At 41.1% G+C, this 144179-nt stretch overlaps 2 protein-coding genes and 1 pseudogene across 5 annotated transcripts; 1 reads left to right on the top strand and 2 right to left on the bottom strand.

Moving 5' to 3' along the window:
* The first annotated feature begins 27301 nt into the window (after positions 1–27301).
* Positions 27302–126673, top strand: Snx13 (sorting nexin 13). 4 transcript variants are annotated; one of them, XM_038337728.2, is made up of 26 exons: positions 27302–27393; positions 66245–66357; positions 69733–69835; positions 72245–72334; positions 73253–73374; positions 76281–76402; positions 76485–76586; positions 77661–77749; positions 84855–84938; positions 87241–87379; positions 87701–87789; positions 90039–90138; positions 92175–92368; positions 93531–93635; positions 94182–94314; positions 97701–97738; positions 102133–102202; positions 106768–106940; positions 110476–110583; positions 112223–112333; positions 115452–115613; positions 116513–116584; positions 119486–119631; positions 119862–119930; positions 121653–121765; positions 123246–126673. In XM_038337728.2, exons 4-26 carry the CDS (start codon positions 72257–72259, stop codon positions 123491–123493), a joined length of 2667 nt encoding a protein of 888 aa, XP_038193656.1. In that variant the 5' UTR covers positions 27302–27393; positions 66245–66357; positions 69733–69835; positions 72245–72256; the 3' UTR covers positions 123494–126673. The 4 variants fall into 4 exon arrangements, with proteins under 4 accessions (XP_038193656.1, XP_038193655.1, XP_038193653.1 ...); XM_038337727.2 differs by lacking the exon at positions 27302–27393 and adding an exon at positions 27756–27982; XM_038337725.2 differs by lacking the exon at positions 27302–27393 and adding an exon at positions 49379–49400.
* On the bottom strand, positions 47225–47952 carry LOC119819498 (cytochrome b5). Its single transcript, XM_038337730.1, has 2 exons — positions 47477–47952; positions 47225–47357 (listed from the first exon to the last, which is right to left on the bottom strand). The coding sequence occupies exon 1, from the start codon at positions 47883–47885 to the stop codon at positions 47481–47483; it is 405 nt and encodes a 134-aa protein (XP_038193658.1). The 5' UTR covers positions 47886–47952; the 3' UTR covers positions 47225–47357; positions 47477–47480.
* Positions 74517–74843, bottom strand: LOC119819499 (annotated as a pseudogene).
* Positions 126674–144179: the final 17506 nt, after the last annotated feature.

Here is a 144179-nt window from a genome sequence, read left to right as displayed (position 1 = left end):
AATGCCCGTGGGTCGGTAAAAGGTGCGGAGTTAAACCACTCCAGAGACGGTTTCAGGGGACAGTGTCTCCTATGTTGTAGGTGAGCAACCATGTATACAGCGGGAACCTACGGGCTGTGATAGGTTAGCGCATTACCTCGGGCTGGACAGTATATGCTTGTACTGCCGGGGTCTGCATGCGGAAGAAGCAGGAAGAAGTACATCAAAGGAGACTTATCAGCCGGCCAGACACTGGCTACTCGGGCTCCCTCTTAATCTGGTTTGTGACTTCTGGGAAAATGCGGGAGCATGGTGTGCCATGCTTCTTATTTAGAAGTACAGTGTGGCCGGGTGGCAGAGCCCATTTGTCTCTTGTCCATAGGACACCTTGAGGCAGGTGCGTTTGCGGCCAGCCTGGTCCACAGAGGTAGTTCTAGGACAGCCAGGGTTACAGAGAGAAACCGGTCTCAATAAAACAAAACAACAAAACAAAATAAAAAAAGATCTTGGAAGCACAGTGTGTCGGGTAGGCTGGCCCCCGGGTCATACCTGCATTTTCTCCTCCGGGTCCTAAAGAGCTCTCTTCTCTCATACCTTACTTTTAAGTCCCTTACACAGTATAACCCAGCCCATACCCCACCCGTGTTTAGGCGTGAGTGCCTGAGGGAGCATTGTTTTGAATGGTGCCGTACAACTCTGTCTTTGCTATCTAAACTCTTAACTTTCACTAACAATATAAAAAAGATACAGAGGAACACAGGTGGTTTTCCTTTTGGTTTTTGTTTTGTTTGTTTGTAGAACATTTTTCCTTCAATTAACTCTATATCCTAAACCTTCTCACAAAAAAAGAAGAAGAGACCCTCGAAGGCTCAGTATTCGCGAGTATTCGCTCAGTATTCACATTCGGGGAGGACTCATTCAGACTGAGTTCTCCTCCGCAGGATGGAGGCCCAGCTTTGACAGAGAGCTACTGCCACACTTGAGCGGATTACATTCTTCAAAAAAATTATGGCTGGAACACTCATCTTTATCTGTTCTCTTCTGCTTGATCCTATCAAGTTGATGAAACCAAGAGCGACAAGAGACGTGGAAAACCTGTATCTCGAGCCATGATTTTATTCTGAAAAAAAAAAAATCAAACCTATTTTTAACAGATCCTGAGAGCCAGGAACTAATTTTTACCCAGGATTATGCATTCATGAAAAAACTGTGAATGAATCTATTGCTTGTGTAAAGAACCCAAGTGACGGAGTAAGCTGCCACCTAGAGTCGAGAGTGGAATTCTGCTCAGCACAAAGTGTCAAAGTCAGCCTCCCTGTCAGCTCTTCAGCCCGTCAGCCTCCTGTCTCGTGTTCAACATGTGCACACAAGCCTTTCACCGTGTTCAACATGTGCACACAAGCCTTTCACCGTGTTCAACATGTGCACACAAGCCTCCTGCTCGTGTTCAACATGTGCACACAAGCCTTTCACCGTAGAGTCCATTCGTTCCTTACCCATAGAAGCGATGGCGCTACAGGTTTGAAGTTCTACCAAACAGTAGCAGGTATTCAGGACTATGGGATCAAAATGCTATTAATTATTGGTTGCTTGTAACAATAATCTCTGGGGAGGTGTTTAAACGTTAGCAAATGAAGATAGTACACCAAAAGTTCAAGGTATTTCGAATGCTTCACTTTATAAATCTCTGGAGCAAACACATTTCCAGCTCCACTCCACGCCACAGTCTGTTGGTTTTGCTGTTCCCTGCCCTCACACACCAGGGCCAGAGGCTTCTCGGCCGTGATAGGACTACTGCCCAAACCTGGACAAAGCAGTCGTTTTTAACCGAGTGCTAAGGTGTAGACACCTCACTCCTTTATCTAGGTTTCTCTAAAACCCAACCCCTGAAATTAGCACAGTGACTAGAACCAACCCACACACCTTAACAGCGAACAGCTTCGCTTCCACCCCAAATTTTTACCAGGCCCCAGTGCAGAACTCTTTCTCCATTTGCCTCCCACGTGTCTCATGGGTCCCAACTCTCCTTTTTCTAGGAATATGGTGGTTTGGTGTGAAGCTCAAGCCAAGAGTATCTGAGCTGAGATTTAGAAGTCAGCTACTTCCTCCCCCTTTGATTAGGGAATCCTAAGGTAGGTGTGTCAGCCGCCTGAGTGATCTTTGGCTCTAACCCTGCACCTGACTGACCTGTAAGGCTGCCAGTGAGAGGAAAATTGGGCGTTGACTCTTTTCTGCCTCCTGGGGTGACCTGTTTCCTCCTCCTCGAACTATTACCTCGTTCTCAGGCTCTGCACCCACAGCTCGTGAGGCCAGTCCTCTCTCATAAAAATGCTGTCACCATTCCTTTCCCCACGGTCCATTAAGCCCTTCATAGGTCAGTGGCCAATTGCCTGATGGCAGAATTAGGCTTAACCTGTCCCCCTCTTTATTTTAGTTAGAATACAGAATAATGGACTCAATTATGAAAACTTCATACTTGTAAATTATTGCAGTTTGCACTTATTCATCCTCCTTACCCTGTCTTGTCTCTGCTCCCCGCTTCTGGTCCCCCTTCTTCACCTCAAAAAGCACCCCCCCCACTTTGTTCTCACGGCGTTTATCTAAATCTGCATTCTCTATTTGAGAAGACACTTGATAAGCCTTTCTTTTATCGCTTGCCCCCATTTCTCCTACGTGCTCCCCACGTGCTCTTTCTTGGTTTACATCCTCTGTGACACTCCTGTATCCCAATTGCTCCAACAGAAGCAATACAGGCTTCTCACCCCTGGGCGTTTCCATGTGGGTACACTGCATTTGTCCACTCCTTATTATTGGATACATTTTAATTATGTATAAAGTGTGTCCGTGTGCGTGTGCGTGTGTGTGTACGTGTGTGCGTGTGTGCATGCATGTGTGTGTGGGGAGATGCCAGCAGCCACCAGAGCAGCAAGATGCCATGGGGCACAGGGCGATATACTGACTATTAAAAAGAGGTTGATTTATATGTAGAGATAGGCAGCAAGAAGCAGAACCAAACAATTATAATTAATATTAAGCCTCTGAATGATTATTTCATAGGTGCCTTCGGGGACCGGTGGGCAGGATAGAAACCAGTACGGGGGGACAGATGTGACAGAGAAAAGACTTAGAGCTACATAGCTCAGTGTAGGACACAGGGCAAATGTTCTGTAACTATCTACCATTCTCGTCACCACACTATAGGTGTGTCTGTGAGTGGACTATTAAAAATATGACTCAGAGGGCTGGAGAGCTGGGTCAGCTGGCAAGAGTGTGTACTGCTCTTATAGAGAAGCTGAGGTTGATTTCCAGTACTCCCATCCAGGGACTTACAACAGCCTGTGTAAGCCCAGCTCCAGGGGATCCAATGCCTTCTTATGGACTCTAGAGCACCTGTACTCATAGACACACACCACACACACACACACACACACACACACATACATACACACACACACGCACGCACGCACACACACATGCACGCACGCGCACACACACTTTATACATAATTAAAATTAAAGCTAAAATATTTTTAAATGTGACTATATTGCATGTAATAATAAACAAGGACATGCCCACTAACTCTGCTTTCCTCACTGATTTTTCCAGATGCCACTACCACTGTTACCACAGGCATTTCAGCTGGAAAGAGTTCAACAGGTTATCTTTGTGTTTGTTCTTCCCAGTGCTGCTAACTTTCCAAGCTTTCCTGTCTTCTGTGAAGTTCTTCTTACGGGGCCACCATACCTTTTCCATCCACTTTAGGCTGAGCTCATTAAAGACACTTCAGTAAAACTTCCTTTCATGCAGGAGGAAGAGAACACTCACCCTCTTGAAGCCTGGAGATTTAAAAAGTCATGTTGTCTTTCATCAGCATGGCTCACAACAAAGTTGTGCTGCTGCTTCATGCTTGAAAGGGACTTGACGCCTCCAGAGCAAAGCTAAGTATCAATTAGATGACATCTCTGTGGAAGCCGGTCAGTACTTTCATCTTTAAGACTGGGTAAACAGGACACAGAGAAATAAAATGATAATTTGCCTTACGTCGTGAACTAGCTCCTATTTGAACTGACTTCCTGCCTGACAGCCCCAGCTACAATAAACAAAATATCAAAGTACTAATCTGTATATTGTTCTATATTGGTGAGTCATCTGGGCATCCTGTACTTCTTGCATCTGAACTGCGTGTTTCATGCTCTGACTGCCTCGGTGACCTTCCTTCCCAGCCCCTTACTCGTACGTTATGATTGGACTCATAAACAGCTGCTTCTGAGAAGCCTTGACTCACGTCATCTTCTCATTTAGGCTCCCCCGTTTATTGCTCGCATTGCCTGCTGGTATTGTGGCACTAAATGAGCCCTATTGTAATATTAGGAAAGCCAACATTTTTGTCTCTCTGTTCTCCTTAGCATAGTGCCTACAACATGCTATTGATTCCATAATGCTTTTCGGCTAAGAATGTAAAAATGATCTATACACCAGTCAGGAGAGAATATACTATAACATTAAACTGCCTTGACTTATTTTTTAATGTAATGGTATCTACACTGTCAATAGGAGACACCCCTAGCGGCGCCTGTGAAGGCTTCCCCACAAAAGCTGAAATGAGAGAAGAAAACCCGCCCTGAACGTAGGAGAAACCATCTGGAAGACTGATGTCCCAGACCAAACGAAGGGAGTGAGCAAGCTGAATCCCATCACTCGGCCCTCTTCACCCCGACACAGAAGCAGTGCAACCAGCCGCCTCGGGCACCTGCTGCGCCCCCTCAGACCAACAAAACTGGTCTTCCTTAAATGGCTCTCGTCAGGAACATTGTCACAGCAGTGAGAAAAGTAACAAAAGTGTGTGCTTACTATAAATGCCCACACAGGTCAGACAGGTGTGTCTCAGAGGTTTGGGCTGACAAGGCCTCACAGTAATTATAGAGAAGACAAGCGCTCTTACAGAGCTAAACAAGTGCTCATAGCACATCAGCATACACACAGCATACACGAAGAGAAATCACTTGATGATCATCAGATTCGGGGTTATTCACAACAGCTCCTCAGTCAATAATTAATGGTATAGAAATTAAGGTGTCGTATACACTGGGAAAAAGACTCCAGGGAAGGCTACACCGTCTCCCATTACTAAAATCATGCCAGAGGCTCTGGTTTTGAAGCGCTATCCGATATGAAAGTAAGAGAGAGCCCAACTGAGTGACTGGAGTGGCACCATGAGGAAGGAAGGAGGCGGCGCCACAGGAAAGGCTTTGCCCGGTCCTAGGGACAACTCTAGCTAGTCCTGCAGTTGACTTTGGGGTTCAGTCCCCAGAAATCTTCTACTGGATTTTCCTGTTCTGGTGAGAATAGGCCAACATTTCAGCAGTAAGGACCACGAAGAAAAATATCTTCTATTAACGATTATAAATCTTAAGTCTGACTAGAAGGGTTTAACTTACACTCACGTTTTAAATAAACTTTAAGTTGTCCTTGAAATTTTGTGCAATTTAATTTTTCACATTTAGATACCAGATGTATTTAGGAATCTCTCTTTTGTATGGATAAAGTATGAGTCTAATTTTGTCTTTTTAAATTTTAAAATTTAGATATATTTTCTTTAAAATCCATCATTTATTCAACTTATTTATATTGGTATGGTTTTCATGTCCTACATTCCATATGTGCTTGGATCTATTTCTGGATTTGACATTCATTTCCACTGGCCTCTCTATTCAAGCATCCACACTGTGCATTTTTTAATTATAGAAGCTTTATGGTATAATTATATCATGTAAGACTAGCCTTAACTCATTATATTTTCTTTATTTAGAATACTTACATTTTTCCAGATGAATTCTATGTTCATCAAACAATAATAATTTCAGATTATAGTTATCGAAATCATATTAAACATACTAGCTTTAAAGAATTTTTGTTTTGAATTTTTCTTTCCAAAATTAAGGAATGTTTTTCAGCTATTCCAGGTCTGCTTTCTGAATAGAAGAATATTTTAAACTGTTTCCTTAAGTAAATTCAGCACATTTTTCCTTTAAGCACTCTAAATATTTCATTTCTTAAATTGTCTAACTTAGGTGGTTATTGTTTCTATCTGTGTAAGCTATCAGATTTTAGATTAATCTAATGTCTACTTCCTTATTTTTGAATTTTGTACTAGCCTTCGCATTATCTTGGGTTCTAGGTTACCAACATAGCATCTCTAATGAGATACTTTCATTCTTTTCCAATTCTTCTCCTTTGTATTTTCTCTTTTTGGATAGAATTAGCTACAAACTCGAATCCTGGTTGCATGACTTCATTGCTTTGTTTTTGGATTGACAAGACTGCCTTTGGGAATTCTTTACATGATATATATATATATATGTATATATATATGTACATATACATATATATACACACATATATATATATAATGTTATGGAATGTCTATCAGTTTGTAGAACTTTTAAAGTCTAGGCTTATGTGTAGATCATTGGGGGTGGGCAAGCATGTGTTTTATACAAACTTCAGGAGTGATCCGAAGGTAAATTATCACTCGTGAACAGTTTCTTGTTGTCTGAGAGTAAATTAAGCAACTGCACAACTATTTATTGAGTTGCATTTTGTGTAGGACTCTGCATATAAAGACAGGCCTCTCAACTCAAGAAGCTTAGTTTAGCAGAGGGCAAAACCCTTCACGCCATCAAAGCAGTGTTCAATGCAACTGCTACAGTGTGCCTCTCTGCGTGAAGCTGAATGTCTCTGCCTCATTCACAGTTTATTCCTGCTAGAGAATTGCATCCAACAAGACTATATCCTGCTCTTTTTATATAATTCAAATGCGGCTTCCATTAACAGTCAATGTTAAGCTTACATTTTCATGATATCCAAGTGAAATTTTAAATTTATTGGGATAGGTAGGTAGCTTCCTTAGAAAAATGCTTACCACTTATGGTGGTTTGAATGAAAATGGCCCCCATTGGCTTATAGGGAGTGGGACTACTAGGGGGTGTGTCCTTGTAGGAAGAAGTGTGTCACTGGGGGTGGGCTTTGAGGTTTCAGACATTTAAGGTTTCGCTCTCCTCCTGATATCTGCCCATCTAGACATAGAACTCTCGGCTCGCTCTCCAGCCACTGTGTCTGCCTATGTCCTGCCATGCTATGCCTATGCCATTGCCATGACGATGGCAATGGACTAAACTTGTGAGCTGTCAGTCAGCCTCGGTTAAACGCGTTCCTTTACAAGAGCTGCCATGGCCATGGAGTCTTTCACAGCAGCAGAAACCCTGAATAAGATACCACCTAAGTGGGAGAAGCTGAGTTAAATTCCTAGCACCCACATAAATAGAAACCAGGCATGATCACATGTGATCATACGCTTGTAATCCCCACACTAAGGAGCTGAGGCCCACATCCACATGAGAGACATTGTCTCAAAGAGCAAGGTGGACAGCTCCCGTGGAAGGACACTGAGATTGACCACCAGCCTCCCAGCCACATGTACATACATGCATGCACACCTCATGAAAACATGCAGCCATATGTATATAAAAATGTACACTTACATAAACGTTAAAAATAAACCTCAAACCCCCGCCCAGTCCCTCCTCATCTGGTATCTATGTTATGGCTGTAGGGATTAAGGCAGCAACACGAGTCATTTGGTGATTTCCATAATGATTTTATGACCAAAGGACAATCAGCTAGCTACAAAACAAATCCTGGTTAAAAAAAAAAATCTGAAAGCAAGGGTTTGAAATTTTTATTAGATTATTTCCATCTTAAATGTTTCTGACCTTGATGTACATACTTTTCTTCCTAGTTTTGTATTTCTCATTTTCATGCATTTTTGAAGGTGATTAAAAGAAATTTGGATTTGAAGATTAGTGGCAAAGAGACGGCTGGGTTTGAAAAGAAGAGGGTTTTCAACCTGGAGTGTAGTAGAACTTTCCTCACTGGGCAGACACTTCAAGATCAACGTTTGGCCTCCTTCATACTTCAGATTGAATGGGTCTAGCCTTCCTGGCTCCTTTGGCTACTTTGTCTGAGGTCTCTTCAGTGTTCACCCAAGAACAACAAAGGTGGAAGTCTCAAAATAAGGAGCAGAAGGCCGATGCATGAAGGTCGATTCTTAGGAGGGACTATCTATGGAGGATACACCTCAGGAGACACTGTTGGGAAGATTTCAGGATAGTTCTTTCTAGCTTAGTGAGACGTTTATTTACAAACCAAAGAGAGGTGGAACCCAGGGTTGTTAACCTGGCTGAGTTGATGTTTCACCAAGCACAAGCTTGCACTTGAACATGTGGCAGGAGTCACCAGGCAGAGGACAATACAGCAGGCCTTGAGCAGAACTCCTGCCAGCAATGGAAGAGCTCACTTTCTTTCCTCATTAGGGAGTGAACTTCCTGATGGTGGGAGTGCTATTGTATGTGATTCCTTGTTCCTATGTTTGTTATTGGCTTTTGTTTTGTTTTGCTTGAGACAGGGTCTTAGTATTCCTGATTGGCCTGGAACAGGCTCTGAAGACCAAGTTGGCCTTGAGCTCACAGAGACCCTCTCAACTCTTCCCACCCAAGCAGGGGTTAAAGGTGTGTCCAATAGGCCTGGCCATACTTCCTTTTTATTGATATTTCCCTACACTTCCTGGGCAACTCTCCTAAGCCTGACAAACTGTGTGTCGTTAACACATAGCTTCCTCTCCAGCAGTACAAAGGTGACCACATTAACTCTTCACCGCATTATCTGTGCATGAGTGTGTGGGGTTTCTCAGGCTCCTCAGTATCCATCAAGCCTGTGGTAAGGAGTTGCCACTTAGATCTGCAGATGGTTGACTGTCTCAAACTCCGTGTGCATGTCACATAGGAGAATGACTTACCTGGTGCCAAGATCGTTATCTTTTTGTTTTGTTTTTACATTGCAAACACAGTTTCCTCTCCATTCACTCCTCCTAGAGTGAATAGACTCCGCTGTGAGTCTATGACCCCTGCTTAGCTGACTCAGTGGGCCACACCCTCCTGGTGTCCTTCACCACCTCTGACTTCTACCATCTAAGCTCAGTTTTACATTCCATTGTTTAGTTTATGACAATATTGATGTCACAGTAAGGTATCTTATAGAAGAAATTAACAAGTCAGTGTATAGGTAACAAAAACAGTGGCTTCCATAGTGCTATTCCTAACATGGTTCTTTGGGCTTGACTTTCTCTAGTTATCAGATCTATCATGAGGAACTACAATGAAGATTTGAGTTTTGTAAGGAACACTGAGGGACCAATTCCTTCATCTCATTGTGTCCATACTTGCTAAATTCTCTCTCTCTCTCTCTCTCTCTGTGTGTGTGTGTGTGCGTGCGCGCACACGCGTGCATCTCGTCTTTGTCTCCATATGGTTTCAGTATTGTGCTTATCTGTCAATCCAGTCCCATATACACTAAAATTAATGTAGCTAATAGAATAGGAGATTGATGAAGACAAGAATACTCCAAGAAGTGGAGCTAACCTTAAGCCAGACTACCCAACCACCCGGATGTACAAGCTGCAGTCTGAGAACCGGGGAGAGACTTTCTTACTTGGTGACAGACAATTAATGCTTGTCAAATGGCAGCTTAACAGCTTATGTGAATTTTGGGAGGCAACGTTAAATTTCAACTAATCATACACATTGAAAGTAGCAAATTTCTTCATAAAATGGTGCAGCTAACTTCCCAGCTTTGGCTTCCATGTGCTTCTGAGGAGTCTTGTTCATTCTGGTGTTCCAGTCTAGCTGTACTCGGGCAGAAGCCTTCGGCAGAGCTGACTCGCTTTAGTATACTTGTAATGTTGGCTCGTGTGTCTGAGGAGGTAGTGTTTTAGTCCCCAAAAACGTAAATTTCAAACCAAATTGACTTGCGATGAAAGCACTAGATTATACTATTGTATTCTTTATATCCACAGAATTCTCTTCCGTTCAGTCGGGACAATGAGCCAAGACTGCCAAGGCTGGTCTAACACAGCTCCAGTCAGGGGAGCAGGCTCACAAAGCCCCGTGTGTCATGCTTACCCAAGCAGTAAATTACTTTTTAGACAAAAATAACCTCAGAAATTGCTTTGGCTTTTCCTGAAGTAAGATATTGAGTGTGTAGAATTGGCAACACTTTATTTTGCTTTTCATCAGGTTCAATTATTTTTCTGCTTGAAAGCGAGCCTCACAAGAGAACAGGAGAGGTTTCATATATCTCACTGTTTTCTTGCTCATTCTGAGTCCAGTTTAAATTTGTCCTCAGTAATAATTCTTCCTGCTTCATAACTTGGCCTCTTAGCATAGAAATCTTGTAAGAAAATTTAAAATTACTGACAAACAGGAAAAACATTATGGACACTTGTCACCCTGGACAGTAAATGCAGGCCAGCCTCAAACCACCATCCTGTCTCCATTCTCAGGGTGCTAGGATAATAGAAGTGTGTCACTGTGCCTCGCTTTAAATTGGATTTTATACCAAACATTATTTCTTTCAAGCTATTTCTAAGGATACACAGAAGAGATATTTTAAAAGTTTTGATGAAATAAAGACACCGATTTCTTATTAGATCCTAATCTTCCTTAAAATTTCATAAATCAAGAGAATAAAAATGTCTCCTAATTTAGACTATCTTGAGAAGATTACTGATAATATCACACATACACAAATAGGCTAATATGGAAAGAATTAGCAAAGATGAAATCAAACGAAATCCCAACTTTAAGGAAAGCCTCAAATCTAGGTTAAAAAAAATCAAGAAAAGACAGACTCAGATTCATCTGCCAGTGCGCGCGTTACTCCTAGGACAGAGCAAAAGATGCTAAGCAAATTGCTGCACAGGGAGCTTTATTATTTATTTATTTATTTATTTATTTATTTATTGGTTATTTTGATTCCCATGAGCTTTGGGATTTTGTGGACTTATAGTCCCTTCATAATCAGATTGCTAACCATGAACCCCGTTCCAGGACCAAACAGCTCTTGAACACAAGCGCACAGAGTTCCGTGCAGTTTCAGAAGTCTTCAGGGACACCGGTGCATGCCACCAGCTGCACAGTGCTTGGCACGAGTTGGGACACACAATAAATAGGTTCGTGCTATCATGAGGCAGTCAGTCATCTTTTTTTTAAAATATTTATTTATTTATTCATTTATTTATTATGTATACAATATTCTGTCTGTGTGTACGCCTGCAGGCCAGAAGAGGGCACCAGACCCCATTACAGATGGTTGTGAGCCACCATGTGGTTGCTGGGAATTGAACTCAGGACCTTTGGAAGAGCAGGCAATGCTCTTAACCTCTGAGCCATCTCTCCAGCCCACAGTCAGTCATCTTTGAGTATGGGAGCTTGGTGGCTCTTCAGGCTTGGAGGATAGAATTGTGACCACAGGCAGCAGAGCCTATGGGAGGAACCACACCAGCAGGACGCTATCAGCTCTGAGTTGAGTGTAATGATCTCATTTTTTTTCCCGAGGAAACATTTTTCATCTGGTAGCAAACACAAGCGCCAACAGATCCAGCTCTGTGAGCCCAGGAGGCAACATCTCTGCGTCAAACCCAGAGAAGTCTGTCTCCACACAGGCCTGCTATTCTCTAACCACGGCCTAGCACCCACCCAGTCAGAGTGCGACCACTGCGGCAGGGAGGTCGGGGAGGCAAGTCTGTAGAAGGAAAATGGAACCTCTTCAAATTCTGTAGCCAACATCTCAGGGCCTAAAACTGGGGTTCTAGGACAGCTGAGATAATTGGCAAAGTGATTATCTCCCTCATCTTTATGTAAACTACTCAAATGAGGTGATTGAGGAGAAGCGGACAGCCGGGCGGTGGTGGCGCACGCCTTTAATCCCAGCACTTGGGAGGCAGAGGCAGGCGGATCTCTGAGTTCCGAGGCCAGCCTGGTCTACAAGACCTAGTTCCAGGACAGGCTCTGGAAACTACAGGGAAACCCTGTCTCGAAAAACCAAAAATAAAAAATAAAAAAAGAAGGGGACGTGTTTCCAACCAATGGAGAAACTGAGGCTGTGTGAAGGGGTCACCAATCAACACTGTACAGATAAACTGGCTTCCTGGGGGTACTTAGGGAGAATGCATAAAACGTATGTGATATATGCATGTGTGCATATACATTTAAAATGTATTTTATTGATATAACCAGTGGCACCCGACTGAAATAAGACCATGTGCATTGTTTTGTGATTTCTAATGCTTTTGCTGACTTGGGCTGAACTTCTGTATTCTTAATAAGTTGCTGAAACTGACAAAGTGTCTGACAAAGATGAATGCTGCCTGCTGTTTACCAGCAAGTGAGCTGCCGGGTTTTCCTCCCGTCAGGAGTGGGAGCAGTGTCTTTACTGCGCTGCGGCGGGGTTGCTGACTCTTGGAGGGAGTTCAGTCTTTGGTGGCGCTCGTGGTGTGAAAAGCTCGTCACGGAAATGTTTGAGTTCGCTGAGCATTTCCTGACCGCTTTCTTAACTGCGGAGAACTGACGAGCTTCCAGCTTTGTTTTCCATTCCAGCGCAGTCCTCAAAGTGCTTCCCCGTAGAATGACCAGCAGTGACCTCAAGCTAACCTCACGGAGCAGTGCAGTGATTGCGCAGGTTTCCGCAGTGTTTGTTACATTTATCTGTAACTTATTAACTGTAAGTTTATAGTTTTAGTATTTATTTATTCTTTCCTGTTTTTTGTTTTCAGAGAAGGGGGTCTTTTGTAACCCAGGTTGGTCTCTAACTTGCAAATGTAGCCAAGGCTGGCTTTAAATTAACCCCTTGTCTTCCTGACTCTATTTTCTACCTCCTAGGGTGATAGCCATACACTGCCACATCTGGCTTTTTACTTTAGGTTTTAATCACCATATTAGGAAATCATCTAGAAAAATAATAAAAATTTAACCATTGTTCTTGTGAGCCAGTTCAAAACCATCCTAGCAGGTGGCTTGCATAATCCCAAAGAGGAAAAAGCCTGTTAAGAAACAACTTGAAACCCTCGCTCTGCAATTGGAGAGCTAACACAGTGGCTCTGCTGAGCTCTGTCTGGGAAAGAGACTCCACAACCTTATTTTTGTGGGCATCTATGAACACGGTGCTCTCATTGCAATAGTTTGACTTTAGGATTTGACAGATTTTGCAGTGTTTATTTGTTTGGGATTTCTCAAATCCATGTTTTGTTTTATTAGTGTAAATGATTAAAAAAGCTTTTTGCATCACCTTTATAAAACGTGTTATTTCTGTCCTTTTGTAGTTTAACTGCGAATGGAGCCAAACACGGCCTGTCTGAAAGGTTTTCTGGCTCCACGGCTAGTGCGCATGATCACTGCTGACTCCCGTTTTTTGTTCTGTGATTTCTGTCTCTTTCGTACTCTAATAATCTGGAAAACTGGGCTAGGCAAAGTATGACACGGGGAAGCCTGGACATGCTGCTTAGTTCATCCTTCTTTTTTAATTAACCTGTTGTTTAAGACTAACAGGAATAACACGGAGGAACACTTGATATTTATTTTATTTTATTGTATTTAGCAAGGAAAACAAACGTCTCTTCCTCTGTGACTTTCTGGTAATTCAAACTCCCAGAAGCTTTACGAAACAGAAGAAACAGATGAATGAGAACAATTGCGCAGTAAATGAGCTTGGAAACTAGGTAGCAATTATACCACTGAGTGATTATTTCATCTGATGTTATGTTGAGTGCCAACTTGCTGCTTTTAAGTTTTAAGGCAGATATCATCATACTTGGCTTTCATTCCTTAAGATAGACAAAGAAAAACACAAGACAAAAACTTAGGGGAGATATGATTGCATTAAAACATTTCTGAGGCCAGCTAACAATTTTAATATCATACTGAAGGCAGAGACAGGCAGATCTCTGTGAGTTTGAGGCCATCCTGGACTACATAGCAAGTTCTAGGACAGCCAGAGAAACATAGAGAAACCCTGCCTCAAAATAACAACAAAAATGTTTCTAGGCAACTGGTTTAAAACTAAAGGGATTGATAAGCTAATAAGAGAAAGACAGAATGATCAAACTTGACTGAACATAAACTCAATACTTTGTGGTTGTTCTTCCTGATGATGACAGCTCCCACACAGGGCTGGCTCCTTGTGCCCTGAGGTAGCCCAGATCCTCGACAGCCCGAGCTCCTGGTTGTTTAGGGACTGGGCACTAGCCTAACGAGGAAGAGCATGGGTTGACCAAAGGATAAGTTTATCAACATGATCAATTATCAGGTGCCTGGAGGGAAAGCCATGGTCTGGGAAAGTAGAAGATTCTAGACTCCTAAGAGAGGAAAGTTAAAGAAACTGCATTTGATATAGCTCATTTGTTATTTATTGAGAATGCGGGACAAGCTGTAGGCAATCGACTCTATCGCCTTAGGTTATGGTATATCCAGTGTGAACACGGGACAACCTGTAGGCAATCGACTCTATCGCCTTAGGATATGGTATATCCAGCATGAAGTGGGGATGTGAGGCAGAAATACACAAATCATATTGCTATCCATGCTATTCAGTTTTCTTACCTGTTTAGCTCAATGGATAATATCAAGTTAATCAACAAGAAAAACCCAACAAATGTTTGTTTGCATTAGAACAGAACTCTGGGTAAGATTTCTACAGTTGAATAGAAGAAAACAGAACTCTACTGGGTTCAAGTTCTTATCTCACCTTAAGTGAGAGGGGAGAAAATTTGTTAAACTGGAAAAAAAAAAAAAGCCAAATCTAGATGGGGGGTAAAAGAAAAGGAAAGAAGTTTTTATCAAGCATTCAAAAGTCATATTAACACTTTTCTCTCCCCATCTCCCCTTAGCCCCATCCTACCCCACCCCCAAGTTCCCAATTTTTGCCAGGCAATCTTGTCTACTTCCAATATCCAGGAGGATAACTATGTTTTTCTTTGGGTTCACCTTCTTATTTAGCTTCTCTAAGATCAAGAATTATAGGCTCAATGTCCTTTATTTATGGCTAGAAACGTGAAGGGGAAGATGGGGAGAACCTGGGGGAATGTGATGGTTGGGATATAGGAAGGGTGGATATGGGTGCAGAGAAGTATATATCTTAATTAAGGGAGCCTTTTTAGGGTTGGCAAGAGACTTGACTCTAGAGGGGTTCCAAGGTGTCCAGGGAGATATCCACAGCTAGTTCCTTGGGCAGCTGAGGAGAGGGAGCCTGAAATGGCCCAATCCTATAGCCATACTAACGAATATCTTGCATATCACCATAGAACCTTCATCTGGCGATGGATGGAGATAGAGACAGAGCCCCACATTGGAGCACCGGACTGAACTCCCAAGGTCCAAATGAGGAGCAGAAGGAGGGAGAACATGAGCAAGGAAGTCAGGACAGTGAGGGGTGCACCCACCCACCGAGATGGTGGGGCTGATCTAATCGGAGCTCACCAAGGCCAGCTGGACTGGGACTGAAAAAGCAAGGGATAAAACCGGACTCCCTGAACATGGAGGACAATGAGGGCTGCTGAGAAGCCAAGGACAATGGCACTGGGTTTTGATTCTACTGCATGTACTGGCTTTGGAGGGGCCTAGTCTGTTTGGATGCTCACCTTCCTAGACCTGGATGGAGGGGGGAGGACCATAGACTTCCTACAGGGCAGGGAACCCTGACTGCTCTTCCGACTGGAGAGGGAGCGGAGAGGAGTGGGAGATATGGGGGGAGGGGGGAATGGGAAGCGGGGGGAAGAGGCGGGGAGGAGACGGAAATTTTTAATAAAAAAATAAAAGCTTACCCCAAGGGGGGGGGGAGTCATATTAACTCATAGAACCCAGAATGGGATTGAGGGAGTATAGTAAAAATAGGAGTAAGCTTTGATACAGAAATTTCTAGACTCAAACTGGCCAAACTTGCCAGGTATTAGCAGAGGACTCATAGGCAAAGGAAACACAGAATATTAACCTCTGGTTTAGAAATGAGACGGCAATTCTGTGCTATGAGTTTTAAAGGTAACAAGTAACACAGCTAGCGTTAAGGTGGGATTAGACGAGGTTAGACCCCTTGCTTCCCCCAACTGTGCTCTCCTCCTTAGCTCTGAATTCGGCCTCATCCTTCTCTAGTAACTGTTGAAATTCTCTGGGTGGCTTCTACGAATTCACAATCCCTGCCCGTGCTCACACTTGTTTCTTGTTGATATATAATCTTGTCCCAGTATTTCACTTGTTTATTTCTCTGGGTAGTCAGGCAGTATCTGAAGGTGACCTGATACCTCCTAAGTCTTAATTTTTCTCGGAGTTTATTAATTCATTAAGTTTATTCATGAGTTTATTTATTTTTAAGACAGGGTCTCAGGTAGCCTAGGCTGGCCTCAAACTTGTTATGTAGCTGAGGGTGGTCTTGAACTCCTGATCCTCCTGTCTTTACTTGCGAAGCACTGGGATGACAGACATTGTCACCACATAGGCTTGCGAGCCTAACTCTCTCTGGAGGGCATGTTTGATATGCCACATGCAGGTTGCGACTTTTCCAGCCGGTCTCGTCTGAGAACAGTGCGTGCATTACAGATCTCTTTCAGTAGCGTTTCTTAAGCAGGCCATCGTCAGGGATTGTAGGGGAGAAGCAGCCATCCTTGGGCCAGGTGCTGTCTACTCTCAAGTTAAATGATGCTTTGATCCGGGGCAGGTATTCGCTGTTTGCCCTAACAACAACCCACAACAGTAACCTGACACTTTAAAAAAATCTTCATATTTTTGTAAATAGTCTATCTGGTGGATGAGTTTTTATATCTCAGTGTAGTCTGCAGTGTCTCTTGAAGGGGTGGCAGGAAGAGGATCTCTTGATCAGGCATCCTACTACATAGACATGAGAGTCAATCTCCTTCAAGGCTCGGAAGAGCGGAGTAAGTGAGCACAAAGCATAGGCACACCATAGATCAATATAAGGACAAATTATGGGCCACTGCAATGGCTCATAACTTAACAACTTGTTCTTAAATGTAGAAGTTAAAAACTGATTATATTTTCATATAGCTGAGATTCATAACTTTTACAATTTCCGCTATAACTATAAAACTCAACAAAACACTCAGAAAAATATACACACCTTTAAAGTAAATCTCCTATTTAGGAAGAAACAGCTTTGGGCCAAGCATGGTGGCATAGATTTTTAATCTTCAAACTGGGGAGGCAGAGGCAGGGGGATCTCATAAGGTCATTTCATTCTACATGATGAGGTCCAGGTAGTCAGCCAGAACTACAAAGGGGGAATCTTGTCTCAAAGCTATAAAAAAAAAAAAAACCCAAAAAAAACCCCCAAAAACCCAGTGAAACAAAAAACCCTTAATCGTTTTAGGGCTGGTGAGATGGCTCAGTGGTTAAGAGTACTCGCTGCTCTTCCTGATGACCTCAGTTTGGTTCACAGCACTCAGTGAGGGGATTCACAGTTGCTTATTAGTCAGATCCAGAAAAGCTGAACAACATTTTCATCTGTTTTTCAGCTTCTTTGATTCCATCCACACACATATACACACACACATGTATTCACACACCACATACAGACATACATACCCACTCCCAACACACAGACCTCACACAACCACCCCCCCCCAACAAACCCACACCCAGATCCCCCATGAAGCCCCTACAGACTCCCACACACACAGACACACATACATACACACAGAGACCCATACACAGGCACACACACAGAACCACACACAGATACATACACATAGACCCATAGACCCACACAGAGACACAGACACAATTTTAAAAATTGAAAAAAAAAGTCTTTCACAGTAACACACTTAAGACTGTAATAACCATAATAATACATAGTTTAACTTTAAGGCCACACATTTCTTCCTATCTCTTTTTCTCTGTCTTGATTTTTTTGTTTTGTTTTGTTTTGTTTTGGGGGGACAGGGTTTCTCTGCATAGCCCTGACAACTATCCTGGACTTGCTCTGTAGACCAGGCTGTCCTCAAACCCAGAGATCTTCTTGCCTCTGCCTTCTGCTTGCTGGGATTAAGGGTGTGCACCATTATAGCCTGGCCTTCAGTCCTATCTTAAGCACAGGATAGACGGGTAGTCTTTTCTTTCCTTTTTTATTTTTATTTTTATTCATTTTGAGATGGGGGTCTTATTATGTCTATTATGTCTCTGTACCCCAGGTTGGCCTCTAATCCATAGTTACGACCCAGACTGACTTCACACTCCACTGATCCACCTGCCACAGCCTCTGTCCCTAGAGCTGAAATCCTAATAGAGTACCACCACACATTTATCTACACTCAGCTCCTTGTTGTTTAAGCAGGGTTCTTACAAGGAAGCTTAGGCTGGCCTCAAACTATGTTCCCGAGTTAGTCTAACTGGTGCCCTCCCTACCTCAATGTCCACCCTGACTCCCTAGTCAGAGAGCTACTTTTGCACACACCCTTGAGCACTGTGTATACCTAAACATCACAGTATGTTGTTGGTGACATTTCCCCATAAGCCTTCTTCCTTATGTAGAGTGTGATAGTTAGGGTTGGTGGCCAATTGACAAAACCTAGGCTTACTCAGGAGATAAGTCTCTGGCAAGCTCCTGGGATTGTACTGATTACATTAATTGAGATGGGAAGCTCTGCCGCCTGTGGGCAGCACCATTCTCTGGGCTGGGATCCTTGACTGAACAAACAGAAAGGGAGCTGAGCAGCTATGCAACCTTCCCTCTCAGTCTCCTGATGGTGGATGTGCTATGATCAGGGACCCAAACTCCTGCTGCCGAGACTTCCTTGCCGTGATGGGCTGGCTACAGCTTGAGCTGTGAGTTAGCACAAATCCTTTCTCCCTTTACTAGCTTCTGAGGGGATGTTCTATTATAGCCCCAGGAAAGGAGGCTAAGACACAGAGAAAGGAAGCACACTGTAACTGTAGAAAGACCAACAAGGTGGCTTGTGTTTTAGTTCTATGACGGCAGGATTTGAAGGAAGAGTCGGGGTCCATCGCTTTCTTTTTCCTTAACTGAGGCTAAATTTTGTCAGGCAAAAATGTGAAGAGCAGAAATGCCTTCTTTAAAAGCCCTGATCACCAGACGGTGAGTGCGTAGCGTTCCCAGAGTGAAATCCGCAGCCATCTGCAATCTTTGCATTTGAATAGTCAGCCCACTTTAAGGTTAATCAGACAAAGCGTAAACAACTGAGCCAACTCCGAGCTTCTATTAAAGAATTACCTGGTAACTAGACAATCACGTGTTTCAAAGCAGGCGGGGTTGTTTTGTTTTGTTTTGTTTTGTTTTTTTAAATAGAATCAGAAAAAAAGCATTTAATCCTTCATTCATCTTTCCTACTAATATAAGCAAACAGGCCCCATTCAAGCAGAACATTTAGCATTCTGTTAGCAACGGAAAGAACGCTTCCCCAGCAACAGGAAAACCCGAAAAGGACATCTATTTTTAAAAATAAAATGTGAACAAGACAAATTGTAAATCTTTCCCATGCAAAAGAGGTGACTATCCTTATAGAGTCAAGAAGGGAGTGATTTCACATGCCCTTTATTTAATTATTTGCTTGGCTCTTGTATGTCAGCAGGGTTTGTAGCTGTTTTTGTGTCCTTTGCTTTGTTTGGTTTTTTACTTCCCCCCTTTCTTCTGAGTTCTGCTCATGAATTTGCACACGTGGCTTTCCAAGCAGGAGGTGTCTCTTCTGCAGTGGAAGGTGGCAATGCAAGTCCATTATCACACAGAACAGCACACAGCAGCTTGTGCCACTGTTGGGCGGCGGGAGGTTTCGTTAAAGGTGCTGATGAGTGTGCTTGTTGAAGAAAAGGGCTAGGAAAGGCAACTGTAGCTTGCTTGTAGAGAGTCAGAGTTTTAAGGCAGAAGGACCCGAAGAAGGTTATGGTTTTTGGCCTAGGCTTTGTCCAGCGATTGCAATCACATGCTGCACCATGGGCCGTAGAGCAGGGCTAACCTAACTGTATGTTTCAACCCTGCCTTTACAGAAAAAGAAACAAAAACATAACTGGTGATTTCTCACTTGGAGGATTTCGGGCTATTAATACCCAGACAGGGCCGCGCTGCAAACATTCTGTTCCCGGCTTTATTTTTATTCCTTGGGCAAGAATTACTGGGGGCACCTGTGTCATTTCTCCACCATTTCGTTGTTCATATGTTTACCACAAGTAGTTTTCAGTTTAGAAATCTCACTGAAAACAGAACTCTCACTGATGCAAGGGTGCAGGCGTGGCAGACTAACCTCAGCGCTGCTGTGGAAAGTGGTAGAATTTCTCCAGCAAACAGCCGTAGTTTGCTGGGCTAGAGACAGGAAGCAATATAATGGCAGTCTTTGATATCCCCCTTCCTCTGTAAATATGGAAGTAGCTGAGGTAAGCCTTATAGAAGGAGGCAGAGGAGGCTTGGTCACTTCCTTCTCTGAAGCCAGAAACAGAAGGTCAGAGTCTTCACACTTGTGATCGACGCCGGTGCTACCTTAGTGCATCCGAACATAAATCATCTACTTCTCATGATATACACACGTGTCTGTGTAAAATGATATGCGTACATATCAAGGATATGAACATATGTGCATACACATTTCTTCTGCTATTGACTGTACTATTATATTTATTGTATAAAGTTGAGCAAATATTTGAACTCTCTGGCTTTACCTCTCTGTAAGATGGGAATAATAACTGTTATTATCTTAAAAGGTTGTTGGGAAGCACTTAGAATCTGGCACACAATAAAAACTCAGTAAGCATGAGGTGGTTGGGTATTATAGAGAATATGTTTATACAATAAAATCATTGACTGTTTGGATCTACAGACAAATGTGTAAAAACAATCTTTTCATGTACTTCCCTTTACATTTTAGGGCCACGAGAGCATTCTGTATGATGCTGTGATGCTGGGTACATGGTATTATGCATTTCAGAAGACTCATGGAAATGCACAGCATGGGAAGTGAGGCAACACTCACAAATTAAAAAACTAAAAGCCAACAACAAAAACCCTAATCCATTTAGATCACACAGATTTCTGGAACAAAAGCAGACTGTCACCAGGAATCTAACTGTATTATAAATACACGAAACAGTCTCACCGAAGGCTGTGGGAGAAGTGCTAAACTAAGTAACTTTGGAAATGTTTGGGGTCTGTAAAAGAGCTTATGCAGGCGTCAGCTCTGTACTCTGGGTGATAAATGTTTCCCATGAGAGTACATGCTAATAATTCTGATATTGCTATACACACATTTATAAATGCACATGTGTGCCTATTTATATGTGCATTTGAGTGTGTGTGTGTGTGTATGTGTGTGTGTGTGCACTAGAAGACATCGGGTGCCCTTGGGAGTGCTGTCCTCCTTATTTCAGGATCTTGTCTGCCCTGAAGTCCACCACTGCCTGGGGTGACTGGCCAGTGGGCTGTGTCTGCCTTTGCAGTGCTGGGATGACATGTGTGTACTGTCATGCTCAGCGTATGGACATGGGTTCTGATGATCCAACTTGGGACCTCATGCTTTCAAAATCAGCCTTTTACTGATTGAGCTATCTCTTTGGCCTTTCTTCTCATATTGAAATTGAACAATTAAGTAAATATAAACAGCTGATAGGAAGCCAGCTTCTCACTGTGGGAGAGGAATTGATCATAATTAAGGAAAGGAAGCTAGAATGATGCTTCTGATAACAGATAGGAATTGGAGAGGTTAGCATGCCCTTTGTTAGTGTATACTCCAGGCTTACCTGAACTCCTGCCTCAACCTCCCATGTGGTGGGATTCTGGGTTGCACTAGCATGCCCAGCTATGCTTAACTTAGTGTAGATATAGATGGCTATATACAAGCATGTATAGATGGGTGCATATATATGTACTCTGTTCTGGTTGGAACATGAAGTATTCCCCACAGGTGCAGCTGCTTGAACACTTGGTGTCTACCCAAGCGGCACCGTTTTGGAAGGATGTGGAATCCTGAGAACTATGTGGTATAGCTGACAGAAACAGATGATTGGGGCAGGCCCCTCTCTCTCCTTGGTTGCCTTGAACAAGCTGTAGTCCGCTGCTGTTATAGGCTGAGCTATAACACCATGGCATGATGGGCTGTATTTCTTCAAACTGATCTAAAACTAATCTCTAAGCTGCTTTTATTGGGACCTTCTTCACAGCAACAAGAAAGTAACCTGTGCTATTACTCTGTGCATGTCACAGGAGGACCGGGCTGCTTGTCGTCCCAGCCAGTTCACACCCAAAGTAATCACACAGAAATTGTATTAATTAAATCACTGCCTGGCCCATTATCTCTAGCCTCTCACTGGCCAACTCTCACATCTTGATTTAACCCATTTCTGTTAATCTGTATATTACCATGTGGCAGTGGCCTACTGGGAAAGATTCGACACATCTGTCTCTGGCAGCTCCAAGGCGGCTCTCCATCTGCCCTTCTTCCCAGCGTTCAGTTTTCTCTGCTTCGCCTACCTAAGTGCTGCCCTATCAAAAGGCCAAGGCAGTTTCTTTATTCAACCAATGAAAGCAACACATAGACAGACAGACACCATGTGCACTTCAGTAGTCTATAATGAACAACAGCCCGAGCAGCAAACGTCTCTTCTAGAGTCCAGGTCTTGTTTCTAGTATTATTTCCCAATAAATGGAACCGAGGTTTCTCTGAGACGGCTGATTGTAGGTTAGGCCAAGGAAGAGCCAGTTTCAGCCCATGTGACTAGAAGTAGAGGAAGTAGCCAAAAGAAAAACCAACCAACCAACCAACCAACCAACCAATCAACCAACCAACCAACCAAATAACAACAAAACAAACAAAAAAACCGAAAAACCACAAAAAAGCCTCTTCCCACACTGATGGGAACATACACGCAAAGGGACAAAAGGCAACTAGACGCATTCCACTGTGTAAAAAGCAGAGGACGAGAACAATAAACTAGCATTGGATTATAAGTAGCAGTATAAAAGAAGTATCTATGTACCTGTGTCCTTGTAAGTAATGTGATGCTTCCTTTGCTCCTGTAAGCAAGATGGATGCAGAAGCAGACAGGAAAGTGGGGGAGAACTGCTGGCAGAGGGGTCTCAGCGGGAGAGGAGAGAAGACGAAAGAAGGACGCAAGTGACTAGAACTCATGTGTGCGACTGTCAAACAAGCTAGATTTTCCAAATAGAGAAGTGGCAAATCTCTCACGGAAAAGAATTCCACGTAATCTGTTAGTGCGCCGTCCCCAGAGACGAGCAGCGGCCCACGTTTCCGTCTTCTAGGAATGGACTGCGCATGTGACTTCCTCCTTAGGGGCGGAGCATGGAGGTGCAAGCCCCCCACCAACACACACATCCGCTCCAGTGAGGTCTGTGTGCTCCTGGTAAGCAACCCTGTAACCTGGATCTGCCAGGCCGGTTTCAGAAGCTCACTGCCCGCTACAATGCCTGCACTAAAAGGCACCGAAGAAAAGTTTCTGTAATTAAGAACAAAATGTTGAAAAGTTGTTTACATCTAACTTTTGTGGTTTTAAATTCACAAAGCAAAATCTTGTGTTTGCATAATGTGTGTGTGGGGGGGGGGGGTGCATGCTCCATGGCACACGTGTGGGCAGAGGACCACAGGTGGCAGACAATCCTTGCCTTCTACATTATTGGAGGCAGTCTCTGGTATTTTTCTGCTGCAGAGACCAGACAAGCTGGCCTTCAAACTTCTTCTCCCTGGAGGAGAGACAGGGTTGTGGATCTCAGCTACCCAGATCAGTTTTCCATAGGTCTTGGTGGTCAGAACTCAGGGCCTAGGGGTCACATGGCAAGCGTTTTATCCATTGAGACAACACTCAGCCAAAGTATTTGTTTATAAAACTATTGATTGGCACACCATTATTATACTACTAAGGTATCAGCTTTTACATATTAGAAGTACGCCCTTCTATAAAGATCTTAGTGTAATTTTATTTTACAGCTATTATTGCAGAGATAATTAACATTATCATTTTGGGGTTCTGTGTGAAAATAGCAGAAGCCCCATATTATTTCTGTCTGTCTTAATGAGTCGGGTCAGTATATCCTCAATAAGGAGAGGATATCCTGGGTTTTTCAAAGCTTGCCTGATTTGAATTATCCTACTAACATCTAGCAGAATGCGGATGCCATGTTGTCTGTTCTTAGAATGGATGGCTGTGGCCAGTATGTTACTCCAGTTCTGCTTTGCTGGTTTTGTTTCTGGATTTTGTTAAAGTTTAAGACTCACTGCTCAGGAGAGGACCTTGTACACCATTAGTGCATAACTTGTTTCAAATTGTTAGAAGTGAGGATATTGAAGGTTTCTACATAAAGATAATACAAGATACAATTTTGCTAATTTTATTTTTAAGTGAATACATGTATCACAGCACTACATTGTATACTGTGAGTCTGTATCATTGTGAGTTAGAAATAGAACTAAAATTGGCCTATGATGCTAAAATGTAAACACAAAAATTGCTGGAGAGATGCAATTCATTTGGGAAGTAAATGACACATGCTTTTTCTGTTTCTCAAAATGAAATTAGATCCAATTTGTGGGGAGCTCAATAGTTTTTGTTTGAAAAACCAAAGAGATTGGCAATGGACATTCTCAGTCTCTGGAGGCTTTGATATCAAGGTCAAGGGCCTGTTTTAAGTATCTAGGGCTTAACTCGCCTAGCCCCTCTTCTGTGACATCCTCTCCAGGGTTCACCAGGCAGATCCACACAGCTGTGGGACCAGACTTTTCACAGGATCATGTGCTTCTTAAGAAAGCTTGTTTTGTTTTAAATTTCTTATCGCCAGCCCAGCATCCTCCAGCCTCAGGTTTCCTCCAAGCAGCTGATAGGAATAGGAATAGGATGTCCTTGAGGCCACGGGAAAGAAGTTGCGACCCTTTCTAAACCGGGGCTTACTTTGTTTAGAGTTTTAAGTTACTTGCTTCTGTAAGCATTTTCTTTTCCAGCTACATAACTCAATTTCCGTAACTTTCTGCAATAGTGTATTTTACTTGATTGCTTTCCTTGCTAGTAAATTGACACACATCCAGCATATATGTAAGACAGTCAAGAGAAACCAGGCTTGGTTGGACAGGCTAGTAATCCTAGCTGCTCGGGAGCTGAGGCAGGACCGAAAATTCAAGGTCATCCTGGCTTAGAGAGTGAGTTCAGGTCCAGCTAGAGGAACACACTGAGACTCTATCAAAGAGTAACAAGACATCTAGAGATATAGTTCATAATTACAAATACGAATGTGCAACCTTAGTTTTTAAGTAGCTTAATTTTCAACACAAAGGGCTTGTTTCTGGTTTTCACTAGGGTGTTTTCCTGAGGTCTCTTGGGCAATGTCTCACTTTCATTTAAGACACATTGAGCATCTCTGTGCCACACATTAACCCGTCCAGCACTTGGGTCACTAAGGAGACATCACTGAACATAGGAGAAATTCCTGATTCCTCGAAGCTTGCATTCTACTAGGAGACAGAAAATAAGAAGAAACTCGCAAGCACAGCTACCATGAAGAGACCAGAGAAAACAGGAGAAGATGGCAGGGAAGGGGCAACACTTTAGATGGGAGGCAAAGGTGTTCTCTGCCGGTATTTGGTAAGATTCTTCCGGACAGAGTTAATTGTGCCAGGGTTTTGAGCACTAGGATGCCCAGTTATTGTAGGAGCAGGGAGTCGGCCTGTGTAGCTACAACAAAGTGCCTATAGAAATAGGTGTTGGGGGTACGGGGTAGGTGGAGACCGGGATGCCAATCAGCACAGGATTTTTTAGGTCATATTAAAAGATTCTGGCTGGGAAATTAGATTGGAAGGGCTGGGAATCACGATTTGTTCCCAGGCCTACAAAGTTCTGATGCTAATGGCATGCCCACGTCATGACACAGGCTTGTGTGCAAACCTATGCCTGCACTCAAATTTCCACTCCTCTCTCGTCACACAGGCTCTCACTCATCCTGGGATGGCCTTGAACTTGCTTTATTTATATTTTAATTAACATTAACCCCGAATTTCCAACTCTCCAGGCTCTACAGCCTGAGAGCTGGGATCACAGACAACTGTTACGACACCCGATTTCTGTGCTGCTGGGGAGTTAACCCGGGCTTTGTGCGTGCTCACTGAGGGCTCATAATTTATCACTTTTTTAAAAAGTGAAAACAACCTGGCGATGGTGGAGCACACCTTCAATTCCAGCACTCAGGAGGCAGAGGCTGAGAGGCTGAGAGGCAGAGAGGCAGAGAGGCAGAGGCAGAGAGATCGCTGTGTCCAAGGCCAACCTGGTCTTCAGAGCAAGTTCAAGGACAACCAGGGCCCAGGGCTCAGAGAACCCTGTTTCAAACCACCCCCCCCCCCAAAAAAAAAGAAAGAAAGAGAAAGAAAGAGAAGAAAAGCTCCCTCCTACCCCCAAGTGAAAGAATCTTGCTTCTAGGAAGGGAAAACGATGGAAAAACAGAACAGACTACTCAGGCCAGGCACCTGAATTAAAGTTTTAATTCACTAGTTGCTATTTTAAACATTAATGAACCTTCTGCATTCTTATTTACAGGTTGGAACAGTATCTTCTTCCAGGTTCCTTGTCGTCTCTTCTCTTGGTTTCTCTTAATATCAATGCAGTTTGTAGTTTTCAATCTTGCTTCCTATTTATAGATTAATCTGTCACCACCGGAAATATATTTTATTGTATTTCAGAACTTAGAATGCCCTTGTTCCAGCAAAGGAGAAATTAGATATAAGTTTCAGAATAAAACAAAAACTACTTTGCTACTACTTTAAATGGAGCACTTTTTTTTTTTTTTGGAAGTACATGATTGCTTAAATCAATTTTTCTTCGGGTGCACACAAGCGAAGGGAGATAATACAGGGTTTGTAATGCAGTTGCTTTCCTCGCTATTAGAATTTACGAGCACATCCTTAAATTACATTTAGCACAATAGTACCATTGTTAAGGGCTAAGATTCCAGTACACAGGAAGTAAGTGCTGGCTTTAGTTTTCCACAATCCCTTTTATAATAAACCTTTTGTAAGAACACGATGCAAGTGTTTTATTTCCCAAGTCCAAACACTTCTCAGTTTCCTTGCAAATTCGTTGGTAATGGCCGAGGTTCTTCAGGAAAATTCCTTCACGGCCAGTCAGGAAGAAGCGAGCGCTGTTTTACTATAATTCACCTTACAGGTGGGAGTGAGAGAGGTGTCCTGGTCTCAGCAGCTCTCATTCACTTCGGGACTACTGACAGAGACATCTATTGACACGCGTTTCTTCGGACACATAAGAACATTATATAAATTATATACAGCTTTAAAAATAAACCCCAATAATGCTATGGAGACTGCAGCTACCGGGCAAAAGCCGCTTGGTTTTTTAAGAGTCTCCATGGGAGAAACCCTAAGCCTTCGAGCTTCGGCAGCTTCTGGCCAATCAGCGAGGCAGCAGCCCTAACTGTGCCAGGATCGGGGTGAAGAAGACGATCCGCCCGGGATCGCACCGACAACCTGTCGCTCGCCCAGCGGACGACTCGATCCGGAGCGCTGGGGAGGTAGGGCGACAAGTTCCTGCCCAAGTTTCGGGGAGCAGCGCGGCGCGGGCGGGCGGGCGGGGGCGGCTGCAGTTTCAGGTCCCCGCGCCCGAAGGCGCCGTCCCGAGCGTATCCCGAGCGTGTCCCGAGCGCCCTCGGCTCTCCTCGGCGGCGTCGGGGGACGTGCGCGATGGACGTCCCTCCGCCGCGACCCCCGCCCGCGCCCCTGCCTCCCCCGGGATCCCCGACCCCGCCGGCCGCCCAGCACCCCGGTCGCGTGCGGCCCAGCGCCCGCCGCCTCCGCCCCTGCGCGCGCCGGCGCCATGGAGACGGTCACAAGACGCCCGCGCCCGGCGCGCCGGCCAATAGGAGCGCACGTCGCGGGGAGACGCGGACGTCGCTCTTCCAAGATGGCGGCGCGTCCGTCGCGAGCGGCCCGTCCGGGGGGAAGCCAGCGGAGCCGAGTCCAGCCGCCGCCCGGGACGGGACTGAAGCAGCAGTTGCCGCCGTTGGCGGCGACCCGGGTCGTTTCCGCTGCTGCGACGGCTGCTGCCATGCGGCGAGGTTAGGGAGGACCTCACTCCCCCGGGGTGGAATGATGTTAACAGAGGTAAGGGCGCCCCCCTGTTTACCTGAGAGGCGGGCGGGCGGGCGGGCGAGCGGCACCGACGCCGGCGCTGGGCCCGACCCGCTCGGCGGCTTCACCGGACCCGGCTCGACCCGGCCCTCCCGGGCGGCCGCCGGCTCCCACAAGTGCCCCCGAGTGGGCGCGGTGCTGACTCGGCAGAGTTCCACCTCCTCCGGCCGCCGCTGCCTTCCCGGCGTCCGCGCCCCGCTGCCCCGAGGCGGCCGCCGCCGTGTCCTCCGCCGCGTCCCGGTGCCCGAGGCCGGCCTCCCCCCGGTCAGCGTCCCCGGGCTGCCGGGCCCGCTCGGCCTCCCCGGGCTCCCCGGGTTGGGGCAGCATCCTGCCGGTGGCAGCCGGCCCGAGCCGCTCTGCCCGCCGCCGCCTCGACTCGCCGGCCTCGCGCCCTCCGCCTCGGCCCCCGCATCCCGTCGCGTTCCCGCAGTCGGTGCCTCGGTCCCAAAGTTCAGTTGGCCGTGCGTCCCCCTCCTTGACCCCCTCGGAACAGTTTTTCTCCTGTGTCCCGAAAGGGAAGTAGGGCAGCGGCGATGGACCAATCGGTTTCCCTTTTCTCAGTGCCCACTTTGAAGAAGTAGAGTTTGCCTGCACTGGCAAAACCTTACGGGGTAGGACTTACTCGGGGCCGGAGGTGACATAGCTGTGCGAATGGTCCGTGCAGGTGTGGACGGCTGACGCTGTGGGTTTGGTGAAATCCTAGGACCGTGCGCACTCGTGGTTCTGTGAGGATCCCGATGTCAGGGACAGGTGTGGGCATTCTTGTGAGCTGCTGTGAGGGTCATAAGCAGCGTTAGTGACCATTGGGAAGCAGTCCTACCCTGGCCTGAAAGGGAAATAAAATATTTGAGACAAGTGGCTTTTACTGTGCTCAGAGCGACGATACAATAGGACGCTGAACTTTCCAAGCCTTTGGAACTTGGCTTCGTTTGTCGTCTGTGTCCTGAGCATGGCATGTATGTCGCACCTGAGAAATCCCGACCGGTTGACTGTTAACTGAGGAACCCACGCGTTTCTAGTAGTTAGAAGTTCACCTCAGGTTTCCTAGTTCTACATTTTATTTTTAGTTTTCTGGTTACCTTCATTGTCACAGAATGTGGGTCTATCGTAAGTTGTCACTAGTTGTATATTTAAAAAAGCAAATAGCAGTTCAGTTTCTTTTATTCTCATATTTTGGCGAGAAATTAGTGTTAGTAACTTTTCAGAGTTGCCTGTGTTTGTGTAGTACGGCATGTCCTTTTGATAGAACTTTTTAGAGTTTTGATCTTTTCACGATGAAAATAGTGAGCTAAAGCCAGCGTAATTGTCTTGGTTTGGATAGACCGAGCATTCATTCTAAGCTTCTGTATTTTTATACGGCTTAATGTTTCAGTGTTTTAAACAGGTCACAGATAGTAGTAAACCTTCCTTTGTTGCAGTGTTTGTCTGTGTGTGTACCTTTGTGTTTGTGTGTGTGTGTGTGTACAGCACACTGGCTTGGTAGTGGCAGAGCTTGGTAGTGTTCCACTGTTGGTAGTTCCTATGGATTTATTTTATCAAGCACTACTTTGGGCTGCCTCTCTGAAGTAAAACTCAGATAAATTGTCCTTTGATCTCATCTGTGATTTTCCGTAGACATTTTGTAGACAAGCTGACTGAAGTCCAGAGACTTGTCCAAGGTCAGACAGTTGTTGGTGAACCAGTTGGAGCTAGGAGTCTGGTGTCCTGACTTGGTTCAGGACCCACCACTTTGCTCAGCTGCCCTTCATAGTGGTGAGCTTTCTTGACCAGTTTGAAAACATCTTACTTCCTTTTCTGAATATTGTCAGCAGTTGAACAGAAGAGAATTCATTACTTGAAGCTTTTTTGCTAAACTTAATTTCTCTGGCTTTTTTTTTAAAGCCCAGTAAATAGTCCCATTTTGAAGTATTTTTGATACAAATGACTGTGTGTGTGTGTGTGTGTGTGTGTGCAAACGCATACGTCTGTCTGTCTGTCTTGTCTGTCTGCAAGTGGTAACACCAGCCACCAGGTCTTTGGATTTAGGGGATGATTTAGTTAATGTTAGATCTCTGAATCTACTGGGATGCACTGCCTCCTGAAGGGTTTTCCTAATCTTTTTATTGGTCACGCTTAGCAGGTGTTTCCCTGGACAGAAACCAGGCAGAGAGTTAAGGTCGGTGACGCTGTCACTTTTGGCTTCCTGACAAAGCAGGTTGAGAGTTAAAAATGAGAGCAAGAGTCACACTTGAGTGCTCTCATTCAGGTTCTGTGCTGAGTCTCCCCACAGTGTGGAGTCCTCCCCCTTCCCTCTTCCTTTCCCTCCTTCCTTCCATTCCATTTCTGATGTTGTCACTATGCTGGTTTTAATTAAAAAAAAGTGGGCATACATAGATATGTGATCGTAATATCAATAATAAGCATTCACACGAAACTATCCAGTTTTGCATTTATCAAATTATAGATTTAATTGAAACGGTGGAAATGAGATAATATGTGAGTTATTCATTAAGAGCTATTTTAAGTAAGGCAAAAGGGAATATTACTCAATTAAGCAGACTAATACGTACATCAAACTGTGAAGCCTGTGAAAGACATCAGTGTGAACTGAAAGTACAGGCCTAGTTAGGCAGCCCTTGTTTTTAACTTTTAGCTTCAGTTTTTGCTTTTAAATTTTTTTAAATAAGCAGTTGACTTATTTGGAAGACTGTTCATTTTGTGTATTCGTGTGTCTTCATGTTTTCCAGCTGGGGTGATGAAACTACTTTTTAATATGTAGTTAAGATTTCTTCCTCTGCTTTGGTCCCTATTAAGACTTAGTATTTTCAATGTGTCTCCTATAAGATTTGCAAAAATTTATCATGATGTGGTTGAAAATTATTTGCTTAATAGGTTCTAGCCTTTTGCTTATTAATAGTTAACTTTACATCTCAAAATTGTGACTTTTTAAAACTCAATGTATTTTAATTAGTGTGAATTTTCTCAGGATATTGTTAAATATCACTGAATTTCATTAGTAACCTTTTTTTTTTGGTTTTTCGAGACAGGGTTTCCCTGTAGTTTCTAGAGCCTGTCCTGGAACTAGCTCTTGTAGACCAGGCTGGCCTCGGAACTCAGGGATCCGCCTGCCTCTGCCTCCCGAGTGCTGGGATTAAAGGCGTGCGCCACCACCGCCTGGCCTCATTAGTAAACTTTTAAGATTTTCTTTATTTTAGAAGCTGTACTAGGGCTATGATTCTGGTAGTTTGACAGCAAAGTAAAGGAATAGGCGGTGGAGGAAAGGTGCCAGGTTGATTCTGGGAAAAAATGGCGTACAGTTGGTTTGTGTGATCAGTTGTCAGGTATTTGTCATTTCTGTGAGTGCACAAATAGTGACTGGGCTGGGTGGTTCAGACCTGAAGTTCTAGCACTTGAGAAGTGTGAACTCAAGCAAGGCCAACATTTGGTTCTAAAGCCAGTCTGGGCTACGTGAGGCCCTGCCTCAAAAACAGACAACCCACAACCAGAAGAGAGAGAGAGTGAGAAACAGAAGTGCCTGGGTTTTTGAGTGTGGGGCACTAAGTGAGTTTTAGGACAGTGTTTTTGATTTTTAGATATGAATATTGGTGTTTTACTTCAAGGTTAGCAGACACAAAACAGATGGAAAAGGCCTCAATGGCAGGACTCTTAGAAGTCCCAGCTTGTTAAGGAATGAAAAGGCCTTGTGATTCAGATAAATTAGGAGGATACTTGCACAGAGAAAATGAAATCAGTTTCCTCTCTGGAGGACTGCTCATTGCTTTCCATGGGTGATTGACTCAGAAGGAAAGTGATACAGTTATAGCCTGTTGCAAAGTTATGTGGCCATGGAGACTTCCAGAAATGCTTGTGGATGATTGCATATCATGGAAAAAGAGGGTCTGAGCTGCTAGGGACCCTTTACGTACATGACTGACTGTACACACACACTTGCCTGTAGTACTACGTAAAATATTATGGCTGGATTTATTGATTAGTGTATTTATGGTGGAAATACTCTTGGGATCGATTAATCCTTAAACTATATGAGCTGCTTCTTTAATTATTAATTAATGGCATTGTAAAGGCTGCTAACCAGAGCAAGAACTCTGGAGGCTTATCGGTATTCGCGGCATGTGAAGAGGTGTGGAAAGGACTTTGCAAAGGGCGTGGAAGGTTTTCACTGGAATGACCCTGGTTGGTAGTGTACACTTTCCTTCTTTGGTGTATTTAGAAGAGCTAAGCTGAATATTACTTTGTTTTGTTGAGACAGGGTCTCACTATACAGACCACAAAGCCCTGGCTGTCCTGGAACTCACTATGTAGGCCAGGCTGATCTTGACCTCAAGAGATTTGTCTGCTTGCCTCTGCGTCTGGAGAGCTGGGATTAAACCACTCACCTCGAAATATCTCCCTATTAGAAACTTTGTAACCGGACTTCTCTAGTGATGAGTTCCACTAATGCTCATTCTTTTGTGAGAGTTCTGTGGTCCTGTGTGAGACTGAAGTGCTTCTTCCCTGGCTTGGTGGACTGGGTTTCATGTGTCGGCTTGCATGCCCACCCACCTTGTAGTAAACTCTCCCCTGTGCATTCATCCTGATGGACACTGAAGGTGATCACCTCTCTGGATGCTACGAGAACTGTCGTCATGATCACAGTGCACATACCCCTTTGACATAGAGTTCTTTGTATTGCAGGAGCGAATAGTAGTTCTGCCTCAATGTTTTGAAGACTGGCCATGTATCCTATTCCTTGACAGCTATGCTAGTTTCCATGGGACTGTTGGTATCTTTGATTTTTTCGATAGTAGCTATTCTAACAAGCAGATAGGAAGTGTGGCTTTAATTCGCATTTTCCCGATGGTGAACAGTTTTTCATCTTCATGTTGACCATAGTAGGTCTTTCATATCCTTTGCTTACTATTGGAATAGGTTGTTTTCTTAAATGGTTGGAATCCCTTGTGTTTTAAATTGTAACCTCTTATCAGAACTGTGTTTGCCAACATTTTCTATTATGAGTTTTCTGTCTTTAAATTTTATTTATCTTGTGTTTGTATGTGTGCATGCATGCATGGGCATGTGCACATATGTGTGTGCCCTTGCCTGTGCTTGTGGAACCCAAGGGTTTTAGAAGGGTGTCTTTGGTGCTCTCTGCCTTACATATGAAACAGAATCTCTCTAAACCTGGACCCCACGTACTCTGTTAGCCTGGCTGGCCAGTGAGCCGCTTGTATCTCCTGTGTCCATTGCCCCAGCTGGGAAGTAACAGACTCCAGATATGTGCTGCTAGGACCATCTTCTATGGTGCCGGGGATCTGAAGTCCCTGTCCCTGAACTTTTATATGGGGTCCTGTGAGATGGCTCAGCATGTGAAAGCATTTGCCGTACAAGCTTGTCGACCTGAATTGAATCCGCAGACCTCATGTGAAGGTGGATAAAGAGAACTGATTTTACAGCCTGTTCCTTGCATCTTCAGACTGTGGGAGGCAGGCATGTTTTCCTCTATCATGTGCATGCTCCGCCCCCAACTTAAGATTTACTTTTAATTGGAAAATAATAATGGTATACCTATTTTCAAGAATTTTAAAGGACTTTGTATTTTTTTTCCAAATTTTCAGAGATTGGATACTTAACATAAAGTGTTTATTTTTATTATTTTTAATTTGTCATGCCTATAGTCTCTCTCTCATTTTTAATTCCTTTGTTTTGAAGTGGGGCCTTAGCATGTAGCACCAGTTGGCCATAGACTTTAAATCTTCCAGTCTTTTGAGCTGGGGTTCTGGGTATGTGTCACCATGACTCCTGTGTACTCAGAGGTGATATGATTGCAAACAAAGCCAAACTAGGAACCCAAGGGCCTTTTGTGTGTTATGTAAATCTCCGTCTAGTTTGATAATTCCCTCAGAAATTGATAAAGGGCTGTGTAATTGGTATATTATTAGATTATGATGAGAAGCACTATGGCACTAATTGTTATGTATTTACAAACTTTCCTATAGTTTATTTGGGGAAATCAGTGTCAGGAGGGAGCAGGAAATAAGCTTTAAGAGTTCTCAGACCTTGATACATCATATGGTCATTGTAGAATGTTTTGCTGTACAACTCTTAATGTAAACACGACCTGCATGTCCATGCCCACTTGCAGATGATAAAGGTGCTGTGTTCTGATTTAATATTCCTGCTGTGTGTAGTCCTCATGCTTCCTGATGATTCTGTTAATTTTAGTTTACAGTAAAAGGCTTGAGGGCATATTGAAGTAGACTGTGATAGTGGGATCGGCAGAGTGACTTAGCTAAGCAGCAGTGAACACTAGGGAACGTGAGCTAGGAAGGGAAAACTAGGTCTGCCCTGCGTTTTCCTGGGCTGCTCGCTGATGAGCCATTTAATGGGAAAGATGAAGGATTTCACAGATTTCTTTTCCTGAGCAAGTTTCTCAGATTACGGCTTAAACAAACTGTGTCTTGAAATTCTGTGGTTTCACAAGCTGTTATGTTTCCTCACTTGACAGAACTCTAGAATTCAGTTTCAGAGTCAGGTTTTATTATGATAATATTTTCTTAAATATTCAGGAAAGGGAACTTTGAATTGAAGCAAATGATAGCTTTTAAATCATTTTAACCTTTCAAAGGTGGTTGTAGTTAAGCAAACACACATGTTGGAATAGTGGTGATGTGTCCTTAAATCTGTACTCATCTCATTAGGGAGACAACATGCAAGTAACCTGTATGCTGAGCGTTCAGAGGCATGAGTCACTGTTCCCTGTGTGAGATGGGATCCTGGAGTTGTCCTGTGGACTTTGTAAGCAGTAGTTTCCTTCTCAGTAAAACTGAGATAATAATACCTTGGTAAATTCATAAAAAGAAAACTGAAACTTGTTGTAGATACTGTTTTCAAGGCCTTAACTTGTTAAACTTGTGTTAAAGGTGGACTGTTTACCAAGTGAGAGTGTGGCTACTTTGTGTGAGAAGAATCGGAAGAGATCTGGTGATGTGGGTCACCCTGGGAGCCTGTGCTCAGAAACCTCACTGTCACGGCTAAATTTAGTTCTGTGCCACTTCAGCGGTCAGAACTGCGGCCTTTCAGATTCTGTCATCAGAGTGAAACAAGGCAATTTATTAAAGAGTGAAATTAAGAGGGAAAGAAGGTAGGAGACTGTGGTTTAGAGTTGAGCATCATTTGCCTTCACCCTCCAAGGCCAGGTGCAGCTGCTCGCGCATTGGGATGATGACTGGCAGCTCTGATTCAGCGTCCCACAATTCCCGACAGGTGCTCTGAAGAGAAGTCAGGAGCTGGAGGAGGAGCCCTGTGAGCCCTGGTTTGTTCTTTCTCCGTTCTGTGGGTGTCTGCCACTAAACTAAGCCCGTAAGGCCTTTGAGTCTTTCTTCTTTTTCTAAAGGCTCTTACGTATCCTTAGAGTGGTTTTATCACATTTTACTGACAGATGCCAAATCCTATTACCCTAGTGAAAATAGTACACGCACTCTGGTCTGATCTCTGTTTATTTACTTTCTTGTAAGTGTGAGTACTTGAGACTGATGATTAAAGTTGTGTCCCCAAAGTCTAAATAGAACTTTAAATTGGGTACTTTACACTGAAGTATGTTTTGACAGAATAAATATTAAACATCTTCTCAAGAAAAATTAATATGGGTGGAAAGTAACTTAGATAAGATTGTCTACAATGAATTTAAGGTATCACAATAATTATTTTTATATTTATGTCTTAGAAATTTTATATAGTTAAGTACATGGGCTGACCATTTTATTTCTAGATAGTTGGATTACTTCCACCACCCCCCAATAAAAAATAGTGAGGAAAAGAAAAGAAGCAGTTGAGTAGGGAGGGCCTGAGTTAGGAATGTAAGTGTCTTTGTTTTTTCATCAGGGAAAAAATATAACAGGTTGTAATTTATCTGTAATAAACTATGAATTTGACGAAGTAGATTTTTATCTTGTTTCTCTGATTACATGGTATTCTGATTTCATGAGTCCCTAAAATTTTTATTCATCTACACATCTGTGTGTGTCCTGAGACAGAGTTTCTCTGTACAACAACCCTAGCTGTCCTGGAAATAGCTCTTATAGACCAGGTTGGCCTCAAAATCACGGAGGTCCGTCTGTCTCTGCTTCCTGAGTGCTGGGCTTAAAGACGTGCACCACCACTGCCTGGCACATCTACACATGTTTAGAGATCCACCTAAATTATCTGTAATGATTTTCATGGTACTTTGTTGAATGTTTCAGCTTGATGGTTTGTAATGTTGCTGTTAACGTTTACAAATATATGTGTGTGAATAAAAATGTAATTGATTTCAGAGTTAATTTATAAAATGTGCAGGTGCTATCAGATTCTCTGGATTAATGTTGCAGCAGGCTACTTCTTGGTTTCCAGCCACCCGGCTAGCTTAGACCCAAAATAATCACACAAAAACTGTATTAAATTAAATCACTGCTTGGCCCATTAGCTCTAGCTTCTTATTGGCTAACTCATATTAATTTAACCCATTTCTATTAATCTGTGTATCGCCATGTGACAGTGGCTTACTGGCAAAGTTTCAGCATGTCTGACTCTGGCGGCTCCATGGCTTCTCTCCAACTCCGCCTTCCTCCTCCCATGCTATAGGCCAAGCCAGTTTCTTTATTCATTAATCAATAAAAGAAACACATAGACAGAAGGACATCCCACACCATTTTCCCTTTTCTGTTTAAAGAAAAAGGAAAGCTTTAACTTTAAAATAGTAAACTTACATATAACAAAACAGGTACCAAGCAAGAATTACAGTTACAGTATTTATATCTACTTTATCTTTTATCATAACTAAGGAAAAATATAACTATAGCTGTAAATTCTTCAACTCCATCAAAGACTCCAGAAGGATATACTATTACCTAAGTAAACAATAAGTTCATTGTAAACAACTTTCAAAACTCTAGAATTGACAGAGGCATCTCACTGGCTGGACAGTCACCCAAAGTTCTTCTGTACCATTGGGACATCCATCTTCAGCCTACAGGTCCATAGTATCCAGCAGACTTTTCCATAAAGCAGGAAATTTCAAAGACAGTTCCACCTATATTGGCAGTTTGTCAGTCACTTTCTTCAGTGTCCTGCAGAATGTCTGGCAGACTCTTTGATGAAGTAGGAACCCTAAAGGATCGTCTCACCTTTAGGAAAGTTCAGTAGTCATCTCTCTGTGGGTCTTGCATGTCCAGTTAAGCAGTCCAGGCAAGAGCAGTTTCTAGCCCAATTGTCTAAGGGGCCTCTTCGATGTCCATCTTCCTCTCTAAGTAATTAGTTCTGCCACGAGCAGACGTATCTCACTGTTACGAAAGTCCTAAATTCTTAAAACATTTAAATGCCATGTTCCGAAGGTCTCTCAAAGATTTGAAGAATCCCTATACATCTCTCTACCTCTCAAAAATCTAACATGACTACAAGCTTGACTATTATAGATGACTATCTGTTAACCTATATTTCTTAATTATACATTGTATTTTTAAATGAGCTACACAAACACAATATCTTAATCAAGAGCATAAATATATATAAAACAAAATTGACCTTAAATTTGTATCAATGAACCAAGATCCATACCAATGCAAATTATATCTATATCATATCCCACTTTAAATGTAAACTAACATTTACATATTTGGGAATATGGGCATAGTTTCTCCAAATTGTTTCCTGCTGTTTATTGGGTGAAGTATTTTCTTTATGGGGGTGTTTACAGCAACCTTTCAGGGGCTCTTGTTCCATCAAACCATATTGGTCTGGAAGCAATCCACAGGTTCTCATCTTTATGAAAACAAAAGAAGAACGTCTTTTCCAAAGCAACATATCCTTAGACTCAAATTTTGGAATCAAGATACCTTTATGTTGGTTTAACTTAGCAGTCCATACAATGAAATGTCTCTCTCTACTTAGCTCCTTCACAATCAGAAAATTCAAAGAAAACACAATAATATACATAATCCAGACTCTCTGTGAATTTTCCATCTTTAAGTGGCTTATTTTTTCTTTACTCCTTTTAATCTATGACTGTCTGTACTCTGTTTTTAAAAGACTTTATTTGTTTTAAAACTATTCCTTTTTATAACTCTCTATACTCTTTTTCTTCTCTCTCCCAAGCCTACGTACATTTATCCAACACTGTGACCCATTTAGAGGTCTTTTTTATCTGGATTTTTCTTTAGTGCATATCTGTAATTATTTTCTTATTAAAATGCTAAGCAGCTTGGTCTCAGTGGCCCTGGGTGCCGGCTCCGCTTCTCTCAGGTTTTAAATATGGTGGATGTAGTTCATCTCTCCCTCTAGGACTGCTGGGTGGGAGCCATCCTCACCACCTAAACTCTGGGTAGCACCATGCAGCATATAACCAACCCTCCTTTTTTTTTTTTTTTTTTTTTTTTTTTTGAGTAAAAGCTATATCAGCCATACAGTGCACTGATCTATTCCCGAGAGAATGTTGAGCACTGAAGACACTCCACTTAGAGTTTGTTTTCTTCTTGGCATGATTGACCTTTGGGCAAGGAACTGCCCATGCCTCAACCACTGACAAGGTACATGGTATCCGGAAGTGGATAAGCAAGACACAAAGAAAAAGACTGTCAATTCTTGCCAAGACAGTGTAAAACAGTTCTGAAAAATTTCCTGCCTCTGAAAACGGTCTGTCAGTCACTCTAGGCCTCAGCCAAAGATTGTTGCTTCAAAGTTGCAAATGAGACTTTGGTGTGATTGCCCAGGTAGCCAGTTGTCTCTGTCATTTGTTGTACATTTTTGGAAGTTACTTGATGGCACTTCCTGCCTATTCAAGTAATATTATCTCCCTTCTTAGGTCTTCGATGGGGTTGAAGACTAGATAGTTGTAGTTACTTCCCTCTCATGACTTGGCCAGGTTATCTATTATACAAGAATTAAACTCATTAGGATAGGATAATTATTGAATATATTTGTTCTTATTGTATATAATTTTGTATTAGGCTTAGAACTCTCTTATTTAAACAAAAGGGGCTGAAATTCCTACTGCCAGTGGCCTTTCAGTTACCCGCCCACTTACTTGTGACCTCTTATACTATGGTGATGTAAAGCTCTCGTCCGGCCTCTTGCTGTGGGATTCGGTTGCTGTTGTCCGTTCCAGCAGAGGATTGTGACTTGTGAGTCTACCCCTAAATAAATAACCTTCTGAGCTAGTGTGGGATTTCTTTTAAGCTACCTTCTTCAGATTAAAATGCTTCTTAGTTACACGGAGCACTAAGGGTCATTTTGTCCATGTACTCACCCATTGTTTACAGAATAATATGTACCAGGAGAGTTTGCTGTTAATAATCCATTTCTACTCTGTTCAGCTGTTGAAGCTGTGATGATCTGCATAGCATATTCAGTAGCATGAGAAGCTAGTGTGTGTCAACTGAGAGAGTTCATCATTGTTGACTCTATAACACTGTTTTCTCCAGTTTACTGACATAGTTCAGTCTCATACATTTCTGAAAAATCCAAAGGTGAATCATGACTCTTTGACCTTAACCTAGTATTTTGAAAAGTCCTTGGACGTTGCTTTGTTTAATCTAGGATCGCTTTCGTTCCCGAAACGTTGAGACTATTTTTAGCCTGCTTGTGGTTTGGAACAAGATAGATATGTAGTTCTTTGCATTGTGTGTTTTTAAGTTTTCTCATTATTGTTTAACAATGAACATATGCAAAAAAATGGCCTTTCAGGTCATCATCTCTTGAGGCTTGAAGGTTGTAAAATAGACTTTAATGGAAGAGCTAATTGTGAAACAAAATTTCAGGGTGTTTCAGTTATTACATAAATTTATCAGGTAATGATGTGACTTCAAGATATGATGATGTATTTTACCCAGTGTTTCTACAAGCCATAAGGTACTTTGTAGTTGGTTTCTGATTTCTGTTTCTGAACTTGAGATATACTTTAGAAAAAAAAAAGATTTATTTATTATGTATATACAGTGTTCTGCCTGCCTGTATGTCTGCAGACCAGAAGAGGGCATGAGATCTCATTACAGATGGTTGTGAGCCACCATGTAGTTGCTGGGAATTGAACTCAAGCCTGGAAGAGCAGCCAGTGCTCTTAACCACTGAGCCATCTCTCCAGCACCCTGCTTTTTTTTTTCTTACAACAAACAACACAAATGCTTAATCAGACTACAATAAGTATAATGTGTTGCCTTTTTTCTTTCTCTTTTTTCTTTCTTTTTTTCGTTTCTTTTTTTTTTTTTTTTTTTTTTTTTGTATGACCTAAGTGTTCCACACAAAATACGGCAGTGGCCTGATCCTGTTAGGTAGAAGGAGAGGGAGGTTGGAGAAAACATAAAGAATAGAATACATAAAAGGTATAGAACTATACAACAGACTTCAGAAATTAGTGCATATTAACTACATACAGGTTTTATTAAAATGAGTAGGCTTTCAGAATGTTTCATGATTTGTTAAATTTCACTTTACAAGTCAAGAACCCTTGAATGAATGTCTAGTAACTTAAAAAGTTAAATAATTAAGCCAGGCGGTGGTGGTGCACGCCTTTAATCCCAGCACTCGGGAGGCAGAGACAGGCGGATCTCTGAGTTCTAGGCCAGCCTGGTCTACAAGAGCTAGTTACAGGACAGACTCTAGAAACTACAGGGAAACCCTGTCTCAAAAAACCAAAAAAAAAAAAAAAAAGTTAAATAATTAACACTCATGTAAACCTTATGAATATTTGTGAACTTAGATTGTATTTGTATGGGTCCTCTAATGTTTTATGGTGGTTTGAATGAGAATGGCTTGAAACAGTTTGGGAAGGACTAGGAAGTGTGGCCTTGTTGGAGGAGGTGTGTCACTGGGTGTGGGCTCTAGGGTTGTGCTCTCTGCCCCGTTTGTTCCAGATACAAGCTCTTAGTTGTTGTTGATGCCTTGCCTTTGCTCTGCCACCATGGGTTCCAGCCCCTTGACACCATAGACACTTTGTGCTGTCTGAGCTGCCGTGGCCGTCGGTTTGGTCACAGCAGTAGAAGAGTAGCTAAGGCACACTCTACAGGTCACGACCTTCTTCAGAGTTGGTGCTTTTAGTTAGCAGCGGTGACTGGCCAGATTACTTGAGTTTGAATACAATTTTTGTCATTCTAAGCATCTTTTGACCTTGGTGAAGTGCCTAGCCCTTCTGAACTGCAGTTTTCTCCACTATAGGTTTTGATGAGTACTAAGTGAAGTGGTCCATGCTGAGTCCTGTTTAGAACTGACACCGAGTCAGTCCTATGTTGCATGATTGTTTCTTTGGCTATAAATAGCAAGAGGTTTCTTTTTCAGACTTAGAATTTATTGAGCTGTCTTCTGTTGTCTTTGTCTCATTGAAGAGGCTTTAAAATGCTAAACAGAACCATTCTCTTTGACCCAGATAATTTAATGTTTTGCTTTGTTTTTAGTAACTTTTTTATGTAGGTACTATATTTCTAGTGTAAATCTTAAGAATTAGATTCACACCTACTTTCAAGAGGAAAACAAGAAGGATGACACCTGTATAATGTAAATTGGTCATAATCAGAAAATTTGGTTAACAATTATGTGTCTTTGGCCCACAAAACCTTTAGTATAGATGAAAGGAAAGAGGAAATTGTAGACTACTCATATCATATGTCACCAGTGTCATTGCCATGCAGCGTTCTGATATGCAAAGCCTGGGACTCTTGTCAGCTTGATGAAGTTTCATGTAAAGTCATTCCCAGTAATTGAAATACAAGTCTTAGAAAGTCAAGTCGATGTGTATTTTATAACTCATTAAATCTTATTAACATTTGTTATAGGGAACCAGAAAGTGAGGAGCAGTAAAATTAATCCCTCCAATATGCACAGTATAAAGGGCCATGTTATTGCAGATAAAATTTTTGCTTACATAAATGAAAACTGAATATTTAGGCAGATAGATAATGTTTGTCTCTTTATACAGCAGTCTTGCAGGCAGGCTCATGTAACAGTGAAGTGTTTTGTTCTCGGGGAGCCACTGTTTCTGTTACAGTAACTTTCTCCTCAGCCACAAGGCCCTTTGTGGTGAAGCCCCGTCTTACTCCTTCCTTTCTGTTCTCAGCTTTCCCTTTCTTGTCTCTGTTATTGTGTTTTGTTGGCCCCTCCCCCAACTCTCCTGCTCTGTCCATGATTTAAGGCCTGCACTTTTCCCTCTTAGGAATTTTCTCCCTAACCTTCACCCCTTTAATCCCCTCTAGTAAATTAGGCTCCACAGAATATTTAACATCTATAACATTTATGTTTTGTGTTATGTTTGAGTATAAAAATATTTTTCATGTTTATTTGCAAGATGAAAAAATAAAATAATTTATACATTTTTCTTAAAGTTGCAGTTCAATGTAATTTCTTTGCATGACTCTTCCCTAAATTTATCTTGATTAAAAAGGCTCATCTTTGAGTTATATGAAGCTCCTTATACTTTCAGAGTTAGTTATTGACTTGATATCTTTCGCCTTGCCACCATACAGATCTTAGCCTTCTAAAGGAAGCTTATGCTGAACTCCAACAGCGCCAGAACACACCCTGAAAGTTCCCTTAATACCTGCAGATTCCCAGTAACATTCGTAAAGAGTGGCCAGGCGTTTAAGGTGCTGGCTTATTTACTCCTGTTTTTTTCCCTATAATTAATTGAAGTTTTCAGTCTTGCTAAATTACTTTGATTATGCAGATTTACTGTATAGAAATACTTGTCCCCTATTAAACAAATGAAGTGCTTCGCAGTCTGCAAAATAATAGTCTACATTGTGCCTTGATTTTAAAATCAAGCTTAGTTCATTCTCTCATTCTATGACTTTACCATTTCTGTGACTTTTTGTTTTGTTTTTATCTTTCTCTGTATCTTTAGAGTATAGTTGTTAATATAACTTACTCATTAAAGGGTTCTTAGAGTTAGCTGTATTAAAAGCTAGCAAAGGTCCTGAGCCAACATGACACAGTCTAGAATCAGCAGAGAGGAGGGAGCCTCATGAGAAAATGCCTCCATAAGATCACGCTTTAGGCATACCTGTAGGGCATTTTCTTAATTGTTGGCAGTGCCATCCCAGGGCTGGTGGTTCTGGGTTCTATAAGAAAGCAGGCTGAGCAAGCCATGGAGAGCAATCTGGTAAGCTGCGCTCCTTCATGGCTTCTGCATCAGCTCCTGCCTCCAGGTTCTTGTTCTGCCTGAGACTTCCTTCAGGACAGTGACGAACAGTGATATACAAGCATAAACCAAGTATACCCCTTTTCTTCCCAAGTTGTTTTTGGTCATGGTGTTTAATCACAGTAAGAGTAACCCCAACTAAGGCCATGCATATATGTGTGGGTATGTGCTTGTGATTATAGGGGCCTGTGGAGACCAGAGGTATCTGATTTCCCTGGAGCTGGAGTTAACAGGGATTTAAGCTGTCCAAAGCAGTGCTGGGAACTGAACTAGAGTCCTCTGCAGTATCAATTCTTGCTCTTAACCACTGAGCCATCTCTGCAGCCCAGTGTTCTGCAGCATTATAGTCTATATGGATGAAGGAAAAACATAGGCCCTTTATGAATATGTTTGATTTTGCTTTGTGCCCCAAACTGCTGCTGTTATACAAGTTTTGTGTCCTTAGAGTGGAACCCTGGTGTCTTAGGGGTTTTAAAAAGGAAAACATTTAATTGGGGTTGTTTGACAGGTTCAGAGGTTTAGTTCATTATCATCATGGTAGAGAGCATGATGGCATGTAGGCAGACACCATGCAGGAGAAGGAGCTGAGAGTTCTACATCTGGATCCACAGGAAGAGAGTGAGACTCTAGGCCTGGCTTGAGCTTCCAAAACCTCAAGCCCACCCCCAGTGACTTACTTCCTCCAGTAAAGCTACACCTACTCCAACAAGGCCACATCTAACAGTGCCATGCCCTGGTGACCAAGCATTCAAATCTATGTATGAATCTATAGGCACATTCTTTTTTTAAAATATTTATTTATTTATATGTATACAATATTCTGTCTGTGTGTTTGCCTGAAGGCCAGAAGAGGGCATCAGATGGTTGTGAGCCACCATGTGGTTGCTGGGAATTGAACTCAGGACCTTGGGAAGAGCAGGCAATGCTCTTAACCACTGAGCCACCTCTCCAGCCTCTATGGGCGCATTCTTATTCAAACCACCAGAATGGGTGAATGAAGCTTTGTTGTGTAAACTGAGTTTAGTCTTGCTGACACCTGTGATCTTAGTTCCCTAGGAAGGGAGCTATTAGAGTCAGATGAGGGCAGAGGGTGACTTTGACTTCAGGGTCTTTAGCTGCTGCAGTGTGGCCCCAGGTGAGCAGACCAGGCAACACGCTAACTAGGCATGCCAGACACAGTGCTGGGCCATGTCCGTTGTGTATCTATTATAGTTTCTGAACTACTCAGAGAAAATCTGAAGAGAAGAACAGTGTTGTAGAATAGGATCTGATTGAGAGACATGGCTTTCCAAGATTTTAACTTAGTTTTTGATGTTTCCTTTTTTGCTATGAAAAATAAAGTTGAACAGTGCTTTTCTCTATGAAACAATTTCTTAGTTACGTCAAGGACATAATGACTCAAAACCCTGCCTGTTGCTCAGAAGTAGTCTCTGAGGAGATGACTGGGTGCAGTTCAAGCTGCTGCTGCTAGGTGTTTGTCCAAAGTGAGTTTCAGTGGGCTGGGTCAATTTGTAGGGTGTATTTAAAATACTAGAAACATGATATTTAACATTTTAATTTTTAAAAAGATTTATTTTGTATCTGTGTTTTGCTTGCATGCATGTATGTATGTGTGTGTGACATGTGTGTGCGCCTAGTACCCACAGAATCCAGAGGAGCGTTGTTAGACCCCCAGGAACAAATTATAGAGAATTATGGTTTGCCACATAGGTTCAGGGAATGGAACCCAGGTTTCTCTGTAAGAGTACATGAGCTCTTAACCTTTGAGCCACCTTTCCAAACCCTATCCACATTTTAAAAATCTCACATAATATTCACGAAAATCCAGCTGTTTTTTTTTTTCTCTTTTTGACTTTAGGTGAGGAAGCATCATAACTTGCAGATTACATCATTTTAATTCCGCAACTTGCTTCTATTTAAAGTTAAAGTGTTACACAGAGGTTTTGTTTCTTCATACAGGCAGTCACAAATAATTACGTTTTATGATATATTTATATTCTAAAAAGGTCCTATACGTATGCAAATTTATAACGTGTTTTCACTTAATGTATCTAATATATCTCAGGTTTAGAGACTACCTTTACTGCAACATTCATGTGAAATTACAAGTGAAATTGTTCTGATCTGACCTTAAAGGAAATAAATCTACTCTGTACAATTAAATAGAATTCATTGAAGATATGAAAAAAAGTCTTAAGTACTGGATAGTAAACTCATACTTATTAATTGTCTAGTAGAAAAAAATAGAATATTATAATAAATGTTCAGAAGACATTTGATAGAAACTCCTTTTGTTCCAGATTAAATATGTTTAATAGAAAAAAGGCATATATAAGTATTTATAACAACTTACATCTAAACAGATATTATAGAGTCATTTTAAAAAGCAATTTCAATTTAAAAGTTTTCACTTTTATCATAGAAGTGAAGAAATTATATTCCTGCTCTAACGGTTTGGATTTCTTTGCATGCTAAAGGTTGGTAGTTAATTGAAGACACAGAACATGAGTTAAGAAGATGAACTTTTTGTGGGAAAAGTGGCCTACCCTACTGAAAAACAATAGAATGCTGATTACAGTGTCTTGCTTTTTCAAAATTTCATGCTACTCAATGAATAAAGGAGGAAGAAATTTCATGTTTCTTGAATAAAGAGGTATTGAAAGTATTTTTCTGGGGTGTGCATGAGTATGTGTGTGTATGCCAGTGAGTGAGCAACAGAGAGCACACGTGAGTAATGCATGCGTGTGTGTGTGTGTGTGTGTGTGTGTGCACGTGCACGCCCACGCCAGAGTTCTACATTGGATATCTTCCTCAATTATTCTCCACCTTAATTTTCATTATTGTGGTGCTGGGTTTCAGCTTGGGGCTAACGCACGTAAGACGGACACTCCACCACTGAACTGCATTTCCGCCCCTTCTGCTTAGTTTTTGAGACCGTATCTCTCACTGCACCCAGAGCACATCATGTGGCTGGGCTGGCTGGACTGATGGTCAGCAAGTCCCAAACATCTGCCTCCCTGATTTCTGGTACTGGGATCAGGTACATCCTGCCATGCCCAGCCTTTTCTGTGGGTACTGGGGATCTGAGTTCAGGTTCCCATGCTTATACGGGAAGCAGTTTGCCTGTGCCATCTCCATAGACCCTAGTTTTCTATTTTACACATCACCTTTTTAAAATTACTTTCTTGTGTATATGCGTATGAGAGAACTTTCATTAAATTTAGAAAAATGGCTCAATATAATGCTGTGAATTGTCTTCTTTGATAATCTTCATTTACTTTCTTGGGTAGTTTTTAATTATTATTATGCTCTTGCTCAGTAAAAAGTAGTTCATTATGAAATTGATTTAACACAGAATTCAAGGATGAGTACCCAGATGTTAGTAAATTCTCAGGAAGGGAAGTAAGGCGATGAGGGTGTATCTTTGGGAGTTGGAGGAAGTGTCTTGATTTCAGCAGATCTGTCCTTGCTTATTCTTGTACTCACACAGCACACAGCTTCAGGAGTCTTTTGTATGTGCCACATCAAGTACACAGCAGTGAGCAGAGCAGACTCAGTTTTAGGTCTTCATAAAACTCATTACACGTGGTAACCATGGGGAAGTTAAAGTAGTTCCAGCTGCAGTGGTGATGGCACTGGCAAGAGAGTCTTTGAAGCGTGGGCCTTGAGGTCAGCCTGAAAGCAAATGCTAAGTGGGCCAGAGAGGAAAAGTAGGACAATCGGTATGGGAAACTCTTAAAGACAATGGATGGTAGATGCAGTCAGTACAAATAACTTTTAACGCTAGAGGGCTTAGAGAATAAAATAGGAAGTTTTTGCATTTCCTCTGCAGAAGACAGTGTGAAGGGTGGCTAGTCTTACATGCTGAAAGTAGAGTTGCAGAGAATGCTGGCTAGTGTAGAAGCAGTATTAAAGACAGAGAATGCGGTGGGCTCTCCTTGTGTATTTGAGATGACTCAGGTTATCTAGTATATGGGGTAAGCGTGTGTTGGATTCCATGTATCCATGTGCAGTGAAAGGCGAGCTGTGCTTTGGGAACCAGTAGTTTTTTTTTTTTAAAAGCCAGATATATTTTAAAAAGATCGTGCTTACAGTAAGTAAATTATGTAAGTGAAGAAACATAAAAATGAAGTTGATGAAGAAAAAGGCACATTTGCAGAGTTGAAGAGTACAAAGAGTTCCTCGCTGGTTCCACTAACACAGAAGGAAAGGGAAACAGATATATTACAATTACGTTCTCAGCGGAAGGTGTCTGTCAGTGGACATGATTAACACTGGCTTCTTTTCTCCCTTCTGAGGGACAGTCTTTCCCCTTCCTTGGTTTGGAGAGGCAAGTTAGTCTTCTGCCATGTAGAGGCGATACATCAGGGCGACAGCCAGGGCTGAGACGGCTGGGATCACCCAGTTGGTCCACCAACTGGAGTTAGAGTCCACGGTAGTGATGAGACTTTCCGAAGGCTTGGCTATCTTTGATCTGTCATCTGGGTGGAGCTCCCCGATGATGTACGTTTTGGACAGTTCTCGTGCATCAGTAGAGTGTCCAACATCCTCAAAATTCTCGGTAGCATCGCCCCCGGCTTGTTCTCTTAGAACTTCTTCCCCACCAGGATGCTCTTCCAGAAACTTGGTCAGATCGTACACCTTGTGGTGCAGGATCACCCAGGTGCTCTTGCTGTCTTTGTGCTTCTGAATCTCTTCCAGGGTGTAGTACTTCACATCTTTGTTTGCCTCTCCGGCCATCTCGGAACAGTGAGCCTCCCGGGCCCTGCCATTCAACCGTGCAGGGTGCTGAGCTACTGAAGTCTGAGTTGCCTCCGCCTGGGACATTCCCAGCCTTTCCGGGACCCGTGCCCAGGACCCGGGAACCAGTAGTTTGTATGTGACCGCAGATTGCCGTCACCTGGAGAATTTTCCGAGCTGTCCTGACTGTGCTGCACATTGGAATTGCGAAACCATGGATCCCGGCCTCCGTCTTCTGGTGCAGTTTGTAGGCGGCACAGCCCGGTAGTAGAATGTTGAAATTTCTCTTTACATCCCTTTTCCTGAAGTATTTCCTAATGAACAAGAATTCTCTGGGAGCAGAGGTATTACGTGTGTGTGCGTGTGTGTGTGTGTGTGTGTGTGTGTGTTTGTAGGAAACTTCTCATGACCTGTGAGTTAAAGTTGAGACGATAATGATAGATGCAAAATATGATACTAATGAATGAAAGAATAAGCAGTCTTGGAGAGGATTTCAGAGGAAGCAGTTTTTGCTTATGGGAGTGTGTGTTTGTACTGTCAAGCAGAGTGAGCCTAAAAGGATGTGTTAGGAAGAACGGCAAGTGGGAAATTGAATGAAGAGCAAGGATATGGTTAGTGTAGAGGGCAGGATTGACAACAGTAAACATACTGCATCGTGGTAACAGGTCTCCCAGGTTCAGAAATAGTCTAAAAACTATGTGTACCCGTCCTGTGTGGATTATAATTGGATATTGGATGAATAGTCCTCAGGTGCCAGTGTAAGCCTTTGATGCATTGAAGATCTTAGGAAGTTCCAACCTTGTGTCCTCTGGAAAGAGTGGATCGAATCTGTGGGATCCAAAGAGAGACCCACGGTCTGGTTGCTGCCACACAGCTTCCCTAGCGAGTGTCATGGTTACCGCTGTTGCTTCTGACCAAGACCCCAGGCTGCAGCCTTTCCACGCTTGAGTTTGGCCTAGCGCACCGGTCTTCACCCATTATGCTGCCCTGGGGTCTGCGCTGTCTGTGCCTGGCAATGAATGGCGAAGCCTATAGTGTGGTTTGCTTTTATATTTGCTGCTTTCCTGGAATAATTTAAGATTTTACTTTTTCTCTAATGTATAATAGTGTAGATTTAAGACAGAGTGAAAAGAAATCATATCTCAGCAAACTTCTCTTATTTCTGCATTAGGATTTTCTGCATGGCGATTTGAAATAAGTTTTATAAAGAACCTTAGAGTAAAGGAAAAGCCATATGGGACTGGAAATTTGTGATTGATACTGATTCATATTGGTAAAAGAAAAGCAGCTTACTTATTTGGCAGCATCCCCTATGTCTTTGAGACGGGCGGACTAGATTTGAAATTTGATAGTGCTCTGGAGTGCTTGGAATACAGGCATGCACCACCAAACCCGCCAACCAACCCGTTTTGCTAATCTTACATGTAACTTGTCCTTTTTTTTTCCATGGAGCTTGAAAATAGGAGCAGCAGACATGACTCAGTAGATTGCTTCAGTCCCTTTAAAAATGATCAGGTAAATATGATGACTGAGAATTTGCTTTTCAACCAGGACTTTAGTCACAATATTTTCATAGTTTCAGTGTTTTTAGTCAGAATAAGATAAGCTGTAATACAGTAAATTTGGTAATAGCTTATAGGAGAAATAAGAAAATAGTACTCTGTGAAAACACAACTTGCATGTAATTACAGTATCTCTGTGTTAACCAGTAATTAAAACCCATTTCCTAAGCAAAATGCTTGTTATGATTAAACATTTTATACTTAAGAACATTTAGTACATTTATTTTGTGTGTGTGCACATGCACATGCTATAATGTGTTGGAAGGAAGAGGAACTTGATCGTCAGTTTTTCTTTTTCCACAGCGTGGGTCCAGGGAGCAAGCTCTAATCGGTGAATTTGGTGGCAAGTACTTTAACTTGCCACATTTCATTGGCCCTATTTTGTTTAAACAGATGATCTTGTATATAGTTAATTAATTTCAGTTATGTATTTAAGTTATGAAACTCAGAATAGCCTGTTGAGGCTGTGATGCCAAGTATTTGAGGCTGTGATGGGTTATGGGCTGTGATGTTTTTATATGTAAGTTTTGTAGTCATAGTTGTAGATATGCTCACTTGCAAGATGAAAACCAAGGAGCAATACGTGGTTTTCCTTTACTTCTCGATTCCGTTCTTTTATCTGATGCTCAAGTGGATGTGGATTCTTCTCCCCTTCTGCAAATCCCATGGTTATTTGTTGGAGAGCTCTGTGGGGCGCACTGTGCAGGCTTAGCTGTGAAGCTCGGGTTCAGGGTTCTGCTGTGGCTGTGACGGGTGACATCGTTAGGTTACACTACATGGCGTGACTTGCTGGTGACAGGTCTCCATCTGCAGGTGTGCAGACTTGCCCATAGGAAGGCAGAGTGGTCAGGTCCTTAGTTCTTCAGCCTAGCTGAGCCTAGGTGCGGGTTTATTAGTGCTAATCGGATGAGTACTAAGTATCATACCACTTGTGGCTGTCAGTCATCAGAGAGTCCACACCTTCAAAGCCTGTGAAAGGTTGGTACTGGGTAAAGACCTGTGAGTATTTTAATCCAACCATCTTCGATTCTGTTTTTAAATTACTTTTCATTTATTTTTAGTCATGGTAGTATTTTCTAATTTCTTTCTTTGTCTGTAGCTTTACTGATAGGAGACTAATTTTAGTATATTGTTTGTTTGCATTATTTCTTGCTAAATGGATGGATTATTCATGGTTAAATATTTACTTTATACTGTATGATCCAACTAATAAAATGTATAGAAATATAGAAATAAAGGGGAAATAGATTTATACTGTGTCATTTCTAAGTTGTGTATGAGAATTGGGGTTGGAATAATTTGTTTCTGAAAAAATACCTAAGAGGTATTGCAAATTATACCACTTAGGACCTTCTCACTGTGTTCACTGAAAACTGTCTATTTATAGAACATAGGAAAGGCTTGGAATAGTTTAGATAAGTACACACATGTTTCTGTAGTACTAGTAAAGATATGGAGGTTTTTTTCCTTTATGTTCTTAAAAAGTAGAGATCTATAGACAAGTTTGTTGGATGCATTTAGCTTTAAATTTTTAAAAATTGTTTGAGATCATAATATAATTACTTTCTTCCCCTTTCCCTTTCTTTTTCCCAAACCTTCCTACATACCCATCCTTGCTCATTTTCAAAGTCATGGCCCCTGGTTTTCATTCATTGTTGTGTATTCCTTACCTCCCACTGACTGAGGTGGTGAGGGAATAAAGAAAAGTCAGGCACAGACATGGACAGGGAAGCTGGAATCAGGTGCAGGGTGGGGCAGGGCTGACTGGTCTGTCTGGGTGGTCTCTGTAGACTGTAGTCATCAGGAGGAGGAAGCTGCAGCTGCTAGTCTTCTCTCACACCCATCAGTCACTCGCAGACGTTCATACTTGGACCTCTGAGAGAAACTGGCCCATCCGTGATGCCAGTTTCCCATGGGCCACTTGGTCTTGGAGTCCTCAACAGGCTATGCCCATGTCAAAATACACATAAACCCAGAGCTTCACTCAGGGCGTCCTCCATACCTCACATTATGAAAAATATTAGTCTCTTTTTTAAAGGTAAGGCTGTAAAGAAGCACAGTGGGTGTCCTCGTTCGGGTCACTGTAGCATTAATTGATGGAGCGGAAATGTTTATTTGGCTTATACTTCCTGTCAGTGAAGGAAGTCAGGACAGGAACTCAAGCAGATCCTGGATCCTGGAGGCAGGAGCTGATGCAAAGACCATGGAGGGGAGCTGCTTTCAGGCTTGCTCCCCTTGACTTGCTCAGCCAGCTTTCTTAGAGATCCCAGGGCCACAATGGGTTGGGCCCTCACACAGAGCCGCTAATGACTTACAGTCGGATCTTATGGGTGTGCTTTCTCAGTTTCCTCCTTCAGATAATTCTGCTGTGTCAAGTTGACTTTAGACTGTTCAGCACGGATGTCTGAAAGGAGAAGCTTTCTTTATGAAAAAAGCTGTTGGCTCTTGAAGAGAACTTGCTAGGGAGGGAATTTTGCTGGAGTGGAAAAGTAGTCCATCCTAGCAAACAGAAGAAAGAGAACTAGCCGGTCCTGCTCATGGGAAAGACAGGTTCACGATCGTTATCACAGACTGTTTGGCTCTAAGGAGAATGTAGGAGTCTGTGTCTTAGTCCTTGTTCTGCTTCTCTGAAGAGGCACTAGGACCAAGGCAACTTATAAAAGAAAGCGTTTAACTGGGGACTTGCTTATAGTTTCAAAAGGTTAGTTCGTGATCACCATGGCAGAAGCATGGTGCTGGCACGCAGACTTGCACTGGAGCAGTCAGTAGCTGAGAGCTTACCTCTGATCTAAAAGTGGAGGCAGAGATATCGAGACTGGGCCTGGTGTGGGCTTTTCAAACCTACCTCCAGTGACCGCCTCCTCCAGTAAGGTCACACGTCCTAATCCCACCTACAGTCAACCAGCGTAAACCGGATTTTCCAGTATACGAGCCTATGGGCCTGTTCTCATTCCAGCCACGAACACTGTTTTCACTGACTGTCCCCTTTATTCCCTCCCTTAAAAGAGAGTAATGCTGATCCAGTTACTAAAAGGAAATGTCAGAACTGTGTCTTGTTTCTTTAATCAAACAGGAGTAAAGTTTTATCTTTGCAGCATGACTGCTCTTCCTGTGACTGATGCAGGAAGCTAACTTTTGAGGCTAGGAATTTAAGGCCAGAGTGGGTAACCTATTTTGTTTTTTTTTTGTTTTTTTTGTTTTTTTTCAAACCAGATTTGCCTCAGCATCAAGTAAATCTTTAGAACACATGGAGGGGTCATGACTCTACTACAAACCATGCTCATTTTCCTGGTGGATACCACTGCTGGGCTTCATCTGTCACTGATCCCAGCCAGAGTTTTCTTTTGTCTTGTCTTGTCTCTTATCTTCTCTTTGCTGCTGCTGTTGCTGCTGCTGCTTCTGCTGCTTCTCCTTTTCCTTCTCCTCCCTCCCCTCCCCCTCCCCTATTCCCCTCCTCCTCCTCCTCCTCCTCCTCTTCTTCTCCAGAAACCTCAATTTGTAAATGGCTTTAAAATATTTATTTAGAAATTAGAATATAAGGGAAGAAAAACATATGTGTTGGAAAAATGAAATGGACCAACTTTCTGATCTCTTTCTCAGTTTTTAAATTCTTTGTAATAAACACAAGCCAGCAATCATCTACTTTGATATTTGAAATATTCTTGACAGTAGTGGAAAGGGGATAGGCTGAATTCCTGGAAAGAGATTGGCTTTTTCCTACCTTTTTTTAATTCTTTGATCTGTCTGAATCTTACCACCCGCAGTTCCCTTTCCACTCCCTCCGACTCTCCCAGCACCGTCTCCTCTGCCCTTCACATTATATCTCCTCATCTTCTTTTTCTGTGAGCCCCAGTGTTGTGCAGCAGCAGCACCTGGGAGCGTTTGGAGTGTTTGCATGCCCGGTCGTGTCTAGCAGACAGCTCCACAGCTCTTCTCCCATCCTCTGGCTCTCATGCTACTCTTGCCCCCTTCTGTGATGTTCTCTGAGCCTTGGTTGGGTAGACAGGGCATTAGAGATCCAGTTTAGTACTGAGCCCTGATCTTAACTTTCTGTCAGCTCCTGAGATAGAGAGAGGAACCACTCTGTGTAAGCACATGTTTAGAAGGCAGTTTGACAACATGTTCATTTAGCAAAACAAAGCTAGTTTGTTTGTTTTTATTGTTGTTGAACTGTAGGTGTCTTTTGTGTTGTGTTCAGCTTTATTTTTGGCTCTAGAGACTGAGTCTGTTGTCTTTTCTCCTGTATACTGGGTAAGCACTCTATTCTGAGACATATTCCCAGCCCATAGAACTGCTTTTTGAAGACGTTTTTAAATTTATTTTCAATTTTTTAAATGTTGTAATCTTTTTTTGTCTTTTTTATTGTTTTTATTGAGCTATACATTATTCTCTGCTCCTCTCCCTTCATCTCCCCTCCCCTTCAACCCTCTCCCACGGTCCCCATGCTCCCAATTTACCCAGGAGATACTGTCTTTTTCTACTTTCCATGTAGATTAGATCTATATATGTCTCTCTTAGGGTCCTCATTGTTGTCTGGGTTCTCTGGGATTGTGATTTGTAGGCTGGTTTTCTTTGCTTTATGTTCAAAAGCCACTTATTAGTAAGTACATATGATATTTGTCTTACTGGATCTGGGTTACCTTATTCAATATGATGTTTTCTAGATCCATTCATTTGCCTGCAAATTTCAAGATGTCATTTTTTCTGCTGTGTAGTACTCCATTGTGTAAATGTACCACATGTTCCTTATCTATTCTCGGTCGAGGGGCATTTAGGTTGTTTCCAGATTCTGGCTATGACAAATAATGCTTCTATGAACATAGTTGAGCACATGTCCTTGTGGTGTGATTGAACATTCTTTGGGCATATACCCAAAAGTGGTATTGCTGGATCTTGTGGAAGGTTGTTTCCTAATTTTCTGAGAAATTGCCATACTGATATCCAAAGTGGCTTTACCAGTTTGTACTCCCAACAACAATGGAGGAGTGTTCCCTTTATCCCACATCCTCTCCAGCATAAGCTGTCATCAGTGTCTTGGTCATTCTTACAGGTGTAAGATGGAATCTCAGAGTTGTTTTGATTTACATTTCTCTGATGGCTAAGGATGTTGAACAATTCCTTACGTACCTTCCAGCCATTTTAGATTCCTCTGTTGAGAGTTCTCTGATTAGGTCTGTACCCCATTTTTTTTTTATCGGATTATTTGTTCTTTTGATGAACAATTTCCTTAGTTCTTTGTATATTTTGGAGATCAGCCCTTTATCCCATGTGGGGTTGGTGAAGATCTTTCCCCATTCTGTAGGCTGCCGTTTTGTCTTGTTGACCATGTCCTTTGCTTTACAGAAGCTTCTCACTTTCATGAGGTCCCATTTATTAATTGTTTCTCTCAGTGTCTGTGCTACTGGGGTCATATTTAGGAACTTATCTGGCGTGCCAATGCATTCAAGTGTACTTCCCACTTTCTTGTCTATGAGGTTTAGTGTGGTTGGTTTTATGTTGAGGTCTTTGATCCGTTTGGACTTGAGTTTTGTGCATGAATATATATATATTCATGTATATATATATACATATATATATATGGATCTATTTTCATTCTTCTACATGTTAATATCCAGTTATGCCAGCACCATTTGTTGAATATTCTGAAACATGATTAATAAAAGCTCAGAGTCAGAAATTGGAGGTCAACATGAGGGTCCAAAAAGCAAAACAGCCAGCCACTGTTTCAGACCTCAGTCTGAAATGGCGATCCTGCCTCCTGGAATCTCAGAAGGAGACTGTGTGTCTGAGAGCTGTTTCCTCCTGTTTCATAATCCTCTCTAGGGCTGGGATTAAAGACATGCACTGCCCAGTTTCTATGGCAATAAGTGTGCCTACTGAGATTAAAGGTGTGTGTTACCCTAATCTGGTCTATAAGGCTGACCAGTGGGATTGTTTTACTCTCAGATCTTCAGGCAGTCTTTATTAAAATACAATTAAAATCCACTATAATATGTTTTCTTTTTTCCATTTTACATTTTTTATGAAAATATTTTAGAAGGAATTTAAGAACTGCTTCAGGTCTGGAAGCGCTAACTTTTATTAAAAACTCTTCCTCATTTAGTTTGTGGCACTTTTTTGTGTCGCTACATGTGTGACTCTTGCTGCCTTTGGACCCTTTCCTCCTTCTGGGTCGCCTTGTCCAACAGTCATAAGAGCGTATGTGCCTAACTGTATTGTAGCTGGTTATTCCATATTTGGTTGATACCCCTTAGTGCCTGCTCTTTTCTGAAGAGAAAGGAGGAGTGGATGTGGGGAAGGGACTCAGAGGAGGGGGAGAACTGGTTACGATATATGAAAGAATAAATTAATAGATTAATTTAAAAAGTTACTTGCTGTGTGTTTGTGCACGGTGCACATGTGTATGTTTGCCACAGTGCACATGTGGGAGGCTAGAGAAGAACTTGGAGTAGATTCTTTCCTGGACATAAGTAGCCAGTTTTGTGCAGCAGGTCATTAGCCATCTGGCTGCCTATCTCCAATCCTCCCTTTTACTCTAGGGCAGGCAGGCCATGAACTTTAGATCATTCTGCTGCAGCTCCTGAACACTGAGATTCTGGCAGAAGCTCTTTGAGTGTGCTTTCCACATTAAGACTTGACACATACCTAATCGGTTATTGTAGAATCAGGCTGAAGCCTCCAAAACAATCTTTTAAAAGACAGTAGTTTTTATGTGAAATGTTTACTTTCCTATGCATAAAACAAGATATTAGAACTCTGCAAATGTTAACTCAATTCATGAAATAACTAGGCCAGCTTGAAGATAAACAATTACATTTTTACTTATTATAAGGGGAAACTCACACCACGAGAATGGGAAGTCCAAGCTCTGCTGTGTCACACGGGAATCACCCAGAGAGAGCAAGTACCTGGTTCGTCCCAGCTTTTCTTCCTGAGCTCCAGGTAGCCATGCCTTAACTAGGTTCCACTTCTTAAAGATGATTGTTGGTTAACAAAGCTTCCCCCGTCGGAACTCAGTACTCAGTCATCATCATTATTTGGTTTTTCAACACAGGGTTTCTCTGTGTAGCCCTGGCTGTCCTGGAACTCTCTTTGTAGACCAGGCTGGCATCCAACTCAGAGATCCTCCTGCCTCTGCCTCCCAAGTGCTGGGATTAAAGGTGCATGCCACTATGCCCAACAGTTCAGTATTTAAAATAATTTTCCTCTTAGTTGAATAGCTTCATGTATGCTGTACCACTGTTAACTAATCTCATAGGAGATGTACATCTTATAGGAGATGTGTAACCGAAATTGAGTTTCCTGGACTGGAAACATGCAACATATTTAGTTATTTCCCTGTAGTGATTACTTGAGGATAAGTGTACTTAACTGTCCAAATGAGTGTTATGATTGGGTTTTAGAAATATGTCAGTGAAACATTTTAAAGATAAAAGTAGGAACAGTAAATCATGTACTGAGCCCCTGTGCCCTTGCCAGCTTCGGCACTTGTCCACCCCCGGGTTGTAGCTTCTTCCTTTTACCTTTCTCCACTAAGAACCGAATTCCAGGTACAGGATTTCAGCTTGAAAATGTATTTAAACATTCCTTTTGTTAAAACAACTATAATATCATGATACCAACTAAAAAATAGAATTTATTAATGTCATTATTGTAATGATGCCTAGAACAACTAAATTCACTTTTCTTTCTCTTACTTGCTTCCTTCTTTCTTCCACTGTGCTTTGCTTAAAAACCAGTTTGAGTAATTTCAGCACGTTGCTGTTTTAATCTAATTTCTTTCTGCTCTTATTCCACTGTCTGTCTTTTACCCCTTGAGCTTCAGTTCTTGAAGAAGCTGTTTGTTTTCTTCAGTTTGTTGTCCTGTGGTGTTTCCTGAAGTCTGAATTTTTCTTAATTCATCTCCATGGCATTTATAACATTTTCTTAGTTTTCTGCATTTTAAAGTTAAAGTGCAGGTTTGGTTTTACTTTTTCCTGGAACACCTTTCCCTAGATGCTGGTGTTGGTGTAGCTTCATTCCACAAGGCGGCATCTGTTTCTGCTCTGCTTGCATGGGTTAACAGCTGCATTATTGCTAGGCACATAATTCATTAAGAATTGCAGTATATTCATCGTTATATGAAATATGTCTTAAAAACCCGTGATTTCGTCAACACTGCCTTGATGGTTGTTTCACTCTCTCCTGCCTTTAAGAACAGTGACAGGGTTGGTCAGTTCAGAAGAGATCACTGGGACCTGAAGGGCAGTGTCAGTCACCACAGCCATTGCTCTGCTTGTGCCGTTGGTGGGTGGGGTTTCTTCAGGTCGTCCTGAGTCCTCTCAGTGAGTTGTTGTGGTGCTTGAGGGTTCTAGCAATCTTTCTACCCAGACTCGGAATCAGACGTCCTTCTGAGTAGCCTGATGCATTGCATTGGAACTACAGCATTGCTTTGAACTGATAGGTAAAGTACTCAAGGCCCTAGAAGAAGGCAGAAGTATGTTGATTGTCTTTCTTAGGATATTTTCCACTAAAGACCCACCGTCAGTTTACCATGCGGTGAAAACTCTGGAAGGAGTTTCTCTATATGTGGTTATTCCCTTCCAGTGTAGTTTTGATAATTATGCAAAAATATATGTGCTGTTCCAAGGTATCTGTAGAATAGGGTTTTTTTTTTTTGTTTTTTTTTTTTTTTTTTTTTTTTTTGAGGTTTGTCTCCTGTATCCCACTGTGTGACAGAACCTTTAACCTTTAAAGAAGGAGGTGTTGTAGCTCTGTCTGTGGACGACTGAGGGCTGTGTACGTTAGTGTACGATTCTAGTTAGGGAAAATCATTAAATATTCTGATAGAAAATTTATTCAAAATGAGTAGGATTTATTATTACTCTTAATTATTTTGGTGAAATAGATTGTGCTAACTCACAGTGGAGATTTAAGTGTCTTATTCCTCGGTATATTTAAATTTTTGCTTTCAACTATTTCTAAGATAGTTTTTTTTTTATGAGATATATAGCAATGTTAGCTAAAAAGCGTTTAAATTTGACTTTAATCTGGCAAAAGGAAATGTTTATAAATATCAACATGTTTTCTAAATAGTGAAAATTCTGTCAGAAGGTTAGTACCCTCCTCCTCCAAAGTAAGCATTGTGTTAGTGGCATCTACTAACATTTGTGGCATACCATAGAGGTGACGGCAGTGCTGTTTTTAATGTGTGTGTGTTTTGGTTTCTGGAGAGTGCTAAAAAAATTCTTTTAAAAAGTTATTTATGGGGTTGGAGGGATGGAACAGCATTTCAGAGCACTGGCTGCTCTTCTAGAGGACCTGGGTTCAATTTCCAGCACCCACATGGCAGCTCACAACTGTAACTCCAGTTTGAGAGGATCTGACACCCTCACATAAGCAAACACGCAGACAAAACACTATTGCACATTAAGTAAAAGGAGATAAATTATTTTTAAAAATAAAAAAAAAATTGATGTAGGATGTCCTGTATATGTGTTGCTTTTTTTTTGGTTGAGGAAGAAAGCTTCTTTGGCCTATAGCAGGGCAGAATATAGCCAGGCTTGAAGGGATATATAGAGAGAGTAGGCAGAGTCAAAGAAATGCCATGTGACTTCTGAAGGAGAAGGACAGACCCTTACCAGTAAGCCACAGCCTTGTGCCAATACACAGATTAATAGAAATAGGTTAATTTGTTAGAGTTAGTTAATAAGAAGCCAGAACTAATAGGTGAAGTAGTGTTATAATTAATGTAGTTTCTGTGAGATTATTACTCAGGTCTGAGCAGTCTCTGCCTACAAGCATTTACTCTTTTGTTTATGTGGGTGTTTTGCCTGTCCATATGTCTGTGTACCATTTACATGTCTGCTGTTCAGGGAAGTCAGGAGTGTCGGATTTCCTGGAGTTAGGTATAGATGGTTGTGGGTCACTGTGAGAGCTGGGAACCTTGAACACAGCTCCTCTAGAAGAGTGCCCTGTACCTTAAACCCCTGAGCTATTTTGCCTGCCCTCAAGTCTATTTTTAACAAATCTTTCAATCTTAAAAAATTTATTTAAAAAAATCTTTACGTTTAATATTATGATAGAGAAATAGGTTTCTAGTAGTTTCTTTTTTTTTTTTTTTTTTTGGTTTTTCGAGACAGGGTTTCCCTGTAGTTTCTATAGCCTGTCCTGGAACTAGCTCTTGTAGACTAGGCTGGCCTCGAACTCAGAGATCCGCCTGCCTCTGCCTCCTGAGTGCTGGGATTAAAGGCGTGCGCCACCACCGCCCGGCTTCTAGTAGTTTCTTGATCAGTCTGTTTCCTACGCCTGTCTGCTAAGACTCTTGTCAGAAATCTAGAAAACTGTAGCAAACCGGGTTTGCATTTTTGAATCAGAGTATTTGTGGCAGGTCTGTCAGGATTATTTATTTCTGTACAACCTCATAAGCATTTTATGTAGTTTTATTGTTCTTCCTGCATCAGAGAAAACATTTAGGAAATACGATTTTCTGATTTAATTTTAATACTGTAGTTGCTTCTGGTCCCTAATTCGTTGATTTCACTGTTTGTGTTGTGGGAGCACGGAGGAGGAGTGCAGCCTAACCTAGCTTGTATTGTGAGTCAATCACATACACTGTGTGTGGGTATTCTAGAATTGAGAGGCTCTAGTTTAGAAAGAGTTTGAGCAGACGAGATGGCTCAGTGGTAAAGGAGCTGCTATGCAACTGGAGTTTACTAGAACCACGCAAAGGTGGGGCAAGTGCGTACACACAGGAATAGCAAATGCGTTCTTAAAACTCACCGAAGTCATAGCAGCTGATTTTCTTATATTTTCCTTATTGGATTCTTAGAGTCCTGTTAGCTAGTGAGAGATCATTATTGTCACTGCTTTGATAAAAATATTAAGGACTTGGACCCTGGTACTCCTAGCACTTGGGAGGCAGAGGCAGGTGGATCTATGTGAGTTCGAGGCCAGCCTGGTCTACAGAGTGAGTGCCAGGACAGACTCCAGAGCTACAGAGAAACCCTGACTCAAAAAATTGAAACAAACGAAACCTTCAAAATTAAGAACTTGGAAGTCATCTATATATATGCAAGTAATTGTCCTAGAAATGCGTAAGGGAAGCAGTTCTTTTACCAGAGAACCAGAATGTGTGTGTGAGGTAGAACTTACTCATTGTGGTTATCCTCCCACTTGGAAAACCCATTCTGTCCGCATGGTCTTTGTCCCTGCCTGCTTCACAGCAGTATGGAAAACTTTGTACAAGTCACCATCGTCAGGCTTCCTTCCAGAGGTCCACTAGGTACCTTGAATGGAGAGAGTGAAAGAGCCTGTTTGTCCTTCTGTTACTGAACATGAAAGAGAAGGCTGGGCTGTTCACTCAGTATTGATAGTTTAGATTCCTGCCTGGCTGCCCCTGGAAATCACAGGCAGTAGATTCGTTGGACCAGAGTATGTGGAGCTGACTGAGACATTGCTGCTATTTTTACATGGTATTCCCTGGGGAGAAGGAGGAGGGTGCTGTTAATTGGTTTTGTTGTGAAGGGTGGAGTGTTGGCATGGATTGTACTGGCAGGACCATGTGATGCTGAAGCCATATGGCCAGGTGAAGAGGAGCGCTTCCATTTAGATCTCTCCACGGGCTTTCCCCATAGTCCGCCCTTATTTTCTCTCCTCTAGTTTCTAATTTTGCTTTTTAGCTAGTAAATGGATATTTAGTAAACTGACGTGGATATACCAGACCTTGATCACATTATAATCTTAAGAGAGGCTTTGGTCTGTTGTCAAGATAGCATTCAATTGAAATTCCTAGAGAATAGCTTCCAGCTTACTATAGATAGAGTAAGGTTGGAGGAAGACAGACTAGACTTGTGAGAATGCCATTTTTAGGGCTGTTTTGGTTGTTGAACTATTTATAATTTAAGGGTGGCATTGAATGTGTATAAACTTGAGATTCTTGGCCCTATCTGGTTACCCTCTGCCATGTAATATATATAAAATGTATTTGGGGTTTGGGGAGATGCCTCAGCGGCTGAGAGCACTGGCTGCTCTTTCAGAGGACCTGGATTTGATTTCTGGTAACCACGGCAGCTCACAACTGTCTGTAGCTTCAGTTCCAGGTGATCTGGCACCCTCTTGTCTCTGTGGGCACCAGACACACATGTGATGCACATAAAGGCACAGCACACATAAAAATAAATACATAGAACAATCAAAAATAGACCTGTTTTCTTATACCTCTAAGAGTAGTTTATCCTGTCTAGAGTGATTCAGATCAGAGCCCAAGGCACTTCATGTGGGCTTCTGACAGCCTGTTCACCTGCTGATTTAAATAGCTGTCTTCACTTGGCCCTACTTCCTACATGCCAGAATATTCTAGGACTGCTGTACAATGCAATATGCTGTGCATTTATGAACAAAGCTGCTTAATTAATTGGCTATGGGCAGACTAACTTGAGAGATGATCTATTCTGAGAATTCTGCATTAAAAGAGTCTTAGTGAGTTTCTAGAAATACATAAAGTTTCTAGTATTAGTTGTATGTGGTGAATTATAAATTTTGAACATAAGTTGGCTTTGATGGGCATAAAATAATTTGTTTCTGTTTCCTCTGTATTATCAAGAGGCATACATGATACTTTTTTTCTAGATTCTGAGACTTTGAAAGAATAGGTTTTTTTTTGTCTTTTAAAAATCTTTGTACAGTTTCATGTATATCCATAAGGACTTTGAGGTGTTTTTTTTTTTTTTTTTTTTTTTTTTTTTTTTTTTTTTTTTTTTTAAATTCCCATTCCCATTCTCATTTCTTCCTCTCTCCCACTAACCCCTTACTAAGGTCCCACCCCTACCACCAAGCTTTTCTTTTCGTGTGGACCCCAATGAGTTAGTTAGAATTGCCTGCAGGTGTGTGGGTGAGAGTGTTGGGGCGGCTGACCAATCCCTTGTCTGAGGGGCGTGGCCGCTCCAGGGGCAAAGCATACCTTTAAAAGAACCGGGTTTGGGGGAGGCCCGGCCCTTCTTCTTCCACTTGGTTCTCTGCTTCGCTGGAGCCTCTCCTCTCCGAGATGGACGCAGGTTAAGATCTCTCTTGGTAAGCGATCCACCTCGAGGTGCTACACGGATTACTATATATGGGTTAATTAGCCAATAAGAGGCTAAAACTAATGGGCCAGGCAGTTTTTAAAAGAATACAGTTTCCGTGTAATTATTTTGGGTAAAGCTAGCCGGGTGGCGGGACGCAGCCCGTCGTTCCATCTACATGAGAGTCTGTTTAATAGTGGTGTATGAGTAGCGTATCAGGCCAACCCACTGAAGAAAACAGCACCCCTCTTCTGGCAGCCACGCTTGTCAATAGGTCTTGAGGGATGGGGCCTCATGACTCCCCTATTTATGATAAAATGTTTAGGGGTCCAGTCTTGTGCGTATATGCACATCTGTCGTGGATGCTTAAGTTCAATGGCTGTGTCATGTTCAGAAGATACCTTTTCATTGCACATTTCTGCCATCCTTATGCGCTCACGTTTTTCCTGCTCCATCCTTCATGATGTATGTATTCTGAGCCTTAGATGGTATCCCATTTATCATCAAACAGTGATTCTTGGCATTTTAGCCAGTTAGGGATTTCTGTCATAACTACCACCCACTACAGTATTAGGTGTGTGACCTTGGGAATTAAAAAACGTTTTTATACCTTAATATTTTTAATATATGCATTTTATATGTACATGTGTGTGCATGTCATTTTTTTTTTAAAAAAATAAGGTGTGGTCTCTTGTAGCCCAGTTTGTCCTTGAACTCAGTGTAGCTGAGGATGATTTTGAACTTGATTTACAGAGCCTTTTTAGCTTTTAGAGGAGACTAACTTTAGGAAGATTTATAACTAAAATCTTCTTGATTCAAAAGGCTAAACCATTCTGACAGGTTAAGAAAAGCACCGGGTGCTACTGGCTTCGATGCTGTGAATGGAAACCTGCGAAACTATGGATAACCTTAAAGGTTACCAGCTTAGAGTTGTGTGTGGCTCCTGGGTAAACCAGCAGAGACGTTTCAAAGTTGATGTGTGTTAGCAAAAAAAAAAAAAAAAAAAAAAAAAAAAGGGGAGGGATAAGTATTATTTTAATGTTATGAGCCCTGTAGATTTTTTTCTGTTTTATCTTTAGGTAATGCTTGTCTAAATTTGTGAAGGTTTTTGACATAGTGCAAAATTACATTATCCTTGATCATTTTAGGGAATAATAAGAATTAAATTTTTTATTCAATAAAAATCTTTTTTGGATAATGTTTCAATAAGGAATTTTTAATTTAAAACTAGCAGATAGTTGTAGGAGAGTAACACCAAAGCAAATGATCACTTGACTTATTTCTCTAGGGTTTTATGTTTCTCCCTGGTCTCGGGATACAGTTCTGCACAGTGCTTGCCTAGGGTAGAAGAAGTGCCGGGCAGAGGGTGAGACCCTTGGCTTTGCAGAGTATGACCGAAGTGTGTACACACACACACACACACACACACAGTGAAACTGCAAAAGAATAAATAAAAACAAAAATTCTCTCCTTAATTAAGCAAAGCATTGCTTTGTAGACTTTTTCTTATGTGTATGTAATATCATTAATTTTCTGTTAAATTGCTGGAATCTTGTACATTATAATGATTCTCAAATTTTGCTTGAGTGAATGAGAAGCCTGGTTTTATTGAGGGGCCAGTTGCTGTCTTTCAAATGAGAGCTTGGAGACTCGGAAGAATCTAAACTTGAGGACATGCACTTACCTTTGCAGCCCTTGGTAAACTAAACAGGAGTACAGTCATATCAATTATTTGAGATTACTTCTTTGAAAATTTATTTATTTTTAAAAAACAGGTATTGTGTTTTTTTTTTCCCATCTATCCATTCCTCCTTTTATTTTGTGTGTGTTCAAGCATGCTACAGCACACACATGGAGAAGATAGCATGTGGAACTCAGGTCCTCAGGTGTGACAACATGATACTAAATAGATTTCTATAATTAGAACCAAATAACCTGGTAGAGAGTATTTGTGAAGGCTCTCCTGTCTCCAGTTTCAGGCTCCTTTTTGTCCTGTGATAGCCATTTTACTGTTTTAAAAGTGTATGAATGTCATTACTCAACCAGTTATTTAGTTCTGAAACAAACAAGCATACATATGTGTATACGGAAATGGCAGCACTGCTAAGATGAAGTCAGACTGCGCTGGAGAAGGTGGGCTGGCTAGTGCCTGCACCATGTCTGCTCTCACCTTTCTGGAGAGTTTATCAGCGCTCTTGGGGAGGGACCTTGGGAAACAGAATGTCTCTTGTTGCCAGGCACCGGGCAGTATTGCGGGCAGGTGTAGGTGTTGTATGCTGAGCTCAATGACAGCCAGAGGGACCAGGCTGCTTTTTGCTTTATTTCCAATCACTGCCCTACTTTGAGTTCTTAGGAGGAAGGGCAGGTGACCACTTCTGTGGGTGAAGTATTACTCCCACCTGATCCGAGAAAGAGAATGGGGAGGCAGAACAAAAAAATAATTAACAGCCATTCTGGCCCTGGTTAAAGGTGTCAGTGGTTAGGATGCAGAGAAAGGATGATAAAGATAAAGGCAAATGGGTGGTGGTCGCAGAAAGACGGACGCAGAGCGTAGGAGAGGACGTGAGTAAATGAAAATACTGTTTCCAAGTAAGTTGTGGAGAAGCTGTCTGCTCCTGAGTTCTCTAACCAGTGGAGCTGCTGAGCCGTCCCATTGCTTTTTTTTCTCTGTCTGGTGGACTGTGTGCTCCCTGTCTGTGTGTTCTCCCTCATGAGTGTGCATGTGTGGAAGTGTATGACAGCGCTGTCTGAGCTCTGTGTCAGCACTTGAGCTGATCTTATTGCATAGGAAGCAGTCAGCAACTGGAGGGACACACAGACCCTTTCATTCACAGTCTGTAATGCGGGTGTCTGTGCTATGGTTGTTGTCGGTAATTTTGTGTAGTGTAACATCTTGCCATGCTTTCTATCCCTTTTTCCTCTTGGTTCAGTGTCTAATTGTTTTGTTTTATAAGACATTCTTCTCTGTGCTTCTTTTTGACAGAAGACAAATGCCATCTTTGTATATATCACAGTACACAGCAAATTGATGGAGACACTTTTTGAATTGAATATCTTTATTTATTCATTATGACTTACATTGCTAAAATCCAGTTTGCCCTTAACAAAGGAATACGTTCACTAGATAAAACAGTGATTCTCTATGACAGCTTCTCTTTCTAGGGATGGAGACTTTGGGAATGCTTTGTGAAACTTGTGGCTAGCTTTGGTGGTGCAAGTTGGGATTTTCTCAAGTCTATGTTCATAACTTTCTGTGTAGCATTTGGATCAAACAAAAATGCCATAATTTTCAGTGAAATAGATTACATACATTGAAATTTTGATTAAAAAATTGTTTCTTTGTGTTATTATTCTTGAGATTGAATTTTAAAGTATTATAAATAATAATGACTTTGTAAACTAGTTAGTCATGCTACTCAAACTCTTCTGTATGCTTTTGCAACTACAAATGTTCAGTTATTATATAATTTATTTCTCATGCAAGGTTTTCATTCAGTAGTATCATCACATTTTTTTCAATATTTGTTGGTGATCTCTGTTAATCTCTGTGTATTGTTTCTTAGATATATTTCCAAAAGTAAATATTTTAATACTTTCTGAAATGGTACCATACATGTATAAAAGGACAAACTTAAAATCATTAGTGTTTAAAAGAAGAAATTAAAAACTACTGAAATTGTTTTTGCTAATTCATAAGAAGAATTCTTCCTTTGGTTTTTATTTATCTCTTCCTCCTCTTGTCTCTGCTTTGTTTCAGGCCAGTCTATCCATATGGGGATGGGGAAGCCTCGGCATTGTCCTTTTTCTAGTGACCTTTGGACCCTTTGTGATATTTTATTTGGCATTTTATATCCTCTGCTTTGTGGGAGGGTAAGTGTGCACAGCGATGATTTTATAACTTGTGTGTTATTTGTTAAAATTGAAATAAAATGACTTAGAACTCATAGTATAATTTATTTGTGAATGCTGTTTTCTCAAATTTTGTTACTAAAGCTTAAAATAACAAGTAAAATTAAGATACCCATTTGTATGTGGTGGTTATCTTTACAAATGCAATTTCAGTGATTAAAGATGAAAATGTTTTTCATAATATGAAAAGTTTTGATGTAATTCCTGGCTAAGGTTAGAATTTTATTATCTGTTGTGATGCTTTGATCAGCTGAGATAATACATCTAGTTTTACTTTTTAGGAGGTCCTATTTCATTAACTGGATGGCAGATACTAATTGTGCCTTCTGATGAATGTTTCTACTTTGATCCAGACAGTGCAGATAAATACTTGCTTTTACAGTTTTCTCTTTATTGTTACTTTGTTTGCAATGTTTATGATTTTGTTTAAATTGACAAACCTTTACAAAGAAGGTTCCAGCCAAGCTTTATCAATGCTTTGTAACAGAACAGTTGGTATTAGACTCCAGATGGGGACATGCCTGTGTAGTACTGTCCAGTGCAGCTCAGCCAGATGAGTGTTTTGTTCTTGATGTGTGTTGAGAAAGTCCATTGTGATGTGATTAGTGTATGGTGTACACTTCCTAGTTCTTTTTGAAAATATTTTGAAACCTCCCAACATTTGGAGGAGTTTCTGAGCTTCCGGTTTCAGATGATTTATTTGACTGTACATGTAAACAAAAACATCAGTGCCTGTAGACACTGAGGGGTGACTTCTGAAGGCACCTACTACCCATCACCTCTTTCAAGCCATAGGTTTGAAAGTCATGTTCGTTTTCTAGGGAGCACACAGTGATGACTGAGCAGTTCTGTCATAGACTCCACAAAACTGTAGCTCTTGTTAGATTCAGTATTTTCTTAGTAATTGTCTAGACAGAGTATCTTGTTACTGAAATAAATAAATAAATCTATTTCAGCCACAGGAGTCAGGTGATAGAGTTCAGAGTGTCTCAGTTGATAATGAAAACCTTGGTACAGGATGTCTGCAACAGACGCAGGAGCCGAGCCAGAAGAGATCTCCAGCTGCACTGACTTGTGGGGCTGCACTTTCCCACGGGTCAAGGTGGCTTCTGCTGACTGAAAAGATTATTTTTCTTAAAGAAATGTTTTTCTAAATTTTAGAATCTAAAAGGTAGAAATTCTACTAACTTCATAAGTAGAATAAGCCTTTTGTCAATATTTCCCAACACTTTGGAAAGAGGGGAAATTTTAGCTTTAGAGACAAAGCTCAGAGTTCTAAGATGGTAGATCTCTTTCCCTGTCCCCAACCCCATCCCGACAGGGTTTCTCTGTGAGCCCTCGGTGTCCTGGAACTCACTGTGGTTGGCTTCAAATTTAGAGATATGCCTGTCTTTGAGTCCTGAGATTAAAGGTGTGAACCACCTCCACCAGACTTGAGAAGGATTTCTTAACAGTAAATAGAGATTTGAGACACAGAAGGGTGACTCACTACAGAAGTACTAGAAGTTTTATTGACCCCTTTCTGAATTTGCTAATTTATCAAGGAATAATTTTCAAAAAATGGCTTGAATATTTAGAATTGTATAAAAATTTTAGATAAAAATAGGTTATTGGAAGGCATGGTAAGGTTAGATATTGCTTAGAGTCATAGGATGGAGTCTGAAACTCCAGGGTACTGCTGTGCCCTGAACTAGTGCGATTCTGTACTGGCTGCCGACCTGCTTGCCACCCACCCCCACCCCCACCCCCACCCCGTCTTCAGGGTCCTTTGTTTCCTCTGTACCCAGCTGGAGAGGATTAGCTCCTGAGACAATCTCAGAGTATTCAGGGTTGCTCAACAAGTTCATCACCTTCTGAGTTTCCCTTTTTGTGGCCTTGACTCTGAGGACTGATGCCTCTGCAGGGAAACTTTGTGTCATTCAGTGGATTGTAAATTTAAGCAACAAAATACATTTTTTAAAGTCAAATGATGACATTTCTTAAGGTCAGAGTTGTTTGCTAGTTTGGCTCTGCCATTTTATTAATTAAATTATTATTAAGTTTTTAAAGATGTGTTTTGTTATGTAAAGATGTGTTTGGAAGGGATGTATTTTCCTGGGGGCAGCTCATCTTGCTCTGTGACAAAGAACAGGTTTTGAAGAGTTCTGTAGTTTATCCATCTAAAATGATGATGATGTAGGCATTTTCCTTACAGTTTTTAAAGCTAATCCTTTATTTACAATTGTTAAGAAAAAAACTTTTTGAGGAAAAAGCACAATGTATTTTTTTAAAATCATAAAATATTGTCCTGCATTATTTCAGGACTTTCTTTGTATGTATTGGGTAGATTATTAATTTATTTATTTTGGTTTTTCAAGACACGGTTTCTCTATGTAACAGCCCTGGCTATCCTGGAATTAGCTTTGTAGACTAGGCTGGCCTCAGATTCAGAGATCTACCTGCCTCTCATGTGCTGAGATTATAAAGGCATGAACCACAATGCCCAGCTGTTGGTGTTTTGTAAGTGTGCTTCATAATCAGATTAAACTGAAACAGGCCCACACTGAATCTTAGTAAGAATGTCTGCCCTACCACAGGTAATATGTATTACGAACTCTGGAGACATGTGTACACATGTACTAGCACACATGCACACATACCTACACACAGAGTCACGTACACACATACCTATGCACACTATACACCTACACATTCACACACATATACCCTCATACACACCCACAGACACTTGAAAACACTCAGGCATACACTCACACATACATATACATACATACTCACACAGAAGCACACTCATTCACACACGACACATACATATATACTCATACAGTACCACACCAATGCACATACACACACACAGAGGCTTGTATGTATTATATGTAACTTTAGGTAAATAAATAATAATGCGATTTCTCTTTTAGACATCATCCATGTTGTTTTACCCTTTTTCCTTCCTCTCCTTTGCCTTTTGTTTTGTTTTGTTTTTGGTTTTTCAAGACAGTCTCTTTACATAGTCATGATTGGCTTCAAACTCACAGAGAGCTGCCTGTTTCTGCCCTTTCAGTACTGGTATTAATGGTGTGCACCGCCACTACCTGGCTGAAGGCTTTTTAAATAAAAATTATTTGAGTAAAACTTCCAAAAATACAATATAATTCACTGAATATTTCTAGCTGTTCTAAATTTCAAAGACTAACAAAATTTGTCAGTCTTGATTATCCAAATTTCCAGACTTAGTTTTTAAGAAATGGTAACTCATAAAGTCTGAGCAGTATATTCACTAACAAATTTGATAAAACAGACATACTTTGTATTTTAATCTATAACTATTTCCCCCAGGGGTGTAGTGGTCACTCTCCTGTACGGGAAGACAAACTCAGAGAGGCACCTGGAGCTGTGTGAGCACTCCTTCCTCCCTGCAGCACCGCCCGGGGTCCCGAAGGTCGGTCCTGAGAACTTTGTTAGTGTGACTTGTAAACAGATGGGAAGGCAGCTTTGAGGGAAAGGTAGAAATTGGTTAGTTTAGTTTGTTTTCCTGTCTTAATATCAAACTGTCATTTATATAATTTATAAAAATTTATAAGAAGACCAATGAATATTTGGTTTAAGAGAAAGAAATTGAATAAGAATCATAAAATGTTCACTTCTTAATTACTTTGAAAAGCATATTTTGCAATTAAGCTAAAGAATATCTAGTTTTAAGAACTCAGGTCTTTTATCATTCTGAATTAAGCTGTTTTTCTGTTAAAGTATCGGATTTTATAAATGAAGTAGGTATTGTATCCTGTGGGTACGTAGGACTCATAGTTGCAATACGCTCAAGTTTTGTGTGATGGGGGGGGGTGTCTCATTTTATGTGGAGAGACAAATGATTTGAATTTAATGCTAGTAATTTAACTTTAAAGTCACTTAAATACTAAAATATAAATGAAGCAGGTCATGTATAGTATTAGGTTATATTGTGGAAATGAAAGAATTCCACTTCATTCTGAGTGTTTTATTTTGATCACCTTGATGATCACGTTATAACGTTTTTCTTCATACTGTTTATTATAATTATTGTGCAAATATATTGTATACATTGGTGGGTCGCTGTGAAATTTCTGTATAGGTGCGCGTTGATCCCATCCCCCCTTTGGACTCTTCTCTCTCCCAGTCACATCCTCATCCTCAGAGCCCTCTACACTCTTGGAGAGAAACCATGAGACCTTGCTTCCTTGCCTTTCTGTGTTTGTCTTATTTTGATTAATACATCGTCTTGAAGGTCTGTCCTTTCCTCCTGCTTTTCTCTATGTACAGTAGCACTTCTTTCATGCCCACACTAAGTTACTTATCTGTAGCCTGGCTTTTCCTGCACGCAGTAACCATCACCACACAGGCATCTCTGCATACAGACACAACTTCCTTACGATAAATACCATGGAGTGCTGCAGCTAGGTGGAATTGCTTGCAACTTTTTAAAAATTACCTATCCTTCATTTCTTTCTGTTTCTGTAGAACTTTCATTAGTACATATTCTTTGATTTTGTTTACAAAACTCTAAGGAATTAGACCTTCTCTTAACCATTTGTACTTTTCATTATTTGGAAGCTACATAACAGAATAGAAAACATTTGAAGAATTAAGATTTAATTAATGATAAAATCAAGACTAGTTAATTTTTTTATATTCCACTTTTCATAAAGGACGCAAAAATAGTTTTGACTTATTTAAAAATGTGATTGGTAAATATAGTCTATGAAAAAGAACTTAATGGTTCATAGTACACCTAAAACACGCATTTTATATATACTTGTGCCTTAACAATAAGTTTGCGTTCTAAGCAGTACGTTACTAAGGCATTTTCTCAGTTGAGTATCATAGAATGTATAAAGCATACATAGATGGTGTAGCCTACCACATCCCTCGTGTATGTGTCCTGTGTCTTGATCTAAGCAGCGAGCTGCTCACTACGTTTCTGTACTGAGTACTCTGAACACCCTGTAGCAATAGTGTTTGCATTAGCTAGACCGTGAAATTGTGGTCTAACCGGTGGATCTTTGTGTTTGAGGCCCAGTTTGTTCTACATGGTTAGTTCTAGGTTAGGCAGGACTATATATAACAAGAAAAAAAAATGTGGCTCAATAAAAACATTTCAGTGTTTGGGTTCTTGCTTTCAAGGTTTTAAGGGAAATTGAAGTCTGTGCAGCCTGCTAAGCCTTGGGCTGAGAATCGCCAGCCAGCGTGTCACCTGTGGTTCCCTCTCCTTTGCTGCTTCGCTGTGCGCTGGGGCTTTGTCGATCCATTGTGATCTAAGTTCCATCGTCTGCCTCATGATTTGTTACATGACTGCACATTGATGCTTAGATTTGCTTCAGAGGCTCCCAGTTCTTCTTTCCCTATTCCCACGCTAATGGTTATTCTGATAATGACTGAAATGTAGTGAACTACATTTCCCTTGTTTCTAATTGTCTGTAATTAAAAGTAACTTTAAAGTGAATTCATTTGATAGTTAATATGCTCTTGGTCCCCAGAAAAGGAGAGGGACCACAGAGAGCATCAGGAAAGAGAGTAAGTTGACAGATCAGAAATGCTAGCTTCATAGCTGGAGGTTTGGTTGAACAATAGCAGTTATTATACCTGTCCATTTTAAATCACCTCTTGTCGAATTCATAGAAAATAGTAATAGCTTTTGTTTTTCTGGATATCTAATTGTGTTATTCTGAGAAATGAAGTTTGACTTAAACTTACTTTAACAAATTATTTATTGTCTAGAAAATGAGGGAAAGTATAAAAAGAAATCAATTTGAAGCACACTGCAGATGTTTGAAATCAAGGAAACACTCAGTAACACATTATGGTTTTTCTTAAGTGCTTAGAAGAAATGAAACGGGAAGCCAGGACTATTAAGATCGATAGAAGACTGACAGGTGCCAATATAATTGATGAACCTCTCCAGCAAGTGAGTTTCAGTATGTGGTATTTGGATTTCATCTCTTGTATTTGAGTTATGTTTCTTTTGGAAATACTAAGGTGCACCTCTTAGCTATTTAATTTCCTGAAATTTTACGATAATGCTATCTTTGAATTTTATGCATAATAATTGTATTTATTAGGTGCCTATAATGAGGCAGTTTACTTAACACAATAGCATTTATGGGTTAATGGCTATTAGAAAAAAAGTATGGCTGACATCTGATATTCTAGTAATTTCATAATTTAAAATACTAATGTATCAATCTTGTTCAAGCTCGGTGTTTGATAAATTAGACTTTTGAGTTAGTTTTATTTCTTTAAAGATGTTTATCACCAGTTTGATTAAAAGTGTTAATTAGAATTGGGAGTAGATATCCCTCTCTCAAATATTTTCTGATCTTTTTTTGATTATATATATGATCATTATAAATAATTTATACTTTGAACTTTAATATTTGATAAACTAGCCTGTAATTAACTTATATGACTTGTAGAAATCATAATCTTGATGTTATGGACTAACAGTACTGGCTGCATCAAAGGTATTAATAGGATTCAGTTAGTCTTGTGATTAGATGACAGTGGATCTGATGGGGATCTGTAAAGCACTTGTGCTCCTTGTGTCTGTTGGCAGGGAACCGAGTTGGACTCAGCGTAGTACAGCACTGAGTGTGGGTAGTCATAGATAATGTTCTAGTTTCCTCAAAAATTGAAGGTGTATGAGTTGGGGTAGCAAACATTTTTTGAGATGGTTTTTAACATGAGATAATGAAGATAGGAATTTACCATCACAATTTAAGATATGTAGAAGAATATAAGTTGGCAAACAGTTGTCTCGTTTTTGTTTTTTTGCTCCTGTTTTTAAAACCTAAAAAGTTGTTTTTTCCCTAATGTTTTGCTATAGGTTATCCAGTTTTCGTTGAGGGATTATGTCCAGTACTGGTATTACACACTGAGTGACGATGAGTCGTTTCTTCTTGAGATTAGGCAGACTCTTCAGAATGCACTCATTCAGTTTGCTACTAGGTAAGATTGCTGCTTAGAGTTACACAGACCAATTCAGGGGTGTCATGATTACAGTAGGAAAAAACTTCCAAATGAAGGGATTTTTAGCCAAAAGGTAAGTTGAATAGTGGACTATTATTATGGGATGTTATCACATTATCTACACAAACATACTTTTATTTCTCTTGCTTGGACAGATGTCCTTAATATTTTGTGGAAATGCAAATTTCTTTGAATTGTTTGCATTGTGTTACATTCTAATTAGCAACTTCATATTTTTCTGTCTTTGTCCACAGTTGCTGTTGTCCTTCAGTTTTGATTATAGCATCAAGTAGATGTGAGATAGCTTATCATTTGTTTCCTCTGAAAGTTATCATTGAGCACCCTCTCATATACTTGCCAGCCATTGTATATCACCATTAGGAGTGTCTAGGCACACCCTTGCTCTGTTCTAAAAATGAGGTTGCTTGTATTTTATTACTGTTCTACTTTGCATTTGCCTTTTAAAATACTGAATCCAGCCGTGGTGGTTTACACCTATAATTCAGCACTCCGGAGACAGAGGCAGGGGATCTTTGTGAGTTCAAGGCCAGCCTGGACTACATAGCCAGTTCCAGGACAGCCAGGTAGACAGAGAGCCTCTCTCCATTTGGTCTGTACTTCTCGTCGTGTTTGTAGTGAATTGGCACAATTGCCTGGCTGTGACAGAGGTGAAGGGCGTCCAGTATCATACTTTTTATTTGTCTTATTAAAAAAAAATTACTTATCTAGGAGTAGACACTTTTGTCACCATTGGGACATTTAAAAGTTTTAAAACTTTTTAAAAATAATTTATTCAAATTTATTTTATATGCATTGGTGTGAAGGTATCAGAGCCCCTGGAGCTGAGCTAGAGCTACAGACAGCTGCGAGCTGCCGTGTGGGTGCTGGGAATTGAACCCAGGTCCTCTGGAAGAGCAGCCAATGGTCTTTACGGCTGAGCCATCTCTCCAGCCCTCTTAAAACTTTTTTTTTAAAAAAGCCTTCAGCTTTTGCTTGCTTTGGATACATGTGTGTCAACATGGCTGGGTTGAGCTTTTTTGTTTGTTTGTTTTGTTTTTAGTATAAGTTCCATTTTATTTTTCCAAGGTGTTTTCTTCCTCTGTCTTTATGAAGCTACCTCTTTACATGGGCTGTGGAGGTTGGGGTGCAGCACCAGCAGGTCTGACTTGTGGTGGGGCTGTTCAGTCTTTCCGAGCATCATGACATCGATCTGTGACTACCTTGCTATGAATAGCACAGCTCACACAGTAATGCAGCTTGACATAGAGTTTGGGGAGCACTTGCTTTGGATATGTCCCTGACAGCAGCAGCCTCTACAATGTTCCGAATGATGAACTCTTAATGGCCTTGTTCTTGGGCACATACCGGGCACAGTTAATGCAACGAATTGGCTGCACATGGCCGTGGTCCTTTTTGGTACAACTGTTGTTCCTTCTTTTTCTGGTCATCTTGGAGCCAAGACCCGAAAGAAGCTGGATTTATTTATTTATTTATTTATTTATTTATTTATTTATTTATTTATTTATTTATTTATTTATTTTTGAATAAGGGAACGGGGGTGGTGGGGATGGGACTCTGGTGACTTCTAGGCTTAAGTTTTTATTTCAGATTTTATAGAGACTCATAATATTGCTACCAGGTTTGTTTGCATGCCTAAAAACGTGCTTATATTTTGAGAGTGCTGATCATTTCTCAGCTCGTAAAGATTGAGAACACTGTCATTTTTTTTTTTGCTTCCTTGTACTTGATTTGGCCTTCTCGTGCCTGTCAAACTCTAGCAGTGCCTTGGTGACGCATAGATGAGGTGTGTGTCAGTGCACCGCTGCTGTCGGCTCCCTCGCAGCAGAGGCAGAGCGTGCACGCTGCCGCTGCTGTCACTCGTCCACTGTGCTCTTCAGTCACTGTCCTTCTCTCCTCCCTCCCTCCCTCCCTCCCTCCCTCCCTCCCTCCCTCCCTCCCTCCCAAGACTGGTTTATTCACTACAATGCAAAGCCTCTGTTTGAAAATAAATAAATAGGGCCAGCCATGAAATGAACATCTGTACAAGTTGTTCATTGTATGTGTATCGCCAGCGGTTAATGAATGTGTTCTCTCATGCTCCCATTGCCCTGGGTTCTCTTGTGGCCCAGAATCTTACTTTGTTTGTCCTAGGTATACTCCTGAAAGTGTTAACAGAATTATGTGCTGTTTTTACTTGTTTGACTAGTTACTAAAATGTTTTTTGAAGTTTGTTGCTTTTGAGATAAAGCACTAAATGGTTTCATAAGATTAATATTCAACATTTTGTATTCTGAAGAGTCTTATACATGTTATACTTATCATGGCCTTTTAGCCCAGTGGTTCTATATGTCTTGTTATTTAGTGGTGATAGTTTTAAGTGTTAGTGTATATAAGAAAAAAAGAGTGGAAAATTTAGAATGGATTCAGAAGAAACCAAGAAGTATCTGAAATACTCCTAAGCAGATAGAAACATTCTGAATCTCTCAGGTATTTTTGTATCTGGGGTGAGAAATAAGAGGTACCCATGGGCAGGCTTTATTTTTAAATATTATTTTTTTTACTATTTTTACCAGTTTTTAAGAACTTAAATTGTATTTTTATGCCTTTTGATACTAATTAAAATATATTGTCAGAAGACTAAGTGAAATAAGAGCTGATATACTCAGAGTCTTAAGTAGGAACATCTAAGGTATAAATATTAAAATATAAAGGGAACAAAATCTGAGCCTGAGGAGCTGGAGGATCCTCTGGCTGTGACACCTGCGGCTCTCACAGAAGACCTTTGCTTCTCACCACTATGACAGCTTGCAGCTGCCTGTAACTCCAGGGAGTCTGACTTGTGTCTGCAAAGAATTTATATAACGATTTAATGTTTTTTTCTAAAGGTCAAAAGAAATAGACTGGCAGCCGTATTTTACCACACGCATTGTCGATGACTTTGGCACTCACCTGCGAGTATTCAGAAAGGCTCAGCAGAGAGCAACAGAGAAAGAGGATCAGGTCAAAGGTACTGACTTCGTTTCACTTGAATGCTAAGATTCAGCAGCTGTTGATCTCTGCACATTCTCAGCTGTTCCTTGTTGTTCTAGGTACAGCAGAGGAGCTGGTGGAGGCCTTTTTTGAAGTTGAAGTTGAAATGGAGAAGGATGTCTGCCGGGACCTAGTGTGCACTTCTCCCAAAGATGAAGAAGGTTTAATTTTTAATATAACTCTTTTGTGAACAGTCTCAGGTTAGAGGCAAGTTAGCAGGACAAATCTTAGGTGGCGTTGTTCTTGCACAAGACAGCTTGCAGAGAGAAGACACGACTTTATTGTAACCCTTACACATAGCCTCCACATATGTTTCTCATCCTGAAGCTTATCTTTTAAATAGCAGAACGCTTAACGTTTTAAGAATTAGAGTAATTTCTGGTTCTTCAATTTATTATCTATACCCTAAGAGTATACCTGTTTCCCTAAACTCGTTTCTAATTAATTTCCAATAAAATATTTAGGTTATTATGTGCTGTTTTATGTGTTTGACTAGTTACTGGAATAAGTGTTTCTTGATGTTTCAATAAAATTTCACTTGGTGGGAAGTTAGATAATTTTTGCTCTCTCGATTTTTTTGTTTTGTTTTGTTTTTAGTTTAGTCCACAATTAGATCTTTACTATTTGGAATGTGATTTTAAGAATGGGATTAGCTTTTGGATTGTTCCCCAAGAAGTGTCTGTGTGGGAATAACCATAGGAAGCATTGGTAGTTCTGAAAGTGCTTTTCTTCAGGTTTGGAACGTTCTAAACTATTTTCTTGCCTTTTCTATTATTTTTCTTTCCCCCTTTTTCTTCTTTCCTGCTTATAGTTGTTATTAAGTTTAGTTTTCACCACAGTTCATTAGTGGTGTGTGAAGTCGTCATTTAAGAGTCTACTCATTTAAGTGTTATCACATGCTGCGCTTGTAGAAGTGGTTCTTTTTCCTGAATAATATGCATAGGAAACTTCTAAGTATGCAAGAATAATACATAATAGAAATGAAAAGTATATTGTCTATTTAAAGCTGTCTTAGAGAAAAACAATTTTGATTTTAAAGTTTCAGACTGGTGTGAGTGTGATTGGTGTGTAGTAACTATTTGGAGAGCAGTGACAGAGATTTAGTGAATGCTGATGTGTAAGTACTGAAGCAGGAAGCTGTTATGAACACGAGCCTTTTAAACTGTGTCTTATATAAGAGTAGGTAGAGACTTTAGATTTTCTAATGTTATTATGGCTACTTTTTCTGTTTTTAGGATTCCTAAGGGATTTGTGTGAGGTTTTATTATATTTATTGCTACCTCCTGGAGATTTCCAGAACAAGATCATGCGATACTTTGTCAGGGTAAGCGTTAACTCATACCCAATAAATGATATAAGGGAACTGAGAGCAGTAGTTCTCAAAATCGTTGGCCTCGAGACCCAGTTAAACTTCAGAATTATAGAAACATTGAGGAGCTTTTTAAAATGTGATTCTTCATCTTTAATAAATATGTGTCATAAAATATAAAAACAAATTTTAAAGCAGAAGATCATTAGCTGGTAGGTCAGTGACATCAGTGGATGCCTTCGTGTCCCATGTGCTTGTTAGGAATGAGCATGCCAATGTAAATAAGGGCTTGGTGTCATTATGAAAATGGACTTTGGCTCAGCTCATTCTTTGAGAAAGGATTTTGGGTTTATGGCCATACCACCTTGAACACACCCAATCTTGTCTGATCGCATAAGCTAAGCAGGGTTGGGCCTGGTTAGTATTTGACTGGGAGAAGTGAACTTGGGGACCTTTTCTGAATTCTCCAGAGGTCACTGGCCATTACTTTGAGAACTGCCTTAGAGCTAGGAACTTTAATATTTGGTTATTATACAGACAGACTTTTCTTTTTAATTGAAAAATGATTCATGCAATATATTTTTATCATTTCCTCTCTGAGCTCCTCCCCACCTCTCTATCCACCCAACTTTATGTTCCTCTTTACGTCTCTCTCAAAACAAAACAAAAGAAAGCCAAGGAACACAGAAAAATCCCACAAAAGGGAAAACCACACACCAAAGTCCATCATGACAAAACATGCTGAACAAAACAAAATGGAACAAAAAGTCTGCAGCATTCTGCTGAGTTTGTTCTGTGTGGTTCAACTCTTCCCAGGCGTGGGGCCCTCCCTCAAGTGTGGCTAATAGATCCAGTGACGCTCCACTGGAGAAAAGTGGTTTTCTCTTTGCCAGTGGCATCAGTTACAGACAGCTTCTTGGTTAGAGGTGGGATGCTGTGTCTGCTTCCCCCTCTCAGTGCTGGGACCCCGTCTGTCTGGAGCCTGTGCAGGTTTCGTGTGTGCTGTCTCGTCTCTGAGTTCATATGTGAGTCCTGTTGTGGCTGATAGTTCTTGAAGTCATCTATCACCTCTGGCTCTTAGAATCCTTTGGTTCCTCCTTTGCATAGCTCCCTGAGCTCTGAGGGGAAGGGACTGGTGAAAACACCACTTTCACAGATGAGTTATCCAAAGACTCAGTCTCTGCACATTATTCAGTCGTGGGTTTCTGTGTCAATTCCATTCCACCGCAACAAGAATCTTCTCTGGTTTGGGTTGAGCAAGGTATAGATCTATGGGTATTAGGAGTCACTTTATCGCTACATTCCTTTAGCAAAAGGACAGTAGTAGGTTTCCCTTTAAGCCATGATCTGTCTACTCTCAGGTTCTTGTCCCTTTTATCAGTGTCAGGTATGGGGCTCCAATCTCACACAGTCTTGAATCCAGTTAGAAAGTGATTGGTTATACCTGGAATATTTGCACCATTATCGCACCAGCTCATCATGCAGGCAAGTCACCTTTGTAAGTCCAGGGTTTGTAGTGCACACCTCATTAGGATTCTTGTTGGAGGCGGGCCAGGGTGATGAGACACCAAGAGTGTGGAAGAGAAATGTGGTTCAGTCCTGCGGGTGGAGGTGTTATGGCTACACTCCTTTGGGTGGATTCTTGTTAAAATGTAAGGTACAATGATGAAGGAAGGTTGAGGTTTAATTTGGAAGATGGTTCAAGTAAGCAGCTAGAGTTTAGTTGAGGATAAAAGTTCCATCGCCAGTCAGCTCTAGTTCCTCAGATCTTCTCCCCGAGAAGGACCATTTTCTGCTTCACTCCTGAGTAGTTGTGTCATGCCCTGCTGGTCTGCTCAGAATGATGCTGTTACTCTCTTAGCCTTCCCGTCTTCCGTTTTGTGTCTCGGTGTCCCTCATCAGAGATCCCTTTGTGACCACTGAATTCCAAGTTCCTTTGTATTTCCCTGTACTGAAGACAGTGCCTAGTTTTTTCCTTCTTAGTATTTATCCCTTTTAAGTGATATTTTTTTTATTGTTTATTAACTTAGTGTTTTTCTCCATAATGAACTGTACTGAGGCCATGCCTGCTATTTATCTACACTGTTCTGAGTCTAGAGTGTGGCACACAGCAGTTAACAAACCAGCGGCTCCATGTGTGCCCTGCTGGTTGTGGCTTGCGTGCTCCTGCACAGTCAAGAACGGAGGTGCTGTGTGGTGAAGTGAAGCTGCTGTTTAAAAATATGTAGGAAGGTAGTCAGCCATTGTCTCACTATAGATTGCTTTTTGGCCAGATTTCATCCTTTTTGGTCAAATCTAGTGTACTACAACACTGCATTCGACCAGTCAGTTTTGTTCATTGCACTTTTAGTCCTTTGTCAGTTTTCTTTCTCAGTATTTGAATTCAAACTTTTACAGCAGATATTTTGCTTAGGTTCAATAATAGGTTAAAATCTCTTTCTGGTGTATTGATTTTTTTTTGTTGTTGTTGCATAGATTGTACAAATGCAGTATTTGTCTAAGGTAATTGCTATTTAAATGGCTGTACATGGTCTCTTATTCACTGAAGGAGTCATGGCTTCAGTAACTTTATGTCAGGTTTTCATGTTGGCATTTGGGGCAGTCCTTTAGAAATTTGAGGTCTTAGGCCAGCAAGAAGGCTCACTGGGCAAATGCCACCAAACTTGAAGACCTGAGTTTAGTCTCCAGAGCTCCCACAGTGGAAGGAAAGACCACGCAAGTATTCCTCCCCACACAGTGGGAGGAGACCATGCAGGTTTTCCTCTGACCTCTACAAGTGCTGAGTTGTGTGCTTCTGTGTGTGCACAGCTACATATGTAATAAAAACGTGAGAGGTATTTGGGATCTTAAACTCAGAACTGCAAGCCAGGGGCTACCTGCTGTGGTGCTGCAGGGATTGCAGGGCACAGTAGAGTCCAGTGACAAACTTTTGACCAGCCAGATTGTATAAGGAGAGTTTAAAAGACCATAGTAATTTTCTAAGACTGCTGCTGATTATTTTAAATAGTAAGCATAAAATCACAGTTATTTTCAATCTATTATTTTGAAAAGAAACTCTGAAAAATGATTTTGGGGATTGAATTTTCTGCTTAGAAAGTACATTTTAGCCGGGCGGTGGTGGCGCACGCCTTTAATCCCAGCACTCGGGAGGCAGAGGCAGGCGGATCTCTGTGAGTTCGAGACCAGCCTGGTCTACAAGAGCTAGTTCCAGGACAGGCTCCAAAGCCACAGAGAAACCCTGTCTCGAAAAACCAAAAAAAAAAAAAAAAAAAAAAAAAGAAAGTACATTTTAAAATTTGAACATGTGGGTCAGAAACAGAATTTGAAGAAAGAAATTTCAAATATAATGTATTTTAAAAAAGGAATATTGTGGCTCATGCCTGTAGTATCAAACATTAGGAGGCTTGGGCAGGAGGATTAGTCATTTAGGGTCATCCTCAGCTACATAGAGTAGACGGAGACTGCTCTTTCATTTCCCAACTTCTCAGATCCGAATAATAACACAGAAACTATAATTACAACACTGTGTGGCCTATTAGTTCAGGCTTCTTATTATCTAAGTCTTACATCTTCAATTAACCCATTTTTCATTAATGTGTGTATTACCATGAAGCTGTCTACCAGTAAAGTTATGGCTGGTAGCTGGCGTCTTTCTCCTTTGGCAGCTACATGGTGTCTCCTTGATTTCACCTACTCTATCTCTATCTCTCTTCCAGCCTGGCTACATTCTGACCTGCTATAGGCCAAAGCAGATTCTTTATTAAGCAATGCTAATAAACATATTCATAGCATGCAGAGGGGAATACAACATCAACATAGAATGTTTGAGGTAGCCTCTGTTGCTTGAGAGCCTGTCTTAGAAGTAAAATAAAGAAACAAAAAGTTAGAAATTGATTATATTCCTTACAATCTAGAACTTTAAAGAATCTCAATTTCTAGAAATTACTGGTGCCTGGATTACTGCTTATTAAAATTATTAATTTATCATGGGGTAATAGCTGTCGGCAAAACTGTTTATTCATTCAGGATTATACAAAATATATCTTTAAAGAAAAAGACAGACGTCTTTGTGTATGTGTGTGTATATAAACAAATATATGACTATATTTCATGTGTACTGATAAACTAGAGATCTGCCAAGAGAATCAGTTGACCTTTTAGTTAGGAAAGTGAATATTAAGTTAGCATTACCAGTATTCTCAAAAAATGAATTTTGATAACTTAATGTGTTACATGCATCAAGGGATGGTTATACCACTAAACATTTCTGTGTTAGTAGCATCAGTCCTAAGTTCTTAAGCCTTTATTGCCATTCATGTAAATAAATACCCATCTTGGACTTAAATATCGTAGAGGACTGGTAAATATAAAGTAAGGAACTAGGTCAGTCGAGGAATTCCACTTACCAGTTCCTAGGTAGTGCTACGGTGTCAGAGATGTAAGACATAACGAGAAAATGCTGACACAAATACAATAAATTCAGGTACAGCTGTGTTGGAGGGAGCTGCTTGTTCGTCCCGGCCGCCCAGAACTGAAATAATCACATAGAAACTGCATTAATTGAATTACTGCTTGGCCCATTAGCTCTAACTTCTTATTTATTCATTTATTTATTCATTTATGTATGTATGTATGTATTTATTTATTTAGGTTTTTCGAGACAGGGTTTCCCTGTAGTTTCTAGAGCCTGTCCTGGATCTAGCTCTTGTAGACCAGGCTGGCCTCGAACTCAGAGATCCGCCTGCCTCTGCCTTCCGAGTGCTGGGATTAAAGGCGTGTGCCACCACCGCCCGGCTTAGCTCTAACTTCTTATTGGCTAACACTTATATCTTAATTTAACCCATTTCTTTCTTAACAGTAAGTTCATTGTAAGCAATTTCCAAAACTCTAGAATTGACAGAGACGTCTCGCTGCCTGGACAGTCACCTAAAGTTCTTCTGTACCATTGGGACATCCATCTTCAGCCTACAGGCCCATAGTATCCAGCAGACTTTTCCATAAAGCAGGAAATTTCAAAGATAGTTCTTCTGCCTATATTGGCAGTTTGTCAGTCACTTTCTTCTGTGTCCAGCAGAATGTCTAGCAAACTCTTTCATGAAGCAGGAACCCCAAAGTATTGTCTCACCTTTAGGCAAGTTCAGCAGTCATTTCTCTGTGGGTCCTGAATGTTCAGTTCACATAGCATGCCAACTAGCAGTTCAGGCAAAAGCAGTTTCTTGTCCAAACGGCTAACAAACTCCATAAGGAGCCTCTTCGATGCCCATCTTCCTCTTGGTGCTGCCAAGAGCAGATGTTTCTCACTATCGTGAAACGTCCTAAATTCGTAAAACACTTTAAATGCCATATTCTGAAGGTCTCTGAAAGATTTGAAGAATACCTATACATCTCTGTACATCTCAAAAATTTAACATGACTACAAGCTTGACTATTATAGATGACTCTCTGTTAACCTATACAGATGTGTTTGAAACTTGGATGTGGAAAACCTTTTAGCTGAAAGGATCAGGCATACTTAGTGCGATAATTGAGTCTTTTTTAAAGCATAATTTCTTTATTGATTCTTTGGGAATTTTGTATCACGTACACTAATTCTGCTCACCTTCCAATGTCCCCATATCCTCCCCTCACCCCTGCAGTGCTATACAAAAGAAAATTTGGAAACATCAAACCAAAGCAAGCAGGCAAACAAAGACGATAAAACCCAAAAAGCTCTCTTTGTTTCTCCATCTTCCCCACCTCTCCAACACCTCTTCATCCGTCCTTCTGGCATTGGGAGCCTGAGTGTGTCACACAGTATATCATTTTGTCCAGTCAGCTTAACTGGCAAATATTCATTGCAGTGAGTCATGGGTCTGGCTTGAGACCTGTGGTGTCTGGTATATACCATCATCATTGGATCCTCACTGACACTCCTCTGGGATATCCCACAGCTGCCCAGAGTATTCTTTTTAACATGCAAATTTTATGTTTTTATTTTTTCCCTTTTTATTTATTGTTTGCAGTGAACACTTGCACGTACAGGTATATGGATAAAAGAATTTACTGCGTGACTCAGTATTTTTTTTCTCTCTTTTCCTTTTTTCCTCTGAAGTTTTATTTTACTTGGTGGGGGCGTGTTACAGAGACAGAGTAGATACAAAGGGGATGGAGATGCGTGGTGTGAAAGACACAAAGCATAATTGGTTCTATAGTAAGACATTAGGAGGAGGACAGAGTTTTAATAGATAAGGTCATAAAAACTGCTAAAATTGGGACTGTATGTAGAGTAGATTTTTTTATTTACTTTTCACATTTTTTATTGGGAAAACAGTCAGGTAGAGGAGACATTGTATACCAGCTGCCCGGATGTAGCCAGTGCTGACCCCACCTGGTGCTTGTTTCATCTCATCGTTGAGGTGGATAGCTGTGCAAGTGATGAGTGACTTCTCCTTTCATAAAATACATTTGTATAGATGCTTGACTCCATACAGACCTTTATAGAATACTTTGTCTTTTAAAAATTCACACAAATACTAATATTCCAGAGGTGCTCTTTTATTGTTTTTTATTCCCCTCTGGTTTTCATAGTGATGTGGCTTGTTCTGTCTGTCTGTCTGTCTGTCTGTCTGTCTGTCTGTCTGTCATCTATTATCCATTCTTCTCTCATATATTACATCCTGACTTCAGTTGCCCCTCCCTCCACTCCTGTCAGTCTCTCTGTCCCACCTCCATCTAATGTGGGTCTCTGCATCTACTCCCATTATTTGCTGGATAAAGCCTCTGATGACAGTTATCTACAAGTATAGCACAGTATCCTTAGGACTTATTTCATTATTTTATTTATTTATTTATTTAGCCAGTCGTGTTTCCTTTTATCCTAGGTCTCTGGGCCATGTAACCTCTGGCTCCTGGCCCTCCAGGTAGTATCAGGCATGGTCTCCCTCTTGCTGTGTGGGCCTCATAGAGATGCATTTCAGTTGGTATTGATACTTTTATCTCGCTGATTTTAACGTGGGGATGGTAGCACACCTTTGATAATGCAGTGATTCCATGTTCCATAATTTACTGTAGTTTCAGAAAATTTATGCTGTGTTAGATTTGAGAAGACAATTGAGCTATCTATTTTTAATTTTATTTTTAGGAAATCCTTGCACGAGGAATTCTTCTTCCATTAATAAATCAACTCAGTGATCCTGATTATATTAATCAATATGTCATATGGATGGTAAGTACCTTTTAAAATTGTGACTTGTCTTTGAAACAGGTTTTTAGCAGTAAAAATGTAGTTGGGAGATCAGAGTGATCAATCAACAGAATATTAAAGAAATGAAGCTATCTAGTCTCTACATTTCTAGTATCTTCTTTAGTATTATGGTGTTACTATTGCTGTTTTAGTGGTCACTGTAAAAATTGTGATGAACCATGTCAGCGTATTCATCCAGCAGTGCTTCACCCTCTCGCATCCAGTGTGACCTCGCCAGCATGAACATCTCCGCTGTGAACTCCAGTCATGTTGTTTTATTTACCTGGCACATAGATAGTTCACTCGGTAGTACAACTTAGACATTTGTGTCATCATTTCTTAAAAAAAAAAAAAAAAAAAAAACCTAAGGAAAAATAAAACTCTAGTACCCACCACAAATGTAGCATTTTTAATGATCTTTATTTTTTATAATTCTAAATATTACTTTGTTTTTATTTTATTCTGAACAGTTTCCTATAGGATTTCTATAATTTTCAAGATTTATGGACATAATTGACATCAAGCTCACTGAACCTTTGCTTATCATGAAATATGTTTTACCGCATAATTCCAGGGTATTCCCATTCCTCCGGAGTGTTTGACAGTTTTTAGAAGTTTTAAAGATGGGTGGCTGTCTTCTTGCTCTCCTCGTTTCTGATGAGAAGTCTGTTGTTGTGGTTCTTGGCTTTCACGGCCCCAGTTCTTTGACTTTCTGCTCTGCTGCCTTTCCTGTGGCTGTGCCTAGTCGGGACCACTGACCGCACAGGGGTGACTGTGTCTGATCTCCAGTAGCTCTGAGTGTGTGCTAGGGAGAGCGCCTGCCCTCACAGGGTCATGGTGCTTCTTTCGTCTCTGTGCTTGCTTACTCCGTTGTTGTCTTTGTGGCTTTCCTGTTTGTGTATTCCCGTCACTTCCACTCTACACAACACTGTCTTGGTGTTGTGTGGGACACTTTTCCTGGGAGACACAGCGTACACTTGTCTGCTGCAGAAAGGGTGCCCATGGCTGACCAAAGTAATAATTACACCAAAGGAGCCAGTGAGTCACTGCTGGGACCGCTAGTAGGGGAGTGGGCAAAAGGTTACTTACAGGGAGCAGATGTCTTAAAAGCAAGTGCAGAACAGAATAGACCACTCCAACATGGCTGATGGTTTAAAAGAACTGCAGATCTTAGAGGCGGCTCTGCAAGTCTATGAGAACTCTCTTGGTCTGGGCTAGTCTGTGTTTTTCTCCCTCATCCAGCAGTTAGCACCTGCTCCATAAAGCTGGAGAGGGTTTAGAGAACCGTCCAAGACGCACCCTTCCCAGGCATGTGACTGACTTACCTTCCCAGGCCGTGAGCTCCTTCTCCCTCCTGGAGGAAATACCACACCACACTTAGCTGTCACGCTGCACTTCTTTTCCTTTAGATGTTGCCTCTCTCCCTTTTCAGTTCACACTCCTTCTCTGCACTTCCCGTGCAGCCTCGTGGTCTTGACTCTCATCTCTGTGTCCGTGACTTTAAATCACATGTTTGCCTTGATTTTCCTGAATAATGCCTTTCCTACCAAGAAGCATACTCAGTGTTAACACTGGGACACTTCACGGCTCGCTGGCCCTCTCTCGTGGTCTGTCTCTGTCTTGCTTCGCAGTAGCTGGAGCGTCACTGTGGTCCAGGCTGAACCTGTAGTTTACAGCAGCCCTTCGTGGCTTCCTTCCTCACTCTCCTGATTTGCCAGCTTCCGGTACTCTTCCTAACAAACACATTTTAACTTTAAGACGCTGCACAAAGAACGTTATCGTGCATTCTTACCAGAGCCTCCACTACTCCTGCTGCGTGTGTTACCTGCACCTTCTCCTTTCCTTCTCTACTTATTGCCTGCGTTTGGTGTCTATACAGCAGCATAGTATATTGTCTCTAGTCCAGTTCTGTTTAGGCCTAGTGATTTAATTTCCTTCAGAGCCAAAACTGGAACCCTTGTAACACTATGGCATTCCTCCCCCATCCCTGCTGCCCACCCTCTGCTCTTGAGGCCTTCCTTTTTCACCTTCACCCACCTTGATTTCCTTGCTGTTAGCACTCTTTCTGAGCATGACTCTGTGCTCTTCAGCTTGTAATATGTTTAGCTTAATCATTTTTGTTAATGGTATGAGACCCATTTTAATGTAAGTGCTTGAATGTACTGCTTTTCCTTTTGGTACAGTCTTTTTTTGTGTGGTGCCTGACCCATGGTTTCATTCAGTGCTGAAATTTTCTCCTAAAAAGTAATCCTCTCCTACCTGTCCTTTAAAACTTTATTTTCAGATCCGTGATTCAAATTGCAACTATGAGGCCTTTATGAACATTATTAAACTAAGTGACAATGTTGGAGAGTTAGAAGCAGTCAGAGATAAGGCGGCAGAGGAACTGCAGTACCTTAGATCTTTAGATACAGCTGGTGACGGTAAGTGATTCACTCTGAACAGTGTTCTCTTCAAGGACTATCAGATCCTTAATAACGATTTTAATTTATGTAATGGAATTGTCAACTTCTAGTTTTAAAGCTGAAATTCAGTCTTCCTTCCTGTACTAACATGTTCTTAAAGTAAATGTGAAGATGATGTTATTGCAGTTGTCCCTAAAGATAATAGGTATGACTTATTCGAAAGTAAATGATTTTATGAAAAATTGTACATTGTTTTTTATTGAAGCAAAATTGCTTTATTGATTGTTTTGTAAGTAATGTGTGTGTAATTTTTAGCTTCTAATGATTTTTTTCTTTCAGATATTAACACTATTAAAAATCAAATAAATAGCTTATTATTTGTAAAGAAAGTATGTGACTCAAGAATACAGCGGTTACAGTCGGGCAAAGTAAGTATAAAATACTTTTGAAATAATGCCTAGTTGTAAATACCTAACAGCAATTAAAATCCCAGTCTGTGGCAGAAAGTCACAGCAGGACTTACAACGTGTGGGTGTGTACGCACACATGCTCACAGACGTGCAGATAGAGATGTCTTCCGTGCTTGCTTTCTATGTTACTGTGGACCTGGAGCTCACCCTCCACTGAGCTCTGAGAATAACCTTGTATGTATGCTCCCACCCCAGTGTTCGGGTTGCAGATAAAAGTCTGTATCCAGCCTTTTTATGTGAGTCCTGGGGATCTGAACTAAGGTCCTGAAGCTTGCCTGGCAAACACTTTGAAAACTGAGCTTATTCTTAGTCCCAAAGAAATAGTTTCATATGCTAGAGCACAGCTGATACTGCGTAAAGCAGTTCAGGAAGGTTGATGACAGCACTGCCCGAAGTCTCCCGTCTGCCGTGCTCCTGGCCTGCGTCTCTCCTGAGTGACAGTGAGTGAGATGCAGATGATGAGAAGGTGAAGCACGCGGTGGTCCAGCGTGAGAGTGAGCACAAATCCTCCAGATAGTGACGATGGCTGTCAGAAGCAACAGAGGTTTAATTTGTGGGACTGCTGATGAGCTTATCAAGAGTGATGTGGTAGTGTGTGCAGCATCAGCACCGCACTGCCAGCATCTAACGTGAACCTCGTCCTGCCAGGTAGTGGTGCAGCATGCTATGTTGGTCGGCTGCGGACCAGCTGGAGGGGCTGGAGAGAGCGCAGCAGGGTGTGTCTTCTCCCGTCCTCTGCCGCTCTGATAAGCACTCCTCAGAAGCAGAAACAGAAACAGTTTGAGGAAGGAAAGACTCCGACTGTCCACAGTGAGGAGAAGGCAGGGCAGGGACTGGAGCAGAGGTCGCAGACGAATGCTGCCTCCTGACTGCGCCTTGGCTCGCTCTGCCAGTTCCTCACGCAGCGCAGACTCAACTGCCCAGTGACGGTGCTGCCCACAGTGGGCTGGGCCCTGCCGTGTGCATCATCAGTAAAACAGTAGCCAGCCTTTCTGATGTTTGTTTTCTTCGTCTGTACGAGCGGGTGTGATAATACCCAGCAGGACTGCTGTACGCAACACGGTGCGTGACGCCAGATGTCCTTTACATTTTTAACTTTTTCTCTAAAGTTCTCTTTGTAGGCAGCCATCTTGTTCTGTTGCTTTGACTATGTAGTTCACTATTCATATAATTTGAAAAGAAAATATCTTTTTTTTTTTTTTTTTTTTTTTTTTTTGGTTTTTCGAGACAGAGTTTCCCTGTAGTTTCTAGAGCCTGTCCTGGAACTAGCTCTGTAGACCAGGCTGGCCTCGAACTCAGAGATCCGCCTGCCTCTGCCTCCCGAGTGCTGGGATTAAAGGCGTGCGCCACCACCGCCTGGCAAAAGAAAATTTCTTTATCAGTAGCAGAGGTTTTATTCTGTTAAAAGCAGCGTTGCTCTTTGGAAATGGTTTTTCTATGGGATAAATGCTAATGGAAATGAAAGTAACGAGTAGTGGTGAGTAGTGACCAGTAGTGACCAGTAGTGACCAGTAGTGACGAGTAGTGACGAGTAGTGGTGAGTAGTGGTGAGTAGTGACGAGTAGTGGTGAGTAGTGACGAGTAGTGACGAGTAGTGACGAGTAGTGACGAGTAGTGGTGAGTAGTGACGAGTAGTGACGAGTAGTGGTGAGTAGTGACGAGTAGTGACGAGTAGTGGTGAGTAGTGACGAGTAGTGACGAGTAGTGACGAGTAGTGACGAGTAGTGACGAGTAGTGACGAGTAGTGGTGAGTAGTGGTGAGTAGTGGTGAGTAGTGACGAGTGCTACTCTAGCTGGCGGTGAGCTGGGGTCAGTGCGAGCAGCCGCGGGAGGCTCCTCCCCCTCACATGGAAATGGAGTCGTGATACATGAAGCCGTCAGACACACTCTTGGCTTCATCTCCCGAAGTGTTTGTTGTACACTGAATGTGTGGAAATAGAGAATACATAAAAATACAGTGATAAAGGTTATTTTATATTGGGGACAATTAACACTTATTACGCTTTAAGTGATTATTTGATAACTATTTCTTAAAATGAGTAGGGATTTAGAGTCTCTCAACAGAGTATTTTATTGGGAACCAACATACATGCGAAGGGGAGTATTTGTCACATTTTGATAGAATGTTGCATTTCCCTTATTTCTATAAACATCCGACCCTAATGACTGATGATTAAGGGCTGACTTGTATTCGTTTGTGTCTGTAGGAAATAAATACTGTGAAGCTAGCAGCAAACTTTGGCAAACTTTGTACAGTCCCCCTGGACAGCATTCTTGTAGACAATGTTGCACTACAATTTTTTATGGGTAGGTAAACCTTTATTTAAATAATATAGATATTAATTCTTTTGGTTTTAGATTTGTGGTACAATGCAAGTAACCCCAAAATTCTAAAATATGATACTTTTAAGTGTATAGTCCAGTGATATTTAATATCCCCAGCCATCTCTCTAAAATGGTTCTTCTGTTATCACTTGTGAAAGAGATCAGCTTCCGTTCTTAGCACATCCTCAGGTGTCTTACACGTTACAGCATATGTCAGAATTTTTCTCCCTTTTCAGGGTGTCACATACACACACATGTGGGCTAACCTCCCCCGCCCCTCAGTACCTTTTGTATATCCATTTATCCCCATGGGAATCTTGGGTTGCTTTCATCGTTTTTCTAGTGAGTGGGAAGTTTGTAATGTGTATGTATGCAGAAGCAGCTTTTTGAGATTCTTCTTTACGTTCTTTCATGTATATGTAACAGTATGTGGAAGTAGTCAGTCGTAATTGTCTTGCTCATTCATTGACGAACCACTATACTTGTTTTCAGAGACTGTACCATTTTACATTTCAGCCAGTTCATCCTCCCCAGGTCTTTATCCTGGCTTTCAGAAATTTCTTTTTGTTATTATCAAAACAATTTTTTTCATTTCACATACCAGTCCCAGTTCCTGCTCCTTCCCCTCCTCCCATTCCCTCCACCTTTTTCCTCACCCCACCCCCATCCACGCCTCAGAGAGGGTAAAGCACATTGCTTTGAGGAAGGTCCAAGGCCCTCCCTAGTATATCTAGACTGAGGAAGATGTTCATCCAAAGAGAATGGATTCCCAAAAAGCCAGTACAAGCAGTGGGATAAATCCTGGTGCCACTGCCAGTGACCCCTCAGTCTGCCTCAGCCTTCCAACTTTCACCCCAGAATTTTCCTTTCAGAGTTCCATCAGACAGACCCTGCCAGTCCTTCATGGTGGAGTTGTCTTTTTATTCTGCTATCTTGCTTGAAGTTTAACAATTTAAAATATTCATGAATTTGGATGGCTATGTTTTTCATTTCTATTTGAGCTCATCTTTCTATCTTTTTTCTTTTTATTCTTTCTTTCTTTTTTTTTTTTCTTTTTCTTTTGGTTTTTTGAGGCTGGGTTTCTTTGTGTAACAGTCCTGGCTCTCCTGGAACTAGCTCCGTAGAACAGGCTGGCCCTGAATTCATACATATTATTTTGTTAATATGACATTAAAATTATTTTTATCTGGTAAACATAACCAGCATATGTGAATCTTTGAATCATTATTTGTGTGATCAAAGTCTATGTGGTTTCATACGTTAATCTTAATTTTAATATACCTAGAAAATTACATGTTATTACTAATCTTTATTCAGAATAAATATATGTTGATGAAGTAGTTACTTATATAAAGTCTTACATAGCATGTTCACTAGGAATTTTATCCTCAGAACATCCCATTTATGCCCATATGAGAAGGGTTAGGTGGGAAAAGACCTGAAGCTGCAGGCCAGCCTGAACTGCTAGTGAGAGTCTATCTCAAAAACAAATACAAAAAGCTTTCCTGTTTCCTATGTAATTGTTATTTAGCTTAACCAATTTACAGTTACTTTTTGACATTAGAGATTTTCTAAACCTTTTGTTTTTAATTGTTTCTTATCTTTTGAGGTTAATATAATTCTCTCATTTTCTTCTTCTAAACCCTCTCATATACCCTACCTTGCTCTCTTTCCAATTAGTGACTTCTTTTTTCATTAATTATTGTTCTGTACGATCTGCATATACATCTATATCCCTTAACACATGCATGCACCCTGTTACTCAGGTTTGTTTTCAGGGCTGAGCTTAGCATTAGATGACCAGGTAGTGTGCTCTTCCCTGGGGAGACTGTCCCCCAACCTTAGCTTTCCTCAGTTGTTTCCTGCAGTTCTTTCAGTAGGGTTCAGTGAGGGCTCGTGGACTTTTGCTGGTCCACTAGTGTTTGCATATTTGAAACTACAACCCTTCTTATTTTCAAACAGTAATATGAACCTGAAGGACGACGTTAATAACTGTTTGCTATGCTTTTGTTTGGTAGATTACATGCAGCAAACTGGAGGTCAGGCACATCTCTTCTTCTGGATGACGGTGGAAGGTTACCGGGTCACAGCTCAGCAGCAGCTGGAGGTCTTCTCAAGTCATCAGAGAGACGGGAGACAGCAGACCAACCAAACCAAAGGTCTGCTGAGAGCAGCTGCTGTTGGGATCTATGAACAGTATTTGTCTGAGAAGGTAAGGGTTTGTGTGGTCACTGTTTCTGCCTTAGGCAGTATCATTCATAATACTCAGTGTGGTCCTTACCATGTTGGGCATGATGGCTTCAGTGACCCCACCTTGGTTAACCCTAAGGATAGCCTTCCTGTGCATTTGTATTCTTATTGTTTAGGAGAGGAATCCAGTTTTATAAAATCAAATTAGGATGTCCAAGTTCATGGAAGTCAAGACTGGTAGTTCCTTCAGATTCAGGGCCATGCTAGACAGAAGTCAGGAGGATAGAGGAGACTGGCTGCAGACAGAGTTGTCTAGCTTGCACAAGGCCTTCAGTTCAGTCTCAGCCCCATTTAAAAAGAAAGGTCAGGTTTTGTATTTCTGCATCTGTCGCATATGTTTTGAAATGAACATTCTAGTAATAGGTTTATCTTTAAGATTTATTTTGTTCCCATATCACATTGGGACTTTGCCTGCAACATTGGTCACTAAAATAGATTTAGGATAATGGTAGTCTTTTAATAGACATTCAGAAGGGTTATCTGGTGTCAAATTAGTCAGTCATGTCATACTTACCTTACTACTGATGACTGATTTAACTCCTGCGATCAGTGTATCCTTTGTGCCTAACACTGTATAACTATGTCTTAAGTAAATCTTTGTTAAGCCTTAATAGTGATTTTGAATAACCTTAGGTAGAATTATCTCCATCTTTTTCCAATTTGGGAGTAATGTATAGAAAGAGAAAATTTGCTCAATAAAAATCAAGAACAAATCTGTCTGCCCGTGCTAGCAAGATGACTTAGCGGGTGAGAGCACTGGCTGTTCTCCAGAAGGTTTGGGACGATTCCCAGCACCCACAGGGCAGCTCACAGTTGTCTAGAACTCCCATTCCAGGTGTACAGCGCCCTCTCCCGAACTCTGTGGGCACTAGGAGTACATGTAATACACAGAAGAAATACTTAGACATAATTAAGCACGTCTTAAAAAATTCTTTGTTAGTCTTTTGCAGCATACAGGATGGACAAAACACTGTAGCTCTATTTTAGCTTTCTTAAACACTCAGTGCCATTGGTAAAGCTTCTTGTCTGCTGACTACTTTAAGCAATGTGATCCTGTTATTAACTCCTCTTACCTCCTGTTTATATTTAGGAATTACAAAGATCATTATATTTTTCTCTTTTAGGCATCTCCAAGAGTTATTGTTGATGACTATTTAGTAGCAAAATTAGCAGATACTTTGAATCATGAAGATCCAACTCCAGAAATCTTTGATGACATTCAAAGAAAGGTATTCATATTTCATGTTTCTTGAAAGAGTATTTCTGTGCACATACAAGTTTTTTTTTTATAGGTAAAGTAGTTACTAGAAAGGTACTAGAGTTGTAAAAACTCTTAACTGCAGGAATATAAATGACTATTTTATTTCTGTGAATGACCATTTAGAAAAATCCTTATTTTGGGTTGCTTTGTTTAATATGAAGTAAGAGCCAGACACTTGTCTAAGAATTCAGTAAGTAGATATCTGTATATAAAAAAAGCATGCCTTAATAATTCATCTTAATATGTCATCATATATGTATTTGTTTGTTTCTTAGAAAGCACTACTTCCTAGAGCATAAAAATGTCATAATATCACATAACTTTTATTAAGGTAGGAACCTTTTAATCACTGGAGGGTCCAGAATATCATAGTACTTATTAAACTATTTTATTGTTGACACCTTTTAAGTTATGATATATTATAGAAAATATCAGTGTGGCTTTGTGATACTTTATGTAGCAAAATCATTAATTAATATGTATTAAGTTTTGAATACCTCAATTATTTCAACAGGTATATGAGTTGATGCTACGGGATGAAAGATTTTATCCTTCCTTCAGGCAGAATGCACTCTATGTGCGGATGTTAGCTGAGCTTGACATGTTAAAAGATCCTAGTTTCAGAGGATCAGACGATGGGGATGGAGGTAAGGTGGTAGCAGGTGTGTGTGTGTGAGAGTGTGTTTGTGTGTTGGTGTGAGTGTGTGTTTGTGTGTGAGTGTGTGTTTGTATGTGTCTCAGTATGCATTCTAATTACCAAAAGAGTGACCTTTTAAACATGATAAAAGTTGTTTTTAAACCCAAATGTAAACTGTACTATATTTTAAAGCTTATAAGGGAATATGAGAGTAAGAATTGTTTTTTTTTTAACATGGATCATCCAAAATATTTTTCTGATGATTTCCCCTTCGTACTCAGTAACCGTGAGGACTAAGTGAGGAAAGCAGACGCTCTGAAGCTGCCCGCTGTAAAGCCGTGCAGTGGGAGCTGTTTGCTTCCTCTCCGTTTCTAGAGCTCACACATTGTGGGCACCTTCTTTAAACCTAGAAAACCCCATGCCATTTCTCCAGCTGCTTACTTCTTTTCAAATGATGATCCTGAGAGTTACCAACATGTTGTAGTGATGTGCACGTGTAAGCGGCAGGGCATATTGAGGTTTTTACTTGGTTCTGTGGCTCACTGCTTATGCCATATAGTTTATTCACTTTAAGTGAATAAATGTTTTTGAGTTAAAGCACACACATAAAGGCTGTACAGTGGAAATACCTGTTGTGGTGGACCATGAGGCCTTCGGACGGAGTTCCCAGGTCCAGTGGTTGTTTTACTGTGAGAGCAATTAGCTAAGATTTGAACGGCTTCTACTATGTTCTGAATAAATAAGCAATGTAAAGATAAAGTAAATTGGAAAATGCAGAAGTAATTATATCTTTTGATGATGAACACTTACTTAGACTTTTGGACAAGATGATTTAGTGCATTAATCCACTAGAATACTCAAGCTCTGGCTATGAGTGTGTAGCTAAGGAAGGGATTTATTTTCTGAGCTGTAACACTTTGCAGGGAGAGGAGTAGTGGAGCTGTACAGCTTATCTGTGTTTCTTTGCTGCTGGAAAATGGTTGCTCTTCTGTGAAGTTGAGAAAGCAGTCTGTCAGCTCGCCATGCTAAAATAACTATTGTAAAGTCTTGACTATTAATTTCATCCATTTGAAAATTATCTTAGTAATTTTAAAGTGGATTTGTTGTGTAATTCAGAATGGAGCAAGATAAGTTGAGTTATGATCAAGTTACCTAGGTACTATATGATTGAAGATACTAATAGAACTTATGTATTCTACGTGAGTAGAATTGGCATCTTGTTTTAACTCACTTTCTAGCCAGTCAGTTGAATCCGTGTACTTATTTTCAACATAAGTTAGTGTTAAGACTGTGAACACACTTCTCTCATGTATCAGTTGTTGATTGACTCCAGATTAAATCACTAATTGTAGTTTGTAATTATATTGTGTGTGTGTGTGTGTGTGTGTGTGTGTGTGCGTGCACAAACGTGTGCATGTCTCATACACATGTGCATATGTCACACCTGTGGATGTCAAGAGTGTTGCTTGCAGGTTAGTTCTGTCCTTTCACCTGGTGTCCTGGGTTTCTAACTTAGCCGTGGCAGCCATCACCCTCTGCTAAGCCGTCTGCTTGCCCATGTGTGTGTGTGTCTTTTTAGGATAATGCTTCAGTGCTTTCTGATAACTCATATCTTAACTGATAGATTTTTACACTCAGAAAATAATTTTGAAAGCCAGTTTTAAAGTTATACTAGAGAAATTGTGTAATCTGCACCATGATTTTAAATGGCTGTCAGCTTTATTGTCTTCTAGCCATGGATTTCAGCTCCTTGGCCTCGCATTCTCTGTTGAGCTCCTACCTCTTACATCTCTCTATACTGTTATGAAGTTTGGAAACCTTTCTTTGGTGATAAGACAAGAGATTGCCACACCACAGAAGGGACAGGAAACAGTCGGTATATTTATTTACTTTAGGAATCATCTGATTATAAACCAAGAATATTTCTAGATGAAATTGCCCATTTGTGTTTTGTGATAGAGTTCTGGGGAGCTAAGAAATGTTCTTTGTATAACAAGTTATTGAGGGTAGAAGGCGAACCAGCTACTCCTCTTAGAACTGCACAAGTAGTGTTGTCTATTTGAAGATTCATCTAACTAATCAAATTTATATATTTACTAAGGCCTGGAAAAGGTATATTAACGTTAAATTGTATATGAGTAGTGTTTTACCATAGCAGAGACACCATAACTGAAAGTTTAATTTGCTTAGATACATAGTAAAACCCCAGGGGAAAGAAAACATCATTGTTCGTCATTAGTGTTAATAGTTGCTACTTACTTGCTAGTGTTTATTTACATTTTTTTGTTCTTATTCTAACACTTGCATTTTCCCCCAAGTCGGCATACAAAGTTGTGAACCTCTGCATTTTTGTGCCCATTTTTCTCCTGTCTGTTTCTGTCTTTCTCTATAAGCACACATCATCAAGCCTAGCTATATACTTCTAACATTCATTACAAAATTATTTTCTCATCATGATTGCTTAACTAGATGGCATTACATGCAATGATTTCATTAACTAGCGATGTTTTTTCCTGAATTTATGAGGAAACGATGGACAATTAGATTAGATATTTTAAAAACTCGTGTGTTTGTACCTCACACTGAAGACTGATACTGTTGATATATTTAATTCCCTAGAGACAGAAGTCAGACATAACTCTGCAGTTCCCAATGTGCCTCACTCTGAGTTCTTGCCTCGAAACTGAGTCATTCTCATTGCTAAACAACATCATGTGACACATGAGAAAATGAGTAAAAACAATTACCATTGTGACTTAGTGCTTACATGTGAGTGTGTGTGCCGTCAGGTGTGTGCAGATGTTCATTTCCGTGTTAAATTGCCTCGGTAGTTGGAGAGTTAAGGGTTAGTGTAGTGACGAGGTGAGCAGCTGTGTTCCTGCCGCCCGGCTCCCGGCCGCCTGGCTAGCTTATGCCCCGAAATAACAACACACAAACTATTCATTTAAACACTGCGCTGGCCCATTAGTTTCAGCCTCTTACTCACATCTTGACTAACCCATATCTAATAATCTGTGTAACACCACAAGTGGTGTCTTACCGGGAAGGATTCAACATGTCTGACCTGGCGGCTGGCTCCATTGCATCTGTCCCCGAGAGGAGAGGCATGGCGATTGCCTGAGGCATCTGCCTCACTTCCCTTCTTCCCAGCATTCTGTTCTGTCTACTCCACCCACCTAAGGGCTGACCTATCAAATGGGCCAAGGCAGTTTCTTTATTAACCAATGAAATCAACTCAAACAGAAGACTCTCCCACATCAGGTTAGGTATTTAGAATGTAAACAGTTTTATTTGTCTCTCTGCTCTTATTGAGCTGTATTATTGACTTTTAGACCTACGTAAAGTAACAACTTTGTGCTCTTTTGCTGTTTATTAATCTTTATTTTTCTTTTGTAGAATCTTTTAATGGATCTCCTACAGGAAGTATAAATTTGGTAAGTACTACTTATAGGTACTTTAATTAGTAAAGTAGCTTGAAAATAGCGTGGCAGGCTTTTGGTACACGTAAGAAACGTCAAGCTGCCCTACAGAGTGGAAAGACATTGTGCTTTTAAAGAAATGCTAAGTTTGTAGACATCTATCTGTGACTTTTAAAGAAATGCTAAGTTGTAGACATCTATCTGTGACTTTTAAAGAAATGCTAAGTTTGTAGACATCGATCTGTGACTTCGAGTTTCATCTTTAAGAAATGGTGATTAGATCAAACCTGCATAGCTGCAGTTGAATTTTATAAAGGAACTGATTTCTTTATCTCAAATTGGAGGCAGGGGTATCTCTGTGATCTCAGGGCCAGCCTGGTCTACATAGTGAGTTTCATGCCAGCCAGGGCTATATAGTGAGACCATGTCTTTAAAAGAAAAAAGAAAAGGAATTGTTTTTTATCATTTTAAATGCTATATTTATATATTTTTCATCCTTAAAGCTTTAAATCACTTTTCTCTCACTTTCAAAAGAAGTAGTAAATTGTTAAATAACTTTGAGCTTAGTTACTGTTGTGCTGCTGTAAAGAGACGCCCTACACTCTGATAAGGCAGCCCTTAGAAGAAAACATGTAATTGAGGGCTTGCTTACAACGTCAGATGGCTAATTCATATGATCATGCAGGGAAATTGTGGCATCAGACAGGCAGACATGGTACTAGAGAAGTGGCTGAGAGCATCATCTTGATGTGCAGGCAGAGAGAGACACTGTACCAGGTCATTTCTTTTTGGGCCATCAACCAGCTCTCAAAACAATGACATTGAAACTAATTAGTTTTGAAATCTCAGCCTAGAGTTTCTGGCTAACTCTTTAAACATAATTTAACCTGTTTGTCTTTATCTACTTACTGCCTTCTCTTTCCTTCTGTGTACCTTACGTTCACTGCTTTTCTCATGGCTGGCTGGCAGCAGTGCCTGGCTGACTTCCTTGGGCATGTTCCTCTCTCTCCCTGATTTTCTTCTCTCTGGAGCCTAGATTTCTCCTATTTATGCTGCCTGCCTGCCCTGCTTATCCCTCTCCTGCCTAGCTGTTGGCTATTCAACTTTTTATTAGAGCAATAGGTGGCTTAGGCTGGCTAGATGAAACAAACGCAACATATCTTTACATAATTAAACACACATCCTTACATTGTTAAACAAATGCAGTGTAAACAAATGTAACACACCTTTACCCAGGTAAAGTAATATTCTGCAGCATAAACAGATGTCATCTTTACACAGTAAAGTATTCCAAAACAAGAGACTGGGGCTGGTGTGGTCTTGGGAAACCTCAAAGCTCACCCATGTGACATACTTTCTCCAATAAGACTACACCTGCTATTCCTTCCCAAACAGCTCACCAACTGGGAGCTAAACATGTAAACACATGTACCCATGGAGGACATTCTCATTCAGGCTGCCACATATGTACAGAGTGTGTACCAAAACAATTCAAGTTCTTACAAAAAGGGTTTTGTAGTCAGAATTTTCTACCAATTATACCTTACTATTTAGAGATTTAAGAATGATAGGTTTTTAGCATATAAACTCCCCTGGAAATAACTGGTTGTATCTTCCATAATGAACATATTATTTCTCCTGTATATCTGCTCTTGCCATTGGATGGCGAGTCTCCTATAGTACTGTTAGGAAGAGAGTCTAGTGCTCGGTGAAATACTCAGCTCATAGTGTAGAGAGGTAAAGGATGACTTTTACTCCTACGTTTCTTTCCTTTTTTTCTTTTAAATTTTCTAATAAGTTCAGAGGTTTATTGTGACTTCTTTAGAGATCTATTGGAACATACTGTTCCTTATTTGGAAATCACCTCATTGAGTAAATGTTTTTTTCAACATAGAGTATAATTTGCAAAACAGCTGAAACAAAGCAGACACAGGCATGCCAAATTCTTTATAACTTCTAAAATGCTTTATAAACGTTTCACTTGTTATATTTCAGAGTGTCATAACGAAAGGAATTGTTTTTAGAGCAGTCAGTGTCAGCAATAATTTACATCATATACATAGAAACTTTGCAAGCCTTGGAAACTTTTCTCAGTTTGAAATTTTCTAATATTCATATTTATAGTGTTTATACAAATGTTTAAACAGTAATAAAATGTGATTTTTTTCTCATGTCCGAAGTAAGTGCTTTTAGGTTTCTCTCTGTGGTTTTGGATCCTGTCCTGGAACTCACTCTGTAGATCAGGCTGGCCTCAAAGTAACAGATCCGCCGGCCTCTGCCTCCCGAGTGCTGGGATTAAAGGCGTGCACCACCACCACTCAACCAAAAATTTTTAGATTTATTTATTTATCATGTATACAGTGTTCTGCTGTTATATATGCCTGCAGGCCAGAAGAGGGCACCAGACCTCATTATAGATGATTGTTAACCACCATGTGGTTACTGTGAATTGAACTCAGGACCTCTGGAAGAGCAGCCAGTGCTCCTAACCTCTGAGCTATCTTCAGCTCATACTTCTTTTAAATTTAGGCTTTTGTGTAGCTGGAGCCACTCATATTTGCTTTATGATATGAATCAAATTTTAGTGTGTAGCTGAATTTAAAAAATAGAATTATGAACTGAACATCGTTGTTGATTGTAATATACTGAGCAGCGAAAGCACTTAATGCATTGACTGCTGACATGACCCTGTTGAGATTAGCAGGTACATGACTGCTGCCATCTCCACCAGAGACGGTGGTGCGCTTGTGTTTGCTGAGCTAACAGAGAGTTTGTAGTTAGCTGGGCACAGTGGCGTCTGCTGACTGTGTCAGCCTGGGCAGCAGCCCGTAAAGCAGTGAGGAGGGGTAAGAATGTCGAAGTCTGAATTTTGCCATAACATAAAATTAGAAAACAAACGAACCAATGAGCCATTTTCTTTTCCGTGCAAGATGTGTTAAGAATGTTAGCTCAGGGATTATTATATAAACTGATGATCGTAGGGAGATATTAGTGTACTTGTTTTAAAATCACAATTTTCTTTTCCCAAACAGTACTTTTTCCAAATTAGATGTAACTGGAGTTAATACTGTTTTACCACTTAGAATTTCATAGTCTAGTTGTTATTCATTTATGTATGATAATTGCAGCAACATTTCAGAGGTTTTTTAAATCATTTTGTCATATATGTAATATAAAAGAGGATTGTTATAGTTATGCTTTATTTTTGAAAAATTATTGTGAATTTTTGTGCTGTTATTGAAAGAATATATAGTTCATAAATTACAGGTAGATATTGGATATGTAAAATAATTTATTGATTGTGCAATTTGTTTAGAAAACATTGTAGTATGAGCCACAGGAACACTTAAAGTATATGTTTCACTTCTTTCCTAAATATTTTCACTTTTTCTGTGTCCTAACAAAGGTAGAACTGTTATTAATGCATCAATCTTACTAGAGATTAGCTGCAGAGGGGTTTTTGTTGGAGCCAGATGGCAAAGTGCATGCTCCATCTGCTAAATACCAAATCCTGTGCCCCAAAGAAAATACAGTGTTGAGAGAAGCACCTGGTGCAGACGGGAGCAGGTGGAGAGCAGCAGTGTGTCAGCCGGGGGGGCATCAAGGGGGACCTTGCAGGCAGGGTCTTGAGAGAGCAGCTTCCGGTTGCCTGGTCTTGTTGTCTCTGTGTGTCCTGTCTGCCTTGGAGATATGTTTGTGTGGGGGTGCATATGTATGTCACCAAGTGATTTAAAATATAAGCTTACTAGTTTAATAGTTAAATTAATTGTTGATCAATCAGTAATGATTTTGTTTGTAGCATTATAAATTTTACTAACAAAAGTCTTAGTCTGGACTTACATCCGTTTGCTAAGTAGTCACAATGGCTAATTATTATAATAGTTTTCTAAATACTTTACAAATTTTCTCATTAATCTCACATACCCTGTGAGGCAGGTGTCTTTACCCTCCTTTTGTGTGAGGTAAAATAAGTTAACTGATTATTTCTCAGCTAATGAATGTATCTGTCTGAAGTGTATTTCACCATTAATAATTCTTACTGTAAAGAGTTCTCATTTTTAATTTTCTTCCTTTATATTGTCTATAATTGAAACTAAGTTACTGTATGTGGATAAGTAATGAAGAGACTATTGTGGTATGTTAGGTTGGTTTTTTAGTTTCTTTGTTATTTTGTGTAAATACTGGGTCTTGGGCGTGGCTCTGGCAGGTCTCAGATTCAAGGCTGCAGCGCAGGAGCACAGGAGCTTAGTGTTCTTGTCTAGCTCTCTCAGAGAAAGGCCGAGTCTGCTGGTCTCGCTGTGTGGCCATGCACATGGTGTGAAGCACGGGCAAGGAGGTAGCAGTGGTACCTTTGATACAGAATGCCTCTTACTTCTCCTGTAAAGCTTATTCCCTAATTTTTCTTCCAGTCTTTGGATGACCTTTCAAATATGTCCTCTGACGATTCCGGCCAGCTTCATGCCTACATTTCCGACACTGGTAAGAGGCCGTGTGCTGCTCCCCTAAAGACGTGTGATGTGCAGCCCTGTTACCTGCACATTTAGCATTGTGTTCAGCTTGTTTGGGGATCTTGTTTTCTGATATTTTTTAAACAAATTCATTAAGTCCTGTAATGTTTGGTTGCTTGTGTATTTGGATGTTTTTCTTCTCTAAGGTTGCCACATTTGAAAATGTTTACTTTCTAAATTCCAGAGCCAGTCTTTTCTCTTTGTACTTGAGTCTTGCTGACAGTCCCTTTCCTCATTCCCATTTCTTTCTCACAGAGCTCTTGGGTCTGTATTTGCTTTCATGCACTCAGGAGTTGGCAGAGATAGTCGGGGCAGGTGGAATTTGTGCACGTTTCTCATGGACCCTCACAGACGCTTTCGTGGATTGAGCAGCCTAAGGCCTTGCGATAGATAGTCTTACATGGTGCTGATGGTGTTTTCATGGTGGTTTCTCCCCGGCCTCTCACTGCCCTAGAGTGTAGGAGTGAGTGATTTTCTATACTTATGATGAATTATACAGAGATTCATGTCTCAATTAAATTTCATTTAATTTACATTTGAGATTTTGAAAAGAGATTTTGACATGTAATTATAGTTTAAAACATAATGAACTGCATTTTAAAAAATGGCTCTGTTTTCTTATACTTAATGAAGCGAAAGACTCACTTCTCCTCTTTTCTGCTAGATTTCTGGAATAAGTTATCAGTCAGTGGATCCTTCACTTTTTACATGTAGTGAATACACACATTACTTTCTTTGAGGATATCACTAGAGAACACATTGTCAGTTAAAGTAGAGGTCTGGTTATTTTTCCTTTTAACTTTTAAAGCACTTGTCCCACCTTTTTCTTCCATAAATTTTTAAAGAATTAGATAGTCTTCATGTTCTTTCTTGGCTTGTCTTCTAATTTTATGGATGTCTTTTCATGTAATAGGTATTTTTATTTCTTAGAAATACTAAATTTTATGTCTAGAAGAAAACATTTGTGCCCATGTCTCTGGTGTTAATATTTTTCTTTTTAGGCTGTTCTAAGTTTCTAGTTTTTTTTTTTTTTTTTTTTTTTTTTGGTTTTTCGAGACAGGATTTCTCTGCAGCTTTAAAGCCTGTCCTGGAACTAGCTCTTGTAGACCAGGCTGGTCTCGAACTTACAGAGATCCGCCTGCCTTGGCCTCCCGAGTGCTGGGATTAAAGGCGTGCGCCACCACTGCCCGGCAACGTTTCTAGTTGTTTTATCAGTTGTTTATTTTTAACACTATATCCTTTAAATGCGTGAAAGCATAAAACAAAACGTTTTTAGTAAATTGCTTTGTCCCTCATTCAAACATGCAGAACTTCTGGGGAGGTGGTATCATATCGTGGGATTGAGAGCACAGCTCTTGACCAGTTGCCGGGCTCAGGGCTCAGACTCCACTCTGTAGCTCCAGTTAGAGGAGCTCCTGTTAGGTCTCTGCTGGAGTTTCCTGACCTGTGAAGTGGAGCCTTGATAGAAACGCCTGTCTTGTGGGGTAGCTGTGTGGGCGTATCTGACCACTGGACACTGATCCATGATCTCATGACCTTAGCATTCTTGTTCTGAGCATAAAACTACAGTTCCACGCCTTGCTGCTCTAAGACTGGTCCATGACCTCCAGTGTTTCCCTTTTCTCACCAAAATTATCTGTTTTCTGTATTTTAAAGACGACAACGTCATTATTCTTGTTGTCCGTGCACCTGGGTAGTCTCTTTTCCCTAGCCATTTGTGACACTCTTGATTATCCTTTAAAAGTGCCGTGCTCCATGTTCACTGTCTCTTCTGACCTTTGGTGTCTCCTTGTTCTCACTAATTCATAGTTGGTTGTAGTGAGCTGCCTGATTGGCTTCTACGCTATCTTTTTCAAACAGCCCTTGAGCACAATTGATAAAGCCAATCCTTGATTGATCTGGCCACTGTGTTTTAAAAAACCAAATCTTTAGCTTGATGAAAGTCATTTATTATTTGATATGCCTAAGTCCGTAAGAGCAAGTTGACGGTAAAATGTGAGCATTGTATATAGCCAAACCGCGCGTGTAGAATGTGACGACCAGAGCGTCTGTGACTAATGTTATCATCAGTACAGTTATCATTGGCCAAATAAAATACATTGGTAATATATTTAAAGGTAAAGAAAGACAATTTTAAGTAGGAAGTACATATTTTAGCATGAGGCTTTGTTCATGTATATTTGGCAATATAGATATCTACTTCTATGTTATTAAAATAATTAGCTAAGAAGGTATATAGAACTCCTTTGAGATGATTTGAAAGACAGCAAAACATTTAGTCAGCTCTAAAACCTCTCTTTCGTGTTTTCACAGTGGGTTATTGTAATCTATCATTATATCGGTCTTAGAGTTTTGGTTAGTATAATAGCCTAAACTGCCACAATGCCTTCCACATATGGCAGTCTTGTCAAACTAGCTGGAGAAGTGTACAGGTGCCATGGCCATGAGGAGAAACAAGTCCTTGGGAGTGAAGCAGCAGTGGCGCCCAGCGAGACTCACAGTAGCATAAAGACCACTGTCCTGGTTTTGATGGCCTTTTTATGCCCTCAGTTTAGGGGCAGCAGAACTGTGTCCTTCAGTCAGTGGCCTAGAGGACAGATTGATGTGAAACAAGAACTAGGAAAACTTAGTTTAGATTCATGTATGAAAACTGAGAAGTGGAAAGCCATAGTCGGGAATGGTATCTGATAGCCCTCCAAAGCAAAGCGCCAGTCTGCGCCTCCATGAGTGTCTCATCTCACTGTCCTGTCGCCAGATACCCCAGCGTCCCCACAGATGCTCCGCTCTCCTACGTGAAGTCAGAGTGTTCACCTGTGACCTGTGCGTGTACTCCCATATATTTTGATCATCTCTAGATTGGAAACCCAGTACAGTGAAATGCTATATAAACAACTGATGTACTTTATTGGCTAGAGAATAAGAACAAAGATAAAAAGTCTGTATGTACCAGTACAAGCACGTTTAAATTGAAGTATACAGAAGGCCAGCAGTTAAAATCACTTAGAGTGGCAACAGCTTTCCTTGTGCCTTCTTTCATAAGCCCAGAGCTCTGAGATGCTGAGCTTGAAAGTGGATTTCAGAAAGCAGCTCCAGGAGGAAACAGGAGCCACAGTAAGGAAAGTTGTGTTCTTGAAAAATCAGAAATAACAATCTTAATAGTGCGTAGATACATTGAAAATATTCAGGAAAATAAATCCTAAGGTAAGCATGAAAAGAAGAACCAAGGGGAGAATGTAAAATAAGAAATACAGTGGCTAAAAATTCAGATGGATGCCCAGTTAAGAATTTGAGTAAAGGGGCTAAACTTCCATGTTGGCTGCCACCTGTGGCAGTGTTATGAAAATGGCAGAAAGAAGTGTGCAGGTGCCATAGGCTATGAGGGAAAAGGATGGCTCAGTTGGTAAAGTGCTTGCCATAGAAGCATGAGGGTGGTCACTTAGAGCCCCAGCATCCTGTCCTATCGTAGCAGTGCAGCGTGCTCTTGGAAACCTTGCAGGGCAGGTGGAGAGAGGAGTATCCGTGGGGATTGCTGGTCAGCTAGGCTAGTCAGTTCTGTGAACAGCTCCATTGAGAGACTGCCTTCAACAAAAGTAGAGAGACTGAGAGATGTATCTGAGGTTCGTCATTAGCTTTTCCATGAATGTACACACATGCCTGCATTACTGCAGGTGTATACACACTAGATACTCGAGAGGCACCGAAGCTTTGGAGACTTAGAGCAGTGGTTCTCAACCCATGAGTCAGGACCCTTTCTGGTGTTGCATGTCAGATATCCTGTATATCATATGTATACAGTATGATTCATAATAGTATCAAAATTAGTTATGTTTTTTTGGGGGGTCAGCACATGATGAGGAACTATATTAAAGGGTTGCAGCATTAGGAAGCTAGAGTCAGACAGTAAGCTTAGAGAAGAGCTTGATTTAGAGTTCTTGTCTTTACCTGAGATTAGTACAAAGTAGAGCAGGATTTCACCTTTAAAGGCTCACTGACTTATATGGTATATGGAAAATCAGTGGGATGAGGGCTTATTTATTGATTGATTGCTTGCTGCTTTTGCTAACTTCTAGAATAAACTCCATTTGTGAGTTGGTGAATGTAATTGGTAGTTCTGAGGAAAGAATCACCAGGAGATGAGCCTTACCCTTTGGCTTTTTTGTGATTCTTTAGTTGGACAGATTTTAGTTGACTGTGAATGAACAGTAAAGGCTGTGGTTAAGTTTCCAGGGTTCCTGGTGTGTGAACTTTGGGAGACCCCACTGCTTCAACGCATTCTTAATAACGACTGAAAGCTCTCAGGAAGAGCTGCAGTGGCCGCTGGCATCACTAGACTTTACCTTGTCTTATGTGTAGTCGTTGTAGAAGACCGTGAACTTGTGAGCACAGAGCATTGGAATCTGTTTTATCCTCTGAAGCCATTCTTTCATCTGTCATTTCAAATTCTTCATTTCATGGTGTCTTTTTTGTTTGTTTTTGTTCTTCATCTTCCTCCTTTTTGTGTCTTTTGTTCCTCTTCATTTTGTTTGAAATGACTAGTATATGCTGACTATGACCCATATGCTGTGGCAGGCGTTTGTAATGATCATGGCAAGACATATGCGCTGTACGCCATCACTGTACACCGGCGCAACCTAAACACCGAGGAGATGTGGAAAACCTACCGGCGTTACAGTGACTTCCATGACTTCCACATGAGAATCACTGAGCAGGTAATAAGGTTTGTAAAACCTGTGGCCTTTATACTGTTTGTTGGTTCAGCTTTGAATCTACATTTCTCTAAGAATGTTCACATTGTATAAAGTTAATGAGAGAAAATAAGGTACTGATATTTATATAATTGGTATAATTGGTGGCATGGTTTTAAGCAGTGAACCACTAAATCAGATGTAGAAACTTGAACCAGTCTCACTCATTGCGGAGTAACAACAAAGCACCATCGTCTTGAAACTGGAAAAGTTTGGACATGGATGGAGGGAAGGGGGATCTCTGCAGACGTGGTGGTTTGCAGAGGGGAAGAAGACTGCTAGGACCATCTGAACATGGTGGTGAGTTTCAGAGGCATAACTTAAAGCTACAGTTATTTTGAATGGTACTTGCACCCAACAATGTTGCTGAAACCTGGGGACTTTGCTTAAGTTATTTTGAACTACAGTCTAAAATGGACCTGACATTAAACAAATACTGTTTTAAATTCTTACTAAATTTAACCTTGTTTTGTGAAAGTAACTATAAAGACTTAACGTTGAATGAAAAGAAACTGTTTATTATTTTTGAAAAGCTATTTTTTCTTCTCCTTAGAACAATACCAGATGAGAGATGGAATAGGTAATGTGTGGAGCTGTTTTCCCCGTTGAAAGTCTTTGATTGATCAAAATATTAGTTATATAAGTAGTATCAAGCCAATAACATTAAGATAATGCCTAATTGAGTTTTACATAACATTGTTCTGTAGAAATAAGACTTAATATATTTGAAAAAATATGGTTGGTACCATGATAGTCTCATTAAAATATTTAGTAGAGTAGGATAAACTAAGAACTTTGAAATTATTAAAAACAAGAGGTTGCTGATCAACTTCTCTATTAGTAATAGGTCTGATTTTAATGCAATAAGTAATTATCTTTGTGCATGTCTTTTCATTTATATTTTTCTGTGTCAATAGATCTTTTATGAAGGACTCTCCAACTCCCATTGGAGAAAAGCTGTTTACTTCTTATGTATCAGATCATTGTCTAAAAGCAGGCAGCTCACATAGCTCTTTCATGCACTTGAACTGCTCATAAGTGTATAAAAACTACTAATGACCGAAAGCAGTTTCACTTAGTGTACATTGGTGAGAGTTTGGTTTATAGGACATTTTTTCTGTGGACAGATAGCTGTAGTTTCTCTCTTAGCACAAGTGAGTAAGTAGTGTTTTAAAGTGAAATGATTTTAAAATTGGTTTCTTCTCACTATAAGTAAATGAACTACCATTTTCTTTAAAGACCTTAATAAATAGTCTTTATGGACAGGTTGATAAAAATTAAAAATTTAATGTTATATGCATTTTAAAATGGCCAGAACTGTCCATTCATTTATTTTGAAAGATTTGTTGAGTTTCTCTTCTGTGGCTGACTCTTCCCAGTTCCAGGGAAGCAGTGGAGCTGACAGGCAGCGTCTTGTCTGCATGGGTGCACACACACTGGTGCCAGTGATGTTATTAAAGACTCGTTTTACAAGTGAATAAGGGAGTTATGTGTTTGAGAATTAACACATTTTGACTTTTTTAGATATAACTTATTCTGCTTCAACAACTTTTAGTGGTGTATTAAGAATCTAGACCCAATGTGTTTAATGTTAAAAGATAAAATCTTTGAGCTTAGAGTGTCTATGATTTATATTTAGTATAAGAGTTCTTTATAGAGGACATTCTAATTTAATATGTGTCAATTTTTACTTATTTGGACATTTTTCTATTTTTCAAAATATTCCTGTGTTTATAGCTTATATAAAATTTACTGCCTTTTCTCATGACAGTAATATAGAATACTGATGTCCAGGCAGATAACTTAGAAAGGATTGTGTCCTTAAAATATAGACTTTCTATTTTGTGATGTTAAGTTACAGCTGTTGTTGTTAGCATTTTAAAGTTTATGGAAAAATTCTTATTTTAATGACTGCTGGCATTTTTGTTCATAAAATACTCAGACTGTGTAAATCACATGATGGAAATAATTCTAAAAGCTGGAAGCCTGAGGTCCAGGGTTGACAGGTTTGGTGTCTGAGGTTTCCAGGTTGTCTCAGACAAGGCCATGGCCTCTCCCAGTATGTGTGCATTCCTGGTGTGTGCTGTCCTCCCCTGGGGATGGCAGAGTCAGCTTGACTTACAGCTTACTCCAGACTAACTTAGTGACCTCACTAAAGGCCTGGTCTTGAACATATGATTATGAGCAGGGTTCAGAGTCAAGGCCTTCAGCATGTGAACTTGGGGGAATGGTTCAGATCCTTGCACTTTGGTAAGAAAGGAAGCCAAGTGGGTAATTTAGAGTCATATACATAAATAATATTTAGGAGGTTGTCTATCTTTTAAAATAGCATAGGATGTTGACTTCCACAATGTAATTTAAAAAAGGGGGGAGGGGGTTCATCGATGTACCAGACAGCCTGTTTTACATATTGTATTATATGAAGACTTATTTCTTCTGGCTTATTTATAACCTTATTTGTGAGTTATTACTGCACTGTACTTTCAACTTATTGTCCCTATCCATTTTTTTTTATTGATAATAACTGAGACAAAGGAATTATTTTGCACATAGAGTGTGCAGTGAACGGGTTCATGTTCTCACTCTAAACAGCCATTACATATTCCGCTGTGTCCGTTTGTCAGAATCTTCCAGCTTGAGATGCAAATGATTCTGAACCTCATTCTCTCTCTCCCTTTCTCTCATCTGCGATAGGAATTAGTTTTCTTTATTGAAATGATGTAGTTTTTTTTTAAAGGATGCTTTTAAAAACTTTGCTTACTTCAGTGAATTTATTATGGAAAGAGAGAAGGGACTGCCTGAAGCTTCAGGTACTGGCAGTTGGCCGGGCCATTCCTAGGGCAGTCTTGCTCTTAGACCGTTTTAGCAAGCACTGTACTAAGAGCTTGTGCTTGAGAAGGTGCATTTCTGGCATGGACCATGAAGATGCACCCAAATGTTAAGTCTGTAGCAGCTAGGCTGCCGGCTTGCTTTTTCATAGTGTAATCCATGATGAGGAAATATTATTAATGCTTATTATAGTTGTATACAGAGCTGTAGTATAGTTGCTGCCTATACTTAATAATTTGTCTTTTCGGCTTTTTAAAGATATATATTACAGTGATTATTTTATTTTCATTAATATTAGATTAGTTTTTATGAGATTAACAAGCCATAATGTCATAACTTTGATTTTAAATTTTAAATCTTTACTACTCTGTTCATGAGTCAAATGGTTGCTAAGAAAAGTATTAGCCTTATTATAAAATTGTGAATAATCTGAAATTAGAATGCCAAACTGAGACTTCATATGGCAAATGCCCATTTTTATTTTTACCCGCCTTTGTTATTCTTTATTCTTTATTATAAAAAAGGGTTACTGTCTTTTTGGCTTTGGGGACAAGATTTTTGTGATGTTTTGTTTAATGTAAGAAAATATAACCTCAAATTAAGAAATTGTTATGTGGAAATCATTTCTCTTAAAAATTAAGAGAACTTCCGAATGTATTTTGTCTTGTAGTTTGAAAATCTGTCGAGCATTTTGAAACTCCCTGGTAAAAAGACCTTTAACAACATGGACAGAGACTTTTTAGAAAAGAGGAAAAAAGATTTAAATGCCTATTTACAGGTAAGGCCATCTTCCTATTTCCCATAGATTCATTCACTATGATAGAAACGTAGAGTGGATCTCCTCCTCGAGTTAGTCTGGTACAGCATGTGCTTGGCCTGCGGTGACCCGGGCTCTGTCTCCAGCCGTCTTAGCAGAAGAACGAAAACACAGCTGAGCTGTGATAGTGGACTAATAATCAGTTTTGAGGAGTGTATCAAATTGACATGTAGTCTTTTAAATAGTTTATTATTTCTATATTTAGTGGTAAACGTTTTCTTTTAAGCACCAAGACTTTTTTCTTTATGTTTAGATGAGTATTTGTAGCATGTTTTTCAGATTATTGTATGTAGATACATCATATTCCATACCCAACAGTTAAATGCTCCCAGTTCAATAAATAGTAACTTTTCATGTGACCACAAAAACCAGTACAATTTTTTGTTCTCCAGATAGTTCAAGAGAGAAATTGAGCTGAATATGCTTCTTGGATCCATAATCTTGGTCATAAAATTTTCTCATAGGAAACAGCAAAGCACATTTTACATGTTACATATTGCACAGGCTGGTAGGATGCCCAGAGATGAATTTTATATCTGAATACGCAGAACCCAGGTGGAGTTTATCCTAGTTAGTGTCTCAGAAGGACGTCCCTGCAGTGGACAGTGTCCATTGCTCAGCTCATTGTCTTCTGCAGGAGGGATCAGCACACTGCAGCCAACAGATAAGCTCCTGTTTGGGAGCAAGAATTTTTATCTGTTGCCTGTAGCTGTTTTCTTTCTTTTCTTTTCCTTTCTTTCTCTCCTTTCTTCTCTGTCCCTCCCTCCCTACTTACTTCTTTTCTTCCTCCTTCCTTCCTCCTTCCTTCCATCTTCATAAGCAGGAGACTTGAATAGTTACGGTAGGGACTCATTGGTCATAACCTACATAATTATTATATGGCTCTTTTAGAAAAAGATTTAGGAAGCCCCTTAGAATCGAGTGAAATTTAAAAGATAATATACTGAATATTTTGTTTAGAAGTGTTTCCTTTAATGTCTTCTCTTAAATATTCACACCTGTGACTAGCTTTGCTTATGACTGTAATTGTTCTTACCTGTTGTCTACTGAAAGGACAGGAAGAGAAGGAAGTAAAGGGGCAGCCACTGACCTTCGTTTTCTCCCAACTCGAAACTGAATGCATGAACGCTGCGTTTCTAAAACTCTTTTTAAACATTTTGCCTGAAAAATACTCAGTTTTGGTTCTAGTTTATGTTTGTACCGTTGATGGCTTTTCCAAAATGAAGTACTATAAGTCTATTTTTAACGGTAGCTCTACTGTATAATTTTAACTCATGTATCACACCTTGTGGCGTAGAACGAACTAAGCTAGACTATATTAAGTTCATTAGCATTTGTGGAAGCAGTATTTTGTTTTGTACTTTTTAAGTAACACTTGAAAGTTTTTATTTATGTATATCATAAAATTTTGATTTTATTAATGTTAAACTTTAGCATAATTATATAAAAACACAGTTTTCTAATGTGTGTTTGAATTGTGGAGTCAGAAAATAAAGTATTTTATATTCTTAAATTATAAGATATCTTACATTATAGGATGGAATTATAAACAATCTTTTCCCTATTTTACCATCCTGAACTACCTTCTTTTCCCTGTTAGCTACTCTTAACTCCTGAGATGATGAAAGCATCCCCAGCCTTGGCGCACTGTGTGTTTGATTTCCTTGAGAACAAAGCCTACAGTAAAGGGAAAGGAGATTTTGCTCGCAAGGTAAGCATGGTGTTAAACTTCCTTTTAAGATATTCTTTCATGGCTCCTTTTTAAAAAAGAAAAATACAGATCTACACATTTTAAAATGATATACTAAGTGCATCTAGGCATGTTGGCTTTAATCCGTGCACTGTTGCCTGGGATATCTGCTAATCCTAAAGATGGAGGAGAAAGACCACCAATCCAAATCATCATAACCACATTAATCAAGCAGTTAATAAAGACAAGTTTGTGTGTATGTGTGTATGAGCTCTCTCTCTCTCTCTCTCTCTCTCTCTCTCTCTCTCTCTCTCTAAAAGTGGGGTTCAGGATATCAGCATTGGATGGGAGGAGAAAACAGTTTTTATTGCTCAGTTGCTCAGGGCTAGGACCTTTCCAAGTGGGAGATTTGGTGGGCAAAATGGGGGGGGGGTTACACAGGGAGTACATTAACTTGAAATGAAGACCTGACTACTAGATGGTCATAAGATGGTAATAACAATCCTTTGAAACAAAGATAGGATTGCAAGGTGGTTGGGATAGTTTTGGAAACAGAGATATGGTTGCTGTTTCCCAGAATAGGCAGTACAAGAACCATTTGTAGTGAAGGTACAGGTTGGGGGCATGGCCGGTCCTTGAGAAACAGGTTTATTAAAGAACAGGAATGAGCCTAGTTTGTCTTTGACTATAAAATGGCCTTCAGGCACAGGATGAAGGCAGACTGGTTTGTGTTATCTCATATACAAGCTCACGTAGCGATCTAGTGGAGCTTAAAAGAAAGAAAAACAAGGGAACAGATTTTAAAAATAGTTAATTAAGGAATGTTTGCCTAAAACAGGCTACAAGCTTTTTATTGTTTTGAGTTGGAAATGTTTTTTATTGGGAGGAAATGTCTTTTATTTCAATTAAAGATGAGTCAAATGTTAACTAGGATGCGTTCTGAAAGTATTTCTATATGTTGAGTGGAATATTTATTATTTAAAGAGTTTTAGTTACTTTACAATGTGGAACCAGACATGCTTTTGGACTGTGTATTGTATGAGCGGAAGCCAGGTAACAGGTCTTCAAGGTCCTGTCCTGTCTTTGCTAGCAGTCTGCATTGGATTGTGTTTCATTTTGCTACTGTAATTTTCTCAAGAAATGAAGATGTAACTCTTTATTTTAAGCCATAGCAAGAAGTAGCAATTTCAGACAAAATTCCAGTGTGTTTTGTGTTAGTAGAACAGAGAGCTGAGTAGAGCTCAGCTTAAAGAAGAAACAGGTGTGTAAGTCACATGTGCTGACACTGGCCCTCCGTGATTTACTCCTGTGCCTCGTTCTTGTCTGTTTTCAGAACATTTCAGAATATTTCCTAGTTCTGTTAGTCATGGAGTGGACATTTATGAATTTCTCTGTAGTAAATATTATATTAGAGAGCTACAACTTTCTCTTTAGTTGCATGTTTTAAATTTGATACTAGATAGATATTCTCCTAAGGTCCTGTTTTTAGGATTCTGCATGTCAAACTGGACATGGTGGCACAGACCTTAAATACCCAGGACTCAGGAGGCAGAAGCAAGCAGATCACTGAGTTCAGGTCATCGTGGTCCACAGAAAGAGTTCCAGGACAGCCAGTGCTACACAGTGCAACCCTGTCTTGGAGAAACAAAACAGAAAATTAATTCTACCTGTGTATTGTTGATTAAGATTGAATATTTCATAAAGCATGCATATCAGCTTTACTGATGGCTGTCCTACGTTTCTATTGCTGTGGTAAAAGACCAGGACAACTTTCTGGAGCATATGGTGTCAGAGCAGAGGCATGGCATCAGGGACAGCTGAGTGCTTGTGTCTTGATCTGCAAATAGAAGGCAGAGCACTGCAGATAGCTTGACTCTGTAGACCTCAGCACCCTACCCCAGTGAAACACCTCCTCAAGTCCATAGTTTCTAATCCTTCCCAAACAGTGCCATCATCTGTGGAGCAGTATTCAAATATATGAGCCGTTCTCACTCAGACCATCACACTCACTCTCTGGCCTCCATAGGCTCGTGGCCATACATACACAGTGCAGAATGATTCAGTCTTCATATCTCTCACAGTCTCAAGGCCATGTCCAGAGTCTCTTCTGAGTCTCAAGGCATTCTCTTAACTGTCAGCCCCTGTAAGAATTAAAAAGCCAATATCAAACTTCCAACATGTGATTTCACAGAATATACCTTACCATTCCAAAAGGGAGGATCTGAGGAAATTTTGGACCAAAGCTGTAACTGGAGATTTCTCTCCACCCACCAGTTCCTGAACAACTGCTCTGAGGCTTAATATTAATGACAAACTGGCCTATTAGCTCAGGCTTTTTATTAACTAGCTTTTACAACTTAAATTAACCCTTTTCTGTTAGTCTATATTTTACCATGAGGCTCAGGGCTTGTTATCTCACATCTTGCTGCTTTGGTGGCTGCTGGTATCTCCTGATTCTGCCTACTTTCTCCCTGTATTCAGTTTGGGTTTCCTGCCTAGCTGTATTCTGCCCTGCCATAGGCCAAAATAGCTTCTTTATTAACCAATGATAATAAAACATATTCACAGCATACAAAGAATGTGCCGCATCACAAAGAAGACCGAAATCCAGGAGGGAAACTGCGAGTCTGTAGCTCTAGTTCCATGTCTGACATCAAAAGGCCCAGGTGGCTCCCCCTTCTGGCTTTGCCCTCTGCCGTGGGCGTCTGTCATGACTCCTCCCACTCTCTCTGTAGCCCTTGGCAGATGTCTTATGCTATGGCAAATATTTCACTATTGCTTTGGATTATGGTGGAAGTTAATTAAGTAATAGTTAATTCTATTTGTTTCAATATTTGTTTGGGAAGGTATTCAGAATTTCAATAATTAAACAATGAAGGCTTATATTCCTATCCTAACAGTATCCTCCTCAGTCAGATTTTCAAATCACATAAATGAATTATGAAGATACATTCTAAAGTATACTAAGTCAACAGGTATGTGTGTGTGTGTGTGTGTGTGTGTGTGTGTGTGTAATGTTTAATGCAATGGCATACTATTGACAAGAAAATCATTTTGTCTTCCCATGGTAGTACTCTATATTTTCTTAGGCTCCTGAGTTGTGTAACTGATCTGAATATAATTTCTTTTTTTGCTTTAGATGGACACTTTTGTAAATCCGCTTCGCAACTCTATGAGGAATGTTTCAAATGCAGTCAAATCCCTTCCTGATAGCTTGGCAGAAGGAGTGACAAAAATGTCCGACAATGTAGGCAGAATGTCTGAGAGGTTAGGGCAGGACATAAAGCAGTCCTTCTTTAAGGTAAGCAGCTTCCCCAAACTGCCAGACATAGGTCCTAGGAGAGAAAAGCTAAAGGGGCACTAAGAATTCTCTCATCAGTCTGTCGTAAAATTTTAAAAATTCATTTACAGTAAATAATTTTAGCAAAGTTAATATTTTGCATCAACTTACTACACTGGACTCTATTGATTCTCTAATGGTGTAGATTTCTTTTCAAATAAATAAATTATATTTGCAGATGAGTTACACTTAATATTCACTCAGATATAGCGTTTAATTTATCCTGACTCAAACAGTGGAGGCCCATCAGGTCAGTAAGGAGAGGTCCTCCCTGGCCAGTGTGGTGGCGTGCCCTGTGTGTGCACCCCTGGGCCATACATCCTGAGACCTTTATTGCACTCGTGAAATCATTTTGATGTAGTTTTTTGTTAAGTGTGTTATCAGAGCTGTAAAAGACAATCCATAAACCTCACACTTGAGTTACAAACTAATTCCATGTGAATCTGAATGACACAGACACATATTTGTTGAATGAGGTTTTTTTCTTACTGGTAGAGGCATTTCCTTTTCCGTTCACCATTGTACTGTGAGTGGCTGTGTCCTCATGGTGGTGACACTGAGACACCGAGGGTCTGCAGATCCCCAGGCTGTGAACACAGGGTCAGATGGCTTCCCTCCTTCCTGCTCATCAGATAACTGGTTAATTGCTTAAACCTGCTAATACACTTCCCAGGGTCTTCGAGAAAGAGCAGACTGGAGCTCTGTTCCCTGGCCATCCCCAGTGCAAGGTCGAGAGTGTTCAGCTTTGTGGATATTTGCACCAAAAGTTGAATCCAGCGCTGGCCTTTGCTTTGAGTTATGATGGTGTTGGGTTATTTCACTGGGTACTGTGTTAACTTTTTATCATTTTAAATGTATAGGTGCCTCCTTTAATTACGAAGACTGATTCAGATCCTGAGCATTGTCGAGTCTCAGCTCAGCTCGATGATAATGTGAGTTCATCTTTATTCTGTGCTTCTATTTTAGCATAGGGTGGCAGAGCTTTTAAAATAAATGTGCCTGTATCATTCATTCAGATTCCCATGTTGGCTTAAACATGGTGAATTCTTAGGGACTGAACATGTTTCTGATATCAGCACTCTTCATTTTAAAACAAACAAATAAATCCCAGAAATTACCAGGGCCCTAGAAACCACTGTCCTCCCATGCTGGTATAGCCTTGGAGGTACCGCTCTCCTTTAGCCCTAGTTTTTATACTTCTTCCTTGTGAACAGATGGCAAAGGGTGCCCCGTGGCCGGCGTCGCTGTCCAGCTCTGTGAGGTCTTTGTGCTGTGTCCTTCAGTTGCTCTTTGTAGGATGTGTACTTAATCTTGTAAGTTTGTATATGGGATTATGCATAGAGCTCTATAGACATTTTAGTTCATAACTTAAAACTGAAAAAGATAAATACACATTCTTCTACTTAGAAATTCAATTTCTGAGCCCAAAAATGTATATAAATTATATAAGTTAAAATTTAATATGTGCTACTAAATACTTTTCCAAAACTGATTGTATCACTATCATTCTCACCAGCAGTACATGAGAGTTTTAACATTCTGCATTCTGCAGAGAGCCGGCGTTTGTATCTGTCATTCAACCTTCCCATGGTCGTACTGATGTAGATGCATGTATGTTGTCTCCCATTCAGTGGCCTGTTTGTGGGTGTCTGAATCTTTCACTCATTTTCCTATTGGCACAGTTATCTTTGTTTTTGTGTGTTTTATTAGTATGGATACAATCTGAGTATGAGTTCTTTGCTGTGTGCGTGTGTGTTTGTGTGTGTGTGTGTGCACATGTGCGTGCATGTGCATGTGTGAGCCCTGTATGTAAATTTACCAACATTAGGGTCACACTGATGCTGTCCTGTGGTTTTCCTTTATAAACCCTCTTGCTTTACCATGGCAATATTTAAATTTGCACTTCATCTCTGATTATTGTATGTGTGGATTAGATAAGCATTCAGCTGGCCTACGCACCATTTACTGGAAGCTCATCTTACCCATTGTTTTGTTTATGTGTGATTCAGTTTTTGTGTTTTTTGATTTGTGTATGGGCTCCGGTCTCTTAGGCAGATTTATCTTAAAGTTACAGTTTCACTTTTCAGTTTCCAGATAGATTAGTTTATAATAAACTGTCTTGATTATTATTATTTTTGCTTCAAGATTTTTTGGAATACTTCATGAGTTTAATGTGTATTATCTGTAACATCTTTTACTATGTGGGTGGATTTTATAGTGTAATGTTTTTTATAATGTCTTCAGACTTATGTTGTTTTCCTCAGATAATTTAGCAGTATTTATTCTACCACAGTAATGAACTGTGTCACTCTTCCCTCTGCTGTATTTAAGTTACAGTCTGTACATTTGTGGCATAGGAACTGCACTAATCGGTGCTTGTAACACAGGAGTGAGAATGTAAAATCTTTGCCTTTTCTCATTATTTAAGGTACGCAATTGATCAGGAAAGTGGTATCAGACTGCTGGAAATTTTAAGATGGCCAGCAGTTACATATGGTTCTTAGTCAGTATCTGCTTTCTACTGGCACGCATAACTTTCACGTGGAAGCATTCCAACTGGTTTCTATTATTTTGCACTTTGGCTGAAGACTTTCATGATTAAAGTATATTAATTTATTTTTTCTTTTTTAATTGATAAAAACTCTCCAGATAGCATATTCTGATCCTGCATTTTTCTCCACCATCTTGTTCCAGCCTTTCCCACAATCCACCCGCCCAGTTCTACCACCTGTGTCCTTTCTTTCTGTAGAAGACAAGCAGGCACTCCTGGTGGTGCACACCAGTAGGATTTGCTGAAGGAGATGGAGGCAGGAAGATCACGAGTTTAAGGCCAGCCTGGGCTACACATAAAAAACAAACAAACAAACAAAAAGACCCAGAATTTTTAAGAAGAAAAAACACAAGAAGTTCACACATGTACAAAACCATAAAAACATAAAATTGGAAATCATAATGTACAAGAAAAAGACCAGTAAGATAAAACTGCCTAAAGAGAGCAATGTGATGCCAAAAGTCTTCTAAAAATTATATTAACTTGTAGGTGTACTAATTACATTCCTTTAGGTTTGCTAATTGCATTTACTAATGAATTATTCCAATTATATGAAGTATGCTAATATTAATAGCATAATATTAACTATGCCAGTTAAGGCATAAAATTTCCAAAAAATTATATGTTTTACAACAATAGCTTATTTATTTACTGGGTTGTACTTTAACTTTTTCCTGAAAATCGTTATATATATGTTTGTTTATAAAAATTGTATATAAAGCATTAATTAAACAAAACATATTCCTTTTCTGTTTCAGCTGTTAAATATAGATGATAAGAATTCTTTGGTTTTTTGTTTTGTTTTAGAAGCAGGTTTTCTCTGTGTAGCCCTGGCTATCTTTGGAACTTGCTCTGTAGACCAGGCTGGCCTCAAAGTTAGAGATCCTCCTGCCTCTGCCTCCCAAGTGCTGGGATTAAAGGTGTGCGCTACCATAGCCCAGCCAAAATATTTTTATTTTATGAAAAAATATTTTCAATTTTAATATTATGTTGCCAGACTGCAAAAAGCTAGAACTAATTTATATTTCTGTAAGATTATCATCATGAATCTACTTTGAGAAGAATTTTTTTTTTTTAATTCTAGCCTTAGAAATTACTTAACATTGCAGGGTTATAAAATTCTAGTATGTAGAACTGTCATATGTAGGCCTATTTTCCCTGAGTTAAGATGCTGTTCAGCTTCTGAAGGCGTCTCCAGTGGTGATGTTTGCTCAGTACAAATGTCGTTCAGTCTGAAGCTCACCAGTTGTTCTGGGTTTTCCTCCCTTTTTTTTTTTTCCAGGTAGATGACAATATTCCACTTCGGGTAATGCTTCTTCTAATGGATGAAGTGTTTGATTTAAAAGAGAGAAACCAGTGGTTGCGAAGGAATATCAAAAACTTACTGCAGCAGCTGATTAGAGCTACATATGGGGACACCATTAACAGGTAGCCACTCCCTGCTTTCCCATGGAGAGCCTGATGACTAGCCTTAAACTTCACTTCCGTAAGGGAATGGCTCAGTCATGATCAGGGACTTGCTCCTCAGAACTTTTTAAGACCACTAGCTCCTCTTCTCAGAAGCAGCGTCTCCCCACTCAGTGCTGCTGTGAGGCTGTGGTAGTTTTATTTGCCTGCTAAGACTTTAAGATTGCTCATTCAGATTTCTTTACTTCCAGAAAAATAGTTGACCATGTTGACTGGATGACCTCACCCGAACAGGTAGCTGACTCGGTGAAGCGATTCAGGTATGTCTTAAGACGCTTCTTCCATATAGTCAGAATGTAATTGCTGTACATATATTGTCTTTTAACTTAATACCTTCCTTTTTTTCCTGGTCTTAACACTAGTCTTGCTGAACAAAGACACATGAGAATTATAAACATATTTGAGATATTTAGATCAGAGGTGGAAGGAGGAGTCGAATCTGCCGCTGTGTCTGCACTGTGGCCCATGTCCCACCCCACCCAGCACATACACAGATGTATATGCACACATGATAACTGACAAACATTTGTCCTGTGGAGCTATGGACTTCTCTAAACTTTGCAAAGGTGCAAAGAAAACATTTTTTAAATGATTAAAGTGATAGCTGAGATTTTATCTCATAGAATAGCTTTAAGATTGTTGAAATAGTATTAGAAAGCTGGGTCTGGTGGGATTTGGAGGAGAGGCAAGGGGATCAGAGGTTAGCCATCAGCCTTGACTATGTTGTGAATTCAGGTGCCAGCCTGGGCACTTGAAAACCCTGTTTCAAAAGTGTAATATTTTTTGTCATAGAAATCACTCAGTGAGGATTTTAGAAAATTGTATCTGACACTGGTTTAATCTTTAAATGAGGACAGTACAAATAAAACAACATTGACACAGTAATTTTTATGTTTATATTCCAAAATGTGTTGACCACTCTCCCGCCAGTCGCTGAGGAGGGAGAGATAAGATGCAGTTTCTTCAGGGCAACACAGAAAGCAAGTGAGGAAGGGAGCCCTCTGTATCTGTGCAGACAGACAGGTACAGGAGCTCCTGACAGCTGTCCTTCACGTGTAAGGATGGCTTACCCCTTGTATCTGTGAAGACAGACGGGGATAGGAGCTCCTGACAGCTGTCCTTCACGTGTAAGGATGGCTTACCCCTTGTATCTGTGAAGACAGACAGGGTACAGGAGCTCCTGTTCATTTTAGTTATTTTCAGCCTTAAGTGTAGATTGTACTTAACAGGAGAAGTTTAGCTATGGGTGGACCCTTTCTCCAGAGATGAGTGGATTGTCTTAGCATGTAGAACATTCACACAGCAAAGATGGTTTGATCTCTATATAGCCAAGGTGTCTGTATTTCTCACTAAGATGATTTCTCTGAAGGCATGTCCACAGTGATGATGGGGCTTAGTGTATCAGCACATGGCAGTACTGAGAGGACGCCTGGGGTCAGAAGGTAGACTCTGGCTCTCTGGAGAGTCTCGTTCCTCCAGACCTTTTCAGTTCAGGTCCCTTGGAACTAACGTCAAGAAGCAGGATTGAAATCCACTAGAAGATGGAGAACAAGTTGTTTGTGGCATACACTGTAGACATCAACTTGAGATTCCCGCTGTCTGAGTTAGGTGGGGATTGGGATGGCATAGCCGAGACAGACTAGCTGTTAAGCTGCTAGGCTTTCCAGGTTCAGGGTGCTGTGGGTGGATTTGTATATGATGCTTGCTTAGCAGGCGCTCGCTTTGTTATGTGCTGATCCACATTTTCCATTTTATTAGTGTTTGCAAAGTACTAGGGGCCCAGAATTTTTCTGCTACTTTGTGTGTATATTCTTTGATACTTCAAATGAGTCCTGCTCTTGGATGATGCTTGTTATTTGTCTATATAAAATTCTAATGCTGTCTTGCTTTGAATCTTTCATTTCTTAGTAGTTTGTAATGATGTTTTCAACTATTGTCATTACAAAATGAAACTCTTTACAAATGTTAATTTTCTTAAATAGAGATGCATTTTGGCCCAATGGCATTTTAGCGGAAACTGTTCCATGCAGAGATAAAGCAATCCGAATGAGAACAAGAATTGCAGGAAAAACAAAATTGTTTGCAATTATGCCAGGTGAGTGAACACATTTAATTAAAATTTGATGTATTTGTATTTTTTCTGACATTACTTTTTGATATTGACATCATTTTTGTTATTCTGTTGACTACCAGACAATGACTTCCTATCTGCTGGGCACTGCGCTTGGCATTGTGTGTCCTCTCTAACCAGTCCTCCAAGCCGTCCTCTGAAACAGCCCTGCCCACCCAGATCTGTAGTTAGCAGCAGGACTCTGACTGCTGCTTTGAAGTGTTCAGAGAACTATGTAAAGAGAACTTGACAGGTGGATGGACTGTCGGTCACGGCGTAGGACAGCCTTGTGTTTGTTGTTCTTTTAAGGACAGACATGAGTGTGGCTGAGGAAGCCCCTCAGTTGGCAGACTTCTTGCCTGGCATGCACAAAGCAGTGCATATAGTGGGCATCACAGCGTGTGCTTTTCATTCGTGACACTTGACCCGCCTAGCTGACATGAGACCCCCCCACGCACACACACGAATGACTAGATTCCACGTATGAGGGATAACATGGGGGGGTTATTGCTTATTTAATATTATGCATTTTAAGTCTGCAAACTGCTAAATTTTTCTGTTCCTTTCTAATAGCAAAATAATGGTTTTGTTTTGGGGTCACTTATGAATAATTCCAGGACGCTCATAGACAGCTCTCCAGCGTTCTGTCTGTGGTAATTTGATGTTGTCCACATAAGCTCTGAGCGCACTTGCCTCATAGTCATGACAACGTTTCATTATTTTTGCTTTTATTTGCGAGGCAGGGTTTCTCTGTGTAACAGTTGTGGCTGTGCTGGAGCTCACTCTGTAGACCAGGCTGGCCTCAAACTCACAGATCCGCCTGCCTATGTCTCCCCTGTGCTGGGATTAAAGGTGAAGGGCACCACCTCCTGGCAACTTTTTTATTCTTTCTCTTGCCAGAACTCTAAACCCCAGTCCCGTTTCTCTACCCTCATTTCTTACCACTTTTTATTTACTTCTTTCTTATTTGTTTTTTGAAGTTCTGTTCGTCCGGGATAATCCTTAATTTCCTTGTCCCTATCCTTGTCCTGCCCAAGGAACAAAATCAGCTGCGGTCATTGTTTGTCCAAAGGACGTTTTCTTATTGTTTCACTGTAAGCATCTCCACACCGTGAGCATCTCCACTAAAATCGTACACATCTGTACATCTATAGGGATATTGATTATTAGAAATCTTCATTCATGGGGGTGAGGGAAGCTCGTGAGTATTCCACGGGAGATCAGAGATAGGATGGTGACTCTAATCCGGAACCTGTGAGCTCGGCTCTGACGCTCCTGTGCTGTGCTGTCTCTAGTGTAGGAAGGCGGTGCTGGATGCAGGTGCTGTGCTCACCATTGACTGGGTGTCTACTGTTCACATCTCCCTCTGCTCTAGCTCTTTAGATTCTTGGTTCCTGATCGTGATATAGGCATGTCTTTCCTCTGTCTGTGGAATGAACATGTGTATTTTCTCTGCTCCGTACAGATGAGCTGAAGCACATCATTGGAGCAGAGACCACACGGAAAGGTATTCTTCGTGTCTTTGAAATGTTTCAGCACAACCAGCTAAACAGGAGAATGGTGTACGTCTTCTTAGAAGGCTTTTTAGAAACCCTATTTCCACAGTATAAATTCCGGGAACTTTTCAACAAACTTCATTCAAGGTCAAAGCAGATGCAGAAATATAAACAGAAACTTCAAAGTACTCAAGCGCCTTCTTTACAGAAAAGGTGACGCTCCAGCCTGTAAGCCTGGTGTGTGTTTCTCCAGGACTAATGGTGTGACTCGCGTACTGTTGCATCTACACCAGTCTCTCCGTGTCTCCAAACACCCTAGTCCATCCACAAGACTGGGCCTTCTCATTCTCACCTGGAATCCAGCCACTACCAAGAAAGAATCCTGTGTCTTAAATGATTTGGTGCATACTTTGCAACATTGAGAGGATACTGCCCCATCTCATTCAAGACTGGAGTTGGTCTCTTTTGTTCCAAACGAATCAACATTCTCCACCAGTGGTGAAGTGCCGGAGTGTTCTCAGGAGCTGCAGTGGTGAAGTGCCGGAGTGTTCTCAGGAGCTGGGGAAGCACAAGCAGTGGGTCCTAGGTCACCAGTGAGCCTGTTAACTGTGCACACTGCGGTGTGGCTGGAGAGGGCTGTGCCCCTCGGTGATCTTGTGGGCCATTGTCAGCATCCTGCTATCGTGGGTCAGCAGGTGAGCCATCTCTAGAACAATTGTTTCAAGGTCTGGGAAAAGTGACAGGACGCCCTTAGTGTAGGAATAACCCTCCCCCAGAATTACAGTTTGGTCGTGTGAAGTAAAGCGCTATAAAATAGAACCAATCAAAACTAGAATTTGATTGGATTTATTCCTCATTGGTATAAATCTCCGTTGATTTTTATGTGCTCTAAGGGCTCAGCTTGCTCTTATGGTACTCCACTCTCTCCTTTTCCTTTGGCATTCTGTGCAGAAGAAGCATGTGGTAGCTCTCTTATAAGTTCAAATTTTTTAAAAATCTTTTAACAGATTACTGATTATATAGAAGAGGAATTATTTATTGTAAGAACTGCCAAATTCATTCTGTTCTTCAAAAAATTGGGGATTTAAACAGTACTCTATTAAAAGGTACCATATGATAACTTTAATCATATGATCTAGACATGCCTTAGGTAACTACCGACATAGCAAATCAAAGGATTAATGAGCTTATAGTCCTATGTAAACATACAAATGCCTAATTCTACTATATGTACATATATGAAAATAAATAATGAAAACAGAACTGTACTATTTTTTAAAATATGCTTTTATTTATATTTCGCATAATGTAAAATTCTAAATAAAGCTAGTACACAAAACCCTTTGGTGTGTACATTTAACTCCCTAATATAATTTTATATATCAGTGAAGTAAAATACCTTTTCCAGTTTTGAAGCCTTTACATTTCTTGGTGTTCCCCATTTATCCATTGAGAAGTCTTCATATCCCATGTATGCAGGATTTCTGTACTTTTAAATACTTCCCATGACTAGGGGTTTGGGTTATACAGCTCTTTTGTTTTACAAATATTTAACACTAAAACCTTAAAATAGTGAAGCTACTTTTCAGACCACGAGCCAGTATCCTGGTGTTAGAACGTTTGGGTGCTTACAGTAAAGGTCAGACAAAGTATTGATGTCCCAGTTATTTGGGAGCTTTGAGATTGGGACAGTATACCCATGTCTTGCTTTCACTTAGATCCTTCTCACCCAGGAAAGCCTGCGAACAGAGGGGAGCCTTCCTGCAAAGCTCTGTGGTGTTCATCAGCGCTGTTTTGCATATCTCTTATGCATATATTCAGAACGTGTTGCATGTCTTTCAGAATTGCATAAGTAGAATCCTTTTCTTGCAACTTTCAAGTAAGAGAAGATCCTGTTTCTCTGGTGGGAGAACTGTTTCTTATGCTCACCATACGTCCTGCCCTTGCCCCTTCCTCTACCCCAGGCTTAAATGGATGTGTCAGACACACCCGTAGGGAGCCAGTGTGGCCACCAGCGCAGTGATCTTCATACATGTCCCTGCCCGTTCCAATTATATTTTTACATGAATAAATCTTAGTATATACAGAAGGATTCATGCAAGAGCCTAGTGTGAACATGTGAAATGCATTTCTATGTAAAGTGAGAGAACTGACCATTAACCAGGGGAAAAAAGGTCATATAAAATGCACATGCTCCTGATAGCCCTACAAGACAACTGCAACCATACCAAACAGAACAAAGTGAAAACACAACCATTTGAGCAAGTATTTTTAAGATAATTTTTTGAGAAGAGTTTATATTTCAGGAGCAGAAATGTCAGATGGTCGCGTGTCTGTTTGCCTGAGCTTTCCCGTGGAGAGACTGGCCATGCCATGGCTGCGGATTACCTATAGAGTGACTTGGTCCAGCTGTGTATTTAACCCAGACGCCAAGTACATTGTGCCACATGTAATAAAGTTGTTATATCTTGGGCATTTATTGCACATATGAGCATACACGAAGAAGCTTTATGTCTTCTCATGTTGAGTTTTCTGAATGCTTTCAAGTCAGTAGTGCCTTTAGGCAAGGACCTTCAAAATTAATCATTCTTTTGGATTTTCTGATTTTTTTCAAGTAATATATAACTACATAGAAACCATCACAGCTCGTTCGCCTAAAATCTGATTGTATGACTTTAAATGTAGCACTCAGATGAGTATTTCTTATAATTAGGGGTATTCTATATAGTTCCTGGAAACAGTCATGCCATTGACCAATGGATGCACTTCGTTAGCCTTAATTTAAAACAAAAAATTCTTGAATATTTCAGTTTGATCACTATAAGATTTTGCTGCAGATTCTTGGGGAAAAAATAAATCAAACAGTTAAATGTAACCTAAAAGTATACCGATTTAAAAAAATTAAGAACAACCTAAATTTCATGATCCACAGTTTTAATTTTGTGCAATATTTTTATTTGATGCATGTTTATTTGAGTAATTGTAAAATAAGTACATTTTTAATGTTTTGAGATCTATAGTTCTGTCTTCTTAATCCAACAACTTTATTCTGTTGTTGCTGCACCTTAATTAAGGACTTGTTTTATAAGTCTTCTTGTCACTCCTTGTGAAGTTCTTTTATCAGTAGAAAATTCTGCTTATGGGAGCATGGCTCCTGTATTATAAGGGAAAACTAAAGAGCACATCCTTGGGTTTGTTAGAAAATGTCTTTGTGCATATCACTGTACATACATGTCGGCCGTGCCTACCTGCTCTGTCACTGCTCTCCTCCTCTAACAAGGGGGAATCATCAGAATGTCAGTTATTTTTATTAACTAAAAAGATTAAAATTTTTATTTGGTTTGTGTTATGTTCTGTCCATTAGAAAATACTAATAAAGTATTAACAAACACTTTCATTGAGTTTACTTGGTAATATGTGTTATTTTTAAAATGCCTGCTCAACAGTCTTGTTTCTATAATCTCTGTGTTCTTTAATTTCAATTAGAAGTTGAACAGTCATATTTGAAGAATATAGATAAGCTACTGAATAGTTAAAACTAGCTGAATTTGAATTTTTTCCTTTTATGGGGTAGACCATTGGCTACACAGTCTTGAAGAAACTTTATATTGTCCTTTCACCTAAAATTATATAGCGATTTTCCAAAACACAAAGATTGAGAAATAGTAATTTATTAGCAAGTTGTATTTTATGTCATTTGAAATTCAAATTTTGACTGGTATTTTAGACATGTTCTTGCTTTGTTTTGTTTCTTCAAGACAGGGTTTCTCTGTGTAGCTCTGGCCGCCCTGGAATTCACTCTGTAGACCAACTGGCCTTGAACTCACAGAGATGTGCCTGCCTCCGCCTCCTGAGTGCTGGGATTAAAGGCGTGCACCATCACCACCCAGCATGTTCTACTCTGAAAGACAGTTGATGTGGCATTTAATAATGTGCTTGGTTAAGATATGTTTAGCATTCTTGGCCTAGATCCACAGACTGCTCAGACATCAAATAAATACCTAATACTTCACTAGGAGTTGGCATAATATTTCTTAGAACTATGCTCTAATTAGCAGTCCCCTTAGGATGTGCCCTGACAGGGAGTCTAGTGTTGCACAGAATACTACAGTGGTCACAGTCCAGAGCCTTGTCCAGGGCACCTTGCCTGGCTACCCATTTCCTAAACTTCATTGCTCAGAGTCTTTGGCATCAGCAGCGTAAGGATCTTCGTATTCCCAGTGTTGAGCTAGGAATAGTCACAGAAAGTTGTATCTTTTGTTAGGAAGCGCAAAGTATATTGGAAAAAAATGTGGATTTCTGGCATAAATTTTTAAATTGTAGAATGTCCAATCATTGGGAGAAAGCAGAAAATATGGTAAATTAATAAATAGCTGGTTGTACAGCAGATGTTAAAGTAGAATTCTGTTGGCGGAGGTTTCTGTCCCACCTGGTCCCTCAGTAACCACACAGAAACTATATTATTTAAATCACCGCTTGGCTAATCACTCAAGCATGTTGTTAGCTAGCGCTTATATCTTAAATTAACCCATTTCTAGTCATCTGTATCGCCACATGGCTGTTGCTTACTGGCAAGGTTCTGGCGCATCTGTCTCTGGCGGAGGATACTTGGCGTCTCTTTTACTCTGCCTTCTTTCTCCCAGCATTCAGTTTGGCTTTCCTGCCTAGCTCTATTAACCAATAAAAGCAGCACATTAGCAGAAGGCCATCCCACAGGTGCTTGCCATGAATCCATAGAATTCTTCCTGCCAGGAAATTCATGGAGAGAAGCACACATTTCAGCTCAGGGAGCGTTTGTGCATCACATGCTGCGTACAGGAAATTATGTAACAGCTCAGAGTGAAAATGTGCTTCCCAAGTCATAATTTTATGAGAAATACATGCGATCTTTTAAGCTGAGCTGACCTTTTGCGTATAAGAATGGAATAAAACAAAGAAGTATTGTAAGCCCCCACTGTCCCCCTGAATCACAGAAGCCTCCTGAGTTACAGCAACATTTTACGTAAACTAGACACAAAACAAGGCTTTGCATGAACTATGGGAATGGCAAGCTTAAACTGCCCGTGTTTCTCTCAGGGAAGTTAATACACGATGCACTTAGTTCCCCCAGGACGGACTTAGAACAGCATGCAGACTTGTGCCTGAGGCCATCCTTACTCTTTGGCTTCCTGACATTTAGCAAAGGTGTTCTGAGTGAAGCAAGGCGATCATACAGTCAAGGTCTGGTGAGCTGTTTTAGTTGTTGGAGCACCGCTACCGTAAAATTCTCGAACAGTTGAGAACTGGGGCCCGCCCGGCAGACAGCCAGGCCGGCTCTAGCACCCCTTTAGCCTTTGTCCCGAGGAAGGGATGAGAAGTTGTACAGTGTTGGAGCATCACACTGTCAAGTAGAAATGTGCCAAAAAAAACATTTACACAAAGGCGAAAGGAGAGATGTTCAGTTGATAATGTTTGTCGTAATCCAAGCACCTGGAAGAACAGCATTGGTCTCCAATAAAGATCGCCACAGTCATCAGTCAGTCCAAGGTCAGCAGCCTCAAGAGGTGCAAGTACTATTTTGCCTTCTCTGGTTTAGAGATGGGACTTGCTGGTCCAAAGTTCTGCTATTAGGGAGTGCTAACGCAACCAACCCAGACTGTCTGGCCTGTTTCATCCTTGCTGCTGCCATCCTCACAACAATGGAGCCACGCCTGAGGGTCTTTGTTCTGTGGGCAGAACTTGTGGTTTCCCCAACAAAAGGGAAATGATTCCTTGGCTGCCTAAAGTAGGATGGGGTGAAGGCAGCAAACCAAGCATTTCCTTTACCTTCATGTCATAACCACTCCACACCTGGGGTGCAGGGCATGAAGAAGATCCATGGAGGTGGGAGACGAATGGTCATGAGAAAATGGGCCATTGTTCCATAGCTTACTTATAACTCAGTAACTGGTGTTTACAAAAGGATTTTTTAAAAAAATACCTAGTATCCTTTATATTTTCAGTCTGTCCTACAAACACTTGAAAATTCCTCTGCTGCATTCGTGGGCCCCTAGGCACACCTGGCCCCAGTGATGAACTGCATCCCCATGCCGGCAGTTTTCAGTCCCTGTGTCTCCCTGGGTCTTGGTAAACGTCGTTCCTGTTGTGGTTAGTGCAAAGCTGCTTTATTCCGGCACTCGGGCACTACAGATGCAGTCGTTCATGTTTCAGCCAGTATCCATTCCCTCTGTGTGTGCTAAAGTCGGCTATTTCTCCTACTTAAAAAGTACTGTGAACTTTAAAAGCTGGTCAAGAACGTGGTTTTTGTTTGTTTGTTTGCTGGGAAAAAACAGCTCCCTAACATTCCGTCTCCTACAACAGATTGGTAAGTTTGTTCTTTGATTTTTGGTTTATGGGTGAGTTTTAAAGTTGTGTTTGAGAGAGAGAGAGAGAGAGAGAGAGAGAGAGAGAGAGAGAACATGTTAATGTAAATGAAAAGCCTTCTGCCCTTGGAAGCAGCCTTTACAATAGTCTTGTTTACAGCTGGCATGGACCCACCTCAGTGTTTCTCAGCCGCTTATTGAGGGACTTGTAAAAACTGGTCATTTCTCTGCACTACTGAAGATAATCTGAAAAGACAAACCAATAAGAAAGGATGCATATAGACATTTATGGGGAAAAAATGAAGTTTGCTTCCTGTAGTTTTGAAGTTGTCCGTGGTGTTACAGTCACTCTGGTGGGAATGCATGTGTGATCAGGAATGAGCTGGCACATTTGAGACAGCTTCTAGCCTACATGGAGCTTTGTGACTTCATACTGACCTGTAGCGTGTTGAGAAGTTTGACTTCTTTTTCTTCCAAAGGAAAAAGATGGACCAGGTTGTGGGCAGAGCTAGTGTTAGAAGTTCGACATGTCCATATAGCAGGACAATATTCGGCTCCCTGTAGAGCCTTTGAGCTCCCCAGACACAGGCTTTTGACCAGATTTTCTATCCTAGGAGTGAATTCCCTCTTGTGGAGCAGGCCTGAAATCCTATCAGGAAGCATTTGGTTACCCCTGTGATAGTCATTGCCGCTGTTGCATCATGGGCACAGCCTTGCTGGCAGGTTAATATGGTACTGCTAGGGCTCACAGACCTCTAGGACTGTGAATGACTTTTCCAGTTGTTTATGCCGCACCTTTCAACATGATAAGAACTGGCAAATAGAGTGGTTTCCAGCTCAGCTCCAGCTTGATTATCTCTGTGTCCTGGTGTCTTTAGCAGTAGGGTTGTATCTAGTTCTAGTGGGCAACCTAGAACAGTGGCAAAGCTTACGTTGTATGGGTCTAGACTGTGAGCTCTCCATGGTCAGTAACTCACAAGTAGGTATCCTGTACTCGGCACCGGACCTGGTGTTTAGCAGCCATTTGGGTCTTCATAACTTGTATTTTAATGGGTAAGGGCCACGGGTGTTAGTAACTTTTCTACTTATTACTCATTGCCTTAAAGAATAGGTTGATCCACAGAGTGGTTGCCCTGAAGCTATAAAAACTGAGCTGAATTGGAGATTCATAAAGATGATTTATTCCTCTGGAGTTAGCAGATTATAGGATGGTGCACATGATATTCCTTTCAATATAATTTTTGAAATTCATCCACATCATTTGGGTCCATCACGTTTTATCCATTCTCCAGGTGAAGGATGATTGATTGGGTTATTTTAAGGTTTGGACGATCATTAATAAAACTGTCATGAGTGTTAGAATGGATTCCACATTTCTAGATTTCCCTGGGTATTAAAGTGATCCATTAATGGGGTGATGATGTAGGATGGAGCTACTCAATGCAAAGGGGGTGAGGGATGACCTTCATGGCCAGCCAGCTATGCCAGTGAAACAAAACCCCAAAAGGAGGTATGGATTCCCAAACATGTTTATACTTCCTGATCAGAGAACACATCAAATAGGCTAAATGAATAATAGAACAAGATGTCAACAAATTGAGTTTCAGTGATTGAACTGGCTTTCAAAAATGACAAGTGAACCAGTCAGGCAGCATCCTGTCTGCAAAATCAAAAGGAGATTCAGTGAACTACAGAGAACAGGGAAGTCTTATAGACAGAAAAGTAGAGGGGATTAAACAAGAAGTAGCGTGTAGGCAGAGGCTGTTCCTTTCTTCCCAGCCGTCCTGATCCAGATAATCACACAAAAACTATATTAATTACAGCACTGTTTAGCCAATAGCTTATGCATATTTCTAGCTAACTCTTACATCTTAAATTAACTCATTTCTATTAATCTGTGGTTGTGGCCTACCGGTAAGGTTCTGGCTGGCGGCTAGTGTCCTTCAGCAGCTACAGGCTGTTCTTTTGACTCCTCCCTCTCTCTCTCTCTCTCTCTCTCTCTCTCTCTTCCTTCCAGCCTGGCTATATTCTGCCATGCTATAGGCCAAAGCAGCTCTATTCATTAACCAATAAAAGCAACACATACAGAAGGACATCTCTCATCAGTAGTGCACTGGCCATTTTAAGATATCAGCAGCCAGGCGGCGGTGGTGCACGCCTTTAATCCCAGCACTCGGGAGGCAGAGGCAGGCGGATCTCTGTGAGTTCGAGGCCAGCCTGGTCTACAAGAGCTAGTTCCAGGACAGGCTCTAAAAAAGCTGCAGAGAAACCCTGTCTCAAAAAAAAAAAAAAAAAAAAGATATCAGCAAACTCTGGTTGACTTCATTTGATTTAGCTGTCACTTCCTCATCTCTATGCAGGTCAACTCGCAGAACAAACAACTTAAGTTTCAGTTTGGTGGCGGAATGTCTTAGCACATGTAATTCTGTTTGGGCTCTGTGGCATTTCTTTTAACAAGGGAAATAAGGCCCAATTCCACAGATGGTCCCGTAGAACTCTGTGTTGCAGCACCTCCGAGACCACCTCTCTTTGATTGGCCCCCGGTGTTTCCATTATAGTAATGCTACAGCCAGAGCCATAGTCTTTTCCTGAATTCTGGATTCCCTCTATTGAACTTTCAGTGCCCCTGAGAAGGTTGTGGGATATATAGCCGGTTGATCCACAAGGTTCAAAGTTCAGGTGCCCTGTTTACTGCTCAGTAAAGCTGGCATCAGACATAAAGATGAATCTTGTTTGGGTCATGTTTTAAACCTGTGGAGTAGGAAACTAGCTTTCATGTTAGCATCAGGATTGGATTAAAGTACAGTGCACCAGGTGGTGTCAGAATAAGTACTCATGTACAGGTCAATGGACGTGTGTGTGCTTTTTTTTTTTCTTTTGACAAATCCTCAGAGTAGGGTTTCTAAAGTATGAGTAAAATCTGTGTCTTCTATTTAAGCAAACTATAAATGTGAAAGCAATGGTCAGCATTCCTTAGCCACCAAAGAAGTGCAAGTTAGAACACAGAAGTGGGCTATGAATGGCTAGGACAGGAGCTGAGACCCAGCCCAAGATCGTTTGACTTTGACCTATGTAATAGTAGGTGTTTTGACAATCCCTGAGGTCCTCTTATCAGCCAGTTTGCCTTGCAGAGTATTACAGATGTGGCTTTTAATTTGGGGGGCATCAGTTCACAGCCTTGTATCCATGCAAAGGATTTGACCTTCATAACGTCAACATGATAGTCTTGTGATTTTCCAGCATGTTGACATATAGATAAAGGACTCAGAATAACATCTCACCCAGGATAAATATAATGGAAATGTCAGAGTCATGGCTATGTTCTAACAATAAAAGTTTTGCTGATTTCTTAAACTTCTGCCTTGTTATGGAGCTCTTTCTCCAAGCATAATATGATCATTTTCAGATGCCATAGGCTGCAAGGGGACAAAGGTTGGACCTAACACTGCTCAAGAGGCAGTGTGCATTCCCTGCCGCTCTCTGCAAATACTTAAGGACCTAACGATGGCCTTGAGGAGACTGCCCTTGCTTGGTGTAACTGCCCTGCAGTTGCCCACATCACTGGAAGTTCAACTCATTTTGGTTGGTTTCAATGCAGTAATCTCTTTGCTCTTATCTTGGTGTCTTATCTGAACTGAACAAAATTTGTTTACAAGACAAAGCCATGCAACAGTCTGCCTTTATATTGTTGAGGCACCACCTACCCTGAGAGAAGTTAAAGTATTTTTTGCTTTGTGTGTGTGTGTGTGTGTGTGTGTATATATATATATATATGTGTGTGTGCTCTGTGTGTGTCCATGTGTGTGTGCTGTGTGTGCATGTGTGCCATGTGTGCACATGCGTGTATGCATGTGAGTACGTGTGTGGTGTTACACTGGGCAATGTGAGTCCCAATGGTGAAGCCATACCCTTATAGCTTTTTCCTTTTCAGTGAACATTCAGTGCAAGGCCAGGTTCTGGAGCTGCATCTTAATAAAGTTGCTTGGAGGTTGCACTGTGATTAGTTGGCAGCATTTTAAGGAAGCATTGCCCACGGTCCAGTGGATGACTCTGATTTTAAGTATGAAATCTTAGGGAAATTGGCCAGATTCAGGGTCTTTGAAAAGTAAACCATGGGTTTTCTATAACACTGTCAGCCAGTCCGGAGGAGACACGGGCTGCAAGCTTTCAGAGTTTGCACTGGTGATTGTGCTGAGCTGCAATCCCCTCCTAGCTGCCTTCCGCAGAGTGCTCGCTTGTTGTGCTTCTCATCCTGATTCTGTGGAGGTCAGGGAGCTGCATTTCTAATCCTGTGACTGTTTCCTGACACAATCATGTTAGTATTGTAAGGCTGCTTCAAGATCCCACAGAAAAGGGAGAGTTTGAAGGTTTGAGACTTCCTGTTGTGCTACAGAACAGAAGCTGGTGGTGAGGGAGAAAGTGACATGCATTGTGATTGATTAAAGCCCCTTGTCAATTGTCAATTCCTAGGCTGGAATGTTGAGAAAGCGTCTTACATTCTCTGAAAACCCTGTGGCTTTTAACACTTAGCATCCACAGGGGAGTGCGTTCCCAGAGAATGCTGGGCTCTGCCTGGCCTGGGCTCACATCTCCAGGGGCGTCTCTGCTGGCTGACTGTTGCCCTCTTCTGGACAGTCCAGAACCAGTGTAAGCAAAGAGATGGGTCCACTGCTTTCACTAAAGATCCAGTGGTGTCCAGAGACAGCAAGTTAAGAATAGTATGAAATCAAAGACACGGTCTGTTCAACCAAGGGAAAAGCTGGCAGAGCACAGTGGCATGGAACCCAGGCCACCCAGATGAAGGTGGAAGGCAGAGCTGGAGGAATTCCCGAATGACTGTGTCATTGCTATGCTTGCTTGCTTTCTGCTGACATTTACATGGTCAGATTTTATGCACACTCATCCCATCGCTCGTCACCAGACCTGCAGTACACGGGGCCTCTCTTTACCTGACTAAACAATATTTTCTGAGATATGGCCCTAAAAGCACAAGAAACTAAGGGGGAAAAAAGTAAACTGGACTTCATGAGAATGAAATTGGTGTGGCTCAAAGAACATGATTAAAGAAAAAGGGCAGCCCCCAGCAGTGATCTCTACCTTCCTACCTGTTGTAGGAGGCTGCTTGTTCGTTTCCCAGCTGCCCAGACTCCTGAAATAACCACACAGAAACTATATTATCTAAATCACTGCTTGGCCCATTAGCTCTAGCTTCTTATTTGCTAGCTCTTACATCTTATTTAACCCATCTCCACTAATATGTGCATCACCATGAGGTTGTGGCCTAACAGCAAAGTTTGATATCTGTCTTCAGTGGCGGCTCCTAAACTCTGCATTCCTTCTCCCAGCATTGTTTAGTTTTCCCTGCCTAGCTTTGTTCTTCCCTGCTCTGCTATAGGCTCAAAGCAGTTCTTTATTAATCAATGGTAATCACAGCATACAGAGGGGAATCCCACATCACCTAACACCGTGACCTTTTAACACAGTTCTTCATGTTGTGGTGACCCCCCATCATACAATTACGTCACTGTTACTTCATAACTGTACTCTCGCTACTGTTATGAATTGTAAATATTCTTGGAGATAGAGTTTACCCAAGTGGCCATGACCCACAGGTTGAGAACCACTAGCCCACAGGGAGGCTGTATTTGCAGCTCCTGTGTATATTAAGAAACTTGTGTCCAGAATCATGAAGAACTGCAGCTCAGTGGTGAAAAAGGCAAACTGCCCAGTGCAACTATGGGCAAGGAATATAGACTGATGTCCCTCAAGGTGGAGCAGGGAGAAGAGAGGACATGGAAATCATCAGGATGCATGAGGGGATGCTCCACAGTACGGGAGACCACAAACAAAGCCAATACCCAAACTGCTCCATATTCAGCAGTATGTCTTCAGTAAGAAACACTAGCAAGAAAGGAGAGAGAGAGAGAGAGAGAGAGAGAGAGAGAGAGAGAGAGAGAGAGAGAGAGAGAGAGAGAGAGAGAGAGAGAGAGAGAGAGAGTGAGAGAGAGAGAGGGAGGCTGCCGATGGGCTTATGAAATGCTGCTCTGGAAAACCCTTTGCCCGTTTCTTCAAAATGTTTTATGGGGATTATCTTAAGAGCTAACAATTCTATCCCTAAGTTGGTACTCATGATAAATGAAAATTGCTTCCACATAAAACCTCGTGATCAAATCTTTTCCCCAGCACCGTGTTTGTAATAAGAACATCAAGATGGAAACAGCACAGACATCAGCAGAGGACTGGGTATGTTCACATGATGCAGGGCTATCCAGCTCTGTCGAAGTGGAGTACTGTGATAGTCTCGACATGAGTCAATCGTGAGAACACTCTAAGAGAGAGAAAGCAGCCTCCAAACCACCTAAGGCATGGTTCTGTTCCAGTGAGCTCTAGAGAAGGAGCCCCACAGAGCTGAAAGGTGGGTTGTTTTGTCCAGGGTCTGGGCAAGAAAAGGAACAGGCTGTAACTTTTAATGGATATGAAGTTCCTTTTTGGAGTGAGGAAAATAGTCTAAAATTAGGTAATGGTGAGAGTTGTGTAATTCTATAAATTTGCTGTTAAACTGAATTTTTACTCATTTTATTCACTGTATGTGAGAGAGTAGGGAGAGAGAGGTATGTGAGGGGCGTGAAATCGAGCAGTGGAGTAGACTGTATGTATATATGTCAAAGTGCACATTTGAAGGTCAGAGGCCAGCTCACAGGAGTTGGTTCTCCCCTGCCCACATGTGGGACTTGGTAATTGAGTTCAGGTTGTCAGGCCAGCATGCAAGACCCTCTGTACCATTCTGCAAGCCCTGATCTGTATTCTTGAAGTGTAGCATATGTAGCTAAATCACAGTAAGACTATTAAAATAAAAAATAATACAGTAATATAGATAACGTGATAGTTTAATGACTGATTTGCCTGTATTTATTGATGGCCACACCGTGCTGATGACGAAGCCAATGCTCTAAAGCAGTTGTCAGCTCCAAAGCCAGGGTTCTGACCAGTGTTTGTGATGTTCCAAGGCTTTGTTTACACAGAGAGGTAGCCAGAAGGGGCCTTAACATGGGACCTATGTTCTTGAACTGGGTGTGGAGCCAGCATTCTAAAATAAATCACCCTGGCTCACCATCTTATTGAGTGGTCTGAGGATGTGGAAATGGCCTGATTGATGGTCAGAGCGCAGAAAGTTTTGGTGCATCACAGAGGACGTGTTGGGATTGGTCCAGATGCCCTGACAGATGATGCTGAAATGATGACCCTGTTGAAACAGCAGGCACCTTGGCTGCATTCCAGGCACACTGGTACAGGCACACTGGTACAGATACACAGCACCATGGGACTTTTGTCAGCTGGGTGAATGAGGCCAGAGATCCTGGTAATGACTGGTAGGTCTCTGGACACAGGGCCTTGCTGACTGAGGGGCTCCAGAAAGTGCTAGTCTCTTCCTGACCTTTGAACTCTTGGGGAATGGCAGGCTGATATGAGCAATGTGTGGGGATCCCAGAGCAGAGCTCCAGAGGGATGCATTGTGGGGACACTATCTCACATCTCACTGTGTTTCCCAAGCCGTCCTTAAACTCACTCTCAGCCTCCTGAGAACTGGGATTACTGGTATGTACCATATCTGACTTAGTTCTCCTTCAAAGTTAAATCAGTTATGATAATATCAAGTTTTCAACAAATTCTCAACATTCACCTACTATTTGAATACTTCAATGTGCCCGATGCTAATGTGCCGCGATTCTAGACCTGCAGATAGAGACATACTTGGACAGTTTTACAGAAAGTGCAGTTGGGGCTGCTGCTGGTATGTGCTGTTCTGTAGACCTGTCATTGGCTTTGCGGTTCCTGCCAGTCACCCTTGTGCCTGAGCATCAGAACCACTCCTGTCTCTCTTGAAGACTGTAAACCAAGTCAACACATCATGGACTTTACACTGATGTTCACCCTGTGGCCCAGTTCTCCGCCCCCTTCCCCTGTGTCCTACAAGACTAATTATTACAAAAGATTTACGAGAAACTGGAGAGAAGGGTGGCAAGCTTAAGGCCTGCCTGGCCAATTTACTGTCTCAAAGATACAAAGAAGGGCTTGGTACCCCCCACTGCTGTTTCCTATTGCTTGTGTGAATTTGTATTCTATTTTCAGATGGTTTCCTCCCTGTAGACAGTACTGAGATTCTTCTGGGGTATCCATGAATAGACAAACCTCATTTGCAGTTTCAGGACTTTGCCCGTGGTGTGACCCATCTGCCCGTTTTCATCTTTGCCCTTGTGATTGGAGAGCTTGACAAAATTGGGAATTGCACTTCCTTTAAGAAGCACAAACATGCAAGTTACTTCAAACCCCTCTTCACATGCCACAGGGGACCCTCTTCGTGCACAAGGCCTGTAACCTGTGGGATTTGATATTTGTGATGAGCTTGTTGGCCATGCCTGGGGTTAGGGGGAAGAGGCAAGGGAAGGGGTCCCTGAGCTTGAAGGATAATGTTAGGGATTCAGCTATTCTGTGTGTACTTCCAGCAATTTTAACCAGTGGCGAGAGACTAGAACACTTAGCAATAGGAGTGTATGGTGACATTTGAAAGCGTTGGGTGTGCAATAGGAGTGTATGGTGACACTGAAAGCTCTGGGTGTGCAATAGGAGTGTATGGTGACATTTAAAGCGTTGGGTGTGCAATAGGAGTGTATGGTGACATTTAAAGCGTTGGGTGTGCTCTGCTTTCCAGCTGGAGGCCTTGGTCAAATGAACCTCCAGCCACACCCCTGGGGCGCTGATCCGGAAGAAGGCCCCTGCTGCTTGAGGGTTTCCTTTAAGCATCACTGAGGGATGACTTAGGCAGTGAAACCCTTGCTCACAGAGCTGAGCACTGAGGACCCCATTGTCTGAAAAGGCTGAGACAAACGGGATGGTCCGCTTTCAATTCCACGCCAGGACGTTGGCGACATGAGGGCCACAGAAGCACTGTGGCCTTGCAGGGGGACAAAGGTGGCTGAGGACCCCTGGACAGACCACGGTGCCTTCTGAAGTGACCGTTGCTAAGGAATATCCAACTATGGTCTTTTACATAGGTTTATTGAAGTGGAAAATGTCTCAGGACCATCTATAGATTCTATTTTGAGTTTTATAAGTATGGTGTATCTTGCAGGATGGCTCCGCATATATGGAGTTTGCTGCCAAGCTGACTACCCAAGTTCCTTCCCTTGAACACACATGGTGGAAGGAGAGAATTGATTCCTGAATGCTGTTCTTTGACCTTCACATGTGCCCTGGAGCATGCAAACACCATACAGACAGACAGACAGACACACACACACACACACACACACACACAAAGTATTTAAAGTGTATGTCATAGCTAGGTGTTATGGAAAACATACCTACATATTCAGATGAATTTTTTTATTTTAAAATAAAACTCTAAAATGAATGTATAACCCTGGCTATTGTAATTACCCTTCTGATGGGAAATTTGATCTCCGTGGTCCACTTACTCTGCTAAGAATTAGTATAAAAAGAAATGACAGTTTAATTGCAAGTTACAAACTATGATGCAAAGTCATTATCCTGAAAGGTTTGTGAGTCTGAGAGTAAAATCTCTGGCAGCTTCCAGACTGTCAGATCGAATGCACGATGAGCTGTGGAATTAAGACCAGCATAAAAAGGCCTTGCACCTCCAGCACGGAAGCTCTCCATTCTGAACACCAACGCCAAGGACAGGAGTCAGAGACCCCGGGTGCCCTGATGAGGCAGACACCCCCTTGGGAGCCTCAGCTAGGCTGTACCATCTCCACCTGATAGCTGTTAAGATACTGAGTGCTCCTGTTCCCGCTGAAGTCTCTGAGTTTTCAAAGAAGTGTGCTGATGTGCACTGTCTATAAATCAAAGAACAATAGATCCATATCTGAGTGTTTAGAGACAGTTGCAATAATATATAGTATTTTTGCTTATTAATGGAAGTGAATCAATATTTGAACCTTCTGAGGAACGTGGGATGCATCTTTGTGTAGGTGGAGTTTCTCTGTGTCCTGGCAGCCACTCCCAAATGTTCGGCCGATAGCTCAGGTGTGTTACTAGCTAACTCCTCTGTTTTGAATTAACGTATTTCTTATTTACCCTCTGCCATGTGGCAGTACGTTCTTTCAACACAGCACGTTCATCTTGCTTCCCTCGGCATCTGCTCCTGACTCCTGAGACTCTGTCCTTCTTCCCAGCATTCTCTCTGACCTGACAATCCTGCCTAGCTATCAGCCAATCAGCCTTTTATTAACAGTGATATCAACACATTTTCACAGTGTACAGAAGGATGATTCCCTAGCATTTTCTATTGTCAGCTTGTCTAGAGTCCCCACTTTCATTGGATATCATCAGTACAGCTCCCTCGTTATTGGGACAACCAAAAGGATACACAATTTGTAAACTAATCCACAAAGCAACACTATCCCTACTGAAGAGAGTGGGATTTGTATATATTATAATCAAGAGCTAATGTATCCCTGACTTTTGCCCACTAAGACAGAGTAATACAAAATAGTTGGCTTCTGTTACTGAAAAGCCAGGATATGAAACTGTCTTATTGCCAGTTTAAACAGAGAGCGAAGGCCATGGCAGGGATGCAGATATTCCGAAGCAAACTCCGTGAATCTGTATGTGACTTTCCCATACCCATCACGTAGCAAATTAATTTGTGAGGAATTGCTTTGGATCATCTCTGTGTTTATTTTACATTTAGCTTTTTGAATTTCTCTCTTCAACAGTCTCACCTGGGATAGGCACTGCTTTCCATCGGAGAGGAGTGGTATATTCTTGACTTACCTGCAGTGTGCCCTTAGCTTGATGAAAACCTCTCAAGAGGGCAAGCACTGCGGATGGGGTTCACTGGCTGTGGATGTGAACACAGTTGAGCAAATGCAAGAAATACCCAGGTTGAATGGCTGGTAGCCCAGTCCGCCTTCCCTCTGCTCTTCTCTGACCTACCACATCCTTGAGTTCAACTATCTGCAAGATAAGGAAAGTGTGTTATCTGGACCTCAGTCCAGTGCACCTGATTACATCATGGCCTTAAGTAACTTCAAGATCACGGGACAGCCTCAGACTTGAGAAGCCAGGTAAGCGCAGGCGTGCTCATGTGATTTGGGGCGACTTACAGCACAGAAGACTTAGAGCATGAGGAATTTGTTGTTGCTGTTCTTCAGTGCTGGTGAGCAAGCCCAGAGCTTTGTGCAGGGCAGCTAAGTGCACTAATGCTGAGGTACATTCTCAGACCTTGGATTTTTGAGAAAGAATTCCATATATAGCCCAGTATGGCTTTAAGCAGGGTATTCCGCAATGGCCCTGTGCTGTCTGGTTCTATGTCAGCTTGACACAAACTAGAGTCATCAGAGTGGAAGGAGCCTCAATTAAGAAAATGTTGCTGTAAGATTGGGCTGTAGGCCATTTTCTTAATTAGTGATCTGTGGGGGAGGGCTCAGCCCACTGTGGGTGCTGCCACTCTTGGGCTGGTGGTTCCGGGTTCTGTACTAAAGCAGGTTTCGTTTAGCAAACCATACAGAGCAAGCCAGTAAGCAGCTCTCCTCTATGTCCTCTGCATCAGCTCCTGCCTCCAGGTTCTTTCCCTGTTCGAGTTCCTGTACAGTGGTGTGGAAGCATAAGCCAAATAAACCCTTCCCTGCGCAAGTGACACTTTGTCGGGGTGATCCATCACAGCAGTAGGAGCCCTAACAAGACCTCAGTGCTATATTGTGGCCACGTGATTAGTTTTTAATTTAATTATCTCCTCCATGACAAAAGTGCATGTATAATAAAACATTAGCAAGGATTCTGTTCGCGATATTTCCCATCAATATGTTGGGAAGATGGAAAATGTCGCTGATGGTTAGAGGAAGTGGTGGTTGATACGTTTGCAGACATCTCATCTGAATTATTGGACAGAGTCAGCACGATCTAGGTGCATAGTGCCTTATGGGGGCAAAGCTCCCACTGTCAACCACCTTAGTTAATATTCAGTGAATAAAGAGAAGCGAGATTCCCAGAGGACGAGTTCTGTAGATGGCTGTGATGTCAAAGTGTGCAGGCTTTGCTTGGGTTGAGAGTTGGGAGCCATTATCAACCCTTGTAGGGAGTGGAGGTGGAAGCCCCAAGTAAGTGAAGTCCAGAGTGGATGTGGATTTTGCCCATGGGCACAGCACCCTGACGGCCTCAGACCCATGGGACAATAGGCAAAGCCAGTACTAGTATCGGTCAGACTGAAAAGAGGCCAGAAAATGCCTCTCAGTGGTCCAGGATGAGTATTTCTGGATGGCTGTCCAGTGTGTGCAGTAGCAAAGACAGCTCCTTCCCTTCTTCCCTCAGATGCTCACAGCCTGAGAATGCTCACTCAGAGAGTCCTCCTTTCAAGACCACCTAACCTCTCCCCTCTGCTGTGCCTGCTGAGCTTCCCCATTATGGTGGTAGTGGCCGAAGAATCCCAATTAATCCCAGCTTCACAAATGTGTCCGTGTGTCTGTCCATTTTCATTTTCTCACTACCCCATCCACGGGAACCAAGCTGCACGGGTCTTGGCAAACCCTGAGTGAAATCAGTAAACGTGTGCACAAGGACCGGACTGAAAAGGCAGGTTTACAAACACAGAAGGGCTTCCAGGAACTAGAAACGGTTCCTTGATGCCCAAGCGTGTGGTGCATCCTCGAGGATCCGGTCCCAGACAAACACCATGTAATTTCAGTGTGGACAGACTGAGAAAACAGCCTGTCCCAATGCTGGCCTATCATTGAGCCTGGACTTCATGGTAAACTGAGGGAAGGGCAACTCTGCAAAGGACAAGGCAGAGAGAGACAAAATAGAAGCACAGACTAGCAATTCTTTGATATAAATACAAAATTTATAGAAGTAGGGCATCTTCAACTTCGGGGGAAATGAAGGGGTAAGGCTGAGATCTAAGATGAAGATTGGGCATGCTATAGTTTAAAATATTAGGGATGGTTTTGATCAGTTTCTAGAGAAAATGTAGCCAGAAAAAACTTGTGTTTGAGTGCATCATTTGGGAGACACTCTAAAGAAGAAGAGGCCAGGGAATAGGACCAAGTCTGCCGAAAAAGGGCCTCAAGGCAGGGCACCTCAAGAGAGCTCCCATTCGACACCAGTGCAGCTGACTGCTTTGTCTCAAAGACTGGTTTCTGAGAGGATGCATGAGCTAGCAACTGTAGAAAATTATCTTGCTTGGCCTTAACATTTTCGGGGGCACGCCCTTGACCATTGAAGAAACCTAGCTTCTCTTGATTCAACAACACAGGGAGTGTGATAAACCTCACACATTAGCCGCAGAACGGGGTCCGCTTTTATTGTAGCCCGTCCAGACAGCGTAGCACTGGCCGTGGAGGAGAAGGCCCGATGGTGCTTCTGTTACTCACGCAAGTGTGACTCCAGTTCAAAGAAAAGACTTCTTTTCAGCCTGGAGGGCCTTTTCTTCAAGGGACCTCAAACTGTGACTACATTTTACATATGTTTTCAATGTTAGTAGTTAAAGAAAAACAGTAGAAGTCAATCAAAAATTTAATTTTGGAAATGGGATCTATTAAGACACACGTGAACAAAATGCTGACTGATTTTTTTTAAATCCATGAGCCACCATTTAAGATGTTATGTTGACCTAGCAAACATTTTTCATAAGCACCATGGGGAGTATGAGCTTTTAGCCAGGGAGAAACCAGAGGGCAGAGTAACCTATGAATTGCTTGTATTCACAAAGGTAATCAGAGGAATCAATGAGTCGGCTATTTCGCTTTTCATAAGGTGCAAGGAAATTGTTCCCACCAGGCCCTTTGCTGTATCTCAGTGGCCGTTCACTCCTTGATTCTGCTAACACTGCATGTGGGAAATTAAATCTGAATCAACCTAAAAAGTACCTTCCCCCTTTGTCTGCCTCCCCCCACCATGTCTGGGAAGAGACCAGGGGCTTAGCAAGTAAGGTGCTAGAGATTTATAAATGTTTCCGTTGTGTGTGTGTGTGTGTGTGTGAGAGAGAGAGAGAGAGAGAGAGAGAGAGAGAGAGAGAGAGAGAGAGAGAGAGAGAGAGAGAGAGACTGTGCTTAGGGCAGAAGGGCACAAGGCTGTTCTCGTTCAAACCGGGCATTCACAAACTAGTTGGGAGAAACTTCCAGTCCTGTTGGTGAGCGGACTAAAAGACCCTGTGCTTAGCGAGATGCTCTCGACAAGCACAGAAGCCAGCAGAATGTGGGTTACCTCTGTGATTTGAAGCCTTTGGAGCTGGGTTCTCCAGCTGCCATGTATGCTGTCCTTGGCAGCAGCAAAACTGATGGCATTGGATCCATTACAGACACGCTGGAGTCCCTGCTCCTGACCTTGAAAGGATCGGAAGGGGACAGGTGCTGGCGTTCAGCTTCCTGGCGCTGTAATCCTAGTGGAGAGGGACAGATTGGGGTGACCTGTGATTTTCAGGTTTCCTTTTGATCTTCTGAACCCTAATTTGCCTGCCTGGCCACATGTGCATTCCAGCACAGCCACTGTCCCTCACCTTCCCTACAGGACAGCACACCTGTTCCCCAGCACACCCTTTGAAGT

The sequence above is a fragment of the Arvicola amphibius genome, chromosome 7 (assembly GCF_903992535.2).
Source record: "Arvicola amphibius chromosome 7, mArvAmp1.2, whole genome shotgun sequence".
Classification (NCBI taxonomy): Eukaryota; Metazoa; Chordata; class Mammalia; order Rodentia; family Cricetidae; genus Arvicola; species Arvicola amphibius.
The sequence above is the reverse complement of the archived record's forward strand: the minus strand, read 5'-3'. Positions and strand labels throughout refer to the sequence as shown.

What these genes read in the sequence shown, in the direction of transcription:
- Snx13 (XM_038337727.2), top strand. An exon ending in CTACAGGAAGTATAAATTTG is followed by an intron (nt 97,739 to 102,132) that starts GTAAGTACTACT and finishes TTTTTCTTCCAG; the next exon opens with TCTTTGGATGACCTTTCAAA. An exon ending in ATTTAAATGCCTATTTACAG is followed by an intron (nt 110,584 to 112,222) that starts GTAAGGCCATCT and finishes TTTCCCTGTTAG; the next exon opens with CTACTCTTAACTCCTGAGAT.
- LOC119819498 (XM_038337730.1), bottom strand. Translation starts at nt 47,885, where the DNA reads ATGGCCGGAGAGGCAAACAAAGATGTGAAGTACTACACCCTGGAAGAG.